At 35.3% G+C, this 144,179-nt stretch overlaps 6 protein-coding genes across 6 annotated transcripts in view; 2 read left to right on the top strand and 4 right to left on the bottom strand.

Moving 5' to 3' along the window:
- Nucleotides 1–10,423, bottom strand: part of MED15 (mediator complex subunit 15) — a 20,814-nt gene extending 10,391 nt beyond the window's left edge. Inside the window, exons 1-5 of the mRNA XM_025306913.1 lie at nt 10,249–10,423; nt 10,038–10,175; nt 9,549–9,636; nt 9,404–9,455; nt 9,041–9,235 (exon numbers count right to left, since the gene is read on the bottom strand). Coding sequence (XP_025162698.1) covers nt 9,041–9,235; nt 9,404–9,455; nt 9,549–9,636; nt 10,038–10,129 — 427 coding nt within the window. The 5' untranslated portion in view covers nt 10,130–10,175; nt 10,249–10,423. The remainder of the gene's footprint in view (nt 1–9,040; nt 9,236–9,403; nt 9,456–9,548; nt 9,637–10,037; nt 10,176–10,248) is intronic.
- Nucleotides 10,424–24,645: 14,222 nt separating this feature from the next.
- LOC105182991 (nose resistant to fluoxetine protein 6) lies at nt 24,646–39,548 on the bottom strand. The gene is made up of 12 exons (XM_025306923.1): nt 39,249–39,548; nt 31,616–31,884; nt 30,197–30,414; nt 29,854–30,130; nt 29,562–29,722; nt 26,890–27,055; nt 26,612–26,808; nt 26,306–26,444; nt 25,606–25,798; nt 25,036–25,178; nt 24,781–24,914; nt 24,646–24,706 (listed from the first exon to the last, which is right to left on the bottom strand). The coding sequence occupies exons 1-12, from the start codon at nt 39,496–39,498 to the stop codon at nt 24,673–24,675; spliced, it is 2,181 nt and encodes a 726-aa protein (XP_025162708.1). The 5' UTR covers nt 39,499–39,548; the 3' UTR covers nt 24,646–24,672.
- Nucleotides 39,549–53,440: 13,892 nt separating this feature from the next.
- LOC105190692 (uncharacterized) lies at nt 53,441–62,935 on the bottom strand. Its single transcript, XM_025306915.1, has 6 exons — nt 62,758–62,935; nt 62,547–62,684; nt 62,058–62,145; nt 61,936–61,987; nt 61,573–61,767; nt 53,441–53,623 (listed from the first exon to the last, which is right to left on the bottom strand). Exons 4-6 carry the CDS (start codon nt 61,937–61,939, stop codon nt 53,505–53,507), a joined length of 318 nt encoding a protein of 105 aa, XP_025162700.1. The 5' UTR covers nt 61,940–61,987; nt 62,058–62,145; nt 62,547–62,684; nt 62,758–62,935; the 3' UTR covers nt 53,441–53,504.
- A 15,322-nt stretch (nt 62,936–78,257) lies between these two features.
- On the top strand, nt 78,258–79,570 carry LOC112590452 (putative nuclease HARBI1; the record flags this gene model as incomplete). Its single annotated transcript, XM_025306922.1, has 3 exons — nt 78,258–78,530; nt 78,696–78,828; nt 78,964–79,570. Coding segments are annotated over 3 exons (828 nt in total), but the record flags the coding sequence as incomplete, so codon positions are not given.
- A 3,108-nt stretch (nt 79,571–82,678) lies between these two features.
- LOC105187103 (nose resistant to fluoxetine protein 6-like) lies at nt 82,679–117,162 on the top strand. Its single transcript, XM_025306920.1, has 13 exons — nt 82,679–82,907; nt 86,844–87,112; nt 88,326–88,540; nt 88,607–88,883; nt 89,002–89,162; nt 95,319–95,484; nt 95,566–95,762; nt 95,926–96,064; nt 96,584–96,776; nt 101,672–101,800; nt 105,769–106,028; nt 116,555–116,680; nt 117,043–117,162. Exons 1-13 carry the CDS (start codon nt 82,679–82,681, stop codon nt 117,160–117,162), a joined length of 2,481 nt encoding a protein of 826 aa, XP_025162705.1.
- Nucleotides 117,163–132,517: 15,355 nt separating this feature from the next.
- LOC112590451 (uncharacterized protein F54H12.2-like) lies at nt 132,518–133,828 on the bottom strand. Its single transcript, XM_025306919.1, has one exon. It carries the CDS (start codon nt 133,826–133,828, stop codon nt 132,518–132,520), a length of 1,311 nt encoding a protein of 436 aa, XP_025162704.1.
- Between the last annotated feature and the right edge of the window lie 10,351 nt (nt 133,829–144,179).

Below are 144,179 nucleotides of genomic sequence, written 5' to 3'. Positions count from 1 at the left end.
TAAAAATTAATGAAGATGAAATACAGGGTGTCTCAGAACTTTGGGACACGGGCTCCATAGAGACATAGAGCTAAATGAGAGGAACAAAAAAGTCCTCTATCATAATGTGAAAATCCTAATAGTTTTTTAATAATAACCGCGTAAAGTTTGGCGCTTTCCACGCCCATCGTGGCCTATAAACGCTCCGCGGTAAGCTGTGTGCGTAGGGGCTGAGCGATAACGCGACTCGCGCTGACCGTCGCGCGGTGTCAAAGCGCCAAAACGCTATCGCGACAGTCAGCGCGAGCCGCGTTATCGCTCAGCCCCTACGCACACAGCTTACCGCGGAGTGTTTATAGGCCACGATGGGCGTGGAAAGCGCCAAACTTTACGCGGTTATTATTAAAAAACTATTAGGATTTTCACATTATGGTAGAGGACTTTTTTGTTCCTCTCATTTAGCTCTATGTCTCTATGGAGCCCGTGTCCCAAAGTTGAGACTCTGTATATGGCTCAGCAGGAAAGCGAAATGCTACATTGTAAGAAATATAAAAACGAAAGAGGAAGAATAAGTACAGAGCGCAAAATGGCCAATTTTTATAAAAATATTAATTAGATTTTCTTGCTTGTTTATATGTCGATTTTACTAAGGATGATACATCCACAGAGATTTTGGAAGAGGTAGTACGCATCAACGAAGATAGTGATGCATCTCTCAAAGATCAACGTTTGTCTGTTTTTATGATTTTCATTTTGAAAAAAGAACATTCGCATAAATATGTGGACCCAAACATAGAGAAAATTCGAAGACCGAAATTTCTAAGATGTCGATAACATGATGTGTCTAAAATTTTGAAGAATTCGACACCCTTTTCCTGCCGTGTTTTTAGCGAAAGATTATATTGCAAATCGCACAATTCTGCCTGAAGATGTAGACGTTATTCCTCGATTTGCACAGTGAGAGGTTTCTCAAAGAATATTAAATCTTTTCTTAGCATTTCGAAATCACTGAAATGCGTATCAAACTGATTTATTAAAGAATCAATAACATTACATTGTTTAACGAAAATATAATTTGTACCGTATTCTTCAAAGAGAAATAAAATTTAATTTAATTTTTATTTCTTAATTTAATTTTTATTTCTTTCTTCGAAGATTTAGACTCGCTTTACAAGCTTGCTCTAGTCACTGACATGACAAACCATTTAAATATTTTAAATTTAAAGCTGCAAAAGACCAACCAAACTATTTCGCGGGTAGTTACTCATGTCGATTCCTTTCGCAGGAAACTAGTACTTTTTAAAAATCAGTTACCAAATAATGTTCTTCACTTTTTTCCTTCTTGCCAGATTCTCTTTGAAAAATACGGTACAAATTGTAATTTCGTTAAACAATGTAATGTTATTGATTTTTTAATAAATCAGTTTGATATGCGTTTCAGTGATTTCGAAATGCTAAGAAAAGATTTAATACTCTTTGAGAATCCTCTCACTGTGCAAATCGAGAAACAAAGCCTACATCTTCAGGTAGAATTGTGCGATTTGCAATATGATCTTTCGTTAAAAACATGGCAGGAAAAGAGTGTCGAATTCTTTAAAATTTTAGACGCATCGTGTTACCCACATCTTACAAGGGGAGGACGCATCGACCGGGAAACGGTTTGGAACGAAACTTACGGAGTTAATAGTACTTGACTACTAATAACTCATGGTAATAGCATACGACGCAATTTTACGACCTCTTTGTTTTCGAGAAAAAACGATCTAAAGAAAAGAGCCAACAAAGTGTACGAGTTAGTAAGAAGAGTATTCAACGAAGCAGCGTAGCGCAGGAGCGAAGATAACGGACTACCGAGCTGACGGCTGAGGTTCGATCCCTTCTGTATGGTTTTTTTTATTTTATAAGCATAAAAATGGAACAGAAAACATTAATAAGTAATAAAACTGCGTTTCTTAAATATATTAGTGTTTGTTAAATATATTAATGATTTAAATTGCAAAAAAACCGTAAATCTTATCTATAAAATATATAGTATATGAGAAAACTTTTATATAATAATTGTAATGGAAATAGGAATAAAAATATTGTTATGAAATATATAGGAGTGCTATTAACCCTTTGCGGTCGATGCCGTTACTATGGCGGCATTCACAAGTCGTCGTAGAAGTCGGTGCCGCCAGGCTGGCATTCATGATCGCCTGGCGTGCGGCACGGCAAACGAGGCTAGCGATGAAAGAAAACTATCCTCCCGATGCTAGATTCAAATGTTTAGATCAACTTACAGATATCAATGTTTATCGATCTCTTCGAAATCGGCTGACCGCAAAGGGTTAAACTAGTATGAGATAATTTTTCGTAATCTTATATCGTATATATAAAATATTTGTTTCTGTTACAACTCTCTATGTTGTGTTGAAGTCGTGTTGTGTCTTTATCTCTTCTGGCAATCCCCCTCCAAAAACTTCCTTTGTGTCATTCTAAACGATCGTTAAGAATGACGAAATGATTCGAACATCGCAACAGTCGTCAGTAAAGCAAGCAGCAGTGTGCGTTTACTAGTGATACAGAGCAGTTCGGTGATCATATTTAGATTACATATATCATAACAATGTCAGAGAATCCTTCAACAAGCAAAATAGTTGATGTAGAATCGCTAGAAGAAAGATCTTTTGAAAATGAAGATTTTAAAGGTGAATTCACTAATACTCTCGTATATGCGAATTCTATTTACGAGAATAATGAATTATTATCGAAAAATTCTCCAGCGAAAATATAATATATTTTTACTCCTATTTCCATTGCAATTATTATATAAAAATTTTCTCATACACTATATATTTTATAGATAAGATTTACGGCTTTTTTGCAATTTAAATCATTAATAACATTTAACGAACACTAATACATTTAAGAAACGCAGTTTTATTACTTATTAATGTTTTCTGTTTCATTTTTATGCTTATAGAATAAAAAAAAACCATATAGAAGGAATCGAACCTCAGCCGTCAGTTTGGTAGTCCGTTATCTTCGCTCCTGCACCACGCTGCTTCGTTGAATACTCTTCTTACTAACTCGTACACTATGTTGGCTCTTTTCTTTAGATCGTTTTTTCTCGAAAACAAAGAGGTATTGCGTCGTATGCTATTACCATGAGTTATTAGTAGTCAAGTACTATTAACTCCGTAAGTTTCGTTCCAAACCGTTTCCCGGTCCATGCGTCCTCCCCTTGTTAGAAATTTCGGTGTTCGAATTTTCTCTATGTTTGGGTCCACATATTTATGCGAATGTTCTTTTTCCAAAATGAAAATCATAAAAACAGACAAACTTTGAGCGATGTAGCACTATCTTCGTTGATGAGTACTACCTCTTCCAAAATCTCTGTGGATATATCATCCCTAGTAGAATCGACATGTAAACGAGAAAAAAACCCAATTAATATTTCTATAAAAATTGGCCATTTTGCGCTCTGTACTTATTCTTCCTCTTTCGTTTTCATATTTCTCACTATGCATTATTTCGCTTTCCTGTTGAGCCATATATTTCATTTTCATTAATTTTTAGTGGAGTAGACCTATTGGGGAAACCGCTTAAAAAAACTCATCAATAATACCTCATGGGTGATGTGGAAATCTATTGGCAAAACTTTAATAATTATATTCTTAATTATTGTCATCACTATATAATTATTAAAGAGAATTTATTATATTAGAAATAAAAGCATAATATTTCATTACCAATAAGGGTAAGAATGATTTTTTAGGATAAATAAATATTTTAATTTTGATTTAAGGGAGGATGCGATCCTATTTTATATCGTATATGAGACCGTTCCTGAGGTAGAGCGTTTCACGCGCAATTGGCAGCTCGGCTGTCGCGCTTCTAGAGGTAGTGGGGGAAACGTGGACGTTGCCTCTGAAATCGGCTCGTGCTGCTCACTTAATTCCCAGCACTAGTCTATAGGATAAAGTGAGAGGTTTGGTGCCGTGCAATGTTCTCACTCTGTCGTAAACTGCTAACTTCCGGTTTCATTCCCCTCGAGGGAATGCTTGGTCTAATTATATACGTCATTGTTTATTTCAGATTGAAACCGGTATTCATGGTTAAATCTTATATTTAAGATCGTCTTAAATACACCTTTAGATATTCAGTAGCCAATGAAATAATTTATACAATACCAGGTATGTAAATATGAAACCGGAATTTTTGTATAGAAAATACACGTTTATTGTACGAAAATGATAAAAAATATTTTATTCGAAGTATTGCCCATCGCTAGCTATACATTTTCCCCACCTGTCTGACAATTTGTGGATGCCACGCCAAAAAAACTGTTGCTCTTTTGAGGCAAATCAGTCATCGAGCCATTTTCGTAAGAAGTGAAGCGCTGCTCAGCAAGTGCGTGTCCCATCGATGCAAATAAGTAGTAATCGGACGGAGCCAAGTCTGGTGAGTAAGTCGCATACGAAAGTATTTCCCAATTAAACGCCTCAATCGTTTCCTTGACCAGTTTTGCTGTGTGTGATGGTGCATTATCATGAAGCAAAATCACTTTGTGTTGCCTTTTTTGATATTCTGGTCGTTTTTCACGCAAAGCTTGATTCAAATCGATCATTTATTGTCGGTAGCGTTCAGTATTAACGGTTTCGCCAGGTTTTAGCAGCTCATAATAGCAGTACACCCTTCTGATCCCATCAAACACAGAGAGCATTGTCTTCCGTCCATGGCGATTTGGCTTTGCAGTCGATGTCGATGGTTCGCCTGGAGTTACCCATGATCTTTTACGCTTAGGATTCTCAAAATATATCCACTTTTCATCGCCAGTCACAATTCGATGGAGAAATGACTTTCTTTTGTAACTGGCGAGCAGCATTTCGCAAGTGGTTTTTCGGTTTTCCTGCTGTCTTTCATTCAGTTCATATGGAACCTATTTTCCCATTTTCTGGATCTTTCCCATGGCTTTCAAACATATGGAGACGGCTTCTCGTGTCATATTTAATTGATCCGCGAGTTGTTGTTGCGTTTGAGCGTCATCCTCATCCAACAATGCTTGCAATTCGCTGTCTTCAAACTTTTTCGGTGGTCTTCCACGTTCTTCGTTTCTCACGTAAAAATCGCCACGTTTGAATTTTTTAAACCACTCAAAGCACTGTGATTTACCAAGTGCATGCTCACCGTAAGCTTCGACAAGCATTCGATGCGATTCTGCAGCAGTTTTCTTCAAATGGTAACAGAAAATCAATGCTGTCCGCAAATCGTAGCTTCCAGGCACAAAATTCGACATGTTCAACGCTATTATAAACTATGCTGTTATATGAAACTTGTATTGTTGTGAGTTGAAAATCTTTGTCAGATGTCAACAAATGGCGCCAATGACGCGGTTTGATGGTAATTATATTGACAGCTAGGGCCATCTATGGGCAAATCCCAGTTTCATATTTACAGACCTGATGTCTGAAGATGAACTTCAGATGGTCTTAAATATAAGATCCAACTATGTACCAGCCTGAGAATCAGAAAAACATATTTAGGGCCAGAGCACAGACTTCTGCATAATTATGCATAATACACAATGCATAAGAGAATAAACCAATTAGTTTTCTTCATTTCCCTCCTCAGGACAGAAATGAAGAACTCTGATTGGTTGATTCTCTTATGCGTTATGTAGAAATCTGTTTTCTGGCCCTAAATATGTTTTTCTGATTCTCAGGCTGATATTCATAGTTGGATCTTATATTTAAGACCATCTTAAGGCCTGGCCCATAGGGCAAGAGCACAGACTTTTGCATAACGCATAATACACAATGCATAAGAGAATCAAGCAATCAGAGTTAGTCGCTTAGTTCTTCAATTCTGTCCTGAGGAGGGAAATGAAGAAAACTAATTGGTTTATTCTCTTATGCGTTATGTATTATGTGTTATGCAAAAGCCTGTGCTCTTGCCCATAGTGTTTTCGACTGAGTGGATTTTGATCGATTCGGGATTGATTATATTATAAACTTTGTAATAAGCCAGGCAAGTCTATCTATGACGTTTATTATTTTAACATAGTGCATCAGTATGCACCAATCAGAAATCAGAAAGGAAAATATCTCCAGTGTCTAATATACCACTAATGTCAAATGTATTCTAAATAGATCATCAAAGTAAACATACAAGCCACTTCAGAACTAGTATTCAAACGAGTGTTCAAATCGTCCTGCATGAGTGGACATACCGATATATCGCGCATGAATTATTTAAATTAATATTAAAGATAAAGTGATTGTTGTGTAAATCTACGAGCAAATGTAATTCTGTCATGTGCCATCATGAAAGAAATCATGAAAGAGATCATGAAAGAAATAATTATCGCTATTGTCGAAAAGAATATGTAAAAACTAAAGAGAACAATGAAACCAAAAAAGAAGATAATTTGGTAACTCAATTGATAAATTTTTAGTCATTACTCTTGCAATTTTTATAACCTCTATAATATATTTAGTAAATTTTGCAACCTATAAATAGGATAGTAAATATATCTGTAAATTTAGAATTTTAATAGTGACATATTCAAACTCTGATAAGAAATTAATGTGTATATTACAAGTTATATTAATAGCTGCAAATAGTTTCATAGTATTGAGGAACATGGTTAGCACATTCTCCAGATTTCTTACTTTTCACTTTATCTGTTTTAAACTCAAAAATATAATGTAATTTCTAAGGCAAGAAATATTCTCTACACTGCTAAAAATCTTAATAATGCTTAAGATCTAAGAATTATGATATTTGGTAGTATAGAAAACCAGAAGTTATATAACAGTTTTGGGTTTGAAGCTAAAGGCATAAGGACTTAACTACCGATCCTTAACATGTCAATGACATTAATTTTAAATATCGTGAATTTAGATTCAAATTATTATTTTGTAGATCTAATGAGCTCTACAGTATATTAGAATGAGCTTTCAAGGAGATAGATATATGCTGAATTGTTGAACAGATGAATTGTTATCCTCAGGTTTGTCCTTTTTCAAACTCCTTACATTTGTCCAATGAATTGGAGTAGGATAAGTATATTTTGTTTCTTTCTAACTTGTTGCAACAATATATATTAGTTCAGTAAGTTTTTTGAAAAAGATCACGCTTTCTATATGTTTCCTTGAAGGCTCACTTCATTATATTATAAACCTCACTATAGATCAACTAGCTTAAAAAATTTTTATCAGAAATTAACGAGATGATATATAGCATTATCTAGCTGTTCATGTTCATCTAACATGTTCATTAGCAAGACATTCATGTGATATACAAAGCACATATAGAAGCATATATAACACAGCACTCATGTTTTTGAAAAGTAGATTGATTCAATGTACATATATGTGATATCCATAATTGCACATGGATCTTATACTTAATATTATCTTGTGCATTAATATTATTTTATGTGAGTATATGTATATGTAAGTTTACCTTCAAATAGTTTTAAATATAAAAACTGATTGTGAATATTGCTCTATCAAGTCAATTTAATTCAATCAGTGCTATGTCAATGGAGAGAAATGTTGATATATATAAAATTTTGATACAAAGGAAAAAGGCAAACAGATAAGGTTAACAGTATATGTATGCTGCAACAGCTAAGATTCTGTATGCAATCAAAATTATTAATATTAATAAAAATTTCAGAAACTATATTAAACAAAGAAGTACTGTAACTTTATGCATGTTTATAAAAAATATATATATATATATGTAACAAGGGTACAGGAATATAGAAATCAATTGAGTAATCATTTAGATAAATTTAAAGTAGAGAACTAGCTCTAAGCTAGTATTAATTATTACTAATACATGCATTAAATATTACTAATGGATAAAGATTCAATTTAATACTGTAATTAAATTAAAAAGATTTTGTAACATTTGTATCTCAACATCAATATAAGTAATTTCTATAAAATATAGCAAGAATAAGATAGTAAATTATACCCAGGGAGTAGAGGTACTATTGGGTTGGCAACTAAGTGATTGCGGATTTTGCCGAGATGACAGATGGATTTTACACTTTCTTTTGTTTCGTTAACGTGTTCAAAGTATCTAAGCTATATTTTTTTTTATTGTTTGGACTTCTACCTTTCATTTAGTACAAAAATTATATCGATTAGTTCTTTAGTTTTGTTTTTATCCCAATTTAAAAATGGAAGAGCAAGACGTGCATTTCAGATATATTTTATTGTATTATTTCCGAAAAGGCAAGAACGCATCGCAAGCACACAAGAAGTTATGTGCTGTATATGGGAATGAAGCCTTGAAAGAAAGGCAGTGTCAAAATTGGTTTGCTAGAATTCGTTCTGGTGATTTTTCATTGAAAAATGCTCAACGATCTGGCCGTCCAGTTGAAGTCGATGAGACCCATATCAAGGCCCATTATCGATTCAGATCGTCATAGCACAACATGTGATATTGCAGAGAAGCTCAATGTATCGCATACATGCATTGAAAAAAATTTAAAAAAGCAAATTTAAAATTTTGAATTTTCATTCTTATTTAAAATTCGCAATCACTTAGTTGCCAACCCAATATTTAGATCAATTGTTAATCATTTAGTTTCCATAAGTACATTTTATTTATAAATATAATAGAACATATAAATTTTATGTAAAAAAGAAAAAAATGAATACTAGCAGTAATTTATCAAATAAAAGGAAATTTTATTAAAATTATTAAATATTAAATTAAATCTATTAATTGAAAAATTTTTTTATTAAATAAAAGCAATAATTTATTAAAAATGGGTAACTAATTTATTAAATAAAAGGGGAAATACTAATAAAGATGATTTACTGCCTTCTTTCATATCAAATTTTTTGGATATTTGAATTGGATGGTTAGTTGGATAATATACATTTTCACTACTTTATTTTTTTTTCCCAGTCATGTCATACAGATTTTATTGCTTAGAAAAATATTTTTTAAAGCACTCAGAGCTTTTAGGGTGCATGATCATTATCATATCCAAAATAAATGGAAAACATAGGAATAAAGCCTTATTAATGTTTTCTTGAAATTTCAAACTTACGGTTAGTTGCAGTACTTGCAGGTGGTTGTGGAATTATGCCTTGATGATTAGGACCAGGACCTCCCATGCCCATTATTTGATTATTTCCAGTCCCTTGACGTGCCAATGTCTGAAGCGCACCAATTGGATCTGGCATACCTTGATTATTGGTACCAGTAGTATTTGGCGCATTACCAGCTGTTCCCTTCTTGGAATCTGTAGATGGAAATAGAATATTGTCAAAAAAGTATCACATATAAAAGAAATATACAAATTTTAAGTACTGAAAGATTAGAGCTAAAAGAAGTACTTATTATTTCCAATATCTACTATTACTATAATTTTAGAAAATTTTATATTACTATAACTTTAGAGACATCATACTCATTTCTCGGACATGAAGGATTAATCTGGCCACAAAACCTAGGTACTCCTCCTGACAATAGAAAGGAATATGTTAACAGATATGAATATGTAACAGGTGAGGAGATACAAGATCTACAATACAAGTAATTATACAATTATAAACCTTGGTTTTTGCCTTTTGAAAAACATGATTTTCCATTTCAACGCTATTCCTTGTTGTGGGCATCCCAGATACTTGTACAGCTTCATCTCTGTTGATGAAAATGCTTACGATTACATATATTAAGAAAAGCATTAAGATTCAATTCAACATAATGTAAGTATAAAAAATCTATTTCTGTTTAATGAAGCAGATAAATGTGATAAAGTATTTTCCATTTTTGTAAAACATCTTTTCATATGTCTTCTTGGTATATTTATGATATAACACAATGACATAATTATGTAACTAAAGTTATTCACATGACATCATGTAAAACAGCCTGTTAGTCCAACCGATAAAAATAGCAAAATCTTAAAAAATGGATTTTAAGATTTTGCTAGTTTTCTTGCAATAAAAAATAATAATTTTTCTTTTTGACAGTTCTATAATTTTATAATCAACATTCTTTATATTTAATAATTTAATTCATATTCAGCAATTGAGGCTTACATCTTCGCAACCACGCTCTGCCGAAAATGTGGAGTTTTCCATGAATCATCCGCCATTTGTGGTTGTTCAATAACGACTGCCGATGGATGCATGATATACAGATCAACGTTTTATCGAAACCTCTTCTCCTGTGGGATGCTGATAATACGTTTCACAATACGTCATTTTTATTATACATATATTTCATGCGGTGAAAGAAAATGGTTATTACCGTTACTGTTGTTATTGTTGTTGTTGTTGTTCGCTTTGAGCTCAAGGTGACGACTGCACAATGTACGATAAAAACTACGAATAATAAAAAATTGATTAAATATATCATTGATTGCAACCAGCAGAGAAAAGCCTCAGAGCGATTACTGGTGTTTTAGTTGACATCGACTTTTAGGCGTTTGATACGCCAGTTGCGCCTATTTTTGAGGTGGAACTACGTTCGCTACGTTCATTTTCTTGCGCCGCCGGTAAAGTCTCCAGTAAGTGTGTGCCCGTGCTACTCATAAGGGTCTACAGGAGCCACACTAGAGACCTCTCGCGGAGATCCGCGAACTAGGCAAAATTATATTGCAAATTATGAACAAAATATGAAGAGAATCACCTTATATGTATGATATTTGCAATCAGGAGAAACGTCCGCAGGGTCGTACAGAGCGCTTTTTTGGAAAAAAAGTCGAAATAAAAATCGATTAAATAATTTGAATGAACGTTCATCCCGCGGTGCAGCACGAACCTATATTTTCATTTATTACAAATTTTTAAGAACCTAAATGCAAAATCGGACTCTGTACGATCCTAGATATTAATATAAGGAAGATGTCCATGTATGTCTGATAAGCAAATATGATGTATGCGTGGCAAAATTTGTAAGTGTAGATAACACAGAAAGTGTAGCCCAGTTGCACTATAGTGCAGTCTATATGACTTAACCTTCCTGCCTTGCGTTCGCGCGAGCAATGCATTAGTATTAGCGTATATATGAACAGTGCATAAGTATTGCCGTGTGTATGTGTATGAATACCTTCCAGCTTCCACTTTAAAACATAAGATATTTTGCCACGTTGACGATATATGTAACCACCAAATTGATATGGAATATTCCTTGAACTATTATCGAGGTCCCTACAGAGCCAAATTTTGCAATCCAGCCGTCAAAAATTTATCATACATTAATAAAGCATCCGCCGTATCAAACATCGCTGCGAGTCACTCGAAATATCATTTTACGAGATGCAATATTTCGTCTCTTTGACCATACGTATTATTATCAAATTGTTGCAGCATCTTCTTCGTACTATTTCCAAGATCGATACAAAGCCAGATTTTGCAATCCGGTCGTCAAAAATTTATAATATATAAATAAAGCCATCTGTCGTACCAGGTGTTGGAGCGAATCAGTCGAGAAATGATTGTAGGAGATGCAAAATTTCATCTCGTTGACGATATATTTAACCTCCAAATTGTTATAGCATCTTCTTTGAACCCGAGAAACCTACAGAGCCAGATTTTGCAGTCAGGCCGTGAAAAATGTATCATAAATAAATGAAGATGTATGAAGCGTCGGAGCGGATCACGTATAATAGCATTGTACAAAATGAGATTAAATATTAAATATTTCAAAAAATATTAGGCAAATAAAAAAATGTTTCAGACAAAAGTTGTTCAAATTAATTGGTAGAAAAAGAAGATATAATAAAAAATTGGGCTTCCGACTTAAAAAAATTAAGTTGACCTTCAACCAACTTTGAAAATGCCTTCCAAATAAAAAACTGATAATGCCGTTCTCTTTCCCGTTCGAAATCATGGAACACGTGTTTTAGCTTTTTTTAATATCTTTCATAGTTTTTGAGATTTCTTACCTGTTACGTTTGAAATTTAGCACCCTATATATATATTTACAAAATCGGTCCTGAAATATAAGAAATAAAAATAAATTCATTAATAAACTTCTAACATTACAACAACTTTAATGGTTCCTACAGTTACTTATAGGAGTTAACATTACCTGTTATTGTCTCGTACAGTCGCTTATAATATATATATATGTTAATAATCAAAACTCTGCTTTATAGTGACGTTAGATATAATACAAGGAATACGGCCGAACAATTTGATGGTAATATATTAACGAGGCAATATTTCTCATGTTCCAAAATTGTATTGTGCGTGACATGCTGCAATGCCCGGTACAGTCTTTTATACAGGGTGTCCCATTTAACCCGACAAATCGTAATATCTGGAAAACTACATGTCGGATCAAAAAAAGTGGATAATGAAATTTGCTCGCCTCTCATCATCGGGGTGCTTGTTTTAGGTGAGTCCCCTCGCCTCTCACCATCGGGGTGCTTGTTTTAGATGAGTCCCCTCGCCTCTCACCATTGGGGTGCTTGTTTTAGGTGAGTGAAAAAAATGAAAAAAATTGTTTCCATAAAAACTTCACGTAAAATCTAATTCTGCAATGAAAAATGTGGGTTCTCATTTGAGATTTGAACGTTACCACCCACCCTACCCCGAGGGTATGGGGAGGAATAACTGTTATTATGTTTTTTAAAAATATTTTTAAAAATATTGAACAGGTATTTTTTTATTTTTCAATCCAATGATCATTTCTGGAGAATTGCAGAAAATCTAATTTTTTGCGATTACAGTGCCATCTATCACGAATAAAAAAAAAAGTTTCGGACGAAACTTACGTATTTTGTAGCGTAGAATCCGAATCTGCAAAAAAGAAATAGGGATTCCCATTTAAGATTTCAAAGTTGCCCCCCACCCCTACCCCCCGGGAGTGAGGTGGAAGGTCGTGTTTGATATCATTGGATGTCCCCCTTCGAGACGAACAAATTTCATTACCCACTTTTTTTGATCCGAAATATAGTTTTCCAGATATTACGATTTGTCAGGTTAAATAGGACACCCTGTATATGATAAATGTTAAACGGCCTGATTGCGAAATCTGGCTTTGTAAAGACCTCGGGGATAGATCGAGGAATATGTTATAACAATTTGGTGCTATTATATGACAGCAAAGAGGTAAAATATTTTTTCTTGTAACATGGTATTTCGCGGGACTCGCTGCGATGTTTCGTACGATACACGCTTTATTAATATATGATAAATTTTTGACGGCCGGAATGCAAAATCTGACTCTATAGGAACCTCGATAATAGTTCAAGGAATATTCCATATCAATTCGGCGGTTACATATACAGGGTGCACGATTTATCTGAAGACATTGAAATATCTCGAGAACTATGCATTGGATAAAAAAAAGTGGTTAATGAAAGTTGTTAGTCTCGAAGGGGGACATCCAATGATACCAAACTCGACCTCCCACCCCACCCCCTGGGGATGGGAGTTGGGGGCAACCTTGAAATCTTAAATGGAAACCCCCATTTTTTATTGCAGATATGGATTCTATGCTACAAAATACGTAAATTTTGTCCGAAACTTTTTTTTTGATTCGTGATAGATGGCGCTGTAATCGCAAAAAATTATATTTTCCGCAATTCTCCAGAAATGATCATTGGATTGAGAAATAAAAAATACTTGTTCAATATTTTTAAAGAACATAATAAAAGTTATTCCCCCCCCATCCTCTCGGGGTAGGGTGGGTGATAACGTTCAAATCTTAAATGGGGACCCACATTTTTCATTGCAGAATTAGATTGTACGTGAAATTTTTATTGAAACAATTTTTTTCATTCGTGATAGATAGCGTTGAATTTTTCCGAGAAACTACTTTTAGCGTTACACAGGAACAACGACGAGGACGTAGTAGTTTTATGTTCCCTTCGGGTGTTTTTTTAATGTGAGTCCCCTTGCCTCTCACAGATCGGGGTGCTTTTTTAATGTGAGTCCCCTTGCCTCTCACTGTTCAATTAATTAGAGTAAGTGTTCGAAATTTTTACCTTCAACTTCAATACACTTATTGATCCTTTTTTCAAATGACTGTACACAGGATAGAAGCATATCTGCGGGAGTTTCAGCGCAAGCGTTTCTTATGCGTTCTACCATGTTTTTACGAGTTGTTGGCATTTGTTGATAAACCTTATCTTTTTAATAACTTTTATTATGTTCTTTAAAAATATTGAACAGGTATTTTTTATTTCTCAATCCAATGATCATTTCTGGAGAATTGCGGAAAATATAATTTTTTGCGATTACAGCGCCATCTATCACGAATCAAAAAAAAAGTTTCGGACAAAATTTACATATTTTGTGGCGTAGAATCCGTATCTGCAATAAAAAATGGGGGTTTCCATTTAAGATTTCAAAGTTGCCCCCAACTCCCATCCCCAGGGGGTGGGGTGGGAGGTCGAGTTTGGTATCATTGGATGTCCCTCTTCGAGACTAACAAATTTCATTAACCACTTTTTTTTATCCAATGCATAGTTCTCGAGATATTTCAATGTCTTCAGATAAATCGTGCACTCTGTATAAGGTAGGGGAAAAGATCAGACTTCTTGAATAACTTTGAAAATATGCAAGACAGAAAAAAAATGTTAAATATGGAAGTAGTAAAGCTTAAATGACACATCACATAGCACTACTGATATGATCTTGCACAACATCATCAAGGAAAGGTCACCTTAAAATTTTTAACTGACACATTTTTTTATTTGGATAAAATTTTTTGAGATACTTAAGGAAAATTTTGTAACTTTTTCAACATTTAACTTACGATCTCGCTAACTATTAGTCAGAAGAAAAAGTGGTACTGGACTTTCTTACTCTATTTGGTTTCAAGAATATATTGTCACAACAGCGCCCTGACTTTTATTAACACGTTCGCGACATCGTGACCCACCGGTGGGTCACACACTATGAAGCATTACACTGCTTCTGAAAGTCTCTGTGTATATCGGTGTATCTCTATATATCATAACTACGGCTACATGAGAAATGTATCTATGTACTAGCAACATGGTTTGTCGACCAGACAATTATAGCAAAATAAAAAAAATCGTGCGTCCTTTAGAGTGAACCAATGGATTTATTGATTCAACGAACGTCGCGAACGTGTTAACTTATCGATCTTTAGAAATTTCAGTTATCAAATTATCAAAAGTAAGGACACACTCTATTGTAAATATATACAATCCCATTTTAAAAAACGCTCTTCGATAATTCTTCAACGAATCATTTTCAGCAAAAAGATTTCGGAAAAAAGTTGTATGATTTCAAAGGGGACATAAAACAACTCTATTACAATATTTTGTATACAAATGGCACCATTTTAGAAATATTCATTGATGATTATTTTCCTAAAAATGGAAACTCCAATTTTTTATTATACCATCTTTTTCTACCAATTAATTGAAACAACTTCTGTCTGAACATTTTTTTATTTGTCTAATATTTTTTGAGATATTTAAGGAAAACTTGATAACTTTTTCAATTTAATTCACGATATTTCTCTAACTATTTATCGGAAAAAAATTAGTACCAGACTTTTTTGCTCTACTTGATCTCAAGAATATATTATTACAATAGCGGCCTGATTTTCGTTAATTTGATGATTTCGAAATTTTCAAAAATCAGTAAGTTAACAAAAGTCAGGGCGCTATTATAACAATATATTCTTGAGATTAAATAGAGCACATAAGTCTAGTACCATTTTTTCTTCCGACAAATAGTTAGCGAGATATTGTGAGTTGAATGTTGAAAAAGTTATCAAGTTCCTTAAATATTGTTGGAGAAAATAATGTTTAGTTGATCAATGTGTTTCTCCGTTAGGGCGAAACAGATTATTTTCGTATATCGCGTTAAGAGTTACCATAATTTTATTTGGTCCTAATTCTATGTTTTGCGTTTCATGCGAATGGCTTGTCTCTCTCTCCCATGTGAATCGGCCCTTCTTTTTCTCCTTCTCTGTGTCTTCTTCTTGTCCGCCCTGCTGTTGTTCTGCATGCCTGACGTACGCACGTGTATAGTTTTGTGTATTCAAAATAAATATCATCAACATATACGATACAACAAAGTGTATGATTAATTTGTACTCAACACAATATAACTCAGTCAAATATTTCAAAACATATTAGGCAAATAAAAAAATTTCAGACGAAAGTTATTTAAATTAATTAGTAGAAAAAGAAGATATAATAAAAAATAGGGCTTCCATTTAAGAAAAATAATGATGAGTGAATATTTCGAAAGTGGTGCCATTTGTAAATAAAATAGTATAGCTGTTTTATATCTCCTTTGAAATCATATAACTTTTGACCAAAATATATTTTCTGAAAATGCTTCGTTGAAGAATTATCGAGGTGCGTTTTTTAAAATGGAACACTGTATACTTAGGACCAAATAGAGTAAAAAGGTCTAGTAGCACTTTTTCTTCCGACAAATAGTTAGCGAAATCTCGTAAGTTAAATATTGAAAAGTTATCAAGTTTTCCTTAAATATCTAAAAAAATATTGAGCAAAAAAAAAGGAAATATTTCGAACAAAAGTTATTCAAATTAATCAGCAGAAAAAGGTGATATAATAAAAAGTTTAGGTTTCCTTTTAAGAAAAATAACAATTAGCGAATATCTGGAAAATGGCGCTATTTGTAAACAAAACGAAATAATTGTTTTATGTCCCCTTTGAAACTCTATAACTTTTATTTGAAACGTTTCTTAGTATCTTTCATATTTGTTGACATTTTTGCTTGGCTCATTTAAAATGGGACACCCTGTATATTTTTATGGTGTTCGCATATTATAATATATTTTTATAGTGTTCGCATATTATAATATATTCATATTGAAAAAATAAACTCGAAATAAGCTCGAGAATTTCCAGAGAAAACTTATCGCTGAGGAGGGAGGGGGGTTTTACGAACTACATCACACAATACCGTATTGAACTATTCTATTTAATAAATATACAACAATGTATTTTTTGTGAGATGAATGTATTATCCCATTTAACATGTTTTAATTAAAAATATACACGTGTCTTAACTTAACTTATTATAAAGTATTATAACGGTATATTATAACGTCCTCCATAGTAGTATATTAGTACAATCGGGAGAGATATACCGCTTGTCATTTTACGGACTTAGAGCAAGTTTCGTTTCGGGTACTATATATACTTTGTGTAACATTGATTTTTTGCACGATTGACGCTATCTCTCTTCATTGTCTTTCTCGGGGCATGGTGCATAATCATCAAATTTGCATAGTTCACGTTATAATGTTGCTCTTAACGCTTTTTGCTTTTTAGCATCTTCTTTTTACCGTTTACCTTTAGCATATTGTACATCTTCGTTCTGAGTCCGACGAATTTCGTCATTATGGCTCCACTGTTCTCATCTCTCATCAAATTCAAAACCTTCTTATTTATATACGTGTTATTGAAAAGATAGTCGCTTATGTCGAACTTGGTAATATCATGTTTTATACGTATCATATATAAAGAGAGGAATAAATACTGGGACCCTGAAATATATCGAAAAATATAATCTTTATGAAAAAATGTTTCAGACAGAAGTTGTAGGATTTCAAGTAACGCATTACATAGCAATATCAGTATGACCTTGAATAGCGTTGTCAAGGTCATCTCAAATTTTTTAAATAAAACCCTCTATTTTTTATTATATATTTTATTATATATTTTATTATATATTCTTGTAGCTTATCTTGAGAACTTTCCAAAACACTATAACTTAATTGTTTTTCTTTAAATGTTTTGCGAGTTACAAGATAAGTTATTATAGCACATCTTCAGATTTTTTCAAAGCTTACCCACTTTACCCACTTTAAGTAAGTCATTTCGAAGTTATCGAGCTTTTTATGGTAAGATGTCTAGCTCACGAAGGCGAGATCGCCAATAGCTCAGCTAACTAAAGCGAGACTGTCCTGCTAACTAAGGCAGGACTGTCCAGTCAGCTAAGGCGAAACTGTTCAGTTAACTAAGACAAGACTGTCCAGCCAACTAAGGCAAGACTTCCAGCTAACTAAGGCAAAACTGTCTAGCCAACTAAGGCAAGACTGGAAAGGTTTATAGCAATTGTTCAAAATGTCCACCATCAACAGTTTAACAAAAAGCTACCCTATCGTAAAAAGATCAAACGGCATTTTGAATGTAATCAATAGGAATAATAGCAGCTTCATCAAGAATCCGATTTCGTAAATCATCCAGATTTTGTGGATTCGTTTTGTGGATACGTATTTATATAAACTCTGTCTCTTAAATAGCCCAACAGAAAGTAATCAACAGGTGACAAATCTGGCGATCGAGGAGGCTATTCTACAGGTCCTCTTCTGCCTATCCGTCGTTGAGGAAATACTGTATTCAGATAATTACGGACATCCCTCCTGTAATGTGGCGCAGCATCATCTTGCTGAAATCATATATTCCAGAAGTTGTTACTCGTGATTGCTTGTATCGCTGGAACTATTTCATTTCTTAGCATATTCTCATATTTTATCGCTATTAGATTACCTTTAATAAAGAATGGATCTATGAGAACATTTTTCAAAATGCTTGCCCAAACATTCAATTTTTGTGGATACTGCGTATGTGCTTCTTGAATCCAGTTAGGATTTGTATTTGACCAGAATCTACAATTATGTCGATTAACATAGCCATTTAACTGAAATGTTGCTTCATCTGAAAAGACTATATTTGACAGATAGTTAGGATCTTCATCTATTCTTTCCATCAACTCACAAAATTCAATGCGCCTATCAAAATCATTATCACTTAGCTCTTGCACGAGGTGGACTTTATAAGGATGAAAGCTACATTAAAACTATATCTTTACTATTAAAAGAGAGAGAAGAACAGTTGTATATATACAGATGGTATATATACAACTGAACGGAACTAAAAAGACCATTCCATAATACTTACTACGCAAGTAAGTTTTATTTTTATCTATTTTACGTATATCTTGATATGTATCTTATATTTTTATGTATTTCGAAATAAATATTTAAGAATCATCTATTTTTCAGAATGATGCAATTTAATGCATATAATGTAATAATGTTACTGTATGAAACATTTACCGCAATGAATCTTCCACTTTCTCCAATAACCTCCAATAACTCGGAAGAACGAAAAGTAACAAAAACAATAGAAAATATGCTTAAAGAAGTTAGAAACGAAAAAGAGGTTGTAATAGAAGAGGAAGAAACATTAGATAATTACAACACATACGAGATTCCAGAAAAAGAAGAAATTGATTTATTTGAGCCACATGAAGAAAAGGTTTACTTATCGGATGAAATTAGATGTACTTCTGACAAAATATCAATTAACTATGAGAGAGAAACAGTAGAATACTGGAAAAGTGGAAAGTCTAAACGAAGATTGATTGAAGGAGTTAAACATATGTTCAGAAAAGTTAAATCGGAACGACAATTACGACTATGGGAAGAACAAATCGAAGCAGGTGGTAACAGGTATGAAAAGTTAAGACGAATTTCGGAATACACATTGGCTCGATTCAATGAAGCACTTGATAAAGGTCATTCATGATGTCGATATAGTGCGATGGGCTACTCCCTCACAAGAAGAGGAAAATGTAGCAGGATTTATAGCTTCAGACACATGGGTAAAACGATTTAAAGTGGTACATGATATTATATCTCGTAAAATAACTAAATTTGTAACAAAAAATCGCTGCTATCAAAAGAAGATTTAGAAAAGAAATGCGATACATTTATTGAAAATGTTAAATATTATATTGGTCGGTATGTGGAATAGAAAATATTTACAATTCTGATCAAAGTGAATTTGAGTTAGAATTTCATTCCGGTCGTACTTTAGCACATAAAGATGTAAAAAGAGTAGAATCTGTTGTACAATTTATGTCAACAATCACATATAGTTACACTATTCAGCCGACTATTTCCGCAGATGGTAGATTATTGTCGCTTTTTATAGTATTAAAAAAAAATAAAAGGAACATTTGGTCCGAGAGTCCAAGAAAAAATGTTCAGAGCACCTAATATTTTTTGTTATGGCTTCACTATCGGGCAAACTAACATCATATCATGTAAAAACGTGTTAAAAGAAACATTTTTTCCGAATATTGGGTCATAGTCTGTATTGTTATTCATGGAGATTCATGGAGTAGATATTGCCCTAATATAATTGCAGATACTAGACAAGATTCTGCAACACATATCGTCTTCCTAACCATTCCAGCTGGTACAACGGAAAAAATATAACCACTAGATGTATACTGCTTTAGATTATGGAAAAATTTTATTAAACATTTTCCTGACGTTGTTCTGTTGTTAGATTTGGCACTGGTCTCCATATTAGAGATAATATATTAAAATTGCAACCATCATTAACGCACCACCAATTTTCATCACCCAGAATTCAAAATTTATTTAAATATGTGTGGTTTAAAAGTGGATATGTACATGTAGAATAAACCATGTACATGTAGAATAAACCAACAAAATTTCAAACGCCATTCGAATTTTGTTTCCAAACCGATTCAAAAGTAAAATGTGAAATTTGTGACCAAACTGCTATAATTATTTGTACTTGGTGTAAAAAATCGCTCTGTATGACACATTTCTTTCATGAACACCATATTTGTGATGAATATGTAGAATAATTATAATATGTATTTACTACCCAGACAGTACAATGTCCAAAACTGACTTGTGAGATATTACAGTTCCTTTAGACGTCTTTACGTCGTTTGTTACTCGTTTATACATATTGTATCGTTAAACAAATCTAATTACTTATATATAACATATGTGTACTTTAGGAAACCCGTACGTTGCGAAATCATCGATAAACAGCGAAGCCGTACATACAGGACACTGTTGCTATATATGCAAAGTCGTATCTGTTTACATTTATATAGTATATAAAACGATACGTGTATCATTAGAATTAAGTTTTTATTTGCTTGTAGATAAGATCATAGTGTTATCATGCACCACGGTCGCAGCGCAAGGCCGAGTGCGTTTTAAACGTAAATCCTTCAAAGTGTAAAGAGTGAGGTCGACCAGTATCAAATGATGTGCGTCAGTAACCAAAGTGCACGATAACGTATATCGCTCAGGGAAGCTGTACCAATTCTATTTATGGACAGAATTCATAGACATGTCTTGACTTTTAAGCCACTCTTGAATTTATCCACTGATTTCGTACTTATTTTATTGGATACGAAATAACTGTATACAAACTCACGTTCATGATATTTAATACGTTGTATATATCATTAGGAGTTTTTATCAGCTTATACAAAAGAAAATACAGAGATGTCGAGTACAGCGTAAGTAAGAAGCGCCTACCTATAGCGCAGCGTTTATAACTCCATGTTATCATCTCTATATTAATCAAATTAATGGCTTCCATTTTCTATTGTTATACATGAATGAATTTGATATTTGATACTCTTTATTTTATTTCTAATAAGAATTTAAAAATTTGCGAGGATAATAATGAGGACAGAGGAGAGGGTAAACAAAATTTTGCAATTTTGCAAAATTTGAGTACACAGTTGCAAAGAATATAAAATTCTCTACAACTTTTATATAAACCATTTTTTCATATGCCTCGTATTTTTCGATGTATTCGCTAAAAATGAAAACCTCCTTTTTCTTCGAGGGGTGATTTCATCTCTAAACCTCGAGATAAGCACATAAAAAAATATGAGTCTAATATTTTTTGATGCTTTATAACATATCCAAAGCCCATCCAAATCGGTGACGGACACCTCTAACCGTTCCCTTGTAAGTTTCCCATACTAACCTATTATTCAGTAGAGAAGATGTTCTTTCAAATGCATTGGGTTTCATTGTCGTAAGACTTCCTGATTTTGAGTATCTAAAAGCTTTCGGCATAGTCCTCGTATCTATGATTGGAGTATTCTTTTAGGTCTTTGACGGATTCAAGAAAAAGAATTAATGAGGAACGATAATGACTAAGCTCTTAGTAAGTAGCTTTTTCTGCTAAAAGCAGCTTACCATGGTATGTCCATGGTCAATATATTCGATGGTGTTGACCGTTTGCGCTGCTTGGGTTCGAAGTTACCAACCAAAGGAGGATATGCAATTTCCAATAAAATATATTCGAGTGCTTTAATGATTCGAGTAATCATATTATTATGATTTATTGGACTTTCAAAGTACATAATACTTTTAGCGTGGTCATTGTCCTTCGACTTTTGAACAACTTATCTCGACTAGTAAAGAAATAATAATATTTATGATATTTAAAGGAGCAACAGTTTTCATTAAAACCATTAAATGTTTTCAGTTTCCGTATTTGTAAAAATGTCATTAGAATTTTTTGCAGATTAGATATTACTATAATTTTGATATTAATTTACACTTTTACGAAATCATATTATAAAATTGCAATCTCTTATACACAACTAATTGCCTTTTTTGAGATTCAAAGAATTATTCAAATAAGCGTGGTATAAAATCAAGTATGTCGGAGAAAGATCAGGACATTTTGAAAATCCAGTAGATTTTTATTTGATTCACTGTGCGGTGAAAAGTTTGCCATGATACCACATATGTGGAGAATCCACTACAGCACGACGTACGTGGTAAATAATATTTACGTATAAAAAATTTCTTGATGAATATCATTTTTCTATGAAAACTATCATATATATGATATTGAATATACAGGGTCCAATTGTAATTTATCATCCTTCATAACTATGTAGGAAGTTGTCATGATGAAAAATGTAAAATATAAGAGTTATAGGGTTTTAAGGGATGACATACACTTAGGCCCAGTTCCACAACTTGCTTTAAACTCCGTTTAAAGCAAGTTGTGGAACTAGGCCTTAGAAGGCTGAAAAACAGGTCAAATTTTGACATTTTATTCCTGCTAAACGGATAGTGGAAATTACATAAAATTTTGTGTGATTATAGACTTATGTTTTGGAAATATGAAAAAAATATATATATATCATTAAAAAGTTGCGACAGAAAAAAAATATGGGCACCGGCACACATCGAAGTTGAGAAAAACGTGTTTTGCGATGGACACTTTCCCGCCTAAACAATCTATCTGAAACAAAAGAACCATATGATGTTTTTAAGTTAACAGTAGTGGTTTATCGTTGACGTTCGCCGATTTTTTATTTTGTCGTTTGCCACAAAATGGCGACGAGTAGAAATTGAGATTTCGAAAATTGCGAAAAATTTTCGTTTTCTGATGTTATTTCTTTTTTTAATGAAGATCGATGAAAAAAGTGAGATAGTCAACGACAAAAGAAAGTATCTGAGAGTATTGTGTAAAAATTTAAGAACGATCCATCGATTGATTTTTGAGATATTCACCGTTTGAGGTGTCGTCTTTGAAAACCATATTTCGAGAAAAACGCGTTTAAAGTTTAAAGTTCAGTTCAACTATTGTTAACAGCAGAATTTTGTAATTTACCTCTAGTTGGCAATTCCGGGGCCATATGAAGTATTTTCCACACCAATAGCAGCATTGTTACACGAAGACGTCTGTTGACGATGAGCAATTCTTCCTTCGCGCGTCGCTTCCTGTGCTCGCACTTCAGCCACATCGATGCACGCTCAGTCTTAATATTCACAATATGCGGTACAATTGTGATCAATATTGATTTCTAATGCATGCATTATTAATAAATATGTGACAGCACCTTCATTAAAAGTGCATGCAGCAATATTCGAAGCAATTTGCACAACGTGTGCACCGCTGTGCTGCACTTTTGGCGTTATGCGCTAAATCAGATTATTTATGCTTTCATATATGTTTCGCGTAAATCTACCGACGCATCTATCCAGTAAATTGTCACTCGAAATTTATTCATATATTGAACGAACGACTTTAATCACATTCATCGGCGGTTTATGTTGATATTGCTCTAAAGTTCCTTCGGCTTTTGCTCGCTGCCACGAGCACTACGAGTCTGATCTTGGAGGGCAATTTTCATGATGGGGCTCTTCATTTGTTGACGATTTGTGATGTAGTGTAGCCCATATTGCATCCTTCATTTTTATTATAGAATCGCAATTCTGTCTGATAGTGAAACCATAATATACTGTAAGTTCATCCATGAGCTTTCCAGTTAATTTGAACAGTTTTCTCTTTCTCCACATACGCAGAGGGGAACATCGAACAATAGAGACCCGAAACCAGTGCCTCCAGAAATATGCACACCTAGAAGAATGCCATATTCGTGAGCGCTTTACTAGACGCGTCAGGTAACTTCGCTATTTTTGCAGATATCGACATGAAATTGTCAGGATATATTCTCGAAATTTGAATCTTTAAGAAAATGTAAAAAAAATCGATTTTTTTACTCTGCTAAGTATATGTAATTCCTTAAGGGGTTTGTTACAAAAGTTATGTAGATTTTATACTTGGTACTCAATTTGAATCCTATAAGAGGTCCAAGACAAATTTGTTAAATGAAAATTTCTATTCTTTTTATTACATAATCTTACATATTTAATATTTTTTATACATTAAATACTTTTATTACATAATTTAAAGAAATAAAAATTTTTGTTTCTTCCGTTTTTTCTAAATCTCCTCCATCGGGCCTAAAACATCAGTTAAATGTTTTATTTTGAAAACTGGAATTAGTAGGTCAAAAAGATTATAAAGTTATTTGTTACACTATGCTGAAATTTTTAGCATAACGTACATTTTGATTTTGGCAGAATCTAGACGTAACATAATTATTCTTCTTTTGTTACTTTATGCCCGGATATCCTACGAAGAAAAAAGAAACTGTCTTATTAATTGCACATATGCAAAAAGTTTATCATTCCTTAATACCAAAATACCTTTTGTTAATAGCAATGGGGTTTTTTTCGTAGAAATACCATTTCGTTAAATTCCTAAATGGCATTTCAATACATATTGTGAGAAGTAAAGAAATTATATAAGATAATAGCAGCGGTGGTATGGTATTCAGTATCTGGATACAAAAAATTATTAAATCTAATAAATAATCAAACTATTAGTAACGCATGATATACTTGATTATGTTCCTAAAAATAATAAGAAAAATCGCATATATCATATTTTTATATACTTACTAATTTAAAAAGACTGAAAGTTCTTGCATTTCTTGCTTGTCCTACGTCAAATATAACTAATATATAATGTACCAGATAAACTCCATAAGTTAAATTTGCTAATGGCTGCGTCCAACGAGGTGTTAAGAAACGATAGTAAAATTCTGTGGAAGCAAAGATAAGATATATGGTAATGGATTTCGAAATAATTTTGGAAATAAAGTAACTTTTGAAATAATAAATACTGAGATATAATTAACACTTTTTTATTATAGAATAAATTAGTTAAAATTCAAATTCGATCAAACTATAAATTGATTAAAATATGATAAATAAACCTGTACTGTATTGTCTGAGTGAGAATATTAACTAAAATTACTATATTTTTAAAGTTTCTAACAAAATAAAGAATAAATTTTCCCAATTGACTGAATCTATAATTACAATAACAGTTATTTAATAATTAATACCGTGTTTACCAATATTCAAAAACAATAACTTGTCTTACACTTCTTAGCCTTTCAGCAATAGCAAACAATAGTAAATCATAACTCAAAGTAGTTCAAACATTTTACAATATGCTTATCATACCTGATTGACTGCTGATGGATAATAAAACTATCGTATAGCACACGCACAAGGCAGAAATAAGTCTTTGTAAAAATGCAAAAATTGCTTCTTCTAACACATTCGGCTTGCTCAATATAAGAAATTTATGCGCCCAACATTGGGTGGTGACATATAAAACCACAGGCATTGGGTAAACCAAGATATGTGACCAGAACTGAAAACACATGATGGTGCATGATACATAGGTATATCATATTCTCCAATTAGCTAATGTGGCGATATTATTTATTAAAATTGAAATTGGAAAGCTCTGGCCAATATTGTCCGTATACTTACTTAAGTTATGTTTATTAATAAAAATCTAGCCGCAACCAATGTTGCCTTCTGAATTTCTTTTTCTTTGATAAAAGATAATTGATTGATACATTTTTGATGCCACATAAGAAACATTAAAATACATTACAAAAATTTGTTTCTTTACAAAAACTAATATATATGTGAAGTTATCTATATCTAAAACTGGTACAAGTGTTCTCGATATTTGAATAAAAATAATACAAGGGAATATTATAAAATAAAAAATTGCTTATGAAAATTGCTATTAGTGAAAAAATATTTTACTTTAACATGAATTTTAAATTCGTATCTCAGTTTTTCTCTTTTACTCATGAAAATGATACAAAAGTTAGCTAAAAATATAATATATCATATATTCACATACCTTAGACAAGCGCCACGTACTATCTTTGTGATCGTGAAGTATTGCACCAGCGATTATACCGACAAGGTATCCAGTGGCACACATATGCGTTTTGATATAATACATTTTAAACTCTGCCACGTTTTCTAACATAGTTACGCTATATATGATAATAAAATAAGTAATTCATTAAGATTGACGCCTCTCACCCGCATTTGTTTCTCTATCTAATTAAATAAGTTAATTTCAGATAACAACTAAACCCGGATTAATTATGTCTCAATTAGAAATAGAATTGTATACAGAACAACAAAAGTAATTACTCACGATGGGGTGAACCGCACAACGGATGGTGCATCGTATACATAAGTGGCAAAAAAGAGTATGGTGCAACTCATTAATGTTAATATTCCAAGAAAAGAATATCCTATTTTACGTGGCATACGCCAAAATGCATATATCACAAATTGACTGCAGACAAAAAGTTGAAAGTCTGCCGCTAAATACCAGCCATGCATGACACACTGAAACACGTTATTTACATGTCAACGTTAACTGATTTTTTTCGGATATTATTTGGATTGATACAAACATAATTTTATTACCAATTCCGAATTTGCGACGTAATTGTTGATATACAAGAGATTTAACCACCAATTTTTCGCACAATGAGCGCTTTCTTCAACCACTATGTTCCAAAATGGTCCGGAACCCAATTGCGGAAGGACCCAAATGTAGAAACCAATGATTGTGGCATATAACGGTGTTAACCTAATATATGTAATTCATTACATATATTATGTGAACTTATATATACAGAGTGTCGCACTTTAATCTTGCCATGTAATTATCTACTAAATAACTTAATATTCGATGAAATATTTCAGATAGAGTTGATTTAATTTTAAGAAGGTCTTCTTACCATGGATACAGGGTATCTCATTTTATTGTCCCACCCCAAATAACTCTTCAGTATTGAAGTTTCAAAGAAAATGATTTGAATAAAAGTTGTAGGGATTTAAGTGAGCTATCTTATGATTACTTTGACTTTGACCTTGATCTCTATTTTCAAGGTCATTTGAAGGTCAACTTGCGTTTTCTAAATGGTAACCCTTATTTTTTATTACACTGTTTTTTTATACTAGTTAATTTGAACAACTTTCGAACAATCTAAAACATTTTTTCATTTGTCTAATAGTTTTTAAGATATCTGAGGAAAACTTGATAACTTTTTCAATATTTAACTTACGATATTTCGCTAATTATTTGTCGGAAGAAAAAGTGATTCCGTTCACTTATACAGGGTGGGAATTATAAGTTTACAACCCGAAGTGTGAAGGTAGATTGGGTTAAGACAAACATAAAAGTCCCATACTGTTTTGCGAGATTCGCAATAATTATCGAGTTATTAATGATAGGAATTTGAGGAATGGGAGCGCGCTGACATAGATGATTGGAGAAGCGTTGCAGCTACTCAGGCCACAGCCACAGACGTAGGTCCGGCGAGATAAAACAACGAATAATGGTGCATTGTCTTTCTCCTCGCCGCACACCGGCAACAGTTGCTGTATCGACTGGGCCGCGCTGCGGTCTAAGCAGCTGCAACGCTTTTCCAATCATTTATGCCGGCATGCTCCCTCTCTTCAGATTTCTCTTATTAATATCTCGATAATTATTGCGAATCAAGCAAAACGGTACGGGACTTTTATGTTTGTTTTAACCCAATCTACCTTCACACTTCGGGTTGTAAACTTATAACCCCCTACCCTATATAAGCTAAGAAAAATTAGAAAATTAGACGGATGGATTGCGCACGAACTAAATTCGGAGAGAAGCAGAAGAGATTTGATGTCCATGTTAACGAAGTTACTACATAGTGACTTTTTATATAAAATCATTATTGACGATAAGAAATAGATTGTGTACGGCGACCCTAAAAGAAGAAAACCCTGGATTAGGAAAGCTTGGATAAACATTGACATCGATGCGAAACCCAATGTTCACGCAAAATAAATTTTTTTTTCATTTAATAGGATATGAATGATATACAGGGTATTTCAAGAGAAAAGGTACACATTTCAGGAGGTTATAGTATGGACTATTTTGAGTAAGAAAGTTCATATTAACATATATCCAATTTTCAATAGGTGTGGAATTACAGCCATTTGATGTTTGAAGTAACCGCACACAGTTACGATGCGCGCGCAAGTGTGGAACAGATGACGAGCACTCAGGAATATGCGTTCTAAAGCAAATGGGACTTCAGTTGTAAGCTGTCTCTGGATGCACGTTGCGCGCTCAGAAGAAATGTATCGACTGGGAACTGCATCTGTCTCACGCAATTTATTGAAAGCACGTGTAAACACTCTTGAATCCGGTACCCCTCTGCGGTCAGGAAACCGTCTACGATGCTCTTCTCAAGCAGGACGAACACTTCCATTACAAAAACCGTATACAAATACCATATCGGCATATTCATGTATAAAGATCTGCGGCATTGTGCGAAAAACGTGAATCCATAGACAGCTTACAACTGGAGTCCCATTTGGTTTAGAACGCATATTCCTGAGTGCTCGTCATCTGTTTCACACTTGCGCGCGCATCGTAACTGTGCGCGGCTACTTCAAATGTCAAGCGGCTGTAACTCCATACCTAATGAAAATTGGACACATGTTAATATGAACATTTTTATTCAAAATCGTCCATACTATAACTTCCTGAAATATGTACCTTTCCTCCTGAAACACTCTGTATTATAAGTTGTTGCGATCTAGCCGAACAATTTATGATGAGTATTGCCAAAAAAAATTCATTTGGAAATAGAAAGGAAAAACAATTTACTGGCCAGGGGACACGACAAGTATTTTGCAGCACGATATTTTGGCTGACACACATCTTATAACTATAGAAGAGACTAAAAAATGCATCGATAATTTTATAGACTTAAAGTCGCCACCGTCTTTTCGAGAGGAGATTCGTCAGTTGTCCGATGGATGGAGAAAAGTATAAAAAAAAATATATAGCGAATATTTTGAAGATTGTTATGTTTAGTTTTTGGTTAACAAAGGCTCAATTTTTTCAAGGGAAACACCGAAATAATCTGTGCATCTAACATTTAAACATGATTAGCTTGACAAGATTTTATTGCGATGGATGAAATATATCCTCGAAACTTTACTTTCAGGCAGTGTTCTTGAAAAATTGTATAATTCTCAAGACATATGACTGGAGTATTTAAAATATAATACTCTGTGCATATATGTGTGTGTGGACATACCTCAAATATCTCGAAACAACATTCTTAACGAATTTAAGTGGTTTATGTTGATCCAAGTCTTTTAATAACTGAGTTGTGAGTAAAACGCCACTCAAAGCGAACATTATATTTATTGTGAAAGTGCCATTTATTAGTATTGCCATTAAAGGAAATTTGTACATCTGAAAACAAAGATATAAAATATTATGTAGGATATAAAATATTATGTAATTATTATATAGGAAAATATTATTAATGCATAAATACTATATATATTAACTTTAGTGTACATATGTTCAATAGTTTAATGTACCTCTTCTAAATCAATTGTATTAATAGTGGGAACATAAAAATATTGCATTCCATTATGCGTGTAAACAAAGCTGCTAATTGTAATGAAACGTATAAAATATATAGAATCAAGTCCTGTATGTGTATAATTCACGTGGAAAATTGTTTCATAATTTTTCCGAGCGGAAAAGTGTAACATGATATTTCGTATTACAGACATATTATTTCCTTCTCTGCTTGACACACGGTCGTACAAAGTGCTGATTATTATCAAACTCAGCAAAGCGAAAAGTACAACACTGAAAAATTATTTAAAGTTACATATATGATATTTTTTTCATATTTATGATGTGAATAAAATTTACCAGTAAATTCCGGCACCGAAATTAAATTTTGGTGCTTCTTTAATTGTGGAACATGAATTAGGTTGCACAGTTATCTGAAATTCAATATTTTTACCCGCTCCAAGTCTTTCTAATGGTTCCCTCAAGGCTATTTCTACAGTTTCCGCACTGCAGGTCGCCGGTACACATAAAGCCAGTTGTAAACGATTTCTGCGTACATGTCGGCTATCTTCCAATTGCTAAGTACAAAAATATTAAATAAATGAATAAATAATCAATTAGTTTCTAAATCGACGTGTCGTAAATAAATTGTAGTAAGTAAAATGTTAAACAAAACGGAACAGAAAAGAAATTTTATGTGACGAATATTTAAGTAAAGATTGTTTTTTGTTATCGTTGGGATTTTTTAATTCGCATCTGCAACTAAATATATTATATTGTACTTAAGGAATTGATTTCCGATTTGAAACACCAGTTTCCCATTTGGAATAAAAGTAAAAGTTAAAAAGAGTATCATTAGTCATGGCTACATTGGGTTCTTATAACTTTTGTTTAAACATTACTTTATGTAGAATATGATATCTTTCTTATCTTTCTTATCAAATGTATACAGGAATCGCGTTTTCTCTAGAATAGGTTTGAAGGATATTATCGATTGGCCAGAGAGAGCCTTGAGAGAGGTAACAAGCAGTTTAAAAACAATAGAAGTCAATCATAATTGAGTGTGAGACATGTCGTAAGCTCTTTATTTCAACTAAAAATAAATCTAATTTTGTTCTTAAACATGATTTGTTATATTATCCTCTTTAGTCGAGGACTTAATTCGCATATGATCACAGGACTAATTTTTGTATGTTTGTGGAATCGATCTTTAAACCTAGAGTGAAATCTTACATTTATTTCTTCTATTGTTATATAAACATTATCACATTAGATTTTTCTGTCAGATGTTACGTAGATATTTTAATTCGACTATTAAAATTATACATTTTGTACATATAGTTATGTAGCACTGTAATCTTAAATATAGTAGTATTGTATGTAATAGTGTATAGTATGTAGTAGTACGAAGCAGTATGTATGTAGTAATATATAATAGTATTTGTATTACAACTGACAATAAGCAAGCAAATATGGACGAGCAAGTGACGTTCAATTTAAATATTGAATATGGTTTAAACAGCAAACGTAGAGAGAAAGCAAGTGGAGAAAATTGTAGCGATGCAAAGAAGCAGGAATAGAGATGATCGAATTCGACATGAACAGATTGAGTTTTCTTCCTTATAATATATATTTAATACTTTCAAAATATGTTAAGGTTTGTATATATATAGTAATTATTCTTGAAGTACGTAATTTATAATTACACATTAATATCTTAATACAACTTTGTTCTATTTAGTTTCGTTCGATATGTTGTGAAGTAGAATGATAGAATACCTGTAACACTTCCCAAAAGGAATTGTTCATGTTCAATTCACTCAAAATATCATTCGTGTATCCTGAAACTGATAATTTTTGAGGAATCGATGTCACTTGCTTCTTATTGTATTCAATATTGACTAAACAATATTTGCCATTGATTTCATGAGCATTATCACTCTCTTCCACGATATGTACTTGCAAATTGTAACACTCATCAAAATTTCCCAAGTGTCTTGTATGACCGTAGAATACACCTTCCGGATACTTCGTAGAAGAATCAAACACTAAAATCAATGTAAAATATAGTACATATGTTACACATATAAGTATAAGCAGAGTTTTATTTGAAAAGTTTCCACTAATATTTTCTAAAATATTGTATGAAAAAATATTGAATATAAAAGTCGTAAAAGGTGGTTAGAGAAAAATATTTATGATAATGATTTTAAAAATTATGAGATCGGTGGTTTTCTAGGGCACTTCAATGTCTATTTTTCTTTGTTAAATGGAGAGGAGTATTACTCGTACGGGTGGGTTTGAAGAAGTAGATAATTTTACATGCAATGATTTAGTCCTTTAGATATATTTACATTTCCTTGACACTTATTTTTTAATATTTTCTTTACTACTAAAAAATGCTAGAAAAGATTAAAATATGCGCAAACTTATAACCGCACGCACGTCTACGTGCGTGAAAGAGCGTAGACATAAAAAAAGAATAAAAAGGGAGAATAAAATGTATCTACAATCATTTTTTCATTTATACTTGTTTCTTTCAGTAGTATGTTGCACCTCCTTTCTCATGAAATGACCGTTGTTAAAAAAAAATGGAGAAATAGCCAGTAAGATCCTATCGTGCATGTGTATTACTGTGTAACCTTGATACTATGAATTGCATCAAGAAGTATCACGGACATATCCGTGGTCTTCATGGGCTAACAATTATTTTGTAAGACTTTGAACCGGTATAATTATATGATATGATGTTCGAACAGACCTGGACGTTACAAATTGAACGCAACATAAATTAAACGAAGATTATATATAAAACATCGAAATCAAAATAACGTTACGATGATCGTCTATGTTTATATGTATATCTCTTACATGATACAAATATTTTCAAAGTAAAAACCAAACATGTTTACATTTGAAAATCATTTAAGAACATTGAGAACCGAAAAATAGAAATCTTTTGATAATAAAGTACCAGTTTGTAAGTTAATGCTGAAAAGAATGCTGTAAGCTGTAATTCCGAATGCAGAATGCTGTAAGTTAATGCTGAAGATATTCTGAAATCCATTGTTTTAAAACACTGGTTAGCGAAAGAGGAAAACAGTTGAACATCGTTTCTTAGATGTTCAACTGTTTTTCTCTATCGCCTACAAGGAACGGCAGTAGTTTTTGTGAAGTGTTCCGCGCATCACAGCCTTAAAACAATGGATTTCACGGCGGAAAAATATTTTGACATGTTGATGTGCTATGCGAGGGCGTATTGTAACGATCATGTCGCGGCGCATCTTTACGCGCAGCGATATTCTAATCCCGCGCGGCATCCTTCGCGAAATACTATTAGATTTTACGTACGACGAGCAAAAGAAACGGGGAGTCTCCTGCCGGTCCATAAACTCCGCGCTGGTGCACCCGTCCTGCATTCGATCCGCAACGAGGAGGAAGTATTGCACGAGATCAAGAACGATCCCGTATGTAGCGTGCGTGAATTATCGAGACGCCTACATTTATCGAAATCTTTGGTGCATCGCATTTTGCGTCGAAATAATTTGCGGCCCTACCGTTATCGACGCGTGCAACAATTACTTCCACGTAATGAAGTACCGCGGGCGCACTTTTGTGCAGGTATGTTTATTATTTTTATGAGAGACTAAATTAAAAAATGTTAATATATCTACGTGAAAGACGCGCAGGTCTTCTCGCATAGTGTCGGCGAAATGAATCATTTCCCGACCGTTTCCTGTGGACGGGTGAGGCGACTTTCACACTGAACGGCGTGTTTAATTCTCACAACACATTGCTGTGGCCGAAAATGCCGTTCGCCAATGCGCCTTTCAATACCGATGGTCGGTGAACGTGTGGGCAGGAGTAATTGCAGACAGAGTGGTACGTATTCTTGTAATTTGTAACATGCGGAACATGTTTTATTACACGTATAATTATTTAAATGGGGTAATTATTTTCAGATCGGCACATTTTTTTTACCGCCACGTCTCGATGGGCAGAGGTACACAGAATTCCTTGAGAACGAGCTACCTCTTCTTCTCGAGAACGTTTCTCTCCGTGCACGCGAAACTATGGTATTTCAGCACGATGGAGCTCCCGCACACTCTTCGCGTACAGTGCGAGAAATATTAAATATGCGTTTTTCGCACAGGTGGATGAGTCGCGGTGGCCCAATCACTTGGCCGGCACGGTCGCCGGATTTGAACGTTCTCGATTATTTTGTATGGGGATACGTCAAATCCTTAGTCAAGCAACGGCGCGATGGTACAGAAGAGGAGGTACGTGCAGCAATTATTGCGGCCTTCGCTACCATCACGCTGGATATGGTGCACCGACGCAACAGATAACACGAAGAGCTGACCTCTGCTTACAAGCTGCAGGAAGGCACTTCGAACAGTTACTACACTAATTAGTAACCGTAGATTAGGCCTACTGGGGAAACCACGTAGAAACAAACGCACCAAGCTATCTACCTCATCGAAGATGGTGTGGAAATGATAGCGTTTCCACGTGAAAAAATAATTTTAACACGCGCAATTGCGTTTAATTTGCATTTGTCGTCGTGTTTAATAAACATTTAATTAATGCCTGCAACCCAGGAGTGTGCGCCACACACTTTTGGCAAAGAGGAAACACGCTTAGATTTGCACGCGTTCATCATCGCCTCGCCGCGCACCGGCGGTGACAAAGTGTCAAAACGTCATCGCCTCAGCCTCGACGCATACAGTTTGCCGCGGATCGTCTACGGTATATAGTAGGAAGCTGGTTTCATGTCTGTGTATATATGCATGTGTGTGACTTATGAGAAGTCGTAATTGTTTACATATATTGATCTATTTTTTTATAAAGTTTTCGATATACTCCAGTCCGATTTTTCCTCCTTGACTGATTGTAACTAAAAAATTATCTATTATTTAAAATTGAGTTTATTACATTATTAGTTTAGTCAGACATAAGCTACAATATATGTAAAAATTGGCTAATTTCACTGAGCTCCAAAATCATATACAGAATTATAACAATAAATATCTATTGCATACTTTGGACTATAGGAAAAAATGGTATAAGGTAAAGTTGATTATACATAACGATACATAATTGTAGCACTTATAGCTTTCTTATTGCAAAGCACAAAGATGCTAAAGATATCTACTTTTTCACTGTTTGAAAATTCCATAATGATATGCTCTTCATTAAATTCATTTATTACTCTGTACGAGTCTTACAGGCCCTCTACAATAAGCCGTTAGTTTTAAGACGTAAGTAAATTGATCAACGACAGTCAGTTATTCCGAAAAGTTATCGATTGTAGAAAACTGCATCTTCCAATTTGCGTTTTGCGTGTTGCTATCTATGTAGATGGGCTGTTAGGAGTAGACGGCACTCTCGATGCTATCCAATATTTACAAACAGTAATATTTTCCGTAATATCATTCCGTAATAAGATCCATTTAGATATTTGATGTCAAATATTTGTTGGTGGAAATGATGATGGAAAATTTAAAAATTTAACGTTAATAAATCTCATTAATTACTCATTTTTAGTCATCTTACACTCTACTACTTTTTTATGCAGCATATTTTGAGAACTCAAGTTGTATAAAAAAATTAGGAGGGTTTTATTTAAAATAAAAATGCAATTGCAGTTTTATACTTCATCATCGCATCAACAAAGAATTAATTTTATAAGAAAATAATGTTCATTAAGTCATTCAATTTTTTCTAACACCATTCTTTCTACTATTCAAAGTTCAGTAAATATTAACTATTACTATTCTATGAGACATCCTGTATAATTAGCGAGGTCCATTGGCTTTTCTCATGTTTTAGCATAATTTTGATATTTAACAAGCTATTTTATAAGATAAGCCATCGATGTATAGTTTACAGTAATAACGTATAATAACGAACAATATCAAACAATGTTTTCGTTCCATATTTCAATTTGCTAAATATATAATTTATATAAACTTACTTAGTATAGCCCATGCAGAACTATTAAGTAGATCATGTAAAAATCTTTCCGTATCTTTCTCGCACGGTCCAGTCGGCAAATATTCCGACGTTGCAAAAATAATGGGTAAAAATGGGATATTTTCCAACGCCCATTGTTCCGGTGCTGAGTGATTCTGTTTATCCAAAACATGGGAATGTGTTGTTTCCAGTAATAAAAGCACTACACAGTATATCAGTTTTTGTCCGTACATTGTGTCGGTAAAAGACTGCCCTAAATAGTCGTAAAACGGACTATATACAGGGTGTTTGATAGCTGATCATGCAGACGAAAGTTGGAGATAGATTGGGTGTAGCCGAGAAGAAAAGTCATGTACCATAATGTGAAATTGGCAATAGTTACCGAGTTATTAATTAAAACATGTGAGCCAACGAGCGCATAGAGAGCGGAGGGCGGCCGCAGTAAGCACGTAGACATTGGATACAGGCGGAGTCAGCGAGTGACGATATGCGAGCGCGCGCGGCGAGGGGCAACGTAAACGACAAGAGGCGAGCGCGCGCGACGAGGAGCGAGCGAGCTTTTTCTTTATAGCTTTTTCCTTATAGCTCGCTCGCTCCTCGTTGTTCGCGCTCGCTCGCTCTTTGTCGCGCTCGCTCGCCTCTTGTCGCTTGCGCTCGCTTGCTCCTCGTCGTTCGCGCTCGCTCGCTCCTCGTCGCGCGCGCTCGCCTCTTGTCGTTTACGTTGCCCTTCGCCGCACGCGCGCTTGCCTATCATCACTCGCTGACTCCGCCTGTATCCAATGTCTACGTGTTTACTGCGGCCGCACTCCGCTCTCTACGCGCTCGTTGGCTCACACGTTTTAATTAATAACTCGATAACTATTGGTAATTTGACATTATGGTACATGACTTTTCTTCTCGGCTACACCCAATCTATCTACAACTTTCATCTGCATGATCAGCTATCAAACACCCTGTATACCTTAAAGAAAATAATTTGAATTTAAAATTTCTGAGAATAACAAAATACGTGTTGCGCTTGTACTTGGCGTCCTTTTTCACCTTATTCTTTAAAAAGGTAAGTTTTATATAAATTTTACTTGTAAAAACTTGTTATGTACACATATATACTTTAAAAAAGTATATATGTATATAAGTACTTTAAAAAAGATAATTTGAATTTGAAATTTCTAAAAATAACACAATACTTGTTGCGCTTGTACTTGGCGCCTTTTTTTACCTTTTTGTTTAAAAAGGTAAGTTTTATAAATTTTACATGTAAAAACATATATTACGTACATTTCTTGTTGTTAGATTTCTCTTGAATAATAATAACCTTTGAAAAGATATCTTCATATTGATTTTTCGATGGTATGGCTCATCATATCGTCTGCTCAGCATCAGCCGACTGGCAACCAAATGACGGGCGACATAACATTATCTTTAGATATTCCCTCTCACACTCTCCCCCTTCACCATCTCATCATCTCCTCTCTCTCTCTCCTTCCCTCCCACCACCTCTCCCCCTCCCTTCCTCCCCTCTTCTTCACCCACTCCTCTCTCTCCCTCCTCTCTCTTACTCCTTTCTCTCACTCGTCTCTCTCTCTCTCTCTCTCTCTCTCTCTCTCTCTCTCTCTCCTCTCTCTCACTCCTCTCTCTTTCACTCTTCTCTCTTTCACTCCTCTCTCTCTCTCACTTCTCTCTCCCTCTCTGTTACTCCTCGCTCTGTCACTCCTCTCTCGCGCGCTCTCTCTCTGTCACTCCTCTCCCCCCTCTCTCTTACTCCACTCTCTCTCTCTCTCTCTCTCATTCCTCTCTCTCTCCCTCCCCCTGCCACTCTCTCTCTCCTTTTTGCCACTATTTTCTCTCTCTCTCCCTGCCTCTCTCTCACTCTCTTTCTCTCTCTCACTCTCCCTCCCTCCCTCCTTCTCTCTCTCTCTCTCTCTCTCTCTCTCACTCTCCTTTCTCTCTCTCTCTCTCCCCCTCCCCCACTCTCTCCTCTCTTTGTCACTGCCTGCAATTCTTCGTCTTCGAATACTCTTGGCCGTCCAGAACGCTCTTTGTCGTCTTTGTCGTCAATACATCAAAATCACCAATTTTGAAATGTCGAAACCATTCTCTGCATGTTTTATCGGAAGGAGCCTTATCACTTTAAACTTCTACAAGCATTCGATGAGCTTCAGCTGCAGTTTTCTTCCAAATGAAGCAAAAGATTAACACTTCACGCAAATGACGCTTATTTGGCTCAAATTTCGACATTTTCGATGCAGTGAAAAGCAATGTTATTCATGCAAACGTATACTTTTATGTACTGAATGTTATTGACAGATGTCAAAACAAACTATTAAGCTTCGTTTAGACATTACAGGTTAACGATAGTTCTAGCTATAGCTACTTGTCGCTAAACGGACGGAACTTTCCGATTTACCTAATAGCATATTTCTCGTTTACACGCTCTCATTCGCTGCTGTTTGCTTTTTCAGCGCTCTCGTAGCGCCCCTGGTGTCGGGAAAGCAATGTGCACGTATATCCCCACTACTCTGCGTCCGACGTTTCTTTCTCACTGAATCGAAATTTTCCGTGATTCAGACTTTATCTTAAAGTGCCTTCACTTAGGGACAACGTACATAAAAAACACAAGAACACTTTTCTTCCTATTTTTTAAGGCTGAATCGATTGGGACTTAAAACCTCGATCGGTTCAGCCATTGCTGAGATATGAATATCTCACCTCGTTTCAACTCGCAGTTTCGCGTAATATAGGCACGGTATGCCTCTTGATAGCGCTGAGAATAGCAATGCCGTTTATGCCTATCTAACAGTAAGATTCGTATGAAATAAGAAATGAATTATAAATCAATAAAGAGTACATCATTATGGAATTTTCTAAAAGTGGAAAAGTAAATATGTTCAGCATTTTTGTGCTTTGCGATAACGATATATTGCTATAAATGCTGCAACTACTGTATGTATCGTCTTATCCGTAATGCTGCCAAATGTTTGTTATGTGATGTTGGAATGTTTGCACATTTACTTTAATAAATTTGAAATACTACATTAATTACTTCTTTTTTCAACTTTTTGGTCATCTTACACTAGTACTTTTCGACGTAAGATATTTTAAAGAGTCAATTTACATCATACAGAAAAAATCAAGAAGATTCTATTTCAAATAAAAATGCAGTTGCATTTTTCTAGTACACTGTTGTACCAACAAAAGAATTAACTTCATAAGAAAATAGTGTGCTCATTAAGCCATTCAACTTTTCCTGTATAATTAGTGTGAAATCCTTAGGCTTTTTTCACGTTTTAGCATAGTTTTAATGTTTAATATTAGTGCTTTTAATAAGCTATTTTATAAGGCTATCGACGCGACGTATATTTTGAACGACCAACATTAAACACTGCTTTTTTCGTGTTTCAATTCGCTGAACATATTATAATTTATATAAACTTACTTAGTGTAGCCCATGTAGAGCCGTTAAGTAGATCTTGTAAAAATCTCTCCGTGTCTTTCTTGCATGGTCCAGCCGGCAAATATTCCGACGTTGCAAAAATAATAGATAAAAAGGGCATATTTTCGAACGCCCATTGTTCCGATTCTAAGCAACTCTGTTTATTCAAAACATGGGAATGTGTTGCTCCTAGTAATAATAGCACTACACAGTATATCAGTCTTTGCCCGTACATTGTGTCGGTAAAAGACATTCTGCCTTCAATAATCGTAAAACAGACGTTAAATTGTCATATATATAAGGTAGGGGAAAAGATCAGACTTCTTGAATAACTTTGCAAATATGCAAGATAGAAAAAAAATGTTAAATATGGAAGTAGTAAAGCTTAAATGACACATCACATAGCAATACTGATATGATCTTGCACAACATCATCAAGGAAAGGCCATCTTAAAATTTTTAACTGAAACATTTTTTTATTTGGATAAAATTTTTTGAGATACTTAAGGAAAATTTTGTAACTTTTTTAACACTTAACTTTCGATCTCGCTAACTATTTGTCAGAAGAAAAAGTGGTACTGGACTTTCTTACTCTATTTGGTTTCAAGAATATATTGTCACAATAGCGCCCTGACTTTTATTAACACGTTCGCGACATCGTGACCCACCGGTCACACACTATGAAGCATTACACTGCTTCTGAAAGTCTCTGTGTATATCGGTGTATCTCTATATATCATGACTACGGCTACATGAGAAATGTATCTATGTACTAGCAACATGGTTTGTCGACCAGACAATTATAGCAAAATAAAAAAAATCGTGCGTCCTTTAGAGTGAACCAATGGATTTATTGATTCAACGAACGTCGCGAACGTGTTAACTTATCGACCTTTAGAAATTTCAGTTATCAAATTATCAAAAGTAAGAACACACTCTATTGTAAATATATACAATCCCATTTTAAAAAACGCTCTTCGATAATTCTTCAACGAATCATTTTCAGCAAAAAGATTTCGGAAAAAAGTTGTATGATTTCAAAGGGGACATAAAACAACTCTATTACAATATTTTGTTTACAAATGGCACCATTTTCGAGATATTCATTGATGATTATTTTCCTAAAAATGGAAACCCCAATTTTTTATTATACCATCTTTTCCTACCAATTAATTGAAACAACTTCTGTCTGAACATTTTTTTATTTGTCTAATATTTTTTGAGATATTTAAGGAAAACTTGATAACTTTCTCAATTTAATTCACGATATTTCTCTAACTATTTATCGGAAAAAAATTAGTACCAGACTTTTTTGCTCTACTTGATCTCAAGAATATATTATTACAATAGCGGCCTGATTTTCGTTAATTTGATGATTTCGAAATTTTCAAAAATCAGTAAGTTAACAAAAGTCAGGGCGCTATTATAACAATATATTCTTGAGATTAAATAGAGCACATAAGTCTAGTACCATTTTTTCTTCCGACAAATAGTTAGCGAGATAACTTAACTTATTATAAAGTATTATAACGGTATATTATAACGTCCTCCATAGTAGTATATTAGTACAATTGGGAGTGATATACCGCTTGTCATTTTACGGACTTAGAGCAAGTTTCGTTTCGGGTACTATATATACTTTGTGTAACATTGATTTTTTGCACGATTGACGCTATCTCTCTTCATTGTCTTTCTCGGGGCATTGTGCATAATCATCAAATTTGCATAGTTCACGTTATAATGTTGCTCTTAATGCTTTTTGCTTTTTAGCATCTTCTTTTTACCGTTTACCTTTAGCATATTGTACATCTTCGTTCTGAGTCCGACGAATTTCGTCATTATGGCTCCACTCATGGTTCTCATCTCCATTATGGTTCTCATCTCTCATCAAATTCAAAACCTTCTTATTTATATACGTGTTATTGAAAAGATAGTCGCTTATGTCGAACTTGGTAATATCATGTTTTATACGTATCATATATAGAGAGAGGAATAAATACTGGGACCCTGAAATATATCGAAAAATATAATCTTTATGAAAAAAATGTTTCAGACAGAAGTTGTAGGATTTCAAATAACGCATTACATAGCAATATCAGTATGACCTTGAATAGCGTTGTCAAGGTTATCTCAAATTTTTTAAATAAAACTCTCTATTTTTTATTACATATTCTTGTAGCTTATCTCGAGAGCTTTCCAAAACACTATAACTTAATTCTTTTTCTTTAAATGTTTTGCGAGTTACAAGATAAGTTATTATAGCACATCTTCAGATTTTTTCAAAGCTTACCCACTTTACCCACTTTAAGTAAGTCATTTCGAAGTTATCGAGCTTTTTATGGTAAGATGTCTAGCTCACGAAGGCAAGATCGCCAATTGCCTAGCTAACTAAAGCGAGACTGTCCAGCTAACTAAGGCAGGACTCTCCAGTCAGCTAAGGCGAAACTGTTCAGTTAACTAAGACAAGACTGTCCAGCCAACTAAGGCAATACTTCCAGCTAACTAAGGCAAAACTGTCTAGTCAACTAAGGCAAGACTGAAAAGGTTTATAGCAATTGTTCAAAATGTCCACCATCAACAGTTTGACAAAAAGCTACCCTATCGTAAAAAGATCAAACGGCATTTTGAATGTAATCAATAGAAATAATAGCAGCTTCATCAAGAATTCGATTTCGTAAATTATCCAGATTTTGTGGATTCGTTTTGTGGATACGTATTTATATAAACTCTGTCTCTTAAATAGCCCAACAGAAAGTAATCAACAGGTGACAAATCTGGCGATCGAGGAGGCTATTCTACAGGTCCTCTTCTGCCTATCCGTCGTTGAGGAAATACTGTATTCAGATAATTACGGACATCCCTCCTGTAATGTGGCGCAGCATCATCTTGCTGAAATCATATATTTCAGAAGTTGTTACTCGTGATTGCTTGTATCGCTGGAACTATTTCATTTCTTAGCATATTCTCATATTTTATCGCTATTAGATTACCTTTAATAAAGAATGGATCTATGAGAACATTTTTCAAAATGCTTGCCCAAACATTCAATTTTTGTGGATACTGCGTATGTGCTTCTTGAATCCAGTTAGGATTTGTATTTGACCAGAATCTACAATTATGTCGATTAACATAGCCATTTAACTGAAATGTTGCTTCATCTGAAAAGACTATATTTGACAGATAGTTAGGATCTTCATCTATTCTTTCCATCAACTCACAAAATTCAATGCGCCTATCAAAATCATTATCACTTAGCTCTTGCACGAGGTGGACTTTATAAGGATGAAAGCTACATTAAAACTATATCTTTACTATTAAAAGAGAGAGAAGAACAGTTGTATATATACAGATGGTATATATACAACTGAACGGAACTAAAAAGACCATTCCATAATACTTACTACGCAAGTAAGTTTTATTTTTATCTATTTTACGTATATCTTGATATGTATCTTATATTTTTATGTATTTCGAAATAAATATTTAAGAATCATCTATTTTTCAGAATGATGCAATTTAATGCATATAATGTAATAATGTTACTGTATGAAACATTTACCGCAATGAATCTTCCACTTTCTCCAATAACCTCGGAAGAACGAAAAGTAACAAAAACAATAGAAAATATGCTTAAAGAAGTTAGAAACGAAAAAGAGGTTGTAATAGAAGAGGAAGAAACATTAGATAATTACAACACATACGAGATTCCAGAAAAAGAAGAAATTGATTTATTTGAGCCACATGAAGAAAAGGTTTACTTATCGGATGAAATTAGATGTACTTCTGACAAAATATCAATTAACTATGAGAGAGAAACAGTAGAATACTGGAAAAGTGGAAAGTCTAAACGAAGATTGATTGAAGGAGTTAAACATATGTTCAGAAAAGTTAAATCGGAACGACAATTACGACTATGGGAAGAACAAATCGAAGCAGGTGGTAACAGGTATGAAAAGTTAAGACGAATTTCGGAATACACATTGGCTCGATTCAATGAAGCACTTGATAAAGGTCATTCATGATGTCGATATAGTGCGATGGGCTACTCCCTCACAAGAAGAGGAAAATGTAGCAGGATTTATAGCTTCAGACACATGGGTAAAACGATTTAAAGTGGTACATGATGTTATATCTCGTAAAATAACTAAATTTGTAACAAAAAATCGCTGCTATCAAAAGAAGATTTAGAAAAGAAATGCGATACATTTATTGAAAATGTTAAATATTATATTGGTCGGTATGTGGAATAGAAAATATTTACAATTCTGATCAAAGTGAATTTGAGTTAGAATTTCATTCCGGTCGTACTTTAGCATATAAAGATGTAAAAAGAGTAGAATCTGTTGTACAATTTATGTCAACAATCACATATAGTTACACTATTCAGCCGACTATTTCCGCAGATGGTAGATTATTGTCGCTTTTTATAGTATTAAAACAAAATAAAAGGAACATTTGGTCCGAGAGTCCAAGAAAAAATGTTCAGAGCACCTAATATTTTTTGTTATGGCTTCACTATCGGGCAAACTAACATCATATCATGTAAAAACATGTTAAAAGAAACATTTTTTCCGAATATTGGGTCATAGTCTGTATTGCTATTCATGGAGATTCATGGAGTGGATATTGCCCTAATATAATTGCAGATATTAGACAAGATTCTGCAACACATATCGTCTTCCTAACCATTCCAGCTGGTACAACGGAAAAAATACAACCACTAGATGTATACTGCTTTAGATTATGGAAAAATTTTATTAAACATTTTCCTGACGTTGTTCTGTTGTTAGATTTGGCACTGATCTCCATATTAGAGATAATATATTAAAATTGCAACCATCATTAACGCACCACCAATTTTCATCACCCAGAATTCAAAATTTATTTAAATATGTGTGGTTTAAAAGTGGATATGTACATGTAGAATAAACCATGTACATGTAGAATAATGCGAAGAACATAAGTTATATATTCGTGTCATATATCGCTTCCATCGATAATACGATCGCTGACTTTGAGTCTCGTAAAATTAGTGCGGATACCGAATGGTCCTTAGCCCAAGACGCATTCTTGCGTTTTTTCGCTCGCACAGGGTCAACCGAAAATTGACCTTTTCGCGTCCATTATTAATGCAAAAGGCTATGCCTATGTTCTGTAGATTCCAGTTCCGAGCTCTATAGTGGCTGATGCCTTCTCTTTAGATTGGGCTGAAATTCACTTTTACGATTTCCCTCCATTTAGTCTTTTATCACGTGTTTGCCGGAAAATAGTTAACAAAAAAGCGAGGGGGATCCTTGTGGTACCCTTCACAATCTTGGTTTCCTCTGTTCTGATGTCTCCTGACCGGAGAGCCTGTAATCTTTCCTCCTTCTCGCAACTTATTATCTTCTCCTTTCAGGAGTTGCTATCCGAAGTGGAAAACCTTTCACCTGGCAGCAAGGCACTTATCCGGCAAGCATTTCTGGAACGTGGGGCTCCTCAGAAGTCTTAGACGCAATGCTAGCCTCGATAACATTGCGTCTAAGACATCTGCCGTTGCGTAATATTTAAAACTGCTTCACCACTAGGAGATCCTTTGCCGCATTTTCCCGTATGGTCATCAAATCCCGCCCAGTTCCTTATTTTTCTCGCTTAGCAGTTAGTGGTCACGCATTCCTCGATACCTCGATAATACGTTCCGATTAGCAGTTTCATGACTCGCGTAACGAGATCGGAATCCAGTCGCTCATCCGCCGTTTCTATTGGGGCGTCGGAGTTTTATTTCAAACCTCCTCGTCCAAGATAAGATTTCATTTGGGATCCCGGCGCCGTAATTGCGCGTCTTGCGTAATTACCATGGTATATCCGCAAAAATCGTTGCCATTAAAGACAGTCACCAAAAAAAAAAACTGATACTTCTGCTCTCGGTACGGACCAGAGATTTCAAACGCTTGCAGCTATGCGGCTTTTTCAAACTGCGCTTAACAATAAGCTGCTTATTCGAATACCGGATAAAATTAAAAAACGTCAGCGTCAAGATGCTCTCAACCCCGTTTTTCTTTCTTTCCGTTTGAAGGTTACGACAACTTGTGTATATACAATCTCACGCAACATTATTTAATCCCTACTGAAAAATTGTTATCGCTTGCATGCGACTCCTTTTTTATATCTTTTGCTCGCCCTCATAAAGCAGTGGGTTCTCAAACAATCAATCGCTGGTTGCAGTCCAGCTTAGAAGAATACGGGGTTCGATCAAACTTTTTTGTTTCGCATAGCACCCGTTATGCATCGACTGCGCAAGCAACGAAGAAAGGTGTCTCGGTTGATATTATAAAACGGACAGCCGGTTGGTCGGAGCAATCTCGTGTCTTCGTGACCTTTTGTAACCATCAGATTATTGAAGCGTTTACCTCCGCCGTCCTTAGACCTTAATACGGACTAAATCTTAAGTCCGATTAGACTTTAAGACACGTCTGTGATTGCATCGCTGCAATTACCTGTAAGTCTGTTACACGCCATGTAAGGCACTGCGATATTTTTGGTTTTTACATATCTACTAAATTTAGGTAGACGCCTTCCAGGGGCGTACTCAAAATTCTGGAATCCACCTTACAACAGAGAGCCCTAAGCGTTCTTCTTTTTTTTGGCAAATCGCCACAACTATATTGTCCATCCGGACGAGACAACCAAGGCATAATTAGAAAATCAAACGAACTTACAGTAAAGTTCGATTTGAATTATGTTTCTTGGTGTCCCGGTGTCTTCGGATGGACAACGTAGTAGTGCTTCCACGCACGCTTGCACCAACAGTTTAAATTCGCGCCAAAGCAATTCGCGCGCGGTGGGGGCACGCTCTGCGCGCCCCGAGGCTCGCTCGCTGCGTCGCTCATGTCATTAGTTTAAAGACCGATGGCAACTCGCTGAACAATTCTCAAAAAAGAAGGAAGGGAAAGCAACGTCTATTGCGGGTAGGAAATATCTATCCGGAGAGACACCGGTCATAATTCAAATCGAACTTCACTGTAAGTTCGTTTGATTTTCTAATTTTTCGCCAACGTAATAGAGAACTTAGATTGATAAATTATTATGATACTTCAACAGTGTATAAGTAACTTCCCAGTAAACACAGTTACGTAACAGTTGTCGTAATGTAACGAAATGTAACATGTAATATAATATAATATAATATAATATAATATAACGTGTACGTTACAAGCAATATATATGTTATGTAATGAGGCGCAGATGCACCTCGTTACTACCGGCCCGACCGACCACCTGTCGGGCCGAAGAACGGCGCTTTGCGCCACCCTAAAGTACCGAAACGATCGCGCCGCCGCTATCACGCGCCGCCGCTATCGCGCGCTGCGGCGATCACACGCTGCCGCTAGTGCGCGCGGCCGCGATCACGCGCCGTCACCGTGCCTCGCGCTGATAGGCGCACCGCTCGATCGCCGCCGTATCAATCGTAGCGCGATCAACTATACGGCGGCGATCGAGCTTCTAGTCACCAGACGAGACCGATCCGTTTATACGCGAGCGATTTCGAGACGAGTATTGGGCGATAATTGTCCGAGACGCCCAGCGTCGCGAAGCGAGACCGATCACCGCGCCGTTACCGTCGTTATCGTCTACACGCGTCGCGCAATAGGCCCCGCCTTCCGCACGGCCTATCCGTCTGTACGAGCGCTTGTACCGCTCACCGCACCGCACCGTACCGCACCGACGCGCCTTATAGACGCAACCCGCGACACCGCCTTCGGGGCCTATCTCAATAAGCATACAATAAAGCTAAGTTATTTCGATTGTCATTATCAAGTGTCTCGCTGCTTTACTCCTCCTCGAATCCGGACTCCGACGAGCAGTATCCGCGCGAAACGCGTAGCAGCGACCGAACCACGGAGTTCGGCCGTTACAGTTAGTTGTAATTTCCCACTCACAGAAAGTTGCAGTTATATAATAGAAATATCACATGTTACTAAAATGTTATATAGCTGTTATATAACTGTAACATTATTGTTATGTAAAAATTTACTGCTAATTTTCTCGCGTCTTGCATCCGTCGATATCTTCGATTCCAAGCGGCACACTCCGTGTGTTAACCAGGGTTGGCAAGTAACGCGTTACTTGTAACGCCGTTACTGGTATCGTTACTTTTTTGAGTAACGATTAGGTAACGCCGTTACTTTTTGGTGTCAGTAACGAAAAAGTAATGGCGATACATTTTTTTGTAACGAGTAATAAAACGTCCGTTACTTCAATCGTTACTTTTTAATTTTTATAAAATTATACTTAATTGTATTTAATTTCTATGCATTTTTTGTTTTATGCTGAATTTAATGAGAACCAATAAAGATGGACTCACATATTGTCATCCATTGGCCTTAACTATACAGAAAGCTTTAAAAGAAAGGTAAGTTGGTGTAATTTGGTTGATACATATGTTCATCAAACAACATTCATCTGATCAAAAAGAAAAATCAATATGTTCATATTTAATTTTATTGATTCAACTTTAGGTTCTGTACTACATTCGAAAAAGAAGAATTGATAATTGCCAGCTGTTTGCATCCCAAATTGAGTTGATTAGCTGAAGATAAGTGAAAACTTGCGCAAACGTATTTAGAAGATTTATAAGGAATTCCTTCAATTAAAAATTTTTTGATGTCTGATAAGCACAATAATGATGACTTTTTTAATTTTAAATAGCAAACATCAAATGAGAAATCTGCCTATGATGAATGGCAAAGATTTTTAAAGTCAACAGGCACTAATGTCCAAATATTAAATTCATATCCACTAATTAAGAAACTTTTCATTAAATACAATACTTAATAACATAAAATAATAAAAATATTTAAATATATATATATATATATATTTCTAATCGTCTTATGTCCGATTTATATCTTGTCTTAGCACCTTTCTTATAATCCTGGATTTACAACAAAAAAAAGTAACGGAAAGTAACGAAATAAAATATCGTTACTTTCAAGTAACGGTAACGCGTTATTTTTTAAGATCAATAACGAGTAACGGTAACGAGTTATTTTTTACCGAAAGTAATGGTAACGGTAACGAGTTACTTTTAAAAAGTAACTTTCCCAACCCTAGTGTTAACTAAGGCTTTGCTTAACCTGACAATCGAATGGCACGCAGTTATTCCAATGACACCAACGATGTTCTTGTCCTTTTGCTTATACCATTGGTATATATCCTTATATTGTTCACAGAACATTATAACCTTTCATTTCAAAAATTAAAACAACGCAACAACATTCGATATGCGACGAATATCAGTATAGACTATGTTCCAAAATTACTAATAATGAAGTATTATAATGGTTAACCCACAAAATAAATAGTTTGAAACAAATTCAAGGAAGTTTAAATAAAAAATTTTAATTACTAAATCTAAAAAATTTTAATTACTAAATCTAAAAAATTTTAATTACTAAATCTAAAAAAACTTTTGAAAAATATCTCAAATCCTGTTTTTTATTAACATAGTTTTCTTCAATGAAATAGAGTTCTTTTTCTAAAAATGATATTGTAAAAATATATTTTAACGAAACAACTCAAAATCGAACAAGAATATTAAACCTAAAGAAACTTTTCTCTGTGAATTTTGTATAATATACAAGCGTTCTTAAACGTTTAAATAGTATAAGTGCGGATATCTCCACGAAAATAGGAACGTTGTGTCCACGTGAAATCCATGTGGTTTTGTGGATTCCACGTGAATGTAACGAATGCATTCCACGTGGATTCGATGTACTTTTTTGTGGGAATATACATATCAGTATGCATATAAACGTGCATTATAAACGTCAATATAAATAGGCAAATAGACAACATGGTCTGCTTAAGCGCGATGAAGGTATTAAAAATACATAAAAACATAGAACTACAAAATAAAACATCTACAAAAAAACGGAACGCAATTTCTGCTTGATTAACTTTCCACCATTTCTTTTATTTGTTACTGTTCCGCTTTGCTATTTCTTTTTCTATCGGAATGCACCCTTATTCGCAATAGAAAGCATTTGCAGCTTTTAATGGATTGCATGAATAGTTGTGTTGTATAACATCAATATAATATGAACGTAATTACTGTTATATAACGTGTTATATTCCTGTTATATTATTATTATAATGTTATCTCTAATTTATAACAAAACAGTATAACAGATACATAACAGAATTATATTACAACTATGAAACCAAATTATATAACCTTAATATAACTAGTATATAACATATGTTATATTACATGTTACTCCTATGTTATATAACAGTTATTTTCTGTGTTTGCTGGGTTATTTAATTTCATATTATATTATAAATAGACGTAGTACACACTGGTATCCACGAATTTTCCACGAATATTCGAAGTGTTCACGAGTTCACGAGTTTGAAACCGTGAGATAATTATTTTAACATGTACAGACCTAGACTCTTATGTTTAGAGCTAGATCTGGACAGGCCGAAGGTGTACTTAAATAAATTGAAATAATTTAAAAATAGCGACAGAGTTTAAATAATTGAAATATATATTCTTAAGGATTTTTGATAAGTTGTTATAGAAAGGTGTTCGCGCGATCGCGAACGGCGCGTCTCGAATCAGCGAAGATGCACGAGTGCCGGTTCACGCTACACGTGCTTGCTGGATTCGTCTCGCGAGAGGCGCAAGGGACCGAAAATCGCTTGCTTCGTCAAGCAGTGAGGAGCAAAGAATCAGATCCGTGAATTTGTTGAATAGAGCTCTTTTATTCCGTTTGAACGCTCGAAAATTAGTGGAATCTCGACAATTATGCGAAATAAACCTGGTCGACTGTCCGATTACAATTGTGGCTCGGCGCGCGCTGTACCGGACGACTGAGACCGCGACCGCCTAAACGGAGATTGTCGTGGAGGGCGATCGGTGATTCCTTCGTGGCTCTTTTTGATGTTTGGACCAGGCTCGCGCTGGCGAGGATCGATGGTCCTTTTCTTAAAGAGCGTTCCGAGCGCAAACAAATTAAAGATCGGTGCTTACCGAGTCAGCTCGCGCTCACGTGTCGCAGAAAATTGATTCGCTTACTTCAGAATGATTCGCAAAACGGTCCAAAAGAAAAGAGAGCGAGCTCCACAACGTCTCGAATTTATATTGTTTTTCAAAACACGCAACTGATACATTTGGAACAAAGAAGATCAGAGAAAACAAAGGACTCAAACAAGAAATTTAGAAACAACAGATAACCGGCGCGCGAATATTTAATGTTGACATGCGGCGGCCGCATGCGCGCCGCATGAGCGTCGATACGTTCAAATCGTGTCTCGGAACGCTGCGAAAAGAGGAATCGGCTTCCAGCGTACGCTATTGCGCGAACAAAAGGGAATGTATGATTAGAGAACTGTATTCTTTAGACTAAAAATAGTCATGTGACTGATGTTTTTAAGATAAGTCTTGATATAAAATGTTCTTAAGATAAGGGGACGTTAAATTTTTGAAGATGCATTAGTGACTAAAAGCAAATAAGATAAAGAAACTTAAGTGTATCGCAACAAGAAGAACTCTGGAAATTTAAGTATTTATTTAAATAAGGAAGTAAGAGCTCAAAATAGAAAAATGGAAAGTACGTGGGTTTCTCTCTAAGGGCAGAGTAGGAGAGCTTTGTGACACGTCATAGCATACAGCATCTCGAGCAGTACATAGCATCTTTTCCTTTATGTATTGTCATCGTTTAAAGCCATGTTTCGCTTAAACACGTGTTATATAACACTTATATTGTTGAGTAGTAAATTACAACATGCACGTTACATGTAATAGTGTTTGCTAGGTATGTTTGTGTGTCTATACAGGGTGTTTCATAATTGTAACACATCCCAAACAGCACAAGCACGTCCTCAGGACATCCTCAGGACGTCCAGGACAGGATGTAAGGATGTTTTAAGGATATCCCATGACAGTCCAGGGACGTCCTCAGGATGTCCTGTAGTACAACAAATGAGCACCTCAGCGGGTCCTCAGGAGATTTCGAGAACGTCCTTCGGACGTCTTTCATATGGTTCAGAGGACATAATCTAGATATACAAGAACTTCTTCGAGATAGTCACAGGATGTCGGTGAAGGTGTTTAGAACGTCCCAAAAATAATTGTGTAGGATATTTTTAGGATTTCTGCCGGAAATTGTTATATATGTTTGATGTACAGAAATTCCATCCATTCTGTTCCATTTCCCAGCACAGTTTACAATTTGTAGTCAGATATATGATATTACACATTTTTGGAATTAGCACATCGCCAAATAATTTACAGTCATTCTATACAAATATTTCAATAATGCATCTAACCAGAAAAAAATTTTTAGATATTGTGCTAGAGAATGAGACAGTGCTACTGGAATTTGTTGTACACTTCAAATAGAAAATAAAAAATAAATTCCAGAAAAAATGCTTTTATTGCTTAATATCCCAGGCAAAACAGAAAATCACAATGATATCAAAATAACGAAAAAATGATTAAATCATGATAAAAAAATAAGTTTTCCTCATCATTTTGATGTCATCATGATTTTCTGGTCTGCCTGGGATATGTATATATGTGTGTACCCAGCAAACACAATATCACATGTAATGTACATGTTAGTTGTAATTTCCTACTCAACAATATAACTGTTATATAACATGAGTTATATAACATGAGCACACCGCGGAGCGTCTATAGGCCGCGATAGGCATGACAAACGCCAAACTTTACGCGGTTATTACTAAAAAACTATACGAGGTATCACTAAATGGGAGAGAACTGTTTTGTTCCTCACACTTAGCTCTATGGAGATAGTGTATTACAATTATGGGACACCTTATACAGGGTGGGAGATTATAAGTTGACAACCCGAAATATGAAGGTAGATTGGGTTAAGACATAGATAAAAATCCCATACCGTTTTACGAGATTCGCAATAATTATCGAGTTATTAATGACAGAAATCTGAGAAATGAGAGCGCATCGGCATAGATGACTGGAGAAGCATTGCAGCTGCTTAAGCCGCAGCGCGGCTCAGTTGATCCTGCAACTGTTGCCGGTGCGCGGCGAGGGGAAAGACAATGCGCTGCTATTCGTTGTTTTATCTCGCTGGATCTACGTCTCGCCGCACGCCGCCAACAGTTGCTGGGTCGAGTGGGCCGCGCTATGGCCTGAGTAGCTGCAACGCTTCTCCAATCATCTATGTCGGCGCGCTCCCATTCATCAGATTTCTGTCATTAATAACTTGATAATTATTGCGAATCTCGCAAAACGGTATGGGACTTTTATGTTTGTCTTAACCCAATCTACCTTCATATTTCGGGTTGTCAACTTATAACCTCCCACCCTGTAGATGCATACGTACTACGTACATACGTACCTATATTGGCATATACGTATGTACATACGTATATACCAATATATATATACTCTCTCACTTTCTCTCTTTCTCTCTCTCTCACTCTCTCTAGCTCTTTCTCATTCTCTTTCATTCTTCCGCTCTCTCAACCCCTCATTCTCTCACTCTCACACTTTCTCTTACTCCCAAACTCTCTCACGCTCTCTCACTCTTCCACTCTCCCACTCTCCCTCTCTCTCTCTCTCTCTCTCTCTCTCTCTCTCTCTCTCTCTCTCTCTCTCACTTTCTCTCATTTCCAAACCTTCTCACACTCTCTCACTCTCCCTCTCCCATTCTGTCACCCTCTCCCATTCTCTCTAATTTTCTCATTCGCTCTCTCTCTTTCTAATAAAAATCACTCTCACTCTCTATGTTCATTTCTCTCTCTCTCTCTAGCTCTTTCTCACTCTCTCTCATTCTCCCACCCTTTCAATTCCTCACTCTCACACTTTCTCCCAAATTTTCTCACGCTCTCTCTCTCTCTCTCTCTCTCTCTCTCTCTCTCTCTCTCTCTCTCTCTCTCATTCTCTCTAATTCTCTCCTATGCTCTCTCATTCTGTCATTCTCTCTCATTTTCTCTCTCACTCTCACACTTTCTTTCATTCCCAAACTCTCTCAAGCTCTCTCACTCTTCCACTCTCTCTCACTCTCATTCTCTCTCATTCTCTCGCGTTCCCTGTCATTCTCACTCATTTTCTCTCACTCCCAAACCCTCTCACGCTTTCTCACTCTCCCTCTCTCATTCTCTCATTCTCTCATTTTCTCATTCTCTCTCTTTTTCTAATAAAAATCATTATTTTGTGATTTATTATTTTATTATATATATTTATTATAAATACACTATTTATAAATATATATAATTTTCTATTTTTTATTTAAAATAAAAATAATTTTTAATAAACTGGCCGCGTCTTGCTCCTCCACGTCCACGATGAGCCTTCCAAATCACTCGACTTTTGCCGGCACTTACTCCCCTTCGTGATGAACTTGCTGTAATATAAAATAAAAAATATATTTGTACACATATATACATACATACTTACATATATATACATGCATGTATATACAGGGTGTCCCATTTTAAGTGTCCACCCCAAATATCTCTTATTTTTGATTTTAGAGAAAAATGATTCAGACACGTTTGCCTTGACTGGATGGATCATGCTCGGATCTTGCCTTGACTGGCTGGATCATGCTCGGATCTTGCCTTGACTGGCTAGATCATGCTCGGATCTTGCCTTGACTGGTTGGATCATGCTCGGATCTTGCCTTGACTGGTTGGATCATGTAAGATAAGGCTATCGGAAAGTGAATGTTTTACGAAATATTTTGTATTTTTATCAAAATTTTGTAAATTTGGAGCTTTATAACTCGAAAAGCACTTCACCAAAAAACATTTGATTATAGTGTTTTGAGAAGCTCTCGAGGTCAGCAACAAGAATATATAATAAAAAATAGGGGGTGCCATCTAAAAAAATTGAGGTAACCTTCACGTGACCTTCAAATGACTCTTCAAGGTCAAATCAATGGTACCGTCTTATGGCCCCCTCGAAACCATACAAAACGTGTCTGAACCATTTTTCTCTAAAATCAAAAATAAGAGAGATATTTGGGGTGGACACTTAAAATAGGATACCGTGTATATATATATACATATACAGGGTGTCTCAGAACTTTGGGAGACGGGCTCCATAGGGACATAGAGCTAAGTGAGAGAAACAAAAAAGTCCTTTATCATAATGTGAAAATCGTAATAGCTTTTTAGTAATAACTGCGTAAAGTTTGACGTTTTCCACGCCCATCACGGCCTATAGACGCTCCGCGGCAAGCTGTGTGCATAGGGGCTGAGCGATAATGCGTCTCGCGCTGACTGTCGCGATGGCGTCTTGGCGCCTTGACATCGCGCGATGGTTAGCGCGAGCCGCGTTATCGCTCAGCCCTTATGCACACAGCTTGCCGCGAAGCATCTATAGGCCGTGATGGGCGTGGAAAACGTCAAACTTTACGCGATTATTACTAAAAAACTATTACGATTTTCACATTATGGTAGAGGAATTTTTTGTTCCTCTCACTTAGCTCTATGTTCCTATGGAGCCCGTGTCCCAAAGTTCTGAGACTCTGTATATGGCTCAGCAGGAAAGCGAAATGCTACATTGTGAGAAATATAAAAACGAAAGAGCAAGAATAAGTACAGAGCGCAAAATGGCCAATTTTTATAAAAATATTAATTAGATTTTCTTGCTTGTTTATATGTCGATTTTACTAAGGATGATATATCCACAGAGATTTTGGAAGAGGTAGTACGTATTAACGGAGATAGTGATGCATCTCTCAAAGATGAACGTTTGTCTGTTTTTATGATTTTCATTTTGGAAAAAGGACATTCGCATAAATATGTGGACCCAAACATAGAGTAAATTCGAAGACCGAAATTTCTAAGATCGATAACACGATGCGTCTAAAATTTTGAAGAATTCGACACCCTTTTCCTGCCGTATTTTTAGCGGAAGATTATATTGCAAATCACACAATTCTGCCTGAAGATGTAGACGTTGTTCCTCGATTTGCACAATGAGAGGAAAGAGTATTAAATCTTTTCTTAGCATTTCGAAATCACTGAAACGCGTATTAAACTGATTTATTAAAGAATCAATAACATTACATTGTTTAACGAAATTACAATTTGTACCGTATTTTTCAAAAAGAATCTGGCAAGAAGGATCATGCAGAAGTCTACGCTCTGGCCCTAAATATGTTTTTCTGATTCTCAGGCTGGTATTCATAGTTGGATCTGATATTTAAGACCATCTTAAGGCCTGACCCATAGGGCAAGAGCACAGGCTTTTGCATAACGCATAATACACAACGCATAAGAGAATCAAGCAATCAGAGTTCTTCATTTCTGTCCTGAGGAGGGAAATGAAGAAAACTAATTGGTTTATTCTCTTATGCGTTATATATTATGTGTTATGCAAAAGCCTGTGCTCTTGTCCATAGTGTTTTCGACTGAGTGGATTTTAATCGATTCAGGATTGATTATATTATAAGCTTTGTAATAAACCAGGCAAATCTACCTATGACGTTTATTATTTTAACTTATTGTATTAGTATGTACCAATCAGAAATCAGAAAGGAAAATATCTCCAGTATATAATATATCACTAATGTCAAATGTATTCTAAATAGATCATCAAAGTAAACATATAAGCCACTTCAGAACTAGTATTCAAACGAGTGTTCAAATCGTCCTGCATGAGTGGACATACCGATATATCGCGCGAATTATTTAAATTAATATTAAAGATAAAGTGATTGTTGTGTAAATCTATGAGCAAATGTAATTCTGTCGTGTGCCATCATGAAAGAAATCATGAAAGAAATAATTATCGCTATTGTCGAAAAGAATATGTAAAAACTAAAGAGAACAATGAAATAAAAAAAGAAGATAATTTGATAACTCAATTGATAAATTTTTAGTCATTACTCTTGTGCAATTTTTATAACCTCTATAATATATTTACAAGGAAATGACGCCAATAAAAAATCGTTTTTCGAACGAGTCATAGTGCGTTCGATAGCTTGTATGTAGGTGATGAAAACCCTAGAGCCGTTCGTGCTAATGCGCCTTTGTTTAAGAGAATTTAAGAGACAAAGTTAGGGTCACGCAACTATGTCGCACATAAGCACTAAGTTTACGACCTCTTTCGAGTAAGTGGCGTAGCTGAGGAGACTCCCACACATAGATTTTTGCACCGGCGGCGAGCGTTCGGATCCCACCGACGACTGCTTCACTTCATGGTTTTTTTTTCTTTTTTTCTTTAATTTTCGACATATAGTAATACGTTATTAATAATTATTTATTTATTTTTTGATTTATTTCGTTTTTATATAAAAAAATAAGGACATTTCGGGATATTTGAACGCAATATGAAATAAAAAATATATAAATCGTATGAACTGATTATATATTTTTCAAGCAACGTATAAATTTTATACATGTCAAAATCAAATACAAACTTTATAAATGTCTACATATTATAAAATGTTTCCATCGCTTTGCAGTGTTGTGGATGAAAATTCATGTAAAAACATTGGAAACATAAAACTTTGTCGCACCACGAACATTTTATAAATGAATTATGTTGTTCACATACGCATTTTTTATTATAAATATTTGGAGGAAAGCATAGTTGGTTAACATTAAAAAATTTCTCTTTCGTCAGCTAATTTGGACGCATACCATGCATATTGAAGCATACATTTAAATCTTGGATTTACGAGTTCATACGATTTATATATTTTTTATTTCATATTGCGTTCAAATATCCCGAAATGTCCTTATTTTTTTATATAAAAACGAAATAAATCAAAAAATAAATAAATAATTATTAATAACGTATTACTATATGTCGAAAATTAAAGAAAAAAAGAAAAAAAAAACCATGAAGTGAAGCAGTCGTCGGTGGGATCCGAACGCTCGCCGCCGGTGCAAAAATTTATGTGTGGGAGTCTCCTCAGCTACGCCGCTTACTCGAAAGAGGTCGTAAAGTTAGTGCTTATGTGCGACGTAGTTGCGTGACCCTAACTTTGTCTCTTAAATTCTCTTAAACAAAGGCGCATTGGCATGAACGGCTCTAGGGTTTTCATCACCTACATACAAGCTATCGAACTCACTATGACTCGTTCCAAAAACGATTTTCTAATTGGCGTCATCTCCTTGTTAATAAATTTTGCAACCTATAAATAGGATAGTAAATATATCTGTAAATTTAGAATTTTTAATAGTGACATGTTCAAACTTCGATGAGAAATTAATGTGTATATTACAAGTTATATTAATATTTGCAAACAGTTTCATAGTATTGAGGAGCATGGTTAGTACATTCTCCAGATTTCTCACTTTTCACTATCTGTTTTAAACTCAAAAATATAATGTAATTTCTAAGGCAAGAAATATTCTCTACACTGCTAAAAATCTTAATAATGCTTAAGATCTAAGAATTATGATATTTGGTAGTATAAAAAACCAGAAGTTATATAATAGTTTTGGGTTTGAAGCTAAAGGCATAAGGACTTAACTACCGACCCTTAACATATCAATGACATTAATTTTAAATATCGTGAATTTAGATTCAAATTATTATTTTGTAGATCTAATGAGCTCTACAGTATATTAGAATGAGCTTTCAAGGAGATAGATATATGCTGAATTGTTGAACAGATGAATTGTTATCTTCAGGTTTATCCTTTTTCAAACTCCTTGCATTCGTCCAACGAATTGGAGTAGGATAAGTATATTTTATTTCTTTCTAACTTGTTACAACAATACATATTAGTTCAGTAAGTTTTTTGAAGAAGATCACGCTTTCTATCTGTTTCCTTGAAGGCTCACTTCATTATATTATGAACCTCACTATAGATCAACTAGCTTAAAAAATTCTTATCAGAAATTAACGAGATGATATATAGCATTATCTAGCTGTTCATGTTCATCTAACATGTTCATTAGCAAGACATTCATGTGATATATAAAGCACATATAGAAGCATATATATGCTTCTATATGTGCTTTATATATCACCTTATGTATTATGTATATGTTCTATATCTGCTTTATATATCACCTTATGTATTATGTATATGTTCTATATGTGCTTTATATATCACATATATATCATAAATATCTTGTTATATAACAAGATCTTGTGCATAATATCTTGTGCATTAATATTATTTTATGTTACATTTTATATAACAAGATCTTGTGCATAATATCTTGTGCATTAATATTATTTTATGTGAGTGTATGTATATGTATATGTAAGTTTACCTTCAAATAGTTTTAAATATAAAAACCGATTGTGAATATTGCTCTATCAAGTTAATTTAATTGAATCAGTGCTATGTCGATGGAGAGAAATGTTGATATATATAAAATTTAGATATAAAGGAAAAAGGCAAACAGATAAGGTTAACAGTATATGTATGCTGCAACAGCCAAGATTCTGTACGCAATCAAAATTATTAATATTAATAAAAGTTTCAGAAACTATATTAAACAAAGACGTACTGTAACTTTATGCATGTTTATAAAAAAAAAAATATATATATATATAGGGTGTCTTATAACTAATCTGGCAGAGCTCGTGGAGACATAGAGCGGGTTAAGACAAATATAAAATTCCCATACCGTTTTGTGAAATTCGTAATAATTATCGAGTTATTAATGACAGAAATCTGAGGATTGAGCGCGCGCCGAGACGTTATGGGAGGAGCATCTAGCCGCTCAGGCTAGAGAGCATTGCCCAGTCGACAAAGGAACTGTTGCCGGCGCGCGGTGAGAGGAAGAACAACGCGCCAATGTTCATGTCCTTACCTCGCCGCTATTACATCCCGCCGCACCGCCATCTAAGCTCGCGCCGATATGGCCGCTGAATATTCGCGATTACAATTATGAGATTATTTTATGAGGTACCACAGATAGCTCATATTGAATTGTAAAGTTCAAGATTCAAAAGTTCTTTGATCAAGGAAAACATCGAAAAGGAGAAAGCGATAGAGAGCGATGAGATCTACAGAGATTCTCATTGTTTTCTATCGCAATCTATCGTTTTGCTGCATCGGATCCGAAAGAAATGTCGCGTAGAGACTCATCGTGTCCTATCGTTTTATTCAAGTCTACACGGAAAATATGTTTGATTGAATGAACCAACTTTCTGACGAAATGAGAGAGAGAGAGAGAGAGAGAGAGAGAGAGAGAGAGAGAGAGAGAGAGAGAGAGAGAGAGAGAGAGAGAGGGAGGGAGGGAGAGAGGGAGAGGGGGAGAGGGGGAGAGGGAGAGAAGGAGAGAGAGAGAGAGAGAGAGAGAGAGAGAGAGAGAGAACGATTAAGAAATTTTGATTGAGAATAGCACAATTTTGTTTAAGTTAACCATAAACCTTGATGAATTAGACCCAGTGTTAATATTTTCAGTTAATATTTCTCTGTATCGTTCATATTTCATTTACAAGCTGTATCATGGACCAAACATTTTTACCATATATCATGCATAAATTGTTGTCTTATACCGTAATTCTTGTCAGTGGTATATTAACGACAGAAGAAATTGAAAGTTCTGTATCGTACAATTGCGAAAAGAGGACCACCGTTGTCAATGGTGCACCAATGATACTCGGCATAAAATTGATTCCTAGGTGTAATCGCGATACAACGCAAATCCGAGTGTGTCATTTTGACACGTTATTTTTATGCGTGTCAAAATAACACACCACTGACAACCACTGACTATACCACTGACAAGAATTACGATATAAGACAACAATTTATGCATGATATATGGTAAAAATGTTTGGTCCATGATACAGCTTGTAAATGAAATATGAACGATACAGAGAAATATTAACTGAAAATATTAACACTGAGTCTAATTCATCAAGGTTTATGGTTAACTTAAACAAAATTGTGCTACTCTCAATCAAAATTTCTTAATCGTTCTCTCTCTCTCTCTCTCTCTCTCTCTCCCTCTCTCTCCTTCTCTCCCTCTCCCCCTCTCCCCCCCTCCCTCTCTCCCTCCCTCCCTCTCTCTCTCTCTCTCTCTCTCTCTCTCTCTCTCTCTCTCTCTCTCTCTCTCTCTCTCTCTCTCTCTCTCTCTCATTTCGTCAGAAAGTTGGTTCATTCAACCAAACATATTTTCCGTGTAGACTTGAATAAAACGATAGGACACGATGAGTCTCTACGCGACATTTCTTTCGGATCCGATGCAGCAAAACGATAGATTGCGATAGAAAACAATGAGAATCTCTGTAGATCTCATCGCTCTCTATCGCTTTCTCCTTTTCGATGTTTTCCTTGATCAAAGAACTTTTGAATCTTGAACTTTACAATTCAATATGAGCTATCTGTGGTACCTCATAAAATAATCTCATAATTGTAATCGCGAATATTCAGCGGCCATATCGGCGCGAGCTTAGATGGCGGTGCGGCGGGATGTAATAGCGGCGAGGTAAGGACATGAACATTGGCGCGTTGTTCTTCCTCTCACCGCGCGCCGGCAACAGTTCCTTTGTCGACTGGGCAATGCTCTCTAGCCTGAGCGGCTAGATGCTCCTCCCATAACGTCTCGGCCCGCGCTCAATCCTCAGATTTTTGTCATTAATAACTCGATAATTATTGCGAATCTCACAAAACGGTATGGGACTTTTATAAGTAGAGAACTAGCTCTAAGCTAGTATTAATTATTACTAATACATGCATTAAATATTACTAATGGATAAAGATTCAATTTAATACTGTAATTAAATTAAAATGATTTTGTAACATTTGTATCTTAACATCAATATAAGTAATTTCTATAAAATATAGCAAGAATAAGATAGTAAATTATACCCAGGAAGTAGAGGTACTATTTAGATCAATTGTTAATCATTTAGTTTCCATAATCTTATTTATAAATATTTTATTTATAAATATAATAGAACATATAAATTTTATGTAAAAAAGAAAAAAAATATATACTGGCAGTAATTTATCAAATAAAAGGAAATTTTATTAAAATTATTAAATATTAAATTAAATCTATTAATTGAAAAATTTTTTATTAAATAAAAGCAGTAATTTATTAAAAATGATTAACTAATTTATTAAATAAAAGGGGAAATAAACTAACTAATAAAGATGACTAATAAAGACTAATAAAGATGATTTACTGCCTTCTTTCATATCAAATCTTTTGGATATTTGAATTGGATGGTTAGTTGGATAATATACATTTTCACTACTTTATTTTTTTCCCAGTCATGTCACCGATTTTATTGCTTAGAAAAATGATATTTTTTAAAGCACTCAGAGCTTTTAGGGTGCATGATCATTATCATATCCAAAATAGATGGATAACATAGGAATAAAGCCTTATTAATGTTTTCTTGAAATTTCAAACTTACGGTTAGTTGCAGTACTTGCAGGTGGTTGTGGAATTATGCCTTGATGATTAGGACCAGAACCTCTCATGCCCATTATTTGATTATTTCCAGTCCCTTGACGTGCCAATGTCTGAAGCGCACCAATTGGATCTAGCATACCTTGATTATTGGTACCAGTAGTATTTGGCACATTACCAGCTGTTCTCTTCTTGGAATCTGTAGATGGAAATAGAATATTGTCAAAAAAGTATCACATATAAAAGAAATATACAAATTTTAAATACTGAAAGATTAGAGCTAAAAGAAGTACTTATTATTTCCAATATCTACTATTACTATAATTTTAAAAAATTTTATATTACTATAACTTTAGAGACATCATACTCATTTCTCAGACATGAAGGATTAATCTGGCCACAAAACCTAGGTACTCCTCCTGACAATAGAAAGGAATATGTTAACGGAGATACAAGATCTACAATACAAGTAATTATACAATTATAAACCTTGGTTTTTGCCTTTTGAAAAACATGATTTTCCATTTCAACGCTATTCCTTGTTGTGGGCATCCCAGATACTTGTACAGCTTCATCTCTGTTGATGAAAATGCTTACAATTACATATATTAAGAAAAGCATTAAGATTCAATTCAACATAATGTAAGCATAAAAAATCTATTTCTGTTTAATGAAGCAGATAAATGTGATAAAGTATTTTCCATTTTTGTAAAACATCTTTTCATATGTCTTCTTGATATATTTATGATATAACACAATGACATAATTATGTAACTAAAGTTATTCACATGACATCATGTAAAACAGCCTGTTAGTCCAACCGATAAAAATAGCAAAATCTTAAAAAATGGATTTTAAGATTTTGCTAGTTTTCTTGCAATAAAAAATAATAATTTTTCTTTTTGACAGTTCTATAATTTTATAATCAACATTCTTTATATTTAATAATTTAATTCATATTCAGCAATTGGGGCTTACATCTTCGCAACCACGCTCTGCCGAAAATGTGGAGTTTTCCATGAATCATCCGCCATTTGTGGTTGTTCAATAACGACTGCCGATGGATGCATGATATATAGATCAACGTTTTATCGAAATCTCTTCTCCTGTGGGATGCTGATAATACGTTTCACAATACGTCATTTTTATTATACATATATTTCATGCGTTGAAAGAAAATGGTTATTACCGTTACTGTTGTTATTGTTGTTGTTGTTTGCTTTGAGCTCAAGGTGACGACAGTACAATGTACGATAAAAACTATTAATAATTAAAAATTGATTAAATATATCATTAATTGTATCCAGCAGAGAAAAGCCTCAGAGCGACTACTGGCAGAGAGAAGCCTGAGAGCGGGCATGGCTGCATGCTGCATTTACAGCGTTATGGAAAAGTTGGCTGATTCGAAGCGCCAACTGGGTCCATTTTTCATGAACATGAACATAACTAACTACTAAGCCAATGTCCACGATTTGTCAGTACTATTCCGTGCTATGTCCATAATATTTGGTTCTATTCTGTGCTATGTTCACGAACGAGCTAGATTAGTTAGATAAAAACGAAGAATCGGTCTTCATCTCACCACCAGCGAATAGACAATCGCGACGAAGCGAGCCAGCAGCGATGTTATCGTAAGGCAGACGTCGCCGTCCCCCCTTTCACCTTCTTGTTCTCCTTTCCACATTGTTTTATATTCATAATTCGGGAAGAAAATAATGTCGAGAGTTCGGACGATTTCTAGCAATGACGCGACAGAGATAACGCGCGGCCACATTAATTTGTCATGACTTTTATATTACTTATAATTACATAAACGCCCATATATGCAAATTATAGATGATTATTGCGCGTATGTTTTAATATTGTACAATATGGCATATAATAACAACAACTTCATTTCCTGCAGTATTTTTTTAAGATCTTCGTTGAGGTCGTGAATTAATTATTTTCTTCATCAATCAATTTTCTGCAAAATTAAGATTTTTTAAATAAAATATAAAATGTTTCTCTTCTCTTCTCTCCGAAGAGTTAATTAAAAAATATATACTCCACAGAGTCAACTAACAAATGTGTAATCAGAAGAGTCAATTCAAAAGTATACTCCGAAAAGTCAATTTAATAGCGTATTCCGAAGAGTCAATTTTAAAGCGTACTCTGAAAAATTAAATTAATATTGTAATCCGAAAAGTCAATTTATAATAGAATATTTACTTCGATGATTCAGCTAAAGAAAAAAACATTTATTTATTATTATATTCAGAGAATAATATTTAATTTATTATTTATATTTATCTTACTTATGCTTACCCTACATATGCTTCTTTGAATGAAAAATTTAATTTATTGACTGATTCAGATTCAGATTTGTTAAAATATCTCTTATGCGCAACTCTTGAACAGGTAGGTAGTAAAATAACTTTTTTCTTTTACGAATTTTATAAACTTTTCACGAACATAAAAATTGAAAGATTCTCAGAGAACAAATAACTTTTCTTGAACATTTAAATCAAAGGAAAATCTTTTCCCATTAATAAAGAATGAATAATTAATATCTCACACAAGAGGAATCTTCATCCTTGAAATAACCGCGTGATTTTGCTTTTAGAAAAGTATAATATTGATGTAATAATAACAAATGCTACCCAATAACGGTGCAAATCTTAAACGTTTTTGAGAAATGTAGTTTGAAGTTTAGTCTTTTCTGTTAATGTCGTAATAGCAGAAGAATTACCAATTTGCTTCAGTAGCGCTGTGGATCAGGCTTTGTGATATGAGCGAAGAGGTTGTTCAAGTGTGTTATTTTTACTACCACAGGGAGAACTATGTAGAATATATAATAATACGCAGACAAATTCTTTACATAATCATACTTATTTCTGTTAGCATGAATAAAAATGATCAATGCTGACGTGATAAGTATATATCGCAATTGTACGTGTACGCAATTGTACACATACACACACACGTACACACGTATACCAATGATGTCAAAATCGAACAATTCGTGAAAATTTTTTATTGACCGCAATTGTACGCAAAGACGAAAGAGAAGTACACGGGTCTCCGCGCGTATCTCGTCATATTAATTGTCTATGAGCTGATAAACAATTGATCTCCGGTTACAAATTTTATTTGGAAAAATTTATGTTATTCGTAATATTATTTGTAATAGTATTAATAATATTCGGCGCCAAGAAAATGAAATATATTTTATTAATTATTTTGCGGAGTCGGGTAGGTTCACAGGTTTGATTATTGAATTGTTTAATAATATTTTAAGAATAATTTTAAGTTATACAAGGATGTAGTATGAAATATAAAAGAATATTGTAACAGAATCAAGAAGTACGAAATGAAACAATTGTTTATCAGCTCATAGACAATTAATATGACGAGATACCCGCGGAGACCCGTGTACTTCTCTTTCGTCTTTGCGTACAATTGCGGTCAATAAAAAATTTTCACGAATTGTTCGATTTTGACATCATTGGTATACGTGTGTACGTGTGTGTGTATGTGTACAATTGCGTACACGTACAATTGCGATATATACTTATCACGTCAGCATTGATCATTTTTATTCATGCTAACAGAAATAAGTATGATTATGTAAAGAATTTGTCTGCGTATTATTATATATTCTACATAGTTCTCCCTGTGGTAGTAAAAATAACACACTTGAACAACCTCTTCGCTCATATCACAAAGCCTGATCCACAGCGCTACTGAAGCAAATTGGTAATTCTTCTGCTATTACGACATTAACAGAAAAGACTAAACTTCAAACTACATTTCTTAAAAACGTTTAAGATTTGCACCGTTATTGGGTAGCATTTGTTATTATTACATCAATATTATACTTTTCTAAAAGCAAAATCACGCGGTTATTTCAAGGATGAAGATTCCTCTTGTGTGAGATATTAATTATTCATTCTTTATTAATGGGAAAAGATTTTCCTTTGATTTAAATGTTCAAGAAAAGTTATTTGTTCTCTGAGAATCTTTCAATTTTTATGTTCGTGAAAAGTTTATAAAATTCGTAAAAGAAAAAAGTTATTTTACTACCTACCTGTTCAAGAGTTGCGCATAAGAGATATTTTAACAAATCTGAATCTGAATCAGTCAATAAATTAAATTTTTCATTCAAAGAAGCATATGTAGGGTAAGCATAAGTAAGATAAATATAAATAATAAATTAAATATTATTCTCTGAATATAATAATAAATAAATGTTTTTTTCTTTAGCTGAATCATCGAAGTAAATATTCTATTATAAATTGACTTTTCGGATTACAATATTAATTTAATTTTTCAGAGTACGCTTTAAAATTGACTCTTCGGAATACGCTATTAAATTGACTTTTCGGAGTATACTTTTGAATTGACTCTTCTGATTACACATTTGTTAGTTGACTCTGTGGAGTATATATTTTTTAATTAACTCTTCGGAGAGAAGAGAAGAGAAACATTTTATATTTTATTTAAAAAATCTTAATTTTGCAGAAAATTGATTGATGAAGAAAATAATTAATTCACGACCTCAACGAAGATCTTAAAAAAATACTGCAGGAAATGAAGTTGTTGTTATTATATGCCATATTGTACAATATTAAAACATACGCGCAATAATCATCTATAATTTGCATATATGGGCGTTTATGTAATTATAAGTAATATAAAAGTCATGACAAATTAATGTGGCCGCGCGTTATCTCTGTCGCGTCATTGCTAGAAATCGTCCGAACTCTCGAAATTATTTTCTTCCCGAATTATGAATATAAAACAATGTGGAAAGGAGAACAAGGAGGTGAAAGGGGGGACGGCGACGTCTGCCTTACGATAACATCGCTGCTGGCTCGCTTCGTCGCGATTGTCTATTCGCTGGTGGTGAGATGAAGACCGATTCTTCGTTTTTATCTAACTAATCTAGCTCGTTCGTGAACATAGCACAGAATAGAACCAAATATTATGGACATAGCACGGAATAGTACTGACAAATCGTGGACATTGGCTTAATAGTTAGTTATGTTCATGTTCATGAAAAATAGACCCAGTTGGCGCTTCGAATCAGCCAACTTTTCTATAACGCTGTAAATGCAGCATGCAGCCATGCCCGCTCTCAAGCTTCTCTCTGCTACTGGTGTTTTAGTTGACACAGTGTTGCCAAATGGCTAAAGCTGAATCTCCCCAATTTATACATGAATCCCCAGATTTCCCCAAATTAATAATGAAGTTTCCCTAAATTTCCCCAAATTTAATAATGAATTTTCCTCAATTTTCCCAAGTAATTCTCAAGCTTTTCTATAATTTCTATTTTATTTTAGGCATTATTTGGTTAAATATATTGTTACGTCCTCGGGCAGCTTTTGCGAGATCTCACTATCACTCACTCACTTACTCACACCCGAAATGAATCAGTCGACTTAGAAAGTAAAGGAAATTTATTAATACAATGAAACAAGGCGATCAAACAAAATAGAATTGCCCGAGAAACATTAATTCAAGAACAGTCTCGAATGCATTCGCTCGTTGCGGAAGCCAGACCAAATCTGACATGGTGTCAGGAAAACAACAGAAATACAGGTTGTTTATAAACAACCTTCCTAATGATGATATTCAGAGGTTAAGAATCCAGGGACGTAACAATATATTAAACTCTATTCTTATTTTATTCTTAAATATATTAAATTTTATATTATGCTCAAATATATTAAATTTCAACTATAAGTTTATATAAAATAACCTTAACTTACTTATCTAGTCCATATCATCTTAAAATAAAACAAATAAGAATATCTACGCCTCTAAAGGTCTATCCAGACAAACTTGCATAAGCGCGTAACGCATATGCATAAGGAAATTGACTAATTATGATTCGTGTAGTAAAAAAATGTTTTTTGTATTAAACATACGATTAGTCAATTTCCTTATGCATATGCGTTACGCGCTTATACAAATTTGTCTGGATAGACCCTTAGGGTTTGAACACAGACTTTTGCATAACGCATAATGCATAACGTATAAGGGAATCAACCAATCAGAATTCTTCATTTCTATTATGGGGATTAGTTGATTTCTTTATGCGTTATGCATTATGTATTAAGTAAAAATATATGCTCAGGCCCTTACATTTATCAATCATATTTTATTTGTTCATAAAATGACGAAAAAGAAGAAAACCTATTATATAAAGATTCTCCCCAAAAAAAATCCCCATGTCTAAAATTATCCTCAAACTTTTCCCCACAAATTTTCGTTCCCCAAAATTTTCCCCATTGACATAAGTTTTCCCCATTTTGGGGAAAAAAACCCCAATCTGGTAACATTGAGTTGACATTGACTTTTAGGTATTTGATACTCCAGTTGCGCCCATTTTTGAGGTAAAACTACGTTCGCTACATCCATTTTCTTGCGCCGCCGGTAAAGCCTCCGGTAAGTGTGTGCCCATGCTACTCAAATAATTCTGAAGTTAATTTTTAAGATGAAGATAACATTGTACTTGTGTTTAAATCTGAAGCAATTGTTACATTAAAGCTTAGTATAACAATCATCTGGATATGCAGTTTGATGAATAAACCATCGCACTTGACAGGATACATTCAAAGAAAATATTCGTATAAAATACTCATTAATAATAATAATGAGTGATACAATGAAAAACAATTTGTTATCAAATAATAATTGTTATCAATATTGTTAATAAATTGTCTATTATGATTATTAGATTAAAATAATACAATACATATAGGGTGTACACGAGTTCGTGATACAACTTCTTACCACACGTTTAGCATTACCGACAGCAGAGTTAATTGAGTCGCATATAGATAAATATTGCGCGCATCATGTTATAGACAAGTTCAAATAGTTGACCTCTCGGCTGCTTGAGCTAAGATCCTTACAAAAAGGTGTAGATATTTAACGTGGTAATACCACAGTATATCCAATAGCGACACTCTCTATCGGCATCTTCGATGTTAGCGTCTCCAAAAAGGAACTGCACATACGCCAGCTTGTCACTTAACCAATAGCAGATAAGGTCCATTTGAGATTACAAACGCTTTGAACGCTAAAAGAAAAGTTATTATACGGCGTTCAAAGCATTTGCAACATTTAATGAATCATATTCTATATGACTTAATTCAAAATTTAAATAAATATACAGGGTGTCTCAGAACTTTGGCACACGGGCTCCGTAGGGATATAGAACTAAGTGAGAGAAACAAAAAAGTCCTGTACCATAATGTGAAAATCGTAATAGTTTTTTTTAATTATAACAGCGCAAAGTTAGGCGTTTTCCACGCCCAGCGCGGCCTATAGACGCTCCGCGGCAAGTCGTGTGCGTAGGGGCTGAGCGATAAAGGGGCTCTGCTCTTGCAGACCAGCGCGATGCGCGACGCGACACACGATACGCGACACGCGATGTCCAATGAGTGTACAGCTTTTCCGAACGTCACATCCGTCGCACGATAGATCGCGACGTCGCAAAAAGTTGACCAAGTTTGAAGATTTGTCGTGCGCGATGAGCGATGCCGACCGAGGAGCGAGGTTGCCATTGGCGGAAACAGCATCTCGTCCCGTGCGAACCAATTAGTCTAGTTTTTCTCGTTCTGCCAAGCTTCAACAATGGGTGCATTCAGTACTACAACCGCTCACTGAGCGCTAAGTGAGCTCTTGCATCTGATTGGTATATACCTTTAGATTTAAAAATATACATCAATCAGATGCAAGAGGTCACTTAGCGCTCAGTGAGTGGTTGTAGTACTGAATGCACCCAATATGTGCTCAGGATCAGACGGTTAAATTTATTATGGCAGATTATAAAGATTATGAATACCTCGATGAAAATATGGAAGCAGATATAGAAAATATAGATGTAAATATAAAGAATTATTAATTAGTTTTAGTTATGTTAGGTTAGTCATTGAATGACATCATTTGTTTAACAATAATCATTGAAATAAATTCTATTTATATATTAAATTTTCAGCCCAATAAATCTTTAAACTCACAAGCATTTGAAATATTTGAAGAAATTTTAATATCAGAAGTACAAGAAAGGTCATGTTTATGGGGTCATGGGGTTTATGGGATCACAGATTGGATATAAAAATGAGAGGAATGAACATAATACAAAAAGCTTGGGAAGAAGTGGATCGAACCCTTAGTATGTAAAAAATATTAATTTTATATTTTAAAAATATTCATTAAAAAATCATTAAAAAATATTCATTTTATATTTTATTCATTATTTAAATTTTTACATTGTTACACTTTTATTGTTTAATATATAATTGTCATTTTTACTTAAAAAGATATAGACCTTAATATTTGTAAAAAAAGTGGAAAAATTTACGAGATACATTTCTAAGAAAATACAAAGAAAATAATAGTTATATTGCAAGTGGTAGTGCAGCTACAAACAAGATAAACATTTTATATTTGTATCAATTTCTCTATTATTTATTCGCGAAAGATATAATAAAAGTTTATGAAAAGTGAAAACAGATGCTGGCCGAAATTTGAAAATATTCGTTATTCCAAAACGCTTTTGGTGTATTTCTGAGTATGTTTACGAATATTCTGTAGAGTGCCGGGCATTATTACTACCCACATAGCACCGCAATATTGCAGGAATATTACAGAAATGTTGCAGGAATATTACTAAAATATTGCATAAATGTGACAACAATATTACAGAAATATTTAATGTCCTAGGCATAAGTATCGCAGAAATATTGCGGGAATATTGTTATGATGTTGTAGGAATATTGTCACAATATCACAGGACTATTGCCACAATGTTGTTAGAATATCGCCACAATCTTGCAGGAATACCTATGAAATACGGCTACAATACTGCAGAAAAATTGCAAAACATTGCCGAAATATTACTGCAATCGTGCAGGAATGTTGCTACAATATTTCTCAAATGTTGCTGCAATATTGCAGGAATATTACTGAAATATTGCAAAAATACTTAATATCCTAGGCATAAATCTCGCAAAAATATCTCAAGCGTGGTCTACAATGACAGTAAGCAGTAAGAAGTAAGCATAAGCGGTAAGAAATAAACCAATCACAGTCGATTATGACAAAAATAATCAACTGTGGTTGGTCCATTTCTTACTGTTCACGCTTTCTTCTTATTGCTTACGGCCATTGTAGACCACGCTTTAGAAACACTGCGTTAAATAAAAAAATGTTTCAGACAAAAGTCGTTTGACTTGAAGGGGGACATAAAACAGCGATAGCACTTTGTTAATAGATGGTGCCACTTTCAAAATATTCACTGACCATCAATTTTTATAAATGAAAATCCCAACCTTTTATTATATTTTCTTTTTCTACTAATTAATTTGAACAACTTTTGTCTGAAACATTTTTTATTTGCTTAATATTTTTTGAGATATTTAAGGAAAACTTGGTAACTTTTCCAACATTTAACTTATGATATCTGGCTAACTATTCGTCGAAAGAAAATATAGTATTAGACTTTTTTACTTTATTTAATATCAAGAATATATTAATAGTGCCCTAACTTTTGTTAATTTAATAATTTTGAAATTTCCAAAGGAAATTTCCATTGCAGCCGAAATCACGAATGTCATCTTATATCGATTTTTCTAACGTTTTTTCACTTTATAATGCTGATTTATTCAATCTGTCTGATATATCACTCCGCAACATTGTTGTAATATTCTTGCGATATTGTAGATTGATATATCACATTGAATTATTACTGCGATACTCAGAAATATTACGTAGTGGTCTATCATGCTGGAATATAGCGGCAATATTCCTATGATATTGCAATGAGATTTATCATCGCGCAATATTGTTGTAATATTGTCACTATATTGCCATATAATAGTCACGTTGTAACATTGCAGTAATATTTCACTGATATTGTAATCTGATATATCATTCTGCAATATTGTTATAATATTTCTGCGATATTGTAGATTGATATATCACATAGAAGTATTACTGCGATATTCAGAAATATTACGTAGCGGTCTATCATGCTGGAATATAGCGGCAATATTCCTGTGATATTGCAATGAGATTTATCATCGCGCAATATTGTTGTAATATTGTCACTATGTTGCCATACGATAGTCACATTGTAACATTGCAGTAATATTCCAGTGATATTGTAATCTGATATATCACTCCGCAACATTGTTATAATATTCCTGCGATATTGTAGATTGATATATCACATTGAAGTATTACTGCGATATTCAGAAATATTATGTAGCAGTCTATCATGCTGGAATATAGCGGCAATATTCCTGTGATATTGCAATGAGATTTATCATCTCGCAATATTATTGTAATATTGTCACTATGTTGCCGTACGATAGTCACATTGTAACATTGCAGTAATATTCCAGTGATATTGTAATCTGATATATCACTCTGTAATATTGTGATAATATTGCTGGAATATTATATAATAATCTTGTGATTTTGTAATATTGCTACGATATTATAATATTGCTTCAATATTGCTGCAATATTGCAGTGCTGTGTGGGTATTGTGTGTGACGGATTGCATAATTATATAACATTAATAATGCCCGATATTTTTCACAATATCTTTGAATTTAGTACTCAGAAATATAGCAAATATCTTTCAAATATACAAAAATTCGGCGATTTCAGGCAAAATCATTTATCTACTACTCATACAATATTTTTATAATGTCTACAACTTTAATAATGCATACTCTAAACGACATAAGAATTATTTTATAATGTTTCTAAATACGTGAGGCAGGCCTACGAGCGGCGAGATAACAAAAGAAGTGTATAGCGCGAGATTCCCACGGCCGGCGGAGTTAGCTATACCACGTGTCCCAAAAGTAACGGACCACCCTAATAACTCTTCAGTATTGAAGTTTCAAGGAAAATGATCTGAACAAAAGTTGTAGGGATTTAAGTGAGCTACCTTACGATGACCTTAACTTTGACCTCTACCTCTATTTTCAAGGTCATTTGAAGGTCAACTTGCGTTTTCAAATGAGAATCTCCATATTTTATTACATAATTTTTTTTGCTAATTAATTCGAACAACGTTTGTTTAAAACATCTTTTGATTTGCCTAATATTTTTTGAGATATTTGAGGAAGACTTGATAACTTTTTCAATATTGAATTTACGATATCTCGCTAACTATTTGTCAGAAGAAAAAGTGGTACTAGACTTTCTTGCTTTATTTAACCCTTTGCGGTCGAGTGTCGGCAAATAGCCGCCCAAGCCTCTTTACCGTTGTGGACGCGTGTCGGCATATAGCCACCCAATTGAGTTTACAGCTGCGGAGACGGTATTATGAAGCGGCTCGCGTACGTCTATCTTTCTGAACATACAGGGTCATCGAAAAGTATCGGACCCCCTAATATTTTCAGTTAGAATGCATTTTGGAGAAAATATTCAATAGCAAAGTTGTATAGTTTCAAGCGGGAAGTAAGATGATGACCCCGACTTTGACCTTGACCATGTCCTTTAAGGTCATTTCAAGGTTAACCTTATTTCTTTAAATGGAACCACCAACATTTTATTGCATATTCTTATAGCTTATCTCGAGAGCTTTCCAAGACACTATAATGAAACATTTTGTCATTAAGTACTTTTGGAGTTATAAAGGTTTGAAGTTAACAATTTGTTAAATGGTGTGTGATTTCGGCCAGTTAAGGCAAGAGTGGTGTGTGATTCCGACCAGTTAAGGCGAATTTCATTCCAATTGGTCAGCTTGGGCAAAATATTCAATTGTACCAAACAATTCACAACAAATGTTCAAATTGTTGCCCTTCAACAGCCTGACCATGTGCCAATCTGTTATAAACAGCTGAAACCGCATTCCGGAACGTTTCCGGCGGTATTAGTTCTATCTCTCGAGTTATTCTCCCTCTTAAACCATCTAAATCTTGAGGCTTGGTGGCATAAACTTTACTTTTCAAGTAACCCCACAAAAAAAAGTCAAGTGGAGTCAAGTCCGGAGACCGAGGTGACCACTCAATATGACCCCTTCGCCTTATCCACCTGTCCTAAAAGACCTCATTCAAATATTGACGGACAATGACACCATAATGAGGTGGAGCTCCATCCTGTTGGAAATAAATTTCATCCATATTTCCACCAGCTATGTCTCGAATAGCTGGAACAATTTGTTCGCGAAGCATGACTGTGTGTACTTGTGCCGTTAAATTGCCTTCAATGAAGAAAGAGCCAACTGGTCTACCATTAAGAATACCAGCTCATACGTTAACTTTTTATGGATATTGGGTATGATTGTCTTTTTTCCAGTGAGGATTAACGTCACTCCAGTATCTACAATTGTGTCTATTTACATTTCCAGTCAGTTCAAATGTTGCCTCACCAGAGAAAACAATATTATTAAGTAATTGAGGATCGTCGACAATCATCTCCATCATAAGATCACAAAATTTGATGCGTCTATCAAAATCGTCTTCAGACAACTCTTGGACCAAATGGAGTTTGTATGGATGCCATTTATTCAATTTCAGAATTTTACTGACAGATGCATGACCGATTTCGTGTTCTTGTGCAACGCGATTGATGGAAATGTGGAGACTTTCAACGGAAGACTGTAAAACATCTAATGCCTTATCATTATTTGTTGCTGTTTTACGTCTACCAGAGCTTGAGCGGCTTTTAACGCTACCAATGTCCTCGAAACGTTGAATAATACGGATTACAGTACTTTTGAAGATCCTATTATTTTCATTCCGAAAATTTTCATTAAATAATCGCGTTACTGTTTTATACTCTCTTTGTTGATCTCCCTATCCTCGCATCATTAACAGTGTTATTCGATTTCTTTCAAAAAGCTCCGCCATTCTTAATTAGAGCAAAGAAGAATTAATCAGGTAAGTGATAGGAGATTGATCTAAATAATTAAGTAGAGAAAAATACTAATTATTAAGTGTTGGTCCAACTCAATTTGTTTATTTCAACCAGCACTAGCAAAAAGCTCGTTGAGCAACTGAAAATCTAATAGATCAATTAATAATGTTTACGAAAAAATTCTGGGTTATTGGAAACAAAATGAAGATGTTTGGGACAATCAATTGAAGCGCAATAGCTTCTTTTGTTACAGAAACAATTTTTGGGGTTGTTCGTTTTCGTCCACGAGGTGACTGCTGCTCGCTAAAAAGAAGACAGCACTGCATCAAAGATTCAAATCAGTGATCCGCATTGTTTGCTCCAAGAGCTTATATTACTATTGGTGCTTGCGAGAGTGAGACAATAAAGATCGGCCCCGCCAACGCTTTCGGGCAGATTTCCTCTAACGCCTTCGGACATCATGCATTCGAGCAGCTTCTCGCGATCACCTTCGGGCAGTTTTCCGTCATAGCTTACTAGCATAACCGCTTGAAGCCGTACAACTTTGCTATTGAACATTTTTCCAAAATGCATTCTTACTGAAAATATTAGGGGGAGCCGATACTTTTCGATTAATGTATTTTCTTTAAACCAATTAATTGGTCTCATTATTTCGCGCACAAAAGTATTAAGGTTATGATTACTGAAAACTAAATAATATTTTACAAGATATTTTACATTTTGTGTCAAAAAATTGTTAACTTCAAACCTTTATAACTCAAAAAGTACTTAATGAAAAAATGTTTTACTACAGTGTTTTGGAAAGCTCTCGAGATAAGCTATAAGAATATGTAATAAAACGTTGGGAGTTCCATTAAAAAAATAAGGTTGACCTTAAAATGATCTTGAAGGACATGGTCAAGGTCAAAGTCAAGGTCATCATCTTTCTCCCCGCTTGAAACCATACAACTTTGTTATTGGACATTTTCTCCAAAATGCATTCTAACTGAAGATATTAGGGGGGTCCGATACTTTTCGATGACCCTGTATAACATATGCATGGGTATAGTAGACTAAAGAGTCAAGTTTCCTTTGAAAGAAATTTGAGACAGACGCTCGGTCGTCGGACGGCTCCGACCGCAAAGGGTTAATTTCAAGAATATATTGTTACAATAGTGCCTTAATTTTTGTTAATTTGATGATTTTGAAATTTTCAAAAGTCAGTAAGTTAACAAAAGTCAGGGCGCTATTGTCAAAATATATTCTTGAGAGTAAATAGAGTAAAAAAGTCTAGTACCATTTTTTCTTCCGACAAATAGTTAGCGAGATATCATAAGTTTAATATTGAAAAAGTTATCAAGTCTTCCTCAAGTACCTAAAAAAATATTAGGCAAATAAAAAAATGTTTTAGACAAAAATTGTTCAAATTAACTAGTAGAAAAAGCACTGTAATAAAAAATAAGGGTGCTTGTTTAGAAAACGCAAGTTGACCTTCAAATGATCTTGAAAATAGATGTTAAGATCAAAGTCAAGGTCATCATGAGGTAGTTCACTTAAATTCCTACACCTTTTATTCAGATCATTTTCCTTGAAACTTCAATACTGAAGAGTTATTAGGGTGGTCCGTTACTTTTGGGACACGTTGTATGTGTCGCTCGGCGAAGACAGAGACGTCGTATGTTCTTGTCTAAAGCCCGATGCTGGCCGAAGCACCGAACGCTCACGGACACGGATTCGCTCGTTGTGTGCCCTCAGCCCTCACGCGCTATACTGCGCTACCGGATTGCGTTTCTGGCATCACTGGTCGTAAGTTGTAAGCCATAAAAATTGACGAATCACATCGATTATTACAAAAATAATCGGCTATTATTGGTCAGTTCTTACGGCTTACAACTTACGACACATATTATAGAATGACCTTTAAAGGTTATTGTAGAATGACCTTTAAAAGTTACGACACGTATTGTAGAATGACCTTTAACAGTTATTCTATAATACGTATCGTAAGTTATAAGCCGTAAGAATTGGCGAATCACAGTCGGTTATTACAAAAATAATCGGCTATAATTGGTCAGTTCTTACGACTTACAACTTACGACACGTATTGTAAAATGACCTTAACCCATTTGCATCACAGCTCTAAATACATAACTAACTTTAGAAGTCGGAGATATTCAACTGACAGTCGGCTTGTACCACCGTGCATTAATGCATATCATTGGCGAAAAGAGAATGTCGTTGTGAACATATTACTCCGCGGTTGGTAATAAGTGAATATCATGGGTCGCGGAATATTCAGCGGTTAATGATACATAATGATCATTATGTGCGGATTATTCCGCTTGCGAATGCAAATGGGTTAATGCTGTTCAGTCGGAACGAGAAGGAGCGAAAGTCACTTTCTTTCTTACTCGGCGAGGCGACACTATGGCTACGTTCGCTTTGAGCGCTCACGCGCTGTAAGCGCTTACGCTTATGAGCGCTATTTTCAATCGTTCCGTTTGGCTTCTAAGCGCTCACTTTGAAACAATTAAAATCGTTCGCTTTGAAGGAATAAGTAAATATAAGCGTAAATATGGAAGACAAACATAAACAAATATTAACCTTATTTGCTGAAAACTTACTTTTGTTAGATATTTTGGATAACGAAGAAAAAAATTACAATGAGGAATTAGAAAATATATTTCTCATTTTACCTTTAATTAAAAATCCGATTGCTGATCATACGACTAAAAAATTATGTTGAAGAAATTATATCAGCATACAACGAGGAACAATTTAAATCACATTTTAGGTATATGAAATAATTTTTTAACAAATACATTTTTAAATAATTATTTTATTTCTTCCAAGTTTAAAAAATATTATAAATTAGTTACATTCAAAATATACAATGTACACTTGTTATATTATTAATTTTCACTAAGGTATATTTTATTTATAAAATTTATGATATATATATAATAGAAAAATATTCCAATGCAATCCAAAATCCATTCCAAAAGAACAATCCCAGGCAGCATACATATTTAAAAAAATATAAAAATACAGTATATTTATTATTATTATACAGGGTGTTTGATAGCTGATCATGCAGACGAAAGATGGAGATAGATTGGGTGTAGCCGAGAAGAAAAGTCATGTACCATAATGTCAAATTGGCAATAGTTACCGAGTTATTAATTAAAACATGGGAGCCAACGAGCGCGTAGAGAGCGGAGGGCGGCCGCAGTAAGCACGTAGACATTTTATGCAGGCGGAGTCAGCGAGTGACGGTAGGCAAGCGCGCGTGGCGAGGGGCAACGTAAGCGACAAGAGGCGAGCGCGCGCGATGAGGAACGAGCGAGAGCTTTTTCTTTATAGCCTTTTCCTTATAGCTCGCTCGCTCCTCGTCCTTCGCGCTCGCTCGCTCTTCGTCGCGCTCGCTTGCCTTTTGTCGCTTGCGCTCGCTCTCTCTTCGTCGTTCGCGCTCGCTCGCTCCTCGTCACGCGCGTTCGCCTCTTGTTGTTTACGTTGCCCCTCGCCGCGCGCGCTCGCCTATCGTCACTCGCTGACTCCGCCTGTATCAAATGTCTACGTGCTTACTGCGGCCGCCCTCCGCTCTCTACGCGCTCGTTGGCTCACATGTTTTAATTAATAACTCGATAACTATTGGCAATTGGACATTATGGTACATGACTTTTCTTCTCGGCTACACCCAATCTATCTCCGTCTTTCGTCTGCATGATCAGCTATCAAACACCCTGTATATGTGTGTGTGTGTGTGTGTATGTATGTGCGGTTACATATAAAGAGAAAGAGAAAAATCTTTAGAATTTTATATTTATGTAATTTATATATAGATCTATTTGTGAGAAATTTGATATTGGAAGAGCAACTGCATTAAAAAGTGTAAGGAGAGTTACAAGGGCACTCGTGCATCTTGCTCCGATTTTTATTACGTGGCCTAAAGAAGAAAGAATAGAAGAAGTTTTCAAAGGATTTGCTATGCTTAGTGGTTTTTCTAAAGTAATAGGTTCGCTTGATGGCACACATATTAATATAAAAGCACTAAGTATCAATCCTGAATGTTATATTAATAGGAAAGGCCATCATTCTATACAATTACAAGTAATTTATATTGTTTTAATTAGTATATACAGATGTCTCCTATAAAACTAATTAAGAGTTTCACTATATATAGTTACACTATAGTAACACTATATATTTTATATAGTTATACTATATAAAATATTAGTATAAAATAGAATTTTGATTTTGTGTATTTCTTTTTAGGCTATCTGTGACCACGAATTACGATTTATTCATTGTCTCGCTGGACACGTCGGCTCTGTCCATGACCAACGAGTATTTCGTTTATCCGAAGTATCTGAATTTATACAAGATCCAGAGAAGTTTCCACATCATAGTCATAATCATACAATTAAGTCAGATATTGACTCGCTCTCTTCTTTATAAGGCAAACAAAAAACAAAGAGAGAAAGTGTGACTCAATTTGGAGTCAGTAAACTGAATATATTTAGTAAATCGCAATCAGTATCAGTAATCAATAATATAATTAATATAGTAGCCGACGCTGCTTATTCCCTCCATAATCATGTGATGACACCATATCAAGATAATGGACACCTAACCGATAGACAAAAAAATTATAACTTCTGTCACTCATCTGCTAGAACAACAATCGAACGAGCATTCGGATTATTGAAAGGAAGATTCCGCAGTTTACTTACTATTCTTGATATGGACCGTATAGATTGCATACCAGATTTTATTTTGGCATGTTGTGTCTTGCATAATATTTGTTTATTAAGGGATGACGAATTTACAGTCACAAATTTGGAAGTCATAGAAAACAATTGTAATATACATTCGATTGAATGCGCAAATAGAAACGCCTATAGAATAGCAGGCCATCTTAAACGAGATGTTATTTGTAATAACTTAATGATGCGAAATATATAAAATATAACTGAACAAAATGTAATATCCGTATTATTATACATTAACTTAATTTTCTTACCTCAAACAAACTTAAATGCATACAAATTTTAAACAATTAAGATTTCTCTTGGACAACTTGTAACTTAAATATAATATAAACTTTGGTATTCTTAAAACTTATACAAAGTATCTCTCCCTGATTTGTCCATAACATCCATATCATTAATTTAATTTTCTTAACTGAAACAAACTTAAATACATAAAAATGTTAAAGAACAATTAAGGCTTTTTAAAAATATCAATCAATTCTTTAAATAATAACATTTGTTGGCGAATCTTCAGATCAAAATCAGATTTTCTTGATGTCTTCTTTCCATCATAAGTTCTGTTTTATCTCTCATTCCTGTTAGTTATCCGACTATATATTCCACATCATATGTTTGTCGGTTTTTCTCTAAATAAAGCAAATAATATATAACAAATAATATAACAGTAAATTAAACTAATTTAAATAATAACATCAAATTTAATAACTTACTGCATTTTTGTATTTCATCGCTAGATGTGTTGTACTCTGATTCTGATCATGTTTTTTTACCGGTAGATGATGCAGTTGTTACAGGTGACATAAACGGTTTATTTCCTAATAAATCAACAACAAACAAATATATTACAGAAAAATACGGCCATGTTCTCGTCGCATTCCCCGATTTATTATTGTGATCTTTCACAGCTTTATATGTACGCTTTAGATCGGAAAATTTCAATAAGCACTGAGGACCAGTTACATTGTAACCATGTTTCTTCATTATCTCTGCTATAAGAATCCATGCTTTCTTTTACGATATTTTTCCACTTACAAAATCATTCTGATGCATATGATATTCTTCTATTAATAGTAGTATTGCTTCATGCGGCCATTTATATGCTACACAAATTAATATTTTATGAACAATTGTAAAAATTAATAAATATCAGTAAAAAGATATTTAGGAAATACCTCCAATTTCTTCTGGTGATATATTTTCATCTGTTTCTTTCTCTGGATTTATTTCTTTGGATTCAATATCTGTTGCGTCATTAGAACTGTCTGTGTATTAAAATATGCATTTCAATTTATATATATATATATATAAATTGATATTTATATATATAAAACATACATACACGTGTGCGTGAATAATATGTATTGTTAAGTTATTGTACATTGATAAGTTAAAGTGAAACAAAATATACTTATTTCACTTTAACTTATTGCACCAATATATTTTAGTTCAAGAAATTCTTTGAAAAAAGCATATCTTATGATGGTACAAAAGGTATTAAAGCTGAAAATTATTAGTATATTCCATTTATTGATTCATGTACAATTAAGTCAGATATTGACTCGCTCTCTTCTTTATAAGGCAAACAAAAAACAAAGAGAGAAAGTGTGACTCAATTTGGAGTCAGTAAACTGAATATATTTAGTAAATCGCAATCAGTATCAGTAATCAATAATATAATTAATATTAGAATATTAGCTGAAATATATAGTATGTATAACAGTTATATGTTATATAACACACATATAATGTAATTGTTACATTATGTACCACATATTTCAGCTGACATTATAGCATTGATATTGTTACTAATATTTGTGTTTACTAGGTACAAGATATCTATAGTTGTGGAAAACTTATAATACTTTTTGATTGCTTCGTTTAGTTTCTCACTAGCAAAATAAATATCTGTAAAGGGAAATAATTCACACAGAGAGTAAAGAAAAGAAGTAAATTATCAACCATCAGCTACCAAGTTTATCAAGTAATTATCAAGAAAATAGTAAAAAAAAAAGAAAAATCGAAAGAGACAGTTAACCTTTAATTAGTAAGATGGGATCTGAGGAGTGACTGCATGCATTCCATTTCATATTAACTTGTAAGATTTTAGAAATTATAAGAATACAACTAAAAGAAAAAGAAAGAAATCCACCAAATCCCATTTCACCAGTTAAGAGTTAATAACTTATTTATTTGGTGGTAGAATCTAAATTTTTAAATAAAAAGAAAAATTATTTTATTTTATTTATAAATAATAATAAATTGTTAATTGCATTCTAACCTAACTTAATGAATAAACAAAATATTATGACCGGTTAAAAAAATATGTATAAAGAAAGAAACTTACCATTTTCAATCCTTATTGCTTCTTCTTTAGTTATTGCGTAAATTTGTCCAGTTTCAGCATCTTTAAGATTTATACGAATTTTGTCGGATGCCATATTTTATGTTTCGTTTTACGTTCACTTTGGTCAAAATGTGCTTATTAGCGCTCACGCTTTCGTTACCTTACCTCGATGAAATAAGCGACTGTGAGCAAAAGTTATGACGTCACGACTTATAAACGCTTATAACGCCAAAGCAAACGCTGTGAGTAATGCTTATAAGCGCTTAAAGCGTGTAAGCGCCCAAAGCGATCGCAGCCTATGACTACGTTTACATAGCCCAATTTACGCCAAAGTTATAACATCGATGTTATAACTATTGACGTTAGATGCCGTGTAAACACTCCTTTACGACGAAGTTATTACATTGATATAGCAACTCAAAGTCATTTGGTGAAGAGGCTTAGAGTTTCTATATCGACGTAAGGAAGACGTGTAAATGGACGCAGTGTAAATATGACATTAATACCAATATAAAAATTGAACATCTTAACTTGATTGTAAAATTAATTATTCAAGTGTACGGAAGGCGCGGAAAATAAAATAAATAGAAACCAAAAAGCGTGAAAATTGGGAAATCGAAGAAACTCGATATTTTCTTAAATTAATTTCATTTTTAGTTAAATATCATTTTTTATTATATAAATTTTGCTATATAGATATATATATATATTTTATAATTTTCAAATTCATAATATAACCTAAAAGTTCACTTTATTTGTTGATTTATTTACATACTATTCTTTTCATATTCTAATTCTTTTATATTCAGACTACAATCACAATCATTTAATTTTTCCGGCCTTTCATATTGGTACTAATGGAAATCCTTGACTCACTCGAAAGTTATTAAGTTATTTCAAATAGATAAGCGTAAATGTGTAAACGCAACTCACCTTAAGTAGGAGTTATAACATTAGCGTTACTAAGTCGAAGTTAAAAGCTGTGTAAATGTAGTCATCGGTAGACGGAGCAATAGCGTTGTTGCGTAGAAGGCGCATGGACGGGGCACTTCTTCTCGCACTTGCTCGGGCACATTTTCGCAGCACTGTTATATATAGTCTATTTTACGACTATTTTAGATAGTATGTCTTTTACTGACACAATGTATGGACAAAATCTGATATACTGTATAATGCTTTTATTATTGGAAACAACACATTCCCATGTTTTGGATAAACAGAATCACTCAGCACCGGAATGGGCGTTGGAAAATATCTCATTTTTATCCATTATTTTTGCAACATCGGAATATTTGCCGACTGGACCGTGCAAGAAAGATACGGAAAGATTTTTACATGATCTACTTAACGGCTCTACATGGGCTACACTAAGTAAGTTTATATAAATTATATAAATTATATGTTTAACAAATTGAAATATGGAACGAAAGCATTGTTTGATATTGTTCGTTATTATACGTTATTACTATAAATTATACGTTGATGGCTTATCTTATAAAATAATTTGTTAAATATCAAAACTATGTTAAAATATGAGAAAAGCCAAAGGACCTCGCTAATTATACAGGATGTCTCACAGAATAGTAATAGTTAATATTTATTGCACTTTGGATAGTAGAAAAAATGGTATTAGAAAAAATTGAATGACTTAATGAACATTATTTTCTTATAAAGTTAGTTTTTTGTTGATGCGATGATGAAGTAGAAAGCTGCAATTGCATTTTAATTTTAAATAAAATCCTCCTAATTTTTTATACAACTTGATTTCTCAAAATATTCTGCATAAAAAGTAGTAAAGTATAAGATGACTAAAAAATGAGTAATTAATGAGATTTATTAACGTTAAATTTTCAAATTTTCCACCATCATTTCCACCAACAAGTATTTGGCATCGAATATCTAGAAAGATCTTATTACGGAATGATATTACGGAAAATATTACTGTTTGTATTAGGAGCGCAAAAAAGTTCTGAGCCTTTTTTTGCAAAATTCAAAATTTATTTAAAAACAAAACTATATTAATCAACGAAATATTCCCCGTTTGCATCGATGACCTTTTGCCAGCTTTCGGGTAGCTTGCGAATTCCCTGATGGTAGAAGCTCACCGGCTTCGAAACGATAAAGTCATCAATGCATTTTCGTATCTCTTCAAGTGTCACAAAATGTGTATCAGCCAAGAAATGCTGCAGAGACCGGAATAGGTAGTAATTGGAAGGCGCCATGTCTGGGCTATACGTCGCGTGCGGGAGAAGTTCCCAGCCTAACGCAAAGATATGGTCCTGAGTCACTTTCGCAACATGTGGTCGGGCATTGTCATGAAGCAGTATCACTTTACGACGTCCTTTGCCAGTAAATGGCCTCTTTTCTTCAAACGCATCGCTCAAATTGCTCAATTGTTACTGATAGCGATCTGCCGTTACTGTTTCACCCGGCTGTAACAACTCGTAATACAATACACCTTTCCATTCCCACCATATGCAAAGCAAAACCTTCTTGGCGTGGATATTGGTCTTTGGCGTCGATGTCGAAGGTTGACCAGGGTCAACCCATGATTTTTCGGATTATCGTGACGCTTCGGATTATCATAAAATATCCACTTTTCATCACCTGTAATGATTTAGTACAGAAAATCCTTTTTCCGGAACTTTGAAAGCAAAGTGAGTGCCGTGTCACGCCGTCGATTTTTGTTGTCTTCGGACAGTGCATGCGGAACCCATCTGCCTTCCTTTTGAACTTTTCCCATTGCACGTGTAAACGTGTGGAAATGGCTTGTCGCGTAACGCCAAGTTGCTCTGCAAGCTCCTTTTCAGTTTGTGCAGAGTTTATATCCAACAATGCTTGCAGTTCGTCCGTTTCAATCTTTTGAGGGCGTCCAGCACGCGGTTCATCTTCAAGACTGAAATCTCCTTGGCGAAATTTTTGATACCACCTTTTACACGTAACATAACTTACAGCGTTCTCTCCATATGCAACACAGATCATTTCAGTGGCTTCAGCAGCATTTTTCTTCAGATGAAACGCGAAGTGGATGGAAAATCGAATATGCTCTTTTGTTATTGCCATCGTGAACACTGCTGATTTTAAGGTTATGTGCATCAAACGCCAAATCGCACGATGTTTCGAAAGACCAAATGTCACTGCTTTAAAACCGCAAGAGGGCGGGAAAATTAATGCAATTTAAATTGTGGTTTCAGTAGTATGAAATCTAGGGCTCAGAACTTTTTTGCGTTCCTAATAAATATTCGATAGCATCGAGAGTAACAGTGACGTCTATTCCTAACGGCCCATCTACATAGGTAGCAACACGTAAAATGCAAATTGGAAGATGCAGTTTTTCACAGTCGATAATTTTTCGGAATAATTGACTGTCGTTGGTCAATTTACTTACGTCTTAAAACTAACGGCTTATTGTAGAGGGCCTGTAAGACTCGTACAGAGTAATAAATGAATTTAATGAAGAGCATATCATTATGGAATTTTCAAACAGTGAAAAAGTAGATATCTTTAGCATCTTTGTGCTTTGCAATAAGAAAGCTATAAGTGCTACAATTATGTATCGTCATGTATAATCAACTTTACCTTATACCATTTTTTCCTATAGTCCAAAGTATGCGATAGATATTTATTGTTATAATTCTGTATATGATTTTGGAGCTCAGTGAAATTAGCCAATTTTTACATATATTGTAGCTTATGTCTGACTAAACTAATAATGTAATAAACTCAATTTTAAATAATAGATAATTTTTTAGTTACAATCAGTCAAGGAGGAAAAATCGGACTGGAGTATATCGAAAACTTTATAAAAAAATAGATCAATATATGTAAACAATTACGACTTCTCATAAGTCACACACATGCATATATACACAGACATGAAACCAGCTTCCTACTATATACCGTAGACGATCCGCGGCAAACTGTATGCGTCGAGGCTGAGGCGATGACGTTTTGACACTTTGTCACCGCCGGTGCGCGGCGAGGCGATGATGAACGCATGCAAATCTAAGCGTGTTTCCTCTTTGCCAAAAGTGTGTGGCGCACACTCCTGGGTTGCAGGCATTAATTAAATGTTTATTAAACACGACGACAAATGCAAATTAAACGCAATTGCGCGTGTTAAAATTATTTTTTCACGTGGAAACGCTATCATTTCCACACCATCTTCGATGAGGTAGATAGCTTGGTGCGTTTGTTTCTACGTGGTTTCCCCAGTAGGCCTAATCTACGGTTACTAATTAGTGTAGTAACTGTTCGAAGTGCCTTCCTGCAGCTTGTAAGCAGAGGTCAGCTCTTCGTGTTATCTGTTGCGTCGGTGCACCATATCCAGCGTGATGGTAGCGAAGGCCGCAATAATTGCTGCACGTACCTCCTCTTCTGTACCATCGCGCCGTTGCTTGACTAAGGATTTGACGTATCCCCATACAAAATAATCGAGAACGTTCAAATCCGGCGACCGTGCCGGCCAAGTGATTGGGCCACCGCGACTCATCCACCTGTGCGAAAAACGCATATTTAATATTTCTCGCACTGTACGCGAAGAGTGTGCGGGAGCTCCATCGTGCTGAAATACCATAGTTTCGCGTGCACGGAGAGAAACGTTCTCGAGAAGAAGAGGTAGCTCGTTCTCAAGGAATTCTGTGTACCTCTGCCCATCGAGACGTGGCGGTAAAAAAAATGTGCCGATCTGAAAATAATTACCCCATTTAAATAATTATACGTGTAATAAAACATGTTCCGCATGTTACAAATTACAAGAATACGTACCACTCTGTCTGCAATTACTCCTGCCCACACGTTCACCGACCATCGGTATTGAAAGGCGCATTGGCGAACGGCATTTTCGGCCACAGCAATGTGTTGTGAGAATTAAACACGCCGTTCAGTGTGAAAGTCGCCTCACCCGTCCACAGGAAACGGTCGGGAAAAATTCATTTCGCCGACACTATGCGAGAAGACCTGCGCGTCTTTCACGTAGATATATTAACATTTTTTAATTTAGTCTCTCATAAAAATAATAAACATACCTGCACAAAAGTGCGCCCGCGGTGCTTCATCACGTGGGAGTAATTGTTGCACGCGTCGATAACGGTAGGGCCACAAATTATTTCGACGCAAAATGCGATGCACCAAAGATTATCATTATCATTATCATAAATATTTTTCTCTAACCACCTTTTACGACTTTTATATTCAATATTTTTTCATACAATATTTTAGAAAATATTAGAGTGGAAACTTTTCAAATAAAACTCTGCTTATACTTATATGTGTAACATATGTACTATATTTTAAATTTTATTTTAGTGTTTGATTCTTCTACGAAGTATCCGGAAGGTGTATTCTACGGTCATACAAGACACTTGGGAAATTTTGATGAGTGTTACAATATGCAAGTACATATCGTGGAAGAGAGTGATAATGCTCATGAAATCAATGGCAAATATTGTTTAGTCAATATTGAATACAATAAGAAGCAAGTGACATCGATTCCTCAAAAATTATCAGTTTCAGGATACATGAACGATATTTTGAGTGAATTGAACATGAACAATTCCTTTTGGGAAGTGTTACAGGTATTCTATCATTCTACTTCACAACAAATCGAACGAAACTAAATAGAACAAAGTTGTATTAGGATATTAATGTGTAATTATAAATTACATACTTCAAGAATAATTACTATATATATACAAACCTTAACATATTTTGAAAGTATTATTTTGAAAGTATTTTGAAAATATATATTATAAGGAAGAAAACTCAATCTGTTCATGTCGAATTCGATCGTCTCTATTCCTGCTTCTTTACATCGCTACAATTTTCTCCATTTGCTTTCTCTCTACGTTTGCTGTTTAAACCACTATTTAAATTGAACGTCACTTGCTCGTCCATATTTGCTTGCTTATTGTCAGTTGTACTACAAATACTATTATATATTACTACATACATACTGCTTCGTACTACTACACACTACACACTATTACATACAATACTACTATATTTAAGATTATAGTGCTACATAACTATACGTACAAAATGTGTAATTTTAATAGTCGAATTAAAATATCTACGTAACATCTGACGGAAAAATCTAATGTGATAATGTTTATATAACAATAGAAGAAATAAATGTAAGATTTCACTCTAGGTTTAAAGTTCGATTCCACAAACATACAAAAATTAGTCCTGTGATCATATGCGAATTAAGTCCTCGACTAAAGAGGATAATATAACAAATCATCTTTAAGAACAAAATTAGATTTATTTTTAGTTGAAATAAAGAGCTCACGACATGTCTCACACTCAATTATGATTGACTTCTATTGTTTTTAAACTGCTTGTTAGCTCTCTCAAGGCTCTCTCTGGCCGATCGATAATATCCTTCAAACCTATTCTAGAGAAAACGCGATTCCTGTATACATTTGATAAGAAAGATAAGAAAGATATCATATTCTACATAAAGTAATGTTTAAACAAAAGTTATAAGAACCCAATGTAGCCATGACTAATGATACTCTTTTTAACTTTTACTTTTATTCCAAATGGGAAACTGGTGTTTCAAATCGGAAATCAATTCCTTAAGTACAATATAATATATTTAGTTGCAGATGCGAATTAAAAAATCCCAACGATAACAAAAAACAATCTTTATTTAAATATTCGTCACATAAAATTTCTTTTCTGTTCCGTTTTGTTCAACATTTTACTTACTACAATTTATTTACGACACGTCGATTTAGAAACTAATTGATTATTTATTCATTTATTTAATATTTTTGTACTTAGCAATTGGAAGATAGCCATGTATGCAGAAATCGTTTACAACTGGCTTTATGTGTACCGGCGACCTGCAGTGCGGAAACTGTAGAAATAGCCTTGAGGGAACCATTAGAAAGACTTGGAGCGGGTAAAAATATTGAATTTCAGATAACTGTGCAACCTAATTCATGTTCCACAATTAAAGAAGCACCAAAATTTAATTTCGGTGCCGGAATTTACTGGTAAATTTTATTCACATCATAAATATGAAAAAAATATCATATATGTAACTTTAAATAATTTTTCAGTGTTGTACTTTTCGCTTTGCTGAGTTTGGTAATAATCAGCACTTTGTACGACCGTGTGTCAAGCAGAGAAGGAAATAATATGTCTGTAATACGAAATATCATGTTACACTTTTCCGCTCGGAAAAATTATGAAACAATTTTCCACATGAATTATACACATACAGGACTTGATTCTATATATTTTATACGTTTCATTACTATTAGCAGCTTTGTTGGCATGCATAATGGAATACAATATTTTTATGTTCCCACTATTAATGCAATTGATTTAGAAGAGGTATGTAAAACTATTGAACACATGTACATTAAATTTAATATGTATAGTATTTATGCATTAATAATCTTTTCCTAAGTAATAATTACATAATATTTTTTATTTTACTGTTTGTTTTTAGATATACAAATTTCCTTTAGTGGCAATACTAATAAATAGCACTTTCACAATAAATATAATGTTCGCTTTGAGTGGCGTTTTACTCACAACTCAGTTATTAAAAGACTTGGATCAATATAAACGACTTAAATTCGTTAAGAATGTTGTTTCGAGATATTTGAGGTATGTCCATACACACATATATGCACAGAGTATTATATTTTAAATACTCCAGTCATATGTCTTGAGAATTATACAATTTTTCAAGAACACTGCCTGAAAGTAAAGTTTCGAGGATATATTTCATCCATCGCAATAAAATCTTATCAAGCTAATCATGTTTAAATGTTAGATGCACAGATTATTTCGGTGTTTCCCTTGAAAAAATTGAGCCTTTGTTAACCAAAAATACTAAACATATCAATCTTCAAAATATTCGCTATATATTTTTTTTTATACTTTTCTCCATGCATCGGATAACTGACGAATCTCCTCTCGAAAAGACGGTGGCGACTTTAAGTCGATAAAATTATCGATACATTTTTTAATCTCTTCCATAGTTTTAAGATGTGTGTCAGCCAAAATATCGTGCTGCAAAATACTTATCGTGTCCCCTGGCCAGTAAATAGTTTTTCCTTTCTATTTCCAAATGAATCTTTTTTGGCAATACTCATCATAAATTGTTCGGCTAGGTCGCAACAACTTATAATACAGGGTGTTTCAGGAGGAAAGGTACATATTTCAGGAGGTTATAGTATGGACCATTTTGAGTAAAAATGTTCCATTTTTCTTACTCAAAATAGTCCATACTATAACCTCCTGAAATATGTACCTTTTCTCCTGAAATACCCTGTATATCATTCATATCCTATTAAATGAAAAAAAAATTTATTTTGCGTGAACATTGGGTTTCGCATCGATGTCAATGTTTATCCAAGCTTTCCTAATCCAGGGTTTTCTTCTTTTAGGGTCGCCGTACACAATCTATTTCTTATCGTCAATAATGATTTTATATAAAAAGTCACTATGTAGTAACTTCGTTAACATGGACATCAAATCTCTTCTGCTTCTCTCCGAATTCAGTTCGTGCGTAATCCATCCGTCTAATTTTCTAATTTTTCTTAGCTTATATAGGGTAGGGGGTTATAAGTTTACAACCCGAAGTGTGAAGGTAGATTGGGTTAAAACAAACATAAAAGTCCCGTACCGTTTTGCTTGATTCGCAATAATTATCGAAATATTAATAAGAGAAATCTGAAGAGAGGGAGCATGCCGGCATAAATGATTGGAAAAGCGTTGCAGCTGCTTAGACCGCAGCGCGGCCCAGTCGATACAGCAACTGTTGCCGGTGTGCGACGAGGAGAAAGACAGTGCACCATTATTCGTTGTTTTATCTCGCCGGACTTACGTCTCATCGCACGCCGCCAACAGTTGCTGGGTCGAGTGGGCCGCGCTGTGGCCTGAGTAGCTGCAACGCTTCTCCAATCATCTATGTCGGCGCACTCCCATTCCTCAGATTTCTGTCATTAATAACTTGATAATTATTGCGAATCTCGCAAAACGGTATGGGACTTTTATGTTTGTCTTAACCCAATCTACCTTCACACTTCGGGTTGTAAACTTATAACTCCCACCCTGTATAAGTGAACGGAAATTGATTGGTAGGTTACTCGCAGTTGCAATACAGGCTTGTTTTAAATCTTAATAGGATTTTCGTTCAATAATTGCTTAAGCTCTTTGTTTTCAAATTTCCTTCAGCATGTCAGAATGTTTTTCATTAATTAAACAAAAATAACTTCTCTGAAACTTTTGGTACTTTTGATACTACTTTTTACAATTTATGTGTTACAGCATTTTTTCTCAAAGCTAAGTGAATCATAATTGCAACCTCGCATACTTTTTTCAATTAAAAGCAGCACAAAGAATGTAGTATGCGATATGTTGCATGTTAGACGTCGTCTTGTTCTATACAATTTTGTGAAGTTATGTTGCTAGCTGCGCCAAGCTATATGCATTTTAAACCTTAATTTTAGTATTTCTAAAGCCTCTAAATATTGGGAAGATATATCGATTTAAAGCAGAGTTTTAATTGATTAAAAGTAAAAGCATCGAATAAATTTTTATCTCTAATACTTTTACGTACCTAGTCATCTCCAAAAGAAATACTATATTTTCCTATCTTCAAAGACGCAGGAAATTCATTTGAAAAACTTATGTTATCCCCTTTATTAAAGTGCCATTCACTACAAAAAAACTTATGTGATGTTCTTGATCAACGTATCATACACAATATGCAAGTACAGCGTGTTTCATTTTAATCTCCTCACATAATTATCTCTCAAACTAATTGCTATTCGAATAAATATTTCAGATGAAACATATGCAATATAATATCAAATAATTATTTCCTAAACTTTCAAACTTCTTCTATTTGAATAAATATTTTAGATTAAACTTATTCAGTTTCGAAAGAGAGGATCATCTTCCGATGAATATAATTTTTTTTTAGATGAAACTGCTTCTAACATTTCAAGGTGATGCTTTTTTTCTTAAATGAATGTAGATATTTCCTTTTATCTGGTTTCTTATGGCCGACTCGGAAATTAACATATTTCTTTAGATAGTTTTATAGATGTCTGTGAAGTTGGCACGACATTCTTTAAATTAAAAAAAAACAATGATATATCTAGTAGCATAGTTCTAGAATTCCTGATAGAAAATAAAAAGAGTTCTGCATTTTTACTATTGTTACGTCCTAGAGGAGGAGCGCAATTTATCTGTTCGCAGGAAAGTGCTGGGTCCGAAAATTAAAAAATTATTTAAAAATAGTGAGCGACTGAAACTCTGCCTAAAAACAATCGTAGTTGTTAGAACTCATCTAGAACTGTCGATATATATCGAAAAATGCGCTAGAAGTGATCAGCACGACACTTTCTTTCCGAGTGTCATGCTAGGTACAATATACGTTGTTAATGTAAATAACGTAATTATTGGAATTTTTTATGTAATATTTAATTTTTTTATGTAAATAACGTAATTATTGGAATTTTTTTATTTTAATGACAGAGTTGGAACTCGATTAGAACTACCAGGAACTCCTGCTAAAAGCAGTGATATTTATTGATTTCTTATACATTAGAGGAGGAAGTGTCATGCTAGATTCATGAAGTTAGCACGACAATTTTTCATTTGCCACTTTTTGATAGTAAAAATGCGGAACTCTTTTTATTTTCTATCAGAAACTGTAGAACTATGAAAAGTTCTACTAGAACTCGTTTTTTTAAAATTTTAAAAATGTCGTGCCAACTTCACAGACACGTCTTATAGCCCACGCTGAAACTAGTTTTTCGACCTACAATATCCTATCAAATAGAATATAACTATCATATAACGCAAAATTAACATTCAATGTAACATCTGTTATATGTTATTAGTGTGTTGAGTTTAAAATACGAATTTATAATACGTGTATAATTTCCTATTATAACTGCAATATAACTATGTTATAAAATTGTTATATTACTCTACCATGCACTGGTTATAAAAATATAATATGATTTAAACATAACCATCAGTCAGTGATAAATCAATCATAACGTTATTTCAACGAATAAGTTCTGACTAAATTACCAAGAAAATATATATTTTTCTATAAGGAGATCTAAGGATATAACGCGTATTTTTAATACGCGTACAATTACATTGGCTTTGGAATCGCATTAATTGTGTACTCAAAATATATTGTAATTAATACGATATTTTTACATTTCATTAATAATAAGGTTTTTTAAATAAATGAGGAATTCTTGTTTTGATTTGGTTTCTTTGAGTTTGTTGTTAAACTATTTTGATATTTGAGAATATTAACTATTATAATAATTCGCTAAAAATCTAAAGGCAACCATGGAATCACATATACATATACACACACAAGCACACATGAATGCACTCATGCACGCATGCACGCTTACACATACACACATACATACACATACACACACACACATAGGTGTACTAACATACAGGATGTAGAAGTGATATAACATTTTATCACACGGTTTAGCATTACCGACAGCACTATAGTTAACTGAATCGCGTATAGATATTGCACGCATCGTGTTGTTATCAGCAAGTTTAAATGGTTGACTGTTCGGCTACTTGAGTTAAGATCTTAGTATGAAAAGGTGTAGATACTTAATGTGGTAATGCATTATAAAAATGTAATAAAAAATAATGTAATGTGAGTCTTAAAATCTTTCCCGCTACAGACGTAATTTTCGTAGCCATTTTCATATTTTTATCAATCGTCGCATATCTAATGTTATTACGTTATTCAATGTCTACCTTTTCAATGTTAATATGTTATAATGTTCTGCGAACATTATAAGAATTATATTATATTATATAAATATTAGTCGTAAAAATGTTGTCGAAGCCATTGGCATCGCCATGTGCCGCTGGATCAAGTCAAGCAATGTGTAGCGCGTTCAAGGCATTGGGTGGTCATGACTTTTCACGCCGTTTGAGATCGGAGAAAAATATGCAAACATTCGGTGCGTGTGTGTGTGTGTGTATGCGCGCGCGCATGTGTGATTCTATGGTTGCTTTTAAATTTTTAACAATATATTATATCGGTTAATCTCCAAGCAGCAAAATAGTTTAAAACAAATCCAAGGAAACCCAAATCAAAACAAAAACTCCTCATTTATTTAAAAAAAATGTGTTATTAATTAAATGCGTGAATATCACATTAATATCGCATTGCAGTGCACTTTGAATATTCAATTAATGTGATTTTGAAGCCAATGCAATTATATGCCTATTAAAAGTACGTTACATTCTTAAATCTCCTTATATGTTGTTATTACAAACATATATTTTACTGAGGAATAAGCCCTCTAAAATTATTTGCGGTTAAGGTAATTCAAGATTCATTTTATCTGAGCAGCTAAAAAATTTTCCTTATTGCAGAAATTAATCGGTATAATAGTAAGTGGAACATTACCTAATATAAATGGTATGAATTCCTAGATCACGTTACAAATGCGGAATATATCTATCTTAACGCATTACATAATTTCTTCGATACTATTAGTATCATTCTAACAAGTGTTATTCATACTTTCTTATATAGTAAATGAATTTGCTACGACAACAAATTACACGCCTGACGAATCTATTCTTTTGAATTTGAAGGAATATTAGTAAAATTACAGGAAAGTTTTCTGCATATCGACATCTTTGTTATGTGATGATTCACAGCTGTGAATTTTATACAATACATAGCAAGCATTTTTGCGGAAATACCGCAATGTGCACTATTCTAAAAAAATCGAAGACTGTCACAACAGTAGTGCAGGTTTTCATATCAGTACTCAGTTACGAGAGAACTGTTGTAATGTATCACAATATACCGTGTCTAAAATATTAGAACGCATCACTTTCATCCCTATCAAATGTCTTTACATCAAGTATTAACTAATGCCGACTATGCAATTAAAATGCGGTTTTATCAGTGGACTTAGCGGATTCAACGGAAAATATTATCTCTTTCTCTTTATTTCATACTTTTTATGATACAGTAATCGGAGCTCATTGTAACAATTTTCTAACCAATGAACATCAATTACTTCTGAAAGATGTCCCACTTCTTATCAGAATTCGAATGTAGTTTTAGCGCAACGGTATTTCTGCTCATAATGAAGTTTGAAGAAGCTCAATAATATTTCTCCTGGTCATTGGATAAGAACAGGATAACGTATCTTTCTCATCTAATCTCATACTATTCAGATTTCTTTCTAAAAATTAAAGCTTGTGTGCCTACCGTACTGGATAATATCAAAACTCGAATCACGGCCATCTGTCGAATTACGCAAATGACTTAAATATGAAGAAAGTAGAACTGTGTCATTCAGAGATAGGAACAATGTATTGATGTCCAAAGTTATTCTTTTAAATAAAAAAAATTTTTTTGGGCTACTTTGGGTTCAACTAAGATGGATCTTGAATATCCTTAATCAATTATTTAATCTTTAATCGTGATCTTGATGGACTCATATGACATATGTCAATTTACCTATTTCGGAATGAGCTATAGTTAAAATAAAACATAGTTCCATCAAAAAAAAGAAAGAAAAAGAAACGTGGGTCACTTGGCATGAGAAGATGTCACTGCCTAAAAAAAATATATGCATGGTAAAAAGACCTTCTTAAAATTAAATCAACTCCATCTGAAATATTTCATCGAATATTAAGTTATTTAATAGATAATTATATGGCAAGATTAAAGTGCGACACTCTATATATCTAAGTTCACGTAATATATGTAATGAATTACAGGTTAACACCGTTATATGCCACAATCATTGGTTTCTACATTTGGATTCTCCCGCTATTAGGTTCCGGACCATTTTGGAACATAGTGGTTGAAGAAAGCGCTCATTGTGCGAAAAATTGGTGGTTAAATCTCTTGTATATCAACAATTACGTCGCAAATTCGGAATTGGTAATAAAATTATGTTTGTATCAATCCAAATAATATCCGAAAAAAATCAGTTAACGTTGACATATAAATAACGTGTTTCAGTGTGTCATGCATGGCTGGTATTTAGCGGCAGACTTTCAACTTTTTGTCTGCAGTCAATTTGTGATATATGCATTTTGGCGTATGCCACGTAAAATAGGATATTCTTTTCTTGGAATATTAACATTAATGAGTTGCACCATACTCTTTTTTGCCACTTATGTATACGATGCACCATCCGTTGTGCGGTTCATTCCGTCGTAAGTAATTATTTTTGTTATTCTATATACAATTCTATTTCTAATTGAGACGTAATTAATCCGGGTTCCATTGTTACCTGAAATTAGCTTATTTAATTAGAAAAACAAATGTAGATGAAAGGCATCAATCTTAATGAATCACTTATTTTATTATCATATACAGCGTAACTATATTAGAAGAAGTGACGGAGTTTAAAACGTATTATATTAAAACGCATATGTGTGCCACTGGATACTTTATCGGTATAATCGCTGGTGCAATACTTCACGATCACAAAGATAGTACGTGGCGCTTGTCTAAGGTATGTGAATATATGATATAATATATTTTTAGCTAACTTTTGTATCATTTTCATGAGTAAAAGAGAAAAAATGAGATACGAATTTAAAAATCATGTTGAAGTAAAATATTTTTTTCACGAATAGCAATTTTCACAATGAGCAATTTCTTATTTTATAAAATTCCTTTATGTTATTTTTATTCAAATATCGAGAACACTTGTACCAGTTTTAGATATAGATAACTTCACATATATGTTAGTTTTTCTAAAGAAACAAATTTTTGTAACGTACTTTAATGTTTCTTATGTGGTGTCAAAAATGTATCAATCAATCTTATCAATATATCTTTTATCAAAGAAAAAAAATACAGAAGGCAACATTGGTTGCGGCTAAATTTTATTAATAAACATAACCTAAGTAAGTATATGGATAATATTGGCCAGAGCTTTCCAATTTCAATTTTAATAAATAATATCGCCACATTAGGTAATTGGAGAATAGGATATACCTATATAATATGCACTATCATGTGCTTTCAGTTCTGGTCACATATCTTGGTTTACCCAATGCCCGTGGTTTTATATGTCACCACCCAATGTTGGGCGCATAAATTTCTTATATTGAGCAAGCCAAATGTGTTAGAAGAAGCAATTTTTGCATTTTTACAAAGACTTATTTCTGCCTTGTGCGTGTGCTCTACGATAGTTTTATTATCCATCGGCAGTCAATCAGGTATGATAAACATATTGTAAAATGTTTGAACTACTTTAAGTTATAATTTACTATTGTTTACTATTGCCGAAAGGCCAAGAAGTATAAGACAAGTTATTGTTTTTGAATATTCCCAGCAAACACAATATTACATGTAATGTGCATGTTAGTTGTAATTTCCTACTCAACAATATAACTGTTATATAACACATATGTTATATAACAATTGTGTTATATGTGTTATATTAACGCATGTGTTATATAACAGTTATATTGTTGAGTAGGAAATTACAACTAACATGCACGTTACATGTAAAATTGTGTTTGCTGGGTTGGTAACCATTATATTAATTATTAAATAGCTGTTATTGTAATTATAGATTCACTCAATTGGGAAAATTTATTCTTTATTTTTTTAAAAACTTTAAAAATATAATAGTTTTAGCCAAGCTCAAACAATACAGTACAGGTTTATTTATTATATTTTAATCAATTTATAGTTTGATCGAATTAGAATTTTTACTAATTTATTCTATTCTAATAAAAAAATGTTAATTATATCTCAGTATTTATTGTTTCAAAAATTACTTTGCCAAAATTATTTCGGAATCCATTATCATATATCTTATTTATGCTTCCACAGAATTTTACTATCGTTTCTTAACGCCTCGTTGGATGCAACCATTAGCAAACTTAACTTATGGAGTTTATCTAGTACACTTTATATTAGTTATATCTGATATAGGACAAACAAGAAATGCAAGAACTTTCAGTCTTTTTAAATTAGTAAGTATATAAAAATATGATGAATGCGATTTTTCTTATTATTTCTAGGAATATAATCAAGTATATCATGCGTTATTAATAGTTTGATAATTTATTAGATTTAATAATTTTTTTATCTAGACACTGAATACTATTCCGCTGCTGCTATTATCTTATATAATTTCTTTACTTCTCATAATATGCATTGAGATGCCATTTAGGAATTTAACGAAATGGTATTTCTACGAAAAAACCCCCATTGCTATTAACAAAAGGTATTTGAATGATAAACTTTTTGCATATGTATAATTAATAAGACAGTTTTTTTTCTTCGTAGGATATCCGGGCATAAAGTAACAAAAGAAGAATAATTATGTTATGTCTAGATTCTGCCAAAATCAAAATGTACGCTATGTTAACAATTTTAGCATAGTGTAACGAATAACTTTATAATTTTTTCGGCCTACTAATCCCAGGCGACGAGATCCCAGTTTTCAAAATGCAACATTTAACTGACGTTTTAGGCCCGTTGGAAGAGATTTAGCAAAAAACGGAAGAAACAAAATTTTTTTATTTCTTTGAATTATGTAATAAGAAGTATTATATATATAAAAAATATTAGGTATATAAGATTGTGTAATAAAGAGAATAGAAATTTTCATTTAACAAATTTGTCTTGGACCTCCTAAGATTCAAATTGAGTGCCAAGTATAAAATCTACATAACTTTTGTAATGGACCCCTTAAGGAGTTACATATACCTAGCAGGGTAAAAAATCGATTTTTTTACATTTTCTTAAAGATTCAAATTTCGAGAATATATCCTGCAAATTTCATGTCAGTATCTGCAAAAATAGAGAAGTTACAGAGAGTTGAGTAAAACGGAATCGAGCGTTCGAGCGCTCGAATTCTGCTACCTAACGCGGCTAGTAATGCGCTCACGAATACGGCATTCTTCTGTGTGTGCATATTTCTGGAGGCACTAGTTTCGGGTCTCTATTGTTCGATGTTCCCCTCTGCGTACATGGAGAAAGAGAAAACTGTTAAAATTAACTGGGAAACTTATGAATGAACTTACAGTATATTATGGTTTCGCTATCAGACAGAATTGCGATTCTATAATAAAAAAAGAAGGATGCAAAGGATGGGCTGCACTACATCACAAATCGTCAACAAATAAAGAGCCTCATCATGAAAATTACCTTCCAGGATCAGACTCATAGTGCTCGTGGTAGCGAGCAAAAGCCGAAGGAACTTTAGAGCAATATCAACATAAACCGCCGATAAATATGATTAAAGTCATTCGTTCAATATATGAATAAATTTCGAATGACAATTTATTGGATAGATGTGTTGGTAGATTTACGCGAAACGTAAATGAAAGTATAAACAATCTGATTTAGCGCATAACGCCAAAAGTGCAGCACAGCAGTGCATACGTTGTGCAAATTACTTCGAATATTGCTGCATGCACTTTTAATGAAGTGCTGCAGCATATTTATTAATAATGCATGCATTAGAAATCAATATTGATCACAATTGTACTGCATATTGTGAATATTAAGATCGAGCGCACATCGATGTGGCTGAAGTACGAGCGCAGAAAGCGACGCGCGAAGGAAGAATTGCTCGCCGTCAATAGAGGTCTTCGTGTAGCGATGCTGCTATTAGTGTGAAAAGTACTTCATATGGCCCCGGAATTGTCGACTAGAGGTAAATTGCAAAATTCTGTTGTTAACAATAGTTGAACTGAACTTTAAACTTTAAATGCGTTTTTTTCGAAACATGGTTTTCAAAGACGGAGGATACCTCAAACGGTGAATATCTCAAAAACCAATCGATGGATCGTTCTTAAATTTTTACATAATACTCTCAGATATTTTTTTGTCGTTGACGATCTCATTTTTTTCATCGATCTTCATTAAGAAAAGAAATAACATCAGAAAGACGAAAATTTTTCGCAATTTTGAAATCTCAGTTTCAACTCGTCGCCATTTTGTGACAAACGACAAAATAAAAAATCGGCAAACGTCAACGACAAACCACTACTGTTAACTTCAAAACACCATATGGTTCTTTTGTTTCAAATGGATTGTTTAGGCGGGAGAATGTCCACCGCAAAACATGTTTTTCTCAACTTCGATGTGTGCCGGTGCCCATATTTTTTTTCCGTCTCAACTTTCTAATGATATATATATATTTTTTTTTATATTGCCAAAACATAAGTCTATAATCACACAAAAATTTTATATAATTTCCACTATCCGTTTAGCAGGAATAAAATGTTAAAGTTTGGCCTGTTTTTCGGCCTTCTAAGTGTATGTACGAGGGCGGTCCGATAAGTACTTAGCCTCACCGTCCGATGGCGCCACTATCGCAAGAGAAATTTACTATCGTGTAGTACATTCTCGTAGACGGCTACTGTCGAAATTTCAGCCGAATCGGACTCGTAGTTTTGTTTTGACCGCGTGTGGAAGCGGGCGTGTCCGCAGATTTTAGAAAAATGGAAAAAGAGCAATATCGGTCGGTGATTCGATTCTTGTTTTTGGAAGGGAAATCGCGCAGCGAAATCAAAGAGCGCTTGGATGCTGTGTACGATGACTCTTCTCCTTCGATGGCGACCGTCAAAAATTGGTTTAACGAGTTTCAACGTGATCACACGTCGGTTTTTGATGAGCCACGCCCAGGTGCCCCGAAAACGGCTACCACAGAGGATAACATGACAAAAATCCACGATCTCATATTGGCAGACCGCCGATTGAAGGTGCGCGAGATAGCTGAGACAGTAGGCATCTCAAAAGACCGCGTGGGTCATATCCTGCATGAAATTTTGGGCATGAGAAAGCTGTCGGCGCGATGGGTGCCGCGTTTGCTCACTCCGGACAACAAGCGCAACCGTGAGACCACTTCAGAGCAGTGTTTGACGCTGTTTAAGCGCAATCCAAAGAAGTTTCTGCGTCGTTTCGTGACCGTCGACGAAACATGGATCCACTGGTACACATCAGAGACCAAGGAACAGTCGAAACAGTGGACTTCACCCGGCGAACGTGCTCCGAAGAAGGCGAAGACTGCCCTATCGGCCGGAAAGGTGATGGCCACCGTTTTCTGGGATTCACAAGGTGTGATCTACATCGACTACCTGGAGAAGGGCAAAACGGTCACAGGGCTGTACTATGCCGAATTATTGGGCCGATTCGACGCCGAATTGCAGAAAAAACGGCCCCATTTGGCGAAGAAAAAAGTGCTCTTCCACCATGACAACGCACCGGCTCACACCTCCGCCCTCGCCATGGTCAAATTGGTCGAATTGGGCTACGAACTGCTGCCCCATCCACCGTATTCTCCAGATTTGGCCCCGTGCGACTTCTTTTTGTTTCCAAACTTGAAAAAGTCACTCGCCGGGCAGAAATTTGAGTCGTATGAGGAGGTCATCGCCGTCACGGAGGCCTACTTTGCAGACCTCGAGAAAACGTATTTTTCAGACGGGTTAAAGAAGTTGGAGCATCGCTGGGTCAAGTGTATCGAGCTAAAAGGAGACTATGTTGAGAAATAAATCGCCACTTTTCCAAAATTTTCGTTTTTCTTTTGTAGGCTAAGTACTTATCGGACCACCCTCGTATATAGACTATATTTCGATATGCATTGCGAATATTGAAGATCTATAATATATATTATGTATACTATATGTTTTCATAATGGGTGCATTCAGTGGAGAAAACCGCTCAGTGAGCGGTTAGTGACTATTGGTCCTTACTGTTCCTTACACTCAGACCAAACGTTGACGAATTACTCAACAGTTGCGCAACTGTTGAATGTTGTGAACGCACCCAATGTATATTTTCGCAATATACATCGGAACGTGTCTTTATGTACATATCGATAAATGTCGATAACGGAACTGTAAATGTCGGTATTATCGACATCATTAGTTCCGCTCAGATGAGGGCGCAATCGCGTTGGAGTTCTGTCGCCGCTCCAGGATTCCCTTAATAGGAGGTGCAAATGATTATCCTATACTTGTACAAGTACAAAGAAGGTTAAAATGGTATATCCTGGGGAAACATTCAGAGCATGTAGTTTCGCGCCAAAGAAATACTGAAGGTGACACTACTAGAAAAATGTTGATTTATATAAAAGATGTACATAATTCAGATTTAATTGATCCTGATGACCCAACATGTGAAGAGGAAGAATTATTTGTGTATACTCCACAATTACAGGATGTCACAAACAGAAACAAAGATGAAGACAAACTTAGTACACAAACAGAAGCTTGTGAAGGTATAAGGCTCGATTGCACCAACGTCATTTTCATTTTAAGTGAAACTTAAGTATATGTTTATCTTTATTTATATAAAAAGAAAGATAAAGATAGATACATATTTAAGTCTCACTTAAAGTTTAAATAATGTTGGTACAATTTGGTCTAAGAACACTGAGAACAAGTTCTTTGAATAAATAACAAAATACATATTTATATATATATATATTTATATTATATATATATGTATATGTATATGTATATATATATACATATATATATATACATATACATATACATATATATATAATATAAATATATATATATATATATATACATATTACAATAACTCACGAATTTCAACGAACAAATTCTTTTGTGAACTTTGGCTTAGATACCAATAAATGACCAATTTGTAGTCATAACGAAATCACGCTTTTCAAATAATTATTTAAAATAAAATATCCTCCCTTTCCTCAACCGTCGCTCACGGTCCTATCCCAGTTAAAAAGATTCAGTTCCTTGACTTTAATAAAAGACCACCGACGTACGTCCGCGGCAGATAAAGGAGTCATGCCAATCCTTTATCTGGACCGTAGACTCGCAAATATGTCGGAGCTTGTGAAAGCAAGCGTGAAGTTACGTTCCTCCTCCAGGACGTAACAGTATAAAACAACGCGTATCATGTACAATGTATTTTACTTCAAGTCAAATTTATTATAATTGATGTGAAATGATTCGAAGGTGAATTTTAGTGCTGTTATAAATTTAGTATATTATTGTAATAATAACAATAGTATTACTTTTCAATATTATATGTGTCTGAAATACAAGTGACGCAATTGTTCCAGCTGCTGGCTGGACATCATAAAAAGCTCGATAACTTCGAAATGGTTTACTCAAAATAGAAAAAATTAAGATGTTTTGAAAAGGTTTGAAGAAGGGCTACAAAAATATGTAATAAAAAATAGGGGATCATACTTAAAAAATTCAAGGTGACCTTGTCCTGACCTTGGCGACGCCACCCGAGGTCAAACTCATGATAAATAGATTTTTTAAAACCCTACAATTTTTATTTGAAACATTTTTTTCTAAAATGCTTAGTTTTTATATTTCACTGTCCCGGTACTTTTTATACACCTTGCATATACACGACATTTTAGTATATAAAATAAATAAATAGTGCAAAAAATTAATAACTGAAGAATTTGATCAAGTATAAGCAGCTAGTTTTCAGTACTAAAACTTGTAATAGGTCAAGTTGTTATTTTTACTTTTACATTCTACTTATGTTTCTGCTCTCTGGAGTAATCAGCATCAGCGAACTCATAATTTTTATAAACAAATTTGTCAAATGACTTTATTTGTCAGATAATGTCGTATATGTCGATAAGCAACTTTGTAATAATCTTCGACTTATCGATATTTAAAAAATATATTATTAATGTAGTTTATCTTTACGTAACAGACAAGTTTTCCTTATAAAAACCTGAATTCATTTTAGTTTCATATCAACAAGTACAACTCGAGACAGTATGATTTCTACTTCTACGATGTACGTACACAAAGTGACTTACTGTATCGTAGTGATTCTACTACTAAAAATAACACATTCCTATGTTTTGGCTGAACAAAATTACTTAATTCCGGAACAATGGGCATTAAAGGATATGCCTCTTTTATCAATTATTTTTGCAACATCAGAATATTTGCCGGCTGGACCATGCAAGGAAGATGCACGGAGATTTTTGGATGACCTACTTAACGATTCTCTATGGGCTGCGCAAAGTATGTTTATATAAATTATAATATATTTTACGAATTAAAACACTAGAAAAATGCAATAGTATTTGATATTGTTTTTTTAAACTATATGTCAATTAGCTTTCTTTGTAAAATAACGTGTAGAAAGTACCAATATCAATGTTAAAACTGAATTAAAACACGAAAAGATTCAAATTTATTTAATTCATATAAGTTCTAATAAATCGATTTAGTGTCCCAAATGCTCTGCTTGTGCACATTATTGACATGTGACCGTGAATATTAATGCGTAAATACTTTGTAAAGTACAGTTTAAAAATTGTATTCCTGGGTAGCCAAATCAAGCAGACTTTGTGTTATGTCTGCTCAAAATTTTTTCAGGCAGGTTAGTAGCAAATTAGTAGCAGATTAGTAGCAAAAAGCTCATCAAAAGTACTTATCCGCTAGCAAAGTATGGTGACAGATTGACGGCAGAAATTCAGCAGGAGCTGACGTTTCATAACCATTAAAAAATATTCAAATGGAATGTATCACAAACACTGCTCGATTTCTATCGCCAGTTTGCTGATAAGTTATATCAGTACATGCTCTGTCAGCACACGATTTACATGGACATAGATAGTTACTGATCTGTCATAGTATTCCGATCGTACGACATCAGGTGATATTAAAATGTAACCGGACTAAGCCTTTTTATAGGCTTACTTTTCTGACCTAAATTTGATCTATATTTCCCTCAAAATACACTGTAAGAAATGATGTGTTAACATATTTCATGTGTCTCAAATCATCCACTCTCATTTATGTGTTAATTTAACCCTTTAACTGCTACGGTCGAGATGACTCGAGTGTGGAAATAAATGGCGACCTTGCTACAATGCCACTAGGCATTGTCATGTATGTTCAAATACTACATTGGCACAAAGAAAAAGAAAAGAGAACCGGTATATGTGTACATTTTTGCATGATCTTATATCATTATAAAATATTTTATAATTGTAAAAATAACTCAGCAAAGAGGGTCATAATAGTCATTTAATATCTCAGCAGTTAAAGGGTTAATATACAGCAAATATTAAAAAATAACATGCATAATATGTAAAAAATTAACACAAAAATTTAGCATTTGAATGCTGTCTAGAATCACAGTTTGTGTTAAATTGACATACAATGAATGTTACTTCAACATTTGGAAAAAGTAATGATCTATGATTTGATGAAATGAAAATGTTAGATTGACATAATCTATGTGTTAAAAATCCAATATTTATATAATATAACACATGATAACTGTTATAATGAGGAAAGTAACATATTTTAGATGTTGATTTTAACATGTAAAATATATCGCAGCAAAAATTCATGTATTTAATTTACATATAAATTGCGATATTTTAACACTTAAAAATATTATTTTTAAACTTGACAATAGTTAATCTTAATTTAACACAAGAAAGTCTAAGTAACACAACAACGATATGTTAAATTAATATATGACTGTGTAAATAACTTAACATAAAACTTTCTATACACAAAATTTTAACAAAAATAAGAAACGTTTTTAACTGTGTAGTATTAAGCATCTCTGGCGACTCAGGGAATGCAGATTTTTATTGCGATATCTTTAGAAGATTACATGAGGACGTATGTCGCAAAAGGCCGAAAATGCAGCGCAAAAAAGTGGCTTTTACACCGTGACAATGGTCCCGCCTACACGAAAGCATTGTCATAGTGCAAAAGCCAGTTTCAAATCGCAGGAGTTTATGGTAAAGGAAAAAACCATGGCGGTCGTCTTATATTCTCTTCATTCGCCGGATTTCGTCTTTCGTGATTTCTTTTTATTTCCTAAAATGGAGTTAAAGCTCAAGAGATAGCGTTTTAGCATCATCGACAAGATCCAGTCCGAATCGCAAGAGTGTTAAGGCTATAAAAAAAAAATTCGAAGAAGTGTTTGAGAAGTAATGATATTGTTATATTATATATATACGCAGAAGAAAACTATTTTAAAAGAAATATAGACCAAATTTAGATTGAAAAAGTATTATACTTTTTATAGGCTTAGTTCGCTTTCATTCTGACATCTTGTATCTGACCTCGTATCTGTTGCCAATCTGATGCTAAAATTCCCAACATTTATTAGATTAATATTGATATATTTTGCAATGTACATATGTGTGTGAGCGCTTTCACATATCTCTTGATATTCTATTAAATTTTACTTCAGTGTTTGACTCTTCTACAAAATATCCGGATGGTATACTCTACGGACATACAAGACATCTAGGAAATTTCGATGAATGTTACAACATACAAGTTAATATCATAAAAGAAGGTACCGATGATCATGAAATTAATGGAAAATATTGCTTAATCGATATTATATATAAAAAGAAGCAAACTACATCGGTCCAACAAAAATCATTAAAAACACAATACATGAACAATTCGTTGGACATAACCAATTCTTTTTGGAAATTATTAGAGGTATGTTTGTAACGTTTTTAACAAATTTTATATCGGAAACATTAAAATTACGCAGAGATCCAAGTGATGGAACAGAATTATTTTAGAAAGGTAATGTAATTATAAATTACATCAGTGTATTGATATAATTATAAACTATACATATTAAGAATAATTACTATATTCAGATTTTAATATATTTTGAAAGTATTATATATATTTTAAGCAATTCAGATGATGTAAGATACATGGATGATGCAAGAATCATAGGGTCAATAATTATACAGGGTGTCCGGTAATTAGCTGTCAACTCAAAGTGTGAAGATAGATTGGTTTAAGATAAACATAAAAGTCCCATACTGTTTTGCGAGATTCGCAATAATTATCGAGTTATTAATTACAAAAATCTGACGAATGAGTGCGCGCTGAGATGGATGATTGGAAAAGCGTTGTAGCCTCTCGGGATACAGTGCGGCCCAGTCGACCCAGCAACTATTGGCGGCTTGCGGCGAGATAAATTAACGAATAGCGGCGCGTTGTCCTTCTCCTCGCCGCGCACCGGCAACAGTTTCTGGATCGACATGGCCGCGCTGTGGCCTAAGCAGCTGCAACGCTTATCCAATCATCTATGTCAACGTGCACCTACTCCTAAGATTTCTGTCATTAATAAGCATGAAAAAAGTTAGCCCCCCACTTTTAAAATAACAAAGATTTGAATGTTGTGCTGAATTGTGCTAGGTTTGCGCTACATTGTGCCAGAATAAAAAAGTTGAAATTTTAAAAATACGCTCAAAAAATTAAAAAAACGATTTTTTTGCTAGCCCCCACTTTCTGATTTTCGAAATTTTAAGACTTGTGCTAGGTTATGCTAACATTGTGCTAGTTATTGTGTGGGCATAATATTGCATATCTGAGTTGTGCTAGGCTAGCACAACTCAGCACAACCAGCAGTTTCGCCAGCACAACGATATAAAGGATACTTTACTCTTGAAGCCGCCCTTCGTGAAATCATTGAAAGTTTAAAAAGTCTGCTTCTAGTTATTGTGTGGGCATAATATTTGAGTTGTGCTAACCTAGCACAACCCAGATATGCAATATTATGCCCACACAATAACTAGAAGTAGACTTTTTGAACTTTTAGTGGTTTCATCGAATTATAAGTCGGGTCTCGTTCTCGAAATTAAAAGGAAATCGAGAACGACACGTAGTACCGCTAGGACCCGCTGAGTTATTAGGTGTGTGAATTAATTCAGTCCGTTTATTCTTCCAAAAAAAGACTTTAATATAAAAAAACATGAAAAAGTTCACTAATCAAAGTATTTGCCATCACTTGCTATTATTTTTCCCATCTGTCTGGCAGTTGTTGCATTCCGTGACGGAAAAACGATTCGTCTTTCAAAGCGATCCATTCATTGAGCCATTTCTCTATGCTATGCCTAACAAGCCACGTTACGATCAAATACATGATTTGGATCCGGTTTTGCATTTTATTGAAGAATTATATCCATTAGAGGAGCTAACTTTAATGAAGCTTACTCTTAGATTATCAATCCTCTTGGCGATTGTAACAGCACACAGAAAACAAACGTTGTCTCTAATTAAGTTAGAAAACATATCAATAACGCCGATGGGAATTGAAATCAAAATCGCGGAGAGAATTAAGACTTCTCGTACTTACCAACCATATTTACTACTTCTCAGATTTAAAGATATATCGAAACTTTGTGTCGCTAGCACCATGGAGCATTACTTGGAGGTCACAAAAGAAATAAGAAAAAAAGTTACATCCTTGTTTATTACTACGACAAAACCGTTCAAAGCCGTATCAAGAGACACAATTAGTAATTGATTGCGGAGATGTTTAAGTAAAGCTGGAATAGATGTGGGGTTTGCCCCACATAGTATCCGGCATGCAAGTGTATTCATACGTCGGCTGTATTCAAGAAGGGTGTAAATGTTGCGTTAATTAAGGACCTGGCAGGTTGGTCAGAAAAATCAAATACATTTAATAGATTTTATAATAAACCTATTGTTTGTAACAAATATGACTTTGTAAGGGCGGTATTGTCCCGAAATGTTACATAAGAATGGCTATTTTTGTTTTTATGAACATAATACTAGGTGAAGAGATACGTTATATCGATTACCTGTTTTGCAGTTAGTTGCGTTAGTGATATTCTGGCCTTTTATATTCAATCAGTTTCTGTTTCTTTTTAAATTTTATAAAAACAGATATGTGTACATGAATATATTGAGATATACATTCTTCGTTAAGGAGTTATGGTCAAAGAAAAATTAACAATGTATAACTGATCTAGTTGAGGAATATCAAAAATCGAGAACTGAACGCAAAGGTTCTGAACATCTACGTGTCATTCTCGATTTTCTTTTAATCTCGAGAACGAGGCCCGATTTATAATGGAATGATCGAGCGAGCCCGCGAAGCTCGATCGGGATTATGAGGAGGGTTCGAAGTGATTAAAAAGCCCACCCGATTACTTGAGTATGTTTCTGATAAAATCATAAAACTCTCTCTTGAATTTGCCGCTTTCTCTAAAAAAATAAAGGCATGCCGGGTAGACGGTCCGGCTAGGACCGCGTGAGAGAGGGAGATTTGAAGCAGTAGAGCATCTGAAGACGTGGTAATTCAGCGGGCCCTAGTATTATGTGTCGTTCTTGATTTCCTTTTAATCTCTTCGAACGAGACCCTCCTCATAATCCCGATCGAGCTTCGCGGGCTCGCTCGATCATTTCATTTTTTGTGGTTTCACGTAGGACCGCTCAAGAGTAAAGTACCCTTTGAGTCGTTGTGCTGGCGAAATTGCGGGTTGTGCTGAGTTGTGCTGGCCTCGTACAATTCAGATATGCAATATTATGCCCACACAATAACTAGAAGCAGACTTTTTGAACTTTCAATGGTTTCAAGGGCGACTTCAAGAGTAAAGTACTCTTTGTATTATTGTGCTGGCGAAACTGCAGGTTGTGCTGAGTTGTGCTAGGCTAGCACAGTTAAGATTTATAATTATACGCGCTATTGTTAACAGGGAGCAAAATAATCGTCATATTTGTGTTTTTCGCTCGAAATTGTTTTTTATCATAACTTTTCTTGTTGTAATTTTTAAGTAATGTTTTGGCACAATGTTAGCACAACCTAGCACAACTTATCACAGGTCTTAAAATTTCAAAAATCAAAAAGTGCGGGGCTAGCAAAAAAATCGGTTTTTTCATTTTTTGAGCATATTTTTTAAATTTCAACTTTATTATTCTGGCACAATGTAGCACAAACCTAGCACAATTCAACACAACATTCAATTCTTTGTTATCTCAAAAGTGGGGGGCTAACTTTTTTCACGTCATTAATAACTCGATAATTATTGCAAATCTCGCAAAACGGTATGGGACTTTTATGCTTGTCTTAATCCAATCTACTTTCACATTTCGGGTTGGCAGCTGATTACCGGACACCTTGCATAGTGTCCTATTATAATATTCGAAATAAATATCTGAATTTAAAATATGTGAATTAAAATATTCACGAAACATCTGACAGAAGGTTTCATGTAATGATATTTATATAATGATAATGTAAGAAATACATCTGACATGACAAAGATACTTGAAACACGTGAAACAATGTTCAAAACAAAAGTTAGAAGGTTCAATGTAGTCATGACCGATAGTGCTATTTCTTATTTTTACTTTAAATGGACAACTGGAAATCGAATTTCTCAATTACAATTTAATATCTTTAATCGCAGAATTAAGTGTTTAATTTAAATTGAAAAAGAAGAAAGGAACAAACTTAAATATCGTATAAACATCGCCATGTCGCATAATTTTCTCATTTTCTCCGTTGTAATAAATGTTTTGTTTACGGCACATTATTCAAGGAATTAACTGATTGTTTACTTATTAATACTTTTGCACTTAGCAATTGGACAGTCCCCCATATGTACGTAGAAATCATTTACAACTAGCTTTGTGTGTACCGGCGACCTGCAGTGCGGAAAATATAGAAACAGCCTTGAGAATACCTTTAGAAAAACTTGGAGAGAGTAAAAATATTGAATTGCTGATAAGTGTACAACCTAATTCTTGTTACACAGTCAACGAAGGACCAAAATTTACTTTTGGCACTGGAATTTGGTGGTAAATTTTACTCATCACAAACGTAAAAAAATTATATTTTATATGTAACTTCAAATAATTTTTCAGTGCTCTACTTATCGCTTTGTTGAGTTTGGTAATAATCAGCACTTTGTGTGACCATATATCAAGCAAAGATGAAAATGATACGAAATCTGTAATACGAAATATCATGCTACACTTTTCCGTTCGGAGAAATTACGAAAAGGTTCTTCATGTAAATTATACACATACAGGGATTGACTCTATATATTTTATACGTTTCTTTATAATCAACTGTATGGTTTATCTGCATAATGCAATGCAATATACTTATATTCCCACCATTAATGTAGTTGATCTAGAAAAGGTATGTAAAACTATTGAACATATATATGTTAACAAGGAAATCATCGAAACTGTCCCTCACTAACAAGAAGACATAGGGAACGCAAAAATTAAAAAAATTCTGAAACTTTGTATAGAAGTAAAGTAGTCCATTCGTAATACAAACTATTTTCTGTTCGTGTAGAATCCCAGTTTGAGGGGATAAAACCACCCTTCGAAAAAGAAACTATTAGGTGTACAAATGAATAATCCAAATTATTTTAAGCAGTTATGAAATCAATTTTAAACTGAATAGATTTTCCCGCTCTTTTGTGATTATGCAATGTTGACATATAGCTATTAAAAAGAATATATAGTTTGGCGAAAGGCCCAACATAATCTTCGAAAGTATTCAGTTCAGTACAGTCGAAAATGGCAACAGATAAGGTGCATATCCGACGCTGCATTCTTTACGAATTCCAACAAGGAAAAAATGCTGCAAGAGCGTGCGAATCGATTTGTTCCTTTCTCGGCGAAGGTGTTGTATCGTACGATGTGTGCGCATTTTGGTTTAAGCAGTTTAAAAGCGGTAATTTCAGTCTAATCGACAAACAACGCCCTGGAGGCTCTCCGAAGTACGAGAATGATGATTTGGAACAACTGCTCGCTGAGAATTCGGCACAAACATAAAAAGAGCTTGCAGAACAGTTGGGAGTAACGTAGCAAACGATTTCCAAACGCCTACATGAGATGGGAAAGATCCAGAAAGAAGGAACATGGGTTCCGCATGAACTCACTGAAACCAATAAAAATCCACGAGTGGCAGCGTGTCTTTCTCTTCTCAATAAGCAGTGTCGAAAGTCTTTCTTGTGGAAAATCGTTACGGGCGATGAAAAATGGATACTCTATGACAATCCGAAACGCAGAAAGTCATGGGTAAATCCCAGCGAATCATCAAAATCGGTCGCAAAACCCAATCGCTTCGGAAAGAAGGTTCTTCTCTGCATTTGGTGGGATATCAAGGGCGTGCTTTATTATGAGTTGTTGGAACCGGGTGAAACAGTTACTGCGGACTGCTACCAACGTCAATTAATCTGCTTGAGTCAAGAATTGGAACGAAAACGCCCGTATACTGGCAAAGGAGAACGTCCAGTGAAATTGTTGCATGACAACGCCAGGCCACACATTGCTTCCAATACAAAAGACACCATAATGAGTCTTGGCTGGGACGTCTTGCAACACTCGGCGTATTCACCAGACATTGCTCTATCCGATTATCACTTGTTCCGGTCGATGCAACACGCCTTGTCCGATATGCACTTCCAATCAGTGGATGAAATCCGAAAATGGCTTGACGACTTTATCGTGTCCAAAGACGTAACATTTTTCCGAGATGGAATTCATCAGCTGCCTGAAAGATGGCTTAAAGTTGTAGAAAGCAACGGCAAATACTTTGATTGACAATTTAATTTACTTTCTTTTAAAATAAACCTTGAATGTAGCTGAAAAAATTGAATTATTCATTTGTACACCTAATACTTTCATTTTTAGCGTATATCATTTAAAATACGAGGCATATATGAAAATGGTTTACATGAAAGTTGTAATGTATTTCATCCTCTTTGCAACTGTGTATTCAGATTTTACAAAATTGGAGGAGGGCGGATTTCAAAATTTTTCAATTTTGTAAAATCTGAATACACAGTTGCAAAGAATATAAAATACACTATAACTTTCATATAAACCATTTTTACATATGCCTCGTATTTTAAAAGATTTAAAAGATTACACTAAAAATGAAAATTGTTTTTCTTTCGAAGGTTTCATCCCCTTAGACTGGAATTCCGCATAAACGAAAAAATAGTATTGCATTACGAATGAACTACTTTATTTCCACATAAAGTTTCAGAATTTTTTGAATTTCCGCATTCCCTATGTTTCCTTATAAAAATTTTTTAGCAATGTATTCCAACATTTTGGAGCAGACACAATCTCTCGAGAAGAACAGGCTTTTTCATATTTTGTAATTATTTCCTAAACTATGAGATATATGAAAAAATGTTTTGTACAAAAATTGTAGAATAATTTATATTCTTTAAAACGGTTTGCTGAAATTAAAAAAAAGATGCAGAATTTTTAATATCCCCTCTCTGTTCATTACTTCTTGTAAATTTTTTAACTTTCAAGGGCGGAAATTGAAAAGTTTTGAATATTAAATTCACCCATATACAGGGTGTCCAATTTTAAAGTTTACAGTCTTATATTTCGTAAACCGATGATTTTATTGAAAAATATTTCAAACAGAAGTTGTAGGGTTCAGAAAGAGATATCTGACGGTGACCTTGGCTTGATCTTGGATTGTCGTTTAAAAGTTACGTAAAGGTTAACTTTAAAATCCTAAGTGGAACTCTCATTTTTATTGCATATTCTTGTAGCTCTTGTCGAAACGTTTTCAAAACACTATCTACTTTTGTCTTTTGCCTAAGCCATTCCCAAGATATGAAGCTTCGAAGTTGACATACCGCCGGCATTTGCATTACCCGATGTACACCGCGAGGTGGATTGCTCGGTCGGATTCGTACATCATAGTGACTCTAAAAAGAGCCAATTATGTGTATGTATGTGTGTATGTGCGAAGGGGGGCAGCTCATTCATCATAGATGTTCGAAAACGCCGCCATCGACAGTTCGGCACACTCGAACTCGCTTTTCGAAACTTTCGACGAGTTTCAGAAGAACGTTTGTTGGAATCGCTCGACACGCATTTCTGATGTGATCCATCATATCCTGTCGTGCCGTTGGCGGTTGACGGAACACTACGCTTCAAAAATTCCCACAGATAAAAATCCAGAGGAGTAAGGTCATGTGATCTTGGCCATCAAAGTGGACCATCCCGACCTATCCATCGATGAGGGAAAATGGTATCGAGGTGATTCCCAAAGGAAAATAAACTATGATGTATAAATCCGATCGAGCAACCTCCCTGCGGTGTACATCGGGTAGTGCCGGCGATATGTCAACTTTAAAGCTTCATATCTTGGGAATGGCTTCCGCAAAAGACAAAAGTAGGTAGTGTTTTGAAAACGTCTCGATAAGGGCTACAAGAATACGTAATAAATGGGGAGTTCCATTTAGGATTATAAAGTTGACCTTTACGTGACCTTCAAACGAGAATTCAAGATTAAGCTAAGGTCACAGTTAGATATCCTCTTCTGAACCCTACAACTTTTGTTTGAAACATTTTTCAATAAAATCATCGGTTTGCGAAATATAGCACTGTAAACTTTAAAATTGGACACCCTGTATTGGATGATTGTAAAAGTTCGTGCCCGATTTTCACTGGTGGTAGTAATACTAGTATTACCGCATGGTGATGTTAGTGTTTATTTTATGGCTATTCTGTACACCACTAGATAAGTGATAACGTCATAAGTCTTTCGAATGTCCGACGCAGTTGATTTAAGTCCATTTGGAAGCGTGGAAGAAATTTTTAAAAATGAAGAATGAAAAGTTACATTTTTGCCATGTCATGTTACACGAGTTTCGGAAAACAACTACAACAAAACAAAAACAATTACAACAAAAAACATTCAGGACCTTTATTTGGATCGTGCTCTTATTCTCCGAACAGTAGAAAAGTGGTTTGACAGATTTCAAAATGGCGATTTTAATCTAGATAATCAATCTCACTTTGGACGGCGAAGTTTTTTTTGCATCTTCTGACATTGACGACATTGTGCGTGCCTTAGTGAAAAATAATAACCAAGGATTACTGAACTGAAGAGAGACTGAATATTGACAATTCGACTGCATTTCGCCATTTAAAGAAACTTGAATTCACTTCCAAACTCGATACATGGGTGCCGCATTCCTTGACGGAAAAAAATAAGCTGGACCATGTCTCTGCCATTTCTCTGTTCGGACGCCATGAAAAAAAACCTTTTTTGAATTAAATTATTACAGGAGATAAGAAGCACAATAACGTACATCGAAAAAGAAGCTAGAAATAAGCAGATGAAAGTGCAGAACCAGTGGCAAAAGCTGGCTTGCATCCAATGAAGGTGTTGCTATCTGTTTGATAGAATTGCTTGAGGATTGTTTGAGGAATCATTTTCTTCCAGCTTCTTCCACGGCAAAATAATCAAAACGAATCAAATACTGTGAGCAGCTAACTAAACTCAATGTGGAATTCCAAAACAAACGTCTGATTTTGGCGAATCGAAAAAGCGTTATCTTCTATCATGACAAGATCAGATTACATGTTGTTCAACAGAAAATTGCAAAAACTGAAGGAGTTAAAATGGGAAATCCTCCAATATTCATCGTATTCTCCAGAGTTTGCGTCTTCAGATTTTTATCTGTTCCGGTCTCTATAGAATATTTTAAATGGAAAGAAATTTGATTCCATAGAGGCTATGGACTACCTCTTTCTTTGAAGGAAAATCATGTAATTTCTATAAAGAAGGAATTCGCAAGTTGATAAAACATTGGGAAATGTAGAAAATGATGGTGACATGCATAGTTGATTAACAAACCTATTTTCATTAAAATGTAACTGCTTGTGTTTTATTTTTAAATTGGTCACAAACTTTTGCAATCATCCAATATAATGCTAGAAGCTGGTCACGATTAAATTTTTAGAAAACAACACGATAACATCGTACTATATAGGCGCTGTGCAAATAGGTAGATATCATTAGATTGCGTTACTTTCGTTTACGTATATTATGCTTCATAACTGCTTATGCGTATTTCTTCATGAGATGAAAACAAATTAATTTTAATGATATGATAGATGACATAACATATTCCGTGAAATATAAACATGATCATAGATAAATATGCATATGTGATAAAAGTAGCAAATGTTTGCGTCACCGCTATTTATATAGGGTATCTCAAACTATTTGAATAATTTCTTGTGGAGACATAGAGCGAAAGAGCGGCAAAATAAAACTTGCGCATAACGTCGCATTATCTTTCCCTTCGCCATGCGCTAACAACAGTTGCTAAATCGACTGGATCCACTCTGTGTCCCGAGTAGCTGCAATACTTCTCGACACCCGTTAATTCTTCAGAATCTTCACGAGTGATTGTCAAGTTGTCTGGTATATCTTGTATATATAATTGGCAAATTAACTTTTGTTCTACGTCACTGCAGTTTCTCGTACCTTATATTACATTCCTATAAAAAAAAATTATTGGTATAGTAATCCGACAAACTTTTATAAATTTAAATAATATCAAGGCAAAGAGTGACAAGTATATGGGAGTAATAAAAATTAATAACAATAAATATTTCCATGTTTACAAAATTATATACAGGGTGACCCATTTTAATGTACCACCCCTATAAACTTTTCATTTTTAATTGTAGAAAAAAATACTTCAGACGAAAGTTGTTTAGTTTAAAAGGGGACATATGATCACGATGTAAGTCGTGTCGTAGTTGTGACCATTTTCATGAAAATTTGAAGGTGACTAATTTTTTAAATAGAACTTGATTTTTTCTTGAGATAGAAGTTGTAGATCTCGTCGAGATATTTAAAAGCGCTACTCATAATTGTGTTTTGCATAAGCCGTTCTAGAGAACTTCAAAGTTTACAAAGCCCAGACTGACTTCACCTGTATTGATCGTGCAAAAAGATTTAATGGTTGTGCTAAACTCTTACCACTCTAAATTTCTATCCACTACTCTACTTTTAGCGCTACTCAGAAATAACGGTGTAGACGTAGAAAGTTTATGTTCCCTTTGGGATGCTTGATTTACGTGAGTCCCCTTGCCTCTCACGTCTACGCAATTTCTTATCGCAAATGGTCAAACACACCTCCATTTTGATCGATACATTGTGTCACGCGTAATCGAAAATTATTTTCGACACTTTGCCATGTATGTACCGTCAGTGATATCTTGGAAAGCGCGTTCAATTCGTAATTTCATGTCTGTGATAGTTGTAGGTTGTGTCGCGTACACTTTTTCTTTGATATAACTCCACAGGAAAAAAATCCATAGGCGTGAGATCGGGAGATCTTGGTGGCTACTCTTGGGTTTGACTATCTATTCCAATTCACCTTCTATGGAATTTTTCGTTAAAGTATGTGACGGTCAAGCGATTCCTATGGGCAGGAGTGGGCATCATCTTGCTGCCACCACATCCTACGACATATGTAGAAATTTACATCTTCGAGGAGGTTTGGCAATTTGTTTTGCAGCAATTGCAAGTAAGTTTTCCTATTTAAATGACCTTCGAAATAGTGAAGTCCAATTACATGGGTTCCGATAATGCCACCCCAAACATTAATTGGCCACTGACGCTGGTGCTCCACGCTCCGCTGTCATTGTGAATTATTATTACACCAATAATGGCAGTTGTGTCCATTCAGTCCTCCTCTGTTGTTAAATGTTGCTTCATCTGTAAATAGAATGTGTGTAAAGAAAGGTGGGTCCGTCTGATATTGATTTCTAACCCAGTTGCAAAATTGAAGCCTACGGTTAAAGTTTCCAGCTTGAAGCTGCTGTGTCGAAGTATGTGGTAGGGATGGAATTTCTCAAATCTCAATATTCGACTTACCGTACTTTGTAGGATACCATGCTCGTATTGAATCATCCTTATCGAGATGTAGAGATTTTGCTCTACTGCTGCCAGTGTCACCAGAATCTTATTTTTTTGTGGGCCAGTCTTCTTCCTGTTACGTTTACATGACCCTGTTGAGCCCGACGAAGCAATGCTTTCATAGTCCTGCGCGTTAGGTGTCGTCTATCGGGATATCTCGCGGCATACATCCTTTCCGCTGCTTTCATATTGTCATCGCACAACCTGACTATTTTTATCATGTCGACTATTTCCTCTGAATTGTAATCCTCTATAATTAGTAATGTAATGAGTAATCGAAGCACTGAGCTATAAAATTTTTGCTAAAGCGCTTGTGAATGTTATACGAATTCGTAGTATGTACTAATCGTAATCATAGTTCCGAAATGTATTCTTAAATACAAATACTCGACAACTAGTAAAATTATTTCGGATTTGTATTTCTATTTGTATTTAATACAAATGAACATACTACGAATCCGTACAACAAATACAAGCGCTTTAGCAAAAATTTTATAGCTCAGTGCTTCGATTACTCATTACATTACTAATTATAGAAGATTACAATTCAGAGGAAATAGTCGACATGATAAAAATAGTCAGGTTGTGCGATGACAATATGAAAGCAGCGGAAAGGATGTATGCCGTGAGATATCCCGATAGACGACACCTAACGCGCAGGACTATGAAAGCATTGCTTCGTCGGGCTCAACAGGGTCATGTAAACGTAACAGGAAAAAGACTGGTTCACAAAAAAATAAGATTCTGGTGACACTGGCAGCAGTAGAACAAAATCTCTACATCTCGATAAGGATGATTCAATACGAGCATGGTATCCTATAAAGCACGGTAAGTCGAATATTGAAATTTGAGAAATTCCATCCCTACCACATTACTTCGACACAGCAGCTTCAAGCTGGAAACTTTAACCGTAGGCTTCAATTTTGCAACTGGGTTAGAAATCAATATCAGACGGACCCACCTTTCTTTACACACATTCTATTTACAGATGAAGCAACATTTAACAACAGAGGAGGACTGAATGGACACAACTGCCATTATTGGTGTAATAATAATTCACAATGACAGCGGAGCGTGGAGCACCAGCGTCAGTGGCCAATAATGTTTGGGGTGGCATTATCGGAACCCATGTAATTGGACCTCACTATTTCGAAGGTCATTTAAATAGGAAAACTTACTTGCAATTGCTGCAAAACAAATTGCCAAACCTCCTCGAAGATGTAAATTTCTACATATGTCGTAGGATGTGGTGGCAGCAAGATGATGCCCACTCCTGCCCATAGGAATCGCTTGACCGTCACATACTTTAACGAAAAATTCCATAGAAGGTGAGTTGGAATAGATAGTCAAACCCAAGAGTAGCCACCAAGATCTCCCGATCTCACGCCTATGGATTTTTTTCCTGTGGAGTTATATCAAAGAAAAAGTGTACGCGACACAACCTACAACTATCACAGACATGAAATTACGAATTGAACGCGCTTTCCAAGATATCACTGACGGTACATACATGGCAAAGTGTCGAAAATAATTTTCGATTACGCGTGACACAATGTATCGATCAAAATGGAGGTGTGTTTGACCATTTGCGATAAGAAATTGCGTAGACGTGAGAGGCAAGGGGACTCACGTAAATCAAGCATCCCAAAGGGAACATAAACTTTCTACGTCTACACCGTTATTTCTGAGTAGCGCTAAAAGTAGAGTAGTGGATAGAAATTTAGAGTGGTAAGAGTTTAGCACAACCATTAAATCTTTTTGCACGATCAATACAGGTGAAGTCAGTCTGGGCTTTGTAAACTTTGAAGTTCTCTAGAACGGCTTATGCAAAACACAATTATGAGTAGCGCTTTTAAATATCTCGACGAGATCTACAACTTTTATCTCAAGAAAAAATCAAGTTCCATTTAAAAAATTAGTCACCTTCAAATTTTCATGAAAATGGTCACAACTACGACACGACTTACATCGTGATCATATGTCCCCTTTAAACTAAACAACTTTTGTCTGAAGTATTTTTTTCTACAATTAAAAATGAAAAATTTTTAGGGATGGTACATTAAAATGGGTCACCCTGTATAACATATAATTCTTCGCCAACGTAATAGAGAACTTAGATTCGTAAATTATTATGATACTTTAACAATATATAAGTAATTTATTTTATTTTATATTATATTATAAATACGTGGTACATACTGGTGTCCACGAATTTTTCACAAATATTCGAAGTGTCCATGAGTTTGAAATCTTGAAATAATTATTTCAACATACATAGATCTGGACCCTTATGTTTAGAGCTACATTTAGACAGGCCGAAAGAGTACTTAAATAATATTAAAATAATTTAAAAGTATCGACAGAACTAAAATAATTGAAATATATATCCTTAAGGATTTTTGGTAAATTGTTACTCTTTCTCTCTCTCTCTCTCTCTCTCTATACAGGGTGTTTGATAGCTGATCATGTAGACGAAAGTTGGAGATAGATTGAGTGTAGCCGAGAAGAAAAGTCATGTACCATAATGTCAAATTGCCAATAGTTATCGAGTTATTAATTAAAACATTTGAGCCAACGAGCACGTAGAGAGCGGAGGGCGGCCGCAGTAAGCACGTAGACATTTGATACAGGCGGAGTCAACGAGTGACGATAGGCAAGCGCGCGCAGCGAGCGGCAACCATAAGCGACAAGAGGCGAGCGCGCGCGACGAGGAGCAAGCGAGCACGAACGACGAGCGAGCGAGCGCAAGCGACAAGAGGCGGCCGCCCAACGCTCTCTACGCGCTCATTGGCTCACATGTTTCAATTAATAACTTGATAACTATTGCCAATTGGACATTATGGCACATGACTTTTCTTCTCGGCTACACCCAATCTATCTCCAACTTTCGTCTGCATGATAAGCTTTCAAACACCCTGTATATATATATATATATATATATATATATGTATTCTATGTTGAAAATTTAAATATTTGCATTAGAACAAAATAATGAGAATGTGCAAGTTTAACGTCCTATGACATATGTATATATATATATATAAATTATAAATTAAATTAACTATACAGGGTGTTCGATAGCTGATCATGCAGACGAAAGTTGGAGATAGATTGGGTGTAGCCGAGAAGAAAAGTCATGTACCATAATGTCAAATTGACAATAGTTACCGAGTTATTAATTAAAACATGTGAGCCAACGAGCACGTAGAGAGCGGAGGGCGGCCGCAGTAAGCACGTAGACATTTGATACAGGCGGAGTCAATGAGTGACGATAGGCAAGCGCGCGCGGCGAGGGGCAACGTAAGCGACAAGAGGCGATCGCGCGCGAGCTTTTTCTTTATAGCTTTTTCCTTATAGCTCGCTCGTTCCTCGTCGTTCGCGCTCTCTCGCTCTTCGTCGCGCTCGCTCGCCTTTTGTCGCTTGCGCTCGCTTGCTCCTCGTCATTCGCGCTCGCTCGCTCCTCGTCGCGCGCGATCGCCTCTTGTTATTTACGTTGCCCCTCGCCGCGCGCGCTTGCCTATCATCACTCATTGACTCCGCCTGTATCAAATGTCTACGTGCTTACTGCGGCCGCCCTCCGCTCTCTACGTGCTCGTTGGCTCAAATGTTTTAATTAATAACTCGATAACTATTGGCAATTTGACATTATGGTACATGACTTTTCTTCTCGGCTACACCCAATCTATCTCCAACTTTCGTCTGCATGATCAGCTATCAAACATCCTGTATATAGAAAGGGAATGTATGATTCATTAGATCACTTTATACTGTGACTAAAAATAATCATGCGACTAGTGTTTTTAAGAAAAGTGTCTTAACATAAAATGTTTTTAAGATAAAGGGAAGTAAAATTTCTGAGAATACATCATTGACTAAAGACAAATAAGATAAAAGAAAACTTATAAGTGTGTCGCAGCAAGGAAACTCTAGAAATTTAGTATTTGTTTAGATAAAAAAGTAAGAGCTCAAAATAGAAAAATGTAAAATACGGAGGTTTCTCTAAGAGTAAAGTAAGAGAGCTTTGCGATATGTAATAACACACGGCATCTCGAGTAGGATATGACATCTTTTCTTTTATGTGCTCTTATCGCTTAAAGACATACGGTCAAATTTTTATTTGCGATTCATTGAAAACGGTCAAATTCACTTGGCAATGCCATAAATATGCAGTATGTCACTGTTGTTATATTTCCACATTCATTCATGTTTACATTTTTATCTCTGTAATATGTTGCATATTATATCTTGAGAGTTAATCTATTTCCATGTATTGTAGTATGAAAATATTATATATATACAAGTAGTTATTAAATATAATGCAACTAGAGAGAGATAATGCAATACCTGCAGTGTGATATAGCACGCCTATAGTACGAATTTAATATGTTATTTTCCAAAAATTTATTAGGAGTACAAATAAGTTTCCGCCGTTTGACAAAAGATGGCCCCACCAGAAGGTTATGTTGAAATTGTTAGATGTAAAACGTAATATCGTAAGTTTGGACATCTAACAACATAACCTTAAAGTATTAGTGACTCCGTATCACATAATTTTTTTCGTGCGAAAATGTCAAGTTTTGTGCCGAATATGCGTCATTTGCGGGAACTTTTGATTTACTTCTTTAATTTGAAGAAATCTGCAGCTGAGGCGCATCGATTGCTTGTAGAAGCATATGGTGAGACTGCTTTAAGTGAGAGAAATTGTCGTGAGTGATTTCAAAAGTTTAAAAACGGTGAGTTTGACGTGGAAGACAAAGAACGTAGCGGAAGGCCGAAAGTGTACGAAGACACGGAATTGGAAGCATTATTGGAGGAAGATTCGTGCCAAACGCAAGAAGAACTTGCACTTACATTAGAAGTGACTCAACAAGCAATTTCACATCGTTTAAAATCGTTGGGAATGATTCAAAAACAAGGAAATTGGGTTCCATATGAACTGAAGTCGAGAGACGTTGAACGCCGATTTTGTACGTGTGAAATGCTACTTGCCAGACATAAAAGAAAGGGTTTTTGCATCGTATAATCACTGGTGATGAAAAATGGATCCTCTACGATAACCCAAAGAAGAGAAAATCATGGGGGCCACCTGGCCATACTTCAACATCGATAGCCAAAGTGAATATTCATGGAAAAACACTCATGCTGTGTATTTGGTGGGACCAGCTTGGTGTCGTGCATTATGAGTTGCTCAAACCGAGCGAAACCATTACTGGAGCTCTCTACCGAACATAATTAATGAGATTGAGCCGAGCACTCAAGGGAAAACGCGCCCATTACTACTCCAGACACGACAAAATTATTCTCCTACATGACTACGCTCGGCCACACGTTGCAAAACCAGTCAAAACCTATTTGGAAACACTTAATTGGGAAGTCCTACCCCACCCGCCGTATTCACCAGACATTGCCCCTTCCGATTATCACTTGTTCCGGTCGATGGCACATGGCCTGTCTAAGGAGCGCTTTACATCATATGAAGATACTAAAAATTGGGTCGATTCGTGAATAGCCTCAACAAATGAAGAGTTCTTCCGACGTGGTATCTGAATGCTGCCAGAAAGATGGGAAAAAGTAGTGGCTAGTGATGGACAATACTTTGAATAAAACGTAATGTACCGTTCTTTCACAATACATTCCTAATTTTTGATAGAAAACGGCGGAAACTTATTTGTACTCCTAATAATTTGGTTTTAGTATTATATGTGAATGAATTGATATCGGGAGCTCTTCTTTCTGTTCTTACAAAAATATAAAAAGTTTCAAACATGACGAAAGGAAAAAATGTTAAAACTTTGCATTTTTTTTATTTGAACAGACCGTTGCAAAGAATATAAATTATTCTACACCTTTTATTTGAAACATTTTTTCATATACCTCGTAGTTTAGGAAATATTTGCAAAAGTGAAGTGAAAAGTTCTATTTTTTTCGAAAATCGTTTTTACTTCTAAACATTAAGATGCGTTATTAAAAGAAAGATAGATTTAGTATTTTTTAATGCTCTATAACATTGTTATGACACTTTTTATGACAATTGTTATGTTGTTACTTCAACAATGTATAAGTAAAATATTGAATTTTATATTATATTTTATTTTATATTATATTTTATTTTATATTATATTTTATTTTATATTATATTTTATTTTATATTATATTTTATTTTATATTATATTTTATTTTATATTATATTTTATTTTATATTATATTTTATTTTATATTATATTTTATATTATATTTTATATTATATTAATTATAAATGCACGTGGTACGCACTAGTATCCACGAATTTTCCACAAATAATCGAAATATCTACGAGCTCCAACTCCTATTCTAAAGCCTATTAAAATGATGGACAGTTCCGATGGTTTTTTGTAAGATTAAAAAAGGCACCAAGTACAACATGCGCAATACGCATTGTGTTATTTTCGGAACTTAAATTATTTTTTTCGAGATACATGTGTACCAAATTCAAATTACTTTTGTTCAAAATATACAAGGTGGTCTGTTTTAAAAAAACGCACCTCGATAATTCTTCAACGAAACATTTTCAGGAAAAATGTTTCGGATGAAAGTTGTAGGAGTCATAGGGTCACAATTTCTTTAAACTGCCATTGAAAATTGCTATTTATTATCATATCTTTTCCTACCAATTAATTTGAACAACTTTTATCTGAAACATTTTTTTATTTACCTATGTTTTCAGATATTTAAGGAAAACTTGGTGACTATATTAATACTTAACTATTTATATTAATACTTAACTTACGATACTTCACTAAGAATTTGTTGGAAGAAAAAATACTAGACGTTTTTACTCTATTTGGTCTCAAGAACATATTGTTATAATATTTCCCTAATTTTTGTTAACTTATTGACTTTTGGAAATTTCAAATTTATCAAATTAATAAAAATCAGGATGCTATTATAACAATATATTCTTGAGACCAAGTAGAGTAAAAAAGTCTAATAGCAGTTTTTCTTTCGAAAAGTAGTTAGTGAGATAACATAAGTTAAATATAAAAAAAATATTTTTGAGTTTTCCTTAAACATCTAAAAAAATATTATGCAAATAAAAAATGTTTCAGAAAAAATGTTTAAATTAATTGATAGAAAAAGATGATATAATAAAAATGGCGGTTTCTATCTAAAAAAATTAAGTTGACCTTGACCTGACCTTGAAAATTGACTTCAAGGTTAAGTTCAAGACTGCCGGTCAATGGCCCCCAATGATTCCTATAACTTTTGTCCGAAACATTTTTGCTGAAAATAGTTCGTTAAGGAATTATTGAGTTAAGTTTTTTAAAATGGGACAGCCTGTATATGTATGTGTGTAACATATACAGGGTGAGGGGTTACAACCCGAAGTGTGAAGGTAGATTAGGTTAAGACAAATATAAAAGTCCTATACCGTTTCGCGAGATTCGCAATAATTATCGAGTTATTAATGACAGAAATCTGAGGAGTGGGAGCGCGCTGGCATAGATGATTGGAGAAGAGTTATTCCCATTCCTTAGATTTCTGTCATTAATAACTCGATAATTATTGCGAATCTCGCAAAACGGTATGGGACTTTTATGTTTATTTTAACCCAATCTACCTTTACATTTCGGGTTGTAAACTTATAACCCCCCATCCTGTATACCAAATTCAAATTACCTTTTTTCAAGATATATATGTATATAACATATAAGTTTCTACAAATAAAATTTTTTATTTTTTTCAAGATACATGTATATCAAATTCAAATTATTGTTTTTTAAGATATTTATGTATGTAACATGTAAGTTTTCACAAGTAAAACTTATCTAACTATAAAACAGATGTGAGAGAGAAAGAGAGAGAGAGAGAGAGAGAGAGAGATCAAAAATATAAAACTTACCTTTTTAAACAAAAAAGTAAGAAAGGGCTTTAAGTATACGCGCGTATTGTAAGTATAACACGTATTGTGTTATTTTTAGAAATCTCAAACTCAAATTATTTTTTTTTCGAAATATTTATGTATATAACAAAAGCTTTTACAAGTAAAACTTATAACTATAATAAAACTCTACAACACTGTTCTACTGTACAAAAAAGTGATATATTAAAACAGTAGCGCCAACTGAAAAACTTGATATATAATATGATTACAATATACGTAGACAGTTTGAAAAGTTCTCGATCTAACACATACATGGCATTAGAAACTGTCAAACTATAATTGTATTAGAAAGTGGCATCCCTGATATAAACCTATGTAAAATTTTATTCGGTCTATCAAGTCATTCGAGTAGTAGCATCAGTTGAAAAAGCTTTGTGCAAGATGGGTGCCGCATTTGCTAACAATTGACCAAAAACGTATTCGAATGCGTATTTCTCAAGTGTTTGGCACATTTTAATTGTTTTAAGCAAAATAAAATGGATTTCAAGCGTCGTTTCATAACTGTTGATGAAACTTGAATCCACCACTATACACCAGAGCGAAAAGAACCTTCCGGAATCACACTTTAATGATGGTATTGAATTATTGGAAAAACGTTGGAATAAATATATTAAAGTTTCAGGAGATTATATTGAAAAATAAAACATATTTCACGGCAAAAGAAGTTTTCTTTCATTGTTAGGCTGAGAACTTTTCAGACTGCTCTCCTATTATGGGAGGTACTTAAATAAGTTTCTGCCATTTACTGATAGATGATATTAGCAGTATTGTGTGCATGTAGTTTAAGATGGTAATATATCCATATAGAAGTACTACAATCATGGTTTAATATTCAGTATTGCCATTTGATTGCAGCGTAAACAACGAATTTTTTTACTGCATTGAAAATGTCGAATTTTGTACCGACGAAACAGCATTTGCAGGAGGTCTTGCTGCATTATTTCATTTGAAAGAAAAGTGCAGCTAAAAGTTATCGTTCGTTCGTGGAACATTATGGTGACAATGATTCGATCCGAAAGAAGTTGTAGAGAATGGTTTCAACGGTTTAAAAATGGCGACTATAACGTGAAAGACAAAGAACGTTCTGGTGCACCAAAAAAGTTTGAAGACGAAGAGTTGGAAACATTACTGAACGAAGATCCACATCAAACGCTTAAGGAATTGTCAGAATCATTAAATGTTGATGAATCGATCATAAGCAAACGCTTAAAAACAATAGGATTTATTCATAAACAAGACTACTGGGTGCCACATGTTTTGAAAGACAGAGACGTCGAAAAACGTTTAACCATGTGCGAATTATTGCTTCAAAGACAGAAAAGAAAGTCATTTTTGCATCGAATCATTACTGGCGATGAAAAATGGATTCATTATGATAATCCAAAAAGAAGAAAATCATGGATAAAACCTGAGCAGCCATCCAAATCAACGGCAAAACGTGATATTCATGGAAGAAAGGTCATATTGGTGGGATCAAAAAAGTGTGATATACTATGAGCTGCTGAAACCGAATGAAACGATCACTGCTAATCGTTATCGAGAACAAATAGTCAATTTGAGTCGATCATTGAAAGAAAAATGTCGAGAATTTGCCAAAAGGCATAACAAAGTCATTTTTCAACATGACAATGCTCGACCGCATGTAGCGAGACCTGTTAAGGAAACATTAGAACTGCTCGGATGGGATGTGTTATCTCACCCGCCGTATTCACTGAACCTTGCGCCATCGGACTATCATCTGTTTCGATCGATGCAACATGGTCTTTCGGAGCAGCATTTCACTTCTTGTGAGGATATTAAAAATTGGCTCGATGAGTGGATTAGCTCAAAAGAGGAACATTTTTTTTATCGCGGAATTCCTTTGTTGCCTGAAAAGTGGCAAAATATTATAGCTAACGACGGAAAATACTTTGAATGATGTATTATTTATTTTTCTATTTTACTAACAAGTTATATAAATTTGAACAAAAAACAGCGGAAACTTATTCAAGTACCTAATAATTAATTCTTTATTCAAGATAAACGACAATGTTTGTGCTTTTAGTATAGTGCATCGTAACGCACCTGAGCGTGTACCTTTAGGCCATGTAATTCATTATTTCCGTTAAACAAGTAATAAGTTTGTATAAATAAAACTTAAATCTAACAATAAAATCTTCTATTGTGTACTATAAATAGAACTCTACAAAACTAAATAGAACTCTACAAAACAAAAAAGGTGATATAACAAAACAGTAGCACCAACTGAAACATACATATACATAATTACATACATATATAATTACACACATATATATTTTGAAAAAAAATAATTTGAATTTTATATACATGTAACTTTAAAAAAAATAATTTGAGTTTGAGATTTTTAAAAATAACACAATACGTGTTGTGCATGTACCTGGTGCCTTTTTTATAATAAACGATTATATTGTTACGCACTGCGCCACGGTATGTGGTGACGCTCGTCATTTATTCATCATAAAATCAATAGCGGTCCTTAAAATTGAAGAGCGATCTCGCTGGACGACGAGTTAATAATAAACACCGGAATTGATTTTTCTATAGCACAGCAAATCGTCCTAGCTGACCAGCAATCACATGATGGGCGTTACCACATACCGTGGCGCATAACGGTATTCTCATCTTTTCATCTTTAGAAATTCTCTCCCTCATTCCCCTTTCTCATCCTCCCCTTTCTCATCCTCCCCCTTTCTTCCACTCTCTCCCTTTCAACCCCTGCTCTCTTCCCTTCTCCCTCACTCTCTCTCCCCTTTTTCTTTCTCTTTCTCTCACCTCTCCCCTCCCCACTATTCATCTCCCCCTCTCTTCCTTTCTCTCCCCCGCCACCTATCCCCCTCTCTCTCTCACTCCCGCTCCCGCTCTCTCTTCCGCACATTTTCTCCTCCTGTATTCTAGCATATTCCTCTCTCTCCCTCTCTCTCTCTCTCTCTCTCTCTCTCTCTCTCTCTCTCTCTCTCTCTCTCTCTCTCTCTCTCTCTCTCTCTCTCTCTCTCTCTCTCTCTCTCTCTCTCTCTCTCTCTCTCTCTCTTTCTCTCTCTCTCACTCACTCGTGTTCACTTGTACTCGTTGCTGTCCGCTTTTTCAGCGCGTTCGTAACATCTCTGGTGTTGGAAAAACAAGATGCACACATATCCCCACTCCTGTCCGTCTTTCTTATTTTCTTACTGAATCGAAATTTTTCGTGATTCGGACTTTATCTTAAAATATTTGCATTTAGAGACAACGTACACAAAAAACTCAAGAACACTTTTCTTCTTATTTTTGAAGGCCGAATTGACTGGGACTAAAAAAACGTCGATCGATTTAATCATTGCTGAGATATGAATATCTCACTTCGTTTCAACTCGCAGTTTCGCGTTAAACACGATCTGCTTCGCGCCATTCGGGCGCAGTTCGTTGCGCTGAATTTGGCGCGAAGTACAACTGTGCCTCTTAATATGTATAATATTTATATGTTAATATGCTCATCTTCATAATCATTATATGTAAAATGACATTTTTTATTTTAAATTCGCTTCCAGATCTACGAATTACCTTTGATTACATTATTACTAAACACTTCTCTTGGAGTAAATATAATATTCGCTATGGGCGGCGTTTTACTCGCATTTCAGTTATTGAAAGATTTGGATCAGAATAATCAATTTAGATTTGTTAAAAATATTATATGGAGATATATAAGGTATGTAGAGGATCTGTAGAAAGGATCCATTTAAAACGCTTCGCTCAAATATCTTGGGACTCATGCAATTTTTGAGTGAGTCCCAGATACGCACAGAATAAAACGGACACAGTGACAATCGGATACAGTAACAAACGGACACAGTAGGAAATGGACACACGGTGATTGCAATCGGATACAGTAAGAAATGGACACACGGTGGTTGCAATCGGACACAATAAAAAACGGACACAGTGACAATCGGACACAGTAACAAACGAATACAATGGGAAAGGGACAGACAGTGGTTGCAATCGGATACATTCGTTTTTTACTGTGTTCGTTTGTCACTGTGTCCGATTCATTCAATGTTCTTCTGTTGTGTCCGTTTTATTCTGTGCGCATCTGGGACGCTCCCTAATTTTTTTAGAACAAGCGTTAAACAAAAGTAATAATGCATAGAGTATGTATTTTGACATTAAAGTCCTGTTAAGTTCATTACGTTTAAATATTTTAGTATATTTAATTTTGTTTTTAAAGAAAATATTGTATTTTTCCGTGATCAAGAATGCGTAAAATTAATTAAAAAACTTCTTATGCTATGTCCTTAACCGCTTAGCTGTCAGTGATACATATATGGGCAAATAAAACTTGTGCCACTTTTGCTTTATGACATATATGAGCATCTTGAAAAAAACATATTTATACTATTGCGATTTGATTGTGCTTTGGTATTTATGTTATTGGGGTCGCCGAATCCGAATCTGATGTCAGATTTCCAAAATTCAAAACGGCAGACCCAATATGGCGGTCGAAAATTCGAAACCTTAAAATAAAACAATTTATACTATTACGATTTGATTATGCTTTGGGATTTATATGTTTTTGGGGTCGCTGAATCCGAATCTGAAATCAGATTTTAGAAATTCAAAATGGCGGTTCCAATATGGTGGACCAAAACGCAAAAAGTTATTTTTTTATGATACCCGATCCGCCGAATCCGAATCTGATGTCAAATTTCCAAAATTCAAAATGGCGGATTCAATATGGTGGTTGAAAATTCGAAAAATACTTGGATTTCTATAAAAATTGGTATCTTGTGGTTTATTGAAGTCGCTGAATATAAATCGAATACGATATTTTTAAATTTCAAAATGGCGCATTCAGTAAACCGGAATTCGAAAAAAATAGTTGAAATACATAGAAAATAAGTTTTTTCAACTGTTCCTAAATCCCGCTCTCTGCCGTACCCAGAGTCACGAAACGAGGACGTGGCGGTTTTCGACTCCGTTTTTTCATTTTTTTTGTATTTTTAATGTTTTTTAATTTTTAATATTTTTAATTTTTTTAATATTTTTGATGTTTTTTATTTTTTTATATTTTTAATTTTTTATATTTTTAATGTTCTTTTGTATATTAACTTTTTTTGTATTTTATGTATTTTAATTTTCTTCATTTAAACATTTTTTATCCATTTTTTCTGTTTCGAGATTTCTTTTTTTAGTCTCATGTTTTATGTGCCATAATGGATGCGCCATTTTGAATTTCCAAAATATGGTTTTAGATTTATATTCAGTGACTTCAATAAATCACAAGATACCAGTAGTATAGGGGTAGGTATGGCCAGTTAAAACATTCCCCCTCCACTCGACTCTCCGACGCTACTAGACCACGCCCACCGACCTACCCCTAAAGCTGAAAATAGCGGAAATTTGAATCACCGGAATAAAAATTAGCGTAATCTAAATATTAAATTTTTATTATTCATATTAGGCATTTGTTAGTGATTCTAGCTCTTGATCAGTTGGTTAATTTACATATTACATTTAGAAAAGTCTCCTAGGCACTCTGCGAGGCTCGAACCCGGGACCTCAGGCTCTTGAGTCAAATGTCTTATACCACTGCTCCTCTTTGGTAGAAACTGGTAGAGACTTTTTCACGTTGTACACGTAGAACGGAGAGAAATGTGTGTATGTGTGTTGTGTGTGGTTAGTGTGCGTGGAAAAATCCTGTAGGCCCTGGCCAGATTCGAACCCTGAGAGTCCGCTGGCTTTCGAGTCAAGCGTCTTATGCACTACGCTACTGCTATACCCTGATGGAAACTAGCTATATTGTATATATATGAAGAGTATCGACGTCACGCGTGAAAAATTTGGCAAATTCTAGAACCTACGGGACTCGAGCCCCCACCATGAGACTCCGGTTCTCGACTCTCGTGAGCGTGTGCGAACATGTTCGAGCAGGTAGGGATCATTTCGAAGACAAAAACTACCCAGCGATTGTTGGAAGACGATACCTCTGGTCTATGTCTACCCGAATATTTTTACCTGTACGGGTCCCCTCGCTTTCGAACTCGAAAAGTTTACAACGAGATTTGTTACCTCGAACTGGAAATCACAGGGAAGAGAGAAAAGGTGAAGAGAAAGGAATGCACAATATTTTTCATAAAATTAATTCACATTTTATTCTTATACATTTTTCTTAATACAGGATTGAACCTGGTACACAGGGATATGATGATCTAGCGATTTACGCTTACATTGATAAAAGATTTTCTTATACATTCGTACAATTAACTGATCGTTTCGTTCACAATCATTGGTAAACAAACCGTTAAACTGCCCGAGGTTATAACCCCGACACATAAAGTAAAGAAAAACACAGCAATAATGACCACAAGTCATCGAGAAGAGTCCCTGTAGCTGAAAGGTACTCCATTGGTAAGTGACGGAATTTCTTCTAAGACGCAGGAGAAATCATGGGTTCCAGGGTGGCATCCCGTAGCTGTCGAAGTAAATATGTGGCCGCTCCATTCCGATCCATGTAGAATGCGACCCAGTGCTGTCCCGGACGATCAAGATTGTCCGTATTAGCGAATACTGCCGTCGACCTCGTTCACACCCTCGGTAGTCTGTCGACTGGATAGACGCCTGTGTATTTAGCATTGAGATGTCGCAATGCATGTTGAATTTCGAGCGAATTCATTTTATATAATTTCGTTTACCTTTGGTAATGCGATTGTTATAGTCTTCGACGGCTCGACGGAATGTTCCAACTCAGTATTTGTCTCGTTTTCCTCTTCTTCAACCGGCGACTGTTCGCTCCCTGATTTGTCGGAATAACTATTTTCTCTGTCTTCCCCGTCAATTTTCGAGGACAAGCACCGGGCCATATGTCGCGTTTCCTGATGTTGATTTGACTCTGTTCGATGAACCAGTGTTTCAATTTGTATGCATCGCGTAATGCACAATGATAACGTCTGTGTTTTCTAAATGTGTGGAATGAGCAGCCTTCTATTTGTTCGCTGGGTGAAAGATCACTGGACGTCGGCGAGATATTCTCCAGATTATACACGTTTCGCGCTAACAAATTTTGCAAGCAGCTCGCTTTTTTCTTGCCTTTTGTCATGAAGTCACGAATATGACTCGTAATTTCACGCAAGCGCGGATAAGAATATTTTGGATTAGTCTCCCCATCGTACCACTCGATTCCATGATAATTCAGCGAAAGCCAGTTATTTATCCGTCTTGATTTTTCGTTCAGTTCCGCAAATGAATACTATGGGGCTAAGATTCAATGTCCGACAAATGCCTCATTAATACCGACAATAGCCACCTCCTTAGCACATAAGTATCGTTGCTATCGCGGAAACACTGCACTTCGATGATCACATCCATGTTCTCGCTGTATTCGCAATTCTGCTTTGCCGAAACTATACTCTTTACGCCTCGAAGTCGAGTGAGTTCTTTTCTTAAAATTTTTACTCTGGAGGAGAATGATGTTGAAAATCTTTACACAGGAAGGGGAAATACATCAAAAAGAAAAGTGGAAGATGTGTTTCTTTAACCGCTATAATCTACAACGACTTGACGAGAAGAATCTATTTCCAGCACACTTTGAAATTCAGCGTAAACTAAGCAATTGACCGTTGTTGTGAGGGCTCTTTCGAATCGTACTTCCATTCGTAAACTACCGTGTTTCACAAGGTTCCATTGGCCCGCGCAATTAGCTGACAGATCAGGAGTGAGATCAAAAGCGAAAAGAGTATAACCAGCAGGATAATCTTCTCTGGATATAGAATTAGTTTCGTTCAAAAAGTGAATACCCGTTCTTGAGAAAAGGGTGTGATGCGCCTCGGTGTAGAGCACTTCGTTATCAGAGAATTTGGGTTGTAACGGTCTGCTAGGGATTTGAGTACCATCGACATACAACGAAAAGAAATTTATTCCACAATGCTGGAAATTGAATGGATTTAAAAGCCGGGTACCGTTAAACGCTTTCTTATCGACAAAGCTGACAATTATGCGCTTTGGTATTTGTCCAAGAATGACGTTGTCCAGTATCTCTCCTACGACGCCGCTATGAATCATGAATGATTTAACCTCGACTCTCGTGAGGAGGTATTTAGCAATAGTCCTGGTCAACATTTTCGTATGAACGAGTAATATGCCTGGATTTATTCTAGTTCTTCTGATGAGTAGTGTAGCATCTAAAATGCGTATCCGTGACATAGTATTTCCCTCCATAAGACAGAAGGAATCTTTCGAACGAACAAGCCTCATGTGCACTTCGACACCGTTGATCAAGAATTTATCTTGATCGAAGACGTCGCAGTGAAGATGACCTATGAGATCCAGTGTTCGCCCTCCTTGTACAAAAGTGGCTCGCTTGTCGAGTCCATGATTGCTTGGTGTCGCTCCAAGTAGAGCGTCCATGTTCCCTGCAGTATCGCTGTACCACAGGCACGAAGCCAGGTGGGAGGTTTTTACTGGTGAAGCATAATTTAATAACGCCTCTATGTAAGCGCGGTAAGCGTAAGTGTTTGGAGGAGACACGAGCTTTTGATTGAAATATACGTCGATTTGATTGAACATCGAATGCAATATATGGTTTACTGAGCCTATTTTTGCGGCGGCAGCTCCTGCTCCGGTTTCCGTTTCTATTCGTATGCGTAGCGACAGCATGGTGTGAGCAATATCTATGTATTCTTCTCCATGCCCGAATACGACGAATTCGACGGGCGTGTCATCCGTGAGAGAAAACACGGGTTTGTAGTGAATCCATTGTGAACTCTCAATACTGGTTTGTGTAGACGGCAGGGTGAAGAGATCGCTCTTTAAACATTCGCAGGAATGCGTATGAAGAAAGAACATGCTTCGAAAGCACGCGTTTGTTGTTTAAGAAAAAATGTCTGATACAGTACGCTTATTGATAACTCCCCGACGTTTAGTGAGTTCTCTCCCGCTTTTCTTCATTGAACGCTTCTTCTTCGTGGGTTCCATTGCTAGCTTCTTACCCGATTTCTTCCCCGGTGCGTTTCTTCGAGTCACTTTCCTCTTACTTGATTTAGAAGCGCTGACCCGATGTTTACGCGAAGATGGTTTATCGCTGTATCCACTTGGCGTGTTGAAAGGAAACTGAGCTTTTCCGATTTTCGCAGGAACTTTATATCCCGACCCCTTCATCATATTGTTAATGTGTTTTCCCGCTTTTCTTTTGAGATTTGAGCCTGATTCCTTGAAGTTTTAACAGCTACTTCCAATGGTGTGATATTCCCTACATCATTGAGTATATTAATCCCTGCGCGTAGAGCTTCTTTTCCAACGACACGCGCACCACTGGCCAAATAAGGTAACACCCGTCTAAACAGACCACCGAGAAAACTACCGATACCGTGACCGCTCTGATACCGCGATCCTACGAAAACTCGTGGAATTCCGCCGCCACGATTTCCCTCGGATTGTGCTTCGTAATATTCTAAATAATGCGTCATATCTATATGTTCTAATTACGGGATAATTATCTCTAATTTCGACGTCTAAATTGTAATGTAACTGTCAACGTCCCAAATTCAAATGGTATTCTTTCGCCAACCTGATCTCTTATATCTATTTCGATCGTGCGGAAACATGTTAATCGCAATGGAATATAATTCGGTGGCGAAAAATGTTTCACCATGTTACGTCCGTAGGCATATTTACCATCGTTGTAGTCGACGGGAACCACTCGGAGAAGAGGAGAATGCACGTCTCCCGTTATATAGGATTCGCAAATATCGCAATAAACAAAGAGTTTATCAGGTACACCCCGCACCATATTACCTGGTTCGTCGGACATAAGTTTACATTTTGTCGTGGTGAAAGCGTAAAACTTTTCTTCTCCAGCTTTCTGAGGATTCACATTACAATCAGTATTGGAATAGTACGCTACACGTCCCTGCATAATTTTCGACAAGTTAAGATGAATTAATTCTTCGTTCGGCCTATATGTATCGAAGCCAAGCATACGAGCCACTTTGTCGGAAAACTTCACGAACTTTAATATCGCACGTGCAATACAGCATTACTTTACCACCATTATGAGGATCCTGGCGCCAAGCAATGTGTGTTTTGAACAATGAGCTAGCGTTATTTAAAGCCTGTAACAGTTCGCTCATCGTAGCGTAAACACCCGGGGTTATGCGGGTAAGTCCGAATTTGGGTAGCTGGTCTTCATCTTTTTTGACACTTTTGGTATTAATATTTTCACGTGGTAACGAAATGAATTTGAGTTCTGTATCTTCTTCGAGACGCACGTGTAAAAAGCTAAAGGGCAATTGAATTTCGGTAAGCGCAATTTCCCATAAACCAGTCAGCTTCATTTCTGGAGGCAATTCCGTAATAAATGAAGTAGTTGTATTTTCTGAATAGTGTCGCATGCTACTATTACTCGGTAGAATCATAAGAAACCGGTCTTCCTCCATCATGGTTTGGAAGCAGCTTTAGGTTCGAAGCAGATATCCAGGAATTGAATTTAGAGGGGTAACCTCGCCAGCTGACGAATAATTCTTTATTAGCTCCTCGTCCTCTGCTCGTATCACTTTATCCACAATAAACTCTTCTTCTTGTAAGTTTTTATTTACTCTGACCAGTTTTTATTCGTAGAATAACGGGGTTCGTAGAATTCCGTCGATCACTTCACCTGACAGATCACTCAATTCGTACACATGAGGATTTCGCTATTCGAGAATATAGTGAATCCGAAATATTAGGTTGTTGCAGATGAAATGGCCGTTTTTCAAAATTCAAATTTCCCGGCCGAGTAGTTAAACTCTTTTCATGCAGCTGTCGTTACATGCGTGATATTTGAAAAGTATACGCCCCACACGTAAATTCGCACGCATAACCTTACTTTTATCACATTGTTTATATCGTTGAAAATCGCTATCTCTTCGACATAGAAAGTAAGGAAATGAGGATAATATTCTTGTACGAATACAAACTTGATCATAGTGCGGCCGAGGCAACGCGAAACATAAACACTGCTTTTGGGGAAGGTTCTGTAAGTGATCGAACCATTAGACGTTGGTTTGAAAAGTTTCGGTCTGGTGATACAAATCTCGACAATTTGCCTCGCGGCCATGCACCATCAGTGATTGATGACAATGTTTTGAAAGACGTAGTTGAAGCAGACTCGCGTTTATCAGTTCGAGATATTGCACACAGCATCAACGTTCACTATTCCACTGTTTCCCGACATTTAAAGGCCATGGGGAAAGTGAAAAAGTTTGACAAATGGGTACCACATGAACTGACTGAGAGACACAAGCTTCGCCGTATGGAAATCAACTCATCTTTGCTTTCCCGACACAATAATGAAGGAATATTGAATCGAATAGTAACGTGTGATGAAAAGTGGGTTCTTTATGACAATCGTCGACGTTCTGCCCAGTGGTTAGATGCTGATCAAGCTCCGAAACACATGCCGAAACCGAGCCTTCACCCACGTAAAGTTATGGTATCTGTATGGTGGTCTGCCAAGAGTATTGTGCATTTTTCGTTTTTTAAAAAGGGTGAAACTATAAATACTGACAAATATTGCCAAGAAATTGACATTATGATGGAAAAACTGCGTATTGAACAGCCGGCATTATTAAATAGACGCGGTATGTTATTGCTCCATGATAATCCTAGATCGCATATTGCAAAAAAACTGTAAAAACATTAACAGAATACAAATGCGAAGTTCTCTCTCACCCTCCTTATTCTCCTGACCTTTCTCCAACTGATTACCATTTGTTTAAGCATCTGGATAACTTTTTAAGTGAAAAGGTATTCCAAACAGAAAGCGACGTGAAAAATGCGTTCAACGAATTTCTTGCATCTCGCTCTTCTAATTTCTACGTGAAAGGCATTGATGCGCTTGTATCACGTTGGGGGAAGTGTATTGAGGTGGAGGGAGACTATTTCGATTGACGAGATGTATATAAAGTGTATCGAATAAAAATTTAAATTAAAAATTAAAAAATGGCCATTTCATCTGCAACAACCTAATATTTCTTCCGTCCAGTTCGCCTCATATCCTTTCTCAAAGACTCCTTTTGCTCTACTGACTCGCACTAATGTACCCACTTTGTATTTAGCTCCTCGACTATGATTTCTTCGATCGAGTTCATCGAGATAGTGGTATCGCTGCTGCATATGTTCACGAGCAAGGCGTGCGTTGTCCAATGTGACGCTTGCCGGTTCCATTTTAATGGTGGAATGTCGAATGTGGTTGTAAGCGTGCACGATGCCTTGCAAAACATCTATGTAACGATGTGTATTTTTGTGTGTAAAATAGCGCTATAAGCGTTCTTTGAGCGTTCTGTTGAAGCGTTCGACCACCGTTGCTTTGACATCAAGATTTTCGCACCGTGCGAAAACATATGTTCTTTTCCTTCAGAAAATTTTGAAATGCTTGACCGATGAATTCTTTACCCTTGTCACTCTGCAACCACGCCGGTACTCGCCCTCCGTTTCTTGAGAGTACGTGACGAAAAGCCTCCGTCACGCTGGTCGAAGACTTGCTTCGTATTGGTTCCACCTAGACAAATTTGCTAAACACATCGATGATTGTTAACAAGTAACAATAGCCTTCGTTGTAATTTTGGAGATTAGCGAGTTTGATCAAATCGACCTCCCACAGATCGTCGATATTCGTGACGTTGTAATGCAAACATGGAAATTTATGTCGTATCGGCCGATGAAGTGTGTATGCATCCTGTGACTGAAGCCAACGAATAATTTCTTCACGTGCGGAGCCGGGTCCTGCTGCTCGCGAAAGATTTTTTATCGCAGAGTATGCATAGTATAGCAGAGTCCTGCATAGTATGCAGGATCGTAGTAGAATTTTGCGAGGTCGGTCATTCCAGCGTGTTCCAATTGATCAAACGTCTTTTACTCGCTGATTTAGATGCGTTGTCGTTCACTCGCGTTTTACGCCTATATTGATCAGAAGTTATAAATGTTGCGTGTACACGCCCACCGTCGCGTTCTTCTCCCGCGAGAGACGTCTCCCCGATAGCACGCTTGCACGTTCGCCCCTTCGCTAGTGGAAGTCGATGTGCATAGCTGCTAGCCGTTGAAGAAGCTATACTCAATTCTAACGGGTTCCAATCTATCATGCATCTTTTATTCGTTGGTTTAGAAACGTCATCGCTCATACGTGTTTTATTACTATTCTCATTGGTTGTTACAAACAGCGCCCATCCATCCTCGTTATCCTTTTCTTCAAGTAACGTTTGGGCAATCTTACGTTTAGATTAAAGTTGATCGTTAGGTGACGAGAGCGGGGTACTGCTACCTCTCGGAAGAGTTTCTCTCAATCTCGCGAAAAGATCATTTTCTTCCGTGTCTTCCTCCAGTAATTCCCGACTTCCTACAAATTCCGGAGGAGTATTCACTTCACGCAAAAGTCGTGCAAACTGTACTCTCGCTACTGCTCTGCTAGTTTTTCGTTCGCGAGCCGCGTCGTTTAAGAGATCGACGATATTCGATCCTCTCAGAATTCTATTATCTATAGTTACGACTCCCTGTCTGTCCCAACTTAATCGACCGGGTATCGCTACATCACACAAATGAGTCAGCAGCTTACGCGCTTTAACCCGGTAACTCTTTGGCACTTTATTCAGTATTCTTCCGATGCTTTTCTGTTCGCTGGTGCGATGATGACGACTGCGTCTTTCATCTCGTACGTGTTGAGAAACGTTCAACGTTCGATGTACGTCAGTCTCTAGGTTAGGAATATCTTCATTTACAGCCATACCAGCGTTTTCTTCTACCGCGTTTCCGTCAACGTAATCGTCATCTTCGTGAGGGCTTTTTCCCCTTCCACACCGTTTTCATCACCGTCGACCTCACCAACAACAGGCTTCTCTTCCTTTTTTCCGCGTAATCGATGTTTTTCCCGCTCTCGAAAAAAGTACAAATATCGCTGAAGTACAAATATCACTGAAGTACTTCTCTATACAATTTCCATTTTTCCCGTGCTCCTCCGAGGACCGGAGAGTTGAGAATTCTATGCATCTCGGCGTCGAGACGCGACAGGACGGAACTCGGAGTACGCACCGTATTTTCATTCTCTACTGGTGCTATATTCAGCCCAGTTGCGGCATTATCTGTCAAAACAGAGGGGATCGCAGTCGAGGAAGACGACAACGACGACGCTGAAGGCGATGATGTATGAGCCTGTTGCTGCAATCTCTCGAGATTATCCATAGAAATCAGTACCATCTTCTTGGCTCTTTCCATGGTTCAAGCGTGAACAGTCTCAGTTACCGATAATTTTGGATAATATAGCCCCGAGTATAGGGACGATCAGATAAGGTAGAAATCCGCCTCGCTGCACTATCGCTCTCCGTTTGCTTCTCCAATCACCGCGATCATTAGCGATATGACGCAACGTTGATTTGTAACGCGATTGTAAGGCGATTTTTTTCTCTTCTGTCGAGCGGTACATTACCTTTGAGCGTGTTGAAGGCGCACTCGCAAATATATCTGATGGAATCACGCTCAGCTTCTCGCAGAAACATTGTTTTTCTGTCAAGTAGCACAACGCCTTCAGAAGAGAGATATTTTTCTCATCGATGGACCGTTTTGCTGCGTTTGCGGTTCTATCGCCCTTTTTCGCATTCGCTCTGCTCCCCCCATTCACTGCCATTACGGTGATAAGACTGTCGCAGAATGATTGTATGCATGAGTTTTTATATGTAACTTCTGGTGGATCCACGCCGAATGTAAACATAATGCGTAGTATCAGTGGGGAAGATGCATGTACGAAACCGATACTCATCTGGAGTAGATTGTTTCAGATCGAGCAATAAATACCCATGTGGAAACGATGTAGCGTCATAGTAAGCTTCTTCCAAAAACTTTGAATCTTCCGGACATACCTGCCTGACCAGTGACGAATCTGAGCACGATCGCGAGGGTTTTTGAACAACACGATGTAATTCGCGTTGAGAGAAATATCTCGTTGTCCGCGTCCTTGATGAAATAGATTTTGCGAAATGAGTATAACACTGAGGTTTTTGTGATGACTACCCTTCGTGAACAGATCGACGATTACTTCGCACGATGACGATTCCCTCATGAGATCGTCTATTATCACCATTTTCGCGACAAGCGGATCGTTTGAATAATCATCCGGGCGCGGTAAGCCTTCTCGAAATTCTATCACGCATCGTCCCGATTTCGCCGCTTCATGCTGTAGTTGGCGGTAAGCCTCTTGCCACTCGGCATAATAAAATAGGATCCTGTCGAAACGTGTATCCGCCATCGCGGGTAAATAGCGAAGAAAAGTCTTTACGAAACCGTTTTCCCACAACCCGTAGGGCCGCAAACGATCGATGTCCAAGGATGTTTCCAGCGCGCGTCCATTTTGCCAAATGACTGATTCGGTTACCTAGTGAAGCTACATAAATGCTGAAGAAAAGGAGAAACGGCGATGAGCTTATAACTCGCGCCGGGGCCCTTCCGCGCGGCCGCGCGGTCCCGCTAGCTCATATCCGCGGAAGCGCCACGTCGAATAAGCTTTTTCACGTGGCGCTCGCGGCCGCGGGAATAGCTTATTTTAGCGCCGCTAGCGATATTAGCTTTCCAGCGTGAAACTGTGAGCTAATAATCGTTCAATGAGCTCGTACGAGCGAACGCTTGTGGTGAAAGAGAGCTGTTTCTAGCGATATAATTTGCTAAGATTTATTGTGATTCAGGGGTCATATACAAGGATAGAAATATATATATTTGTAAAAGAACTTATTTCTTCTTTTATTTTGCAAATCTTTATTTTATAGAATATATATTAGGTGCGCAACTAAGTTCCCCGCTGTTTTTCAAGAGATGGCTCCAGTAGTAAGTGCTGCTCGATTGTGATATAACCAAAACGTCATGAACCAAGCTTAGACATATGGTAAACAAACCGCTTTGATACATTAGTGATTTTGTTTTTGCGTCATATACTTTTTGGTTGTGTGAAAATGTCTTATTTTGTGCCAAATAATCATCATTTGCGGGAAGTGTTGCTTTTCTTCTTTCATTCGAAGAAAACGGCGGCTGAAGCGCATCGAGAACTCCAAAAAGTTTACGGAGATGCTGCTCTAAGTGAAACAACGTGCCGTGATTGGTTCCGTCGCTTCAAAGACGGTGATTTCGATGTTGACGACCGTTCGCGTGAAGGAAGGCCAAAAACCTTCGAAGACGCTGAATTGGAGGCATTGCTCGATGAGGATCCGTTGCCAAACGCAAAAAGAGCTTGCTTCAGCATTAGGAGTTACCCGCCAAGCCATTTCCAAGCGATTGCATGCGTTGGGAATGATTCAAAAACAAGGAACTTGGGTTCCTTATGATTTGAAGCCAAGAGACGTTGAGCGTCGTTTTTTCACCTGTGAACAACTGCTCCAGCGGCAAAAAAGGAAGGGTTTTCTTCATCGCATCTTACGGGTGATGAAAAATATTCATTACAGCAACCCAAAGAGAACAAAATCATGGGGACTGCCCGGTCATGCTTCTACGTCGTCGGCTCGGCCGAATATTCACGCTGCAAAGGTTTTGCTGTGTATTGGTGGGACCAGGGCGGTGTTATTATATTATGAGCCGTTGAACCGAACGAAACTATCGCTGGCGAACGGTATCGAACTCAATTGATGCGATTGAGCCGAGCACTGCGCGAAAAGCGGCCACAATACGAGCAGAGGCACGAAAAAGTGATTCTACAGCATGACAACGCTCGGCCTCACGTTGCCAAACCCGTTAAAACCTTAACCTACTTAGAAACGCTCAAATGGGAAGTCCTACCCCACCCGCCATATTCCCCAGATATTGCGCCGTCCGATTATTACTTGTTCCGTTCGATGGCACATGGTCTGGCTAATCAGCAGTTCCGCTCATATGAAGACATCTCAAAATGGCTTGATTCGTGGATAGCCTCAAAAGACGAACACTTCTACCGTGACGGTATTCGAGCTCTGCCAGAAAGATGGGAAAAATTTGTCGCTAGCGATGGGCAATATTTTGAATGATTCATTTGTAACCATTTTTTCACAATAAAGTTGCATTTTCATCAAAAAAACAGCGAGAACTTAGTTGCGCACCTAATACATACAGTTTGCACAAAAGTTTCTTATAAAGCTAGTGCACACGCGATATACAGGTTGGTTGCTTTTGGGGAAACGTCTATATTTATATTTTTCTTACTCTACAAATAAGTGTTAGATTTGGAGGAGAAAGAACACGCTCTACTATCTTTTACTGCCACTACGTAACCGTTGCACAGAGTGACCTGTGTCGTCGAATCTACGTTTTAAGAGCACCGGCACGCATGACTTGCTCTCGTCTCTCGTTACAATGTCGTGAAACGCTGTACGACGAATCGCTCTAAAACGTAGATTTATCGAAGTTTTCCTCGCATCCTCCTTTTCTTCCTCGTTCTCATCGAAGGTATTTTATTGGTGACTAATAAATTTTTTATACTACTAAAATTAATATATTTCGAAGTCTCAAAGTTCAAGGTTATCCCCTTTACTTTGCAAACTTCATGGATTTTACCTTGTGGAGTGCGAACGACATAGGCATAAAATTTTGGGCCTCCGGATACAAAGGATTCTATGTAGCTACCTTGACCATAACTTTCGAGTTCGTCCGTCATATCGCCCAAAAAATTACCCGTACGCGGCTCGTACTCATTGGGGTCACCGGTGCTCAAATATATACATGAATCAGTATCATAATATAACACTCTACGATCTAATTTTTCTAAATAAACGTACAATTTCAAGCGTGCCTGTGCCGTCGTGTAGGCCGCTATTACGACGTTTGTAGTTGCAGAGGGAACAACGCCTCTTGTCGTAATCGCCATGAGACGTAGAGAACCTCATCGTTCACGGGCAATATGTTTATGATTTCATGCTCGGGACTCGTGAGCAGCGACATGAAATGCTCGCGGCGTCTAACGACCTCGTATTCGGCAGATTAGATCGCTGACCAAATTTACCCAGAACAAATTGAGGCAAAGCTTTGTAACCTAACGCAACCCTGAATTTACCGCGATGTTGTTTCTATTCGAGAACAAATACCCTTGTTTTTTCGTATTCCCGCAGGTATCGCTCTATGGTCTCTTCATCGTCGGTACATTCAGCAGGCCATCCGCTAGCTTCCTGCTTAAGCTGCAGAAAGCAGTTAATATATCCCGCAAACATACCTCCTAACCGAGTACTTAGATCGTATTGCGAAATCTTATATTTCCATATCTCGCTCACGACCTGACACTATAGCCTTCTCTATAGCCTTCCCTAATTCACAGGATACCCAGGTACCCTCGAATTCTCGATCGGCCGGATTATCATGTGTGCACGGAGAATGAGAAAATGTCTCGCTGAAACTACGGCATAAGGCGAACAATAATTTTCCGCGAACGCGAAATGGGAATACAAGGTGAAAGAGATCACGCGGAGCGAGCACCTTGCACCGCACGATCCCTCCACTCTATTAAAGTCAAAATCGGGAGCTATACTAATCAAGGCGGAACATTCTTCGCCCACGTACACGTCCGGGTGACCGAGCGGAAAAGAGCTCGTCTTTAGCACAAACGGGCACAAGGAGCATACGTCTACGTATCTTCTCCGTACCCGTAACATCGCACCGGGTGACGATGTTCCCTGTACGACCACCGAAGAACGCTTCGCGAGGATCGAGAGGCTCAGTTCCTAACATCGAGTGATTCGCAAGGAAATCGCGCATCAGTTGATTGTCCTGCAACTCCCGATCGAAGACGCACTCCCACTTCTCCGTTACGATGTAACCTAGCTTCTGTAGACGAGATGTTGTCACGCGTGTATGCTCGTATCGCGACTCAATAGTATCCCCCTTCACGGTGGTCCAGAGCGGGGTATCCGGTTCACCCTGAAACACGCGGGACATCCATGCCAAAAACACCCGTGAAATTGCAACACATGTCTTTGCGCAGGATTCTTGTCTCGTAATACCCATCGACGAGCAGCCCTTCCGGTATGCGATGTTCGCGAGATCTACCTGCATGCGTTATAGTTTAACCGAGCTCGCGCTCCATCCACAACAACCATTTCAGCACTTTGCGGGATTGGTTATTGACACGCCGATATCACCCGAAGGAATAATACATATCTCCTTCCACGCAAAAAGTTTTACGAAAAACTCTCATGCACATAGAGGCGATGATTGTGCATTCTTCAAA

The sequence above is a fragment of the Harpegnathos saltator genome, unplaced genomic scaffold, assembly GCF_003227715.2.
Source record: "Harpegnathos saltator strain DR-91 unplaced genomic scaffold, Hsal_v8.6 scaffold810, whole genome shotgun sequence".
NCBI lineage: Eukaryota > Metazoa > Arthropoda > Insecta > Hymenoptera > Formicidae > Harpegnathos > Harpegnathos saltator.
Note: the sequence above shows the minus strand (reverse complement) of the source record. Positions and strands in the feature narration are given on the sequence as shown.

What these genes read in the sequence shown, in the direction of transcription:
- LOC105190692 (XM_025306915.1), bottom strand. An exon ending in TGCAAGTACTGCAACTAACC is followed by an intron (nt 53,624 to 61,572) that starts GTAAGTTTGAAA and finishes TTTATATTACAG; the next exon opens with CAAGTTCATCACGAAGGGGA.
- LOC105182991 (XM_025306923.1), bottom strand. Translation starts at nt 39,498, where the DNA reads ATGTCTTTTACCGACACAATGTACGGGCAAAGACTGATATACTGTGTA. An exon ending in ATACAATTGATTTAGAAGAG is followed by an intron (nt 29,723 to 29,853) that starts GTACATTAAACT and finishes CTTTGTTTTCAG; the next exon opens with ATGTACAAATTTCCTTTAAT. An exon ending in GTACGTGGCGCTTGTCTAAG is followed by an intron (nt 25,799 to 26,305) that starts GTATGTGAATAT and finishes ATGTGTTTTCAG; the next exon opens with TTCTGGTCACATATCTTGGT.
- LOC112590451 (XM_025306919.1), bottom strand. Translation starts at nt 133,828, where the DNA reads ATGTTCTTTCTTCATACGCATTCCTGCGAATGTTTAAAGAGCGATCTC.
- LOC105187103 (XM_025306920.1), top strand. Translation starts at nt 82,679, where the DNA reads ATGTATGGACAAAATCTGATATACTGTATAATGCTTTTATTATTGGAA. An exon ending in GTTGTTTCGAGATATTTGAG is followed by an intron (nt 89,163 to 95,318) that starts GTATGTCCATAC and finishes AATGAATTACAG; the next exon opens with GTTAACACCGTTATATGCCA. An exon ending in CTTTTTGGAAATTATTAGAG is followed by an intron (nt 106,029 to 116,554) that starts GTATGTTTGTAA and finishes TTTTCGTTAAAG; the next exon opens with TATGTGACGGTCAAGCGATT.